This window comes from Theobroma cacao, chromosome 3 (assembly GCF_053813885.1).
Source record: "Theobroma cacao isolate CCN51 chromosome 3, ASM5381388v1, whole genome shotgun sequence".
Classification (NCBI taxonomy): domain Eukaryota; kingdom Viridiplantae; phylum Streptophyta; class Magnoliopsida; order Malvales; family Malvaceae; genus Theobroma; species Theobroma cacao.
The window spans coordinates 38757921-38878538 of NC_142641.1; the positions used below are offsets into that span (position 1 = coordinate 38757921).

At 35.7% G+C, this 120618-nt stretch overlaps 9 protein-coding genes and 1 long non-coding RNA gene across 15 annotated transcripts; 5 read left to right on the forward strand and 5 right to left on the reverse strand.

Annotated features, from left to right (window-relative positions):
* The first annotated feature begins 6284 nt into the window (after positions 1 to 6284).
* On the forward strand, positions 6285 to 12307 carry LOC18605518 (homeobox-leucine zipper protein ANTHOCYANINLESS 2-like). 2 transcript variants are annotated; one of them, XM_018117405.2, is made up of 9 exons: positions 6293 to 7182; positions 7345 to 7559; positions 7683 to 7800; positions 7899 to 8561; positions 8914 to 9015; positions 9088 to 9300; positions 10623 to 10797; positions 10883 to 11250; positions 11364 to 12307. In XM_018117405.2, the coding sequence occupies exons 1-9, from the start codon at positions 6997 to 6999 to the stop codon at positions 11757 to 11759; spliced, it is 2436 nt and encodes an 811-aa protein (XP_017972894.2). In that variant the 5' UTR covers positions 6293 to 6996; the 3' UTR covers positions 11760 to 12307. The 2 variants fall into 2 exon arrangements, with proteins under 2 accessions (XP_088660825.1, XP_017972894.2); XM_088804699.1 differs by having other exon boundaries at positions 6285 to 7182; positions 8914 to 9300.
* Positions 12308 to 12954: 647 nt separating this feature from the next.
* On the forward strand, positions 12955 to 17392 carry RPD1 (Ubiquitin carboxyl-terminal hydrolase family protein). 2 transcript variants are annotated; one of them, XM_007038563.3, is made up of 3 exons: positions 12955 to 14816; positions 14923 to 14981; positions 17073 to 17392. In XM_007038563.3, the coding sequence occupies exon 1, from the start codon at positions 13114 to 13116 to the stop codon at positions 14536 to 14538; it is 1425 nt and encodes a 474-aa protein (XP_007038625.3). In that variant the 5' UTR covers positions 12955 to 13113; the 3' UTR covers positions 14539 to 14816; positions 14923 to 14981; positions 17073 to 17392. The 2 variants fall into 2 exon arrangements, with proteins under 2 accessions (XP_007038625.3, XP_017972985.2); XM_018117496.2 differs by having other exon boundaries at positions 12955 to 14981.
* A 1198-nt stretch (positions 17393 to 18590) lies between these two features.
* LOC18605520 (E3 ubiquitin-protein ligase XBAT33) lies at positions 18591 to 23780 on the forward strand. Its single transcript, XM_007038565.3, is given in 11 exon segments — positions 18591 to 19321; positions 19455 to 19514; positions 19972 to 20043; positions 20248 to 20432; positions 20737 to 20897; positions 20988 to 21046; positions 21126 to 21172; positions 21282 to 21425; positions 22065 to 22156; positions 22997 to 23448; positions 23450 to 23780. Coding segments are annotated over 11 exon segments (1524 nt in total). The 5' UTR covers positions 18591 to 19144; the 3' UTR covers positions 23525 to 23780.
* A 529-nt stretch (positions 23781 to 24309) lies between these two features.
* On the reverse strand, positions 24310 to 25875 carry BFT (PEBP (phosphatidylethanolamine-binding protein) family protein). The gene is made up of 4 exons (XM_018117580.2): positions 25431 to 25875; positions 25249 to 25310; positions 25091 to 25131; positions 24310 to 24987 (listed from the first exon to the last, which is right to left on the reverse strand). Exons 1-4 carry the CDS (start codon positions 25629 to 25631, stop codon positions 24770 to 24772), a joined length of 522 nt encoding a protein of 173 aa, XP_017973069.2. The 5' UTR covers positions 25632 to 25875; the 3' UTR covers positions 24310 to 24769.
* Positions 25876 to 34175: 8300 nt separating this feature from the next.
* Positions 34176 to 38381, forward strand: EMS1 (Leucine-rich repeat transmembrane protein kinase). Its single transcript, XM_007038569.3, has one exon. It carries the CDS (start codon positions 34394 to 34396, stop codon positions 38216 to 38218), a length of 3825 nt encoding a protein of 1274 aa, XP_007038631.3. The 5' UTR covers positions 34176 to 34393; the 3' UTR covers positions 38219 to 38381.
* A 6992-nt stretch (positions 38382 to 45373) lies between these two features.
* On the reverse strand, positions 45374 to 47215 carry HSFB2A (heat shock transcription factor B2A). Of its 2 annotated transcripts, none has more exons than XM_088804657.1 (2): positions 46804 to 47215; positions 45374 to 46604 (listed from the first exon to the last, which is right to left on the reverse strand). In XM_088804657.1, exons 1-2 carry the CDS (start codon positions 46984 to 46986, stop codon positions 45894 to 45896), a joined length of 894 nt encoding a protein of 297 aa, XP_088660783.1. In that variant the 5' UTR covers positions 46987 to 47215; the 3' UTR covers positions 45374 to 45893. The 2 variants fall into 2 exon arrangements, with proteins under 2 accessions (XP_088660783.1, XP_007038632.3); XM_007038570.3 differs by having other exon boundaries at positions 46726 to 47214.
* Positions 47216 to 51449: 4234 nt separating this feature from the next.
* LOC18605524 (transmembrane protein 161AB protein) lies at positions 51450 to 53398 on the reverse strand. The gene has a single exon (XM_018117499.2). The coding sequence runs from the start codon at positions 53280 to 53282 to the stop codon at positions 51888 to 51890; it is 1395 nt and encodes a 464-aa protein (XP_017972988.2). The 5' UTR covers positions 53283 to 53398; the 3' UTR covers positions 51450 to 51887.
* Positions 53399 to 58270: 4872 nt separating this feature from the next.
* On the reverse strand, positions 58271 to 60026 carry LOC18605526 (uncharacterized). 2 transcript variants are annotated; one of them, XM_007038574.3, is made up of 3 exons: positions 59571 to 60026; positions 58955 to 59049; positions 58271 to 58646 (listed from the first exon to the last, which is right to left on the reverse strand). In XM_007038574.3, the coding sequence occupies exons 1-3, from the start codon at positions 59779 to 59781 to the stop codon at positions 58557 to 58559; spliced, it is 396 nt and encodes a 131-aa protein (XP_007038636.1). In that variant the 5' UTR covers positions 59782 to 60026; the 3' UTR covers positions 58271 to 58556. The 2 variants fall into 2 exon arrangements, with proteins under 2 accessions (XP_007038636.1, XP_007038635.1); XM_007038573.3 differs by having other exon boundaries at positions 58955 to 59052.
* Positions 60027 to 67659: 7633 nt separating this feature from the next.
* LOC18605528 (tetrahydroberberine oxidase-like) lies at positions 67660 to 69562 on the forward strand. Its single transcript, XM_018117468.2, has one exon. It carries the CDS (start codon positions 67683 to 67685, stop codon positions 69279 to 69281), a length of 1599 nt encoding a protein of 532 aa, XP_017972957.2. The 5' UTR covers positions 67660 to 67682; the 3' UTR covers positions 69282 to 69562.
* Positions 69563 to 70058: 496 nt separating this feature from the next.
* LOC18605529 (uncharacterized) lies at positions 70059 to 73893 on the reverse strand. 2 transcript variants are annotated; one of them, XR_001927137.2, is made up of 3 exons: positions 71858 to 73873; positions 70606 to 71495; positions 70059 to 70507 (listed from the first exon to the last, which is right to left on the reverse strand). It is a non-coding gene; the product is annotated as an uncharacterized LOC18605529 (long non-coding RNA). The 2 variants fall into 2 exon arrangements; XR_016025075.1 differs by lacking the exon at positions 70059 to 70507 and having other exon boundaries at positions 71131 to 71495; positions 71858 to 73893.
* Positions 73894 to 120618: the final 46725 nt, after the last annotated feature.

A 120618-nucleotide genomic window follows, 5' to 3' on the forward strand; every position in this document is an offset into this window, starting at 1 on the left:
CATAATCATAACAATTTAATATTAGCTATAAATATTGATTTATTCATAAATTTGTATTAATATGAAATTACAAGTTATATATTTTAATTGATATAACTTATATATTAATATTATAATATATGATAGAAAATATCCTACATATTTATATATTATAATTGTTACACCTTAATAATGTTTCATAATATAAAATATTATGAATATATATAATTGTATAAATATATTATATATATATACATATATTTTATTTATACATAAGTACCACTATAATTTATAAAAAAAACTTTATTTATATGAGTACACTTAATAACTTTATTAGTTATCATCTTAGTTTTTATAACATATTATTTATAATTAGTTATTATTTATACAAACTTTGATATAAAATATTATAACATATAAGTTGTGTCATTAATTTCATATATACATATATTTAATTTATACATAAGTATTACTATAACTTATAATAGATTTTGTTTATATAATTACACTTAATAACTTTATTAGTTATCACCTTAGTTTTTATAATATATTATTTATAATTAGTTTTTATTTATACAAACTTTAATATAAAAATTAAAACATTATAACACATAAGTTGTGTCATTAATTTCATACATATAATAAAGTAATATATTTTTTATATATACATATATTTAATTTATACATAAATATTACTATAACTTAAAATAAACTTTATTTATATGTTTACACTTAATAACTTTATTAGTTATCACCTTAGTTTTTATAACATATTGTTTATAATTAGTTATTATTTATACAAACTTTGATATAAAATATTATAATATTATAGTTTTATATTGTGGATATTAATTTTATTATCTTTGACTTTTTGTTACGTTGAATTTTAAATGTTTATTTGATGATTTATGTTAAAAATACATAATTATGTGAGTAAATGAACAAATTTATGTTTTTTTATGTTTAGATTATTTTTATACTTTATAATTATGGATAAAGTTTATAAATTTTAATATTGTAATTTGTAAGAAAAAATGAGATAAAATTTTGATCAATTGGTCCAAAATCGAACCGACAAAACAAATTCTATATTTGATCGATTTGGTATTCTTTTATGTTTAGTCGGTTTTCTAAAAATGTTTTGTTTATTTGGTCCTTGGATATGACGGATCAAATTACACAATCCACCTATTTGCTCACCCATGTTTATATTTTCAATTTAAAAGAAATGTCTTTCAAGTAAAGACCTTTATTTATAAACTTAAAACTCATCAATCGTTTAATTGATATGAGATCTGTGATACTTATAACTTATAATACTTTACAAATTAACGATTTGATTTTTTTTTCCTCTACGCAAATTTGGAACTACACAATCTATAACTTCATATTTTTCGTTGTAATGTTTAAATTTAAATTGCTAAAGCGTTATCACTATTGTCCTTTTATAGATGCCTTTTTGTTTCTTTAACTTGGTAATACAAATTAGCTTTACTCAAATGACAATCAAATACATAAACTCATCTTCCTCTTCCTGCTTTAATCCTTAAACTTTTTCAATTTTTAGGAGTATAATGTCATTCTGTTAGTACTCATCAATGACAATTATCATTTCTACGAGTTAGACACCAGCTTCAACCTTATATGGGTTGGCACAAATGAGGTTTAGTTGGAATTTAAAAAGAGTCAGTAAAATTGACTTCAAAGCATGCTTTTAAGAAATATTATTTTAAGATTTATTTCACCTCCACAACTAAGTATGCAAACGATAATTATACGAATAATCTTAAAATACAATAAAGCTAATGTCTCACTTTGCCTTGCATTTACAAGAGTAGATTGATAAACACGCTTGATAGTTGTAAAGTTGTTTAACCTTAAAACTTAATTTCTACGAGAAGTATATTATAAAGAATTTTGACTTTTTTTTGTAAATGATAGGAGCTCAAAGTGTTTATATTTATTTTTTAAATTTTTATTCGAAACATAACACTTTTTATTATTGATTTTTTGCATTTGTCTTGTTTATTTAGTGTGTCAAAAGGGTTGACAATAAGTCTTTTATATAAACTTATAAATGTCTTTTATTTAAAGACATAACCTTTTTATTAAAATATCTTTATATCTTAAAAATATCTCTATATATTACAAGATAGAATTTTTAAATAAAAGTAATATTCCAATAATTACTTTATGAAAAGATAAACATTCGTACCATAAATATATAACTTTTAAGTTACAATATGAAAAAAAAGCTTTTCATACTCAAAATTTTGAGTAGTATTATTTTTTAATTGCTTCATAATCTTGGAATTTAAAAAAAAAATTTAATATGTCACTTTACCTAGAGACGTTACTTTTTATATGAAAAACTACTTATAATTAAATAGTGACACCATGTGACATAATTGTTCAATTGATGTATGTGACTTTTCAATAGTCACAACTTATCTTATAAAAAAACATAACTTTTCATTTAAATATAACTTTTTGTTTTGAAAATACACCAACAATTTTAGGTGAACAAAACTTGCAACGACAATGACAAATAAATGTAAGCTAATTATCAAAATGAGCCCCTGAACTATACCAAAAAAGTTAATTAAACATTTTATTAAGCCTATGAACTTTTATTTTAAGTCAAATAAGTTTTTCACTAATTGTTAACTAACTTTTGTTAATCAATAGTACAATTGACACATTTACACCTTGTCATTTGTTACATAGCATGTTGACATGCCATTTTGATGACATCAATATCACGTAGTATATGACATAGTAATAAAACTTACCACTTAAAAATGGTGTGTTTATCTTTCTTTTTTTTTCCCTGCCAAGGGTCCCAAAATAATTGGGTGAGAAATTTGAGAAAAAAAACATAAAGCTTAATAAGCCCTTAAATTATTTAAAAAAAATTAAATAAGTCTTTATTATTTTATTACATTCAATCAAATCTCTATATTTTTATTTTAGATCAAATAAATACTTATGACTGATGATTGATTAATTGTCATTAATTAAAATGTTACTTTGTTATTTTAAAGTCACATAGCACTAGCATAGTGTTGATGTGAAAGATAAAAAATACTACATGATCATATTATTATGCTAAATTAGTATGTCACATCATGATCAATTATGATTTATCAATATGTCGCGTCATCATCAATTATTATATATTAACATGATACGTTAACGTCATGCAATATAAAATGATAAATAGTATTTTGACTAAGTTAATCATTAATTAAAAGGACTTATTTGACTTAAAATAAAAATGTAAAGGCTTATTTGTCTCAAAATAAAAGTACATATAAATATTTGATTGAATGTAATAAAAATATAAACGTTTATTTAAATTTTCTTAAATAGTTTAAAGGTTTTTTTAGATATTATGCAAAAAAAAAAAAAATGAAGTCTTCATTATCATTTGATTCCGTTCTTAACCTTGATTTAGGGGTTTTGTTAAAAATTTAGTAAATTATCCAAAAAGACAAAAAAACAAATCCCTACCTTCATTATCCATTAATGCCGTTAAAAACAAAATTTTACTATAATTATCAAAGAAAACCTAATACCAGTCTTGTATAATTTGGTTCCAAAATACACCTTTTGATACCTCTAATACTAATTAATTAGTTCTAAACCGATGGTTCCACCATGAATACAAAATCAAACATCGCAAAAATTTTGATTCCAATGAAATTGCCCAATGTTTCTACAAAAATATTGAAATAAATTTTAAAAAATCATTACTTAAAAAAATAAAAACACAACAAAAAAACAATAAAAGAAATCTAGAAAAATTTGGATCTAAATGATCTAAAATAAAGTTGCCATGATTTTTCTTATTAGATAATTTACTAAATTTTCTACAAAAACCCTAAATCAAGGTTAAGAATGGAATCAAATGATAATGAAGACTTGGTTTTTGTTTGTGTTTTGTAATTTTTTTTATAATATCTAAAATGGCCATTAAACTATTTAAAGAAAATTATAATAAACTCTTATACTTTTATTATATTCAATCAAACATTTATACTCTATTTTTAACCAAATAAGTCATTATACTTTTATTTTAAATTAAATAAACTCATATGACTAATGATTGACTTAATCAAAATGTTATTAGTCATTTTATGCTGCGTGACGCTGACGTGACATGCTAACATATCATAATTATTATTTTATCTTTTTGAATTATTTACTAAATTTTCAACAAAAGCCCTAAATCAAGGTTTAGAACCGAATAGGACAATAATAAGACTTAATTTGACTTTTTTTATATAATTTAGAGGCTTTTTTGTGTATTTTGTCCTAAATGTATAATATGTGTTGTATCTCTTAACTGTTAAGTATTGACAAGTATGTATAGAATATCAACTATTTTTAAAAAAAGGCACGAGTTTTTTTTTTTTTTATTTTAGACATGACAACAGAGAAAATTTTATATTTCATGCACGTGATAAAACTGTAATTTAAATCAGTTTGCAAGTTTCCATAAATACTAATATTGTTTTAGTAGAAAATAAAATGCTTGTGAGATTACCATGTATTCGTTATTGATTTAAAATTTGTTTGTTGGTACTATTAAATGTGCTCAAACTCGTGATTGAGTGAAATTTAAAATACAGTGATTTGATAATTTGTTGAGAATCTTGTAAATAAACGTTTAAACATGCAATTTCGGGAATGTCATACTTATTATGTCCCAATCAATATATATCATTCCTAAAGATAAATATTCGCTCCTAACTCTCAAATCTCCAAACTTTTGCCATAAGGTAACTTCCCAAACTCCATCTGAGCATATTCTCAAATCAAACATGTTAGCTATTGATTCTCATGGAATTACAATAATCTCAAATTGGAATTATGTGCTTCCTTTACCCTTTTTAACGTTTTCTTACTTTAGTACAATTAAAGTCAATGATTCACCATCACAGGTCTCGTCTGACATCTTCAAAAGTTCAATGTTATACTTTCCCTTTGGTAGCTGAAAGAATAACAGAGCGACAGGCTCAAATATACATGTCACCATTACGTAAACAAGTTAGGCCTTGAATTGGGATTTCTAAACGTTAAAAATTGTGGTTATTGAGGATATGATGGGATAAAAAACGCATACAAAAGCTATTGATTATGGATTTGGGATTGCGAAATTATTACAAGGAAAGGAAGTGATTCTGATGGTGCAAAGCATATTCATTGTCAAATGATGAATGGATTTAGTGAACGTTCATCCAATAATTGCCCTGATTTTCTTATATTCAAGGGGAATTAAAAGCAACCATAAGCAAATCAAAAAAAAAAAAAAAGGAAAAAAAAAGAAAGGGAAGAGTTGGCGTCTAAATTAGGGTTTGAACAGGGGCCTCCTCTCACGGCAGAATTAGATTAAGGAATCTAGACCCTGTCCCCATGCAGAGAACGTGAAAAGTACTATATTGACCCTAAAAGTTTTCCAGAGAATGGCCAATGTATCCTCCGGTCTTGTACGTGTCGACTTTGCGTTGGATGTCTACTGTAAGTTGAAGGCGGGTTTAGGGAATTACGAACACAGTGAATCCCAAGCGGTCTAGAAAGGACAAGTCTCGCGAAAAGACACACGCGCGGGCGTAGGCGTGGGGGGAGAAAAGGGCGGACATCCCGAACCCAGTTTTGGAAGGTAGTGGGTCCCACACTGTTTTGAGCTCTTGATTTTCTCTCCCCTGCCCTTTATATTATTTTATTACCTCAGGCAAGATTGGTGCATGGTAGGCGAAGGAGGTGAGGAAGAAGAAGTAAAAGGCCATTGGAAGAAAAAATAAAAAAGTGAGAGAGATCCCTGGAGCCTTCAGTAGGGTTTAAGAGGGTTTTTCTTTGTATTAAATCGAGACTTTTGGATATTAAACAAAAACTTTAACCTGTTTGACCATTGATTTTCTCTACCTTTTCTCCTTGTAAGTCAGCTTACTTCACAGCTTCCTAACTCATTGCTATTGTTTAATTTTCTTCTTTGGGTTCTTTTATTCTATAGCTTAATATTTTATTATATACTTTCTGTCCTTTTACTCTTCTAAGTTCTACAGATCCCAACAGTTAGAGAGAGAGAGAGAGAGAGAGAGAGAGAAAGAGAGGATCTGATGCGACCTGTATCCATCCTCTCTGCGCCAAAACACTGACCTTTGCTTACTGTCAAAATTTAAAAAGGTATATATATTTTAATTTCCGTACTGGTTTTGGGTTTTGTTTTTGTGTATTTATTTCTTACAGCCTGTTTCTTGCTTGCATTGCGAGAGAAAGAGAGAGAGAAAGAGGTCAACTGGGTCCTTTTGTGCTTCGATTCTGGTTGAGTATATTACTATCATATATTTGAATAGTGTGAATGTGAAAGAGATAAGCTTTACCTTTTGGTGTTTTGGTTTTCTTTTCCATGCCAACTTTTTGAGTGCCCTTTTGGTGTTTATATACGGTTCTAACTTTTTCTTGGGGTCCTTTTCATTTTTTGTCAAATATGCTGACAAAGAATTGGTCAATCGGGCTGATGGAAAATTAGGGTTTTCATATTTGTCAGTCTTTCTGTGGCGTTTTCGGAGATTTTTGCAGGCCGGGCTTAGGTAGAGAGATAAAAGAAGGTGTGAACTCTTTGATTTTAAGATAAAAAAGTGGTCTTTCTTGTCCTCTTTCTCCACTGTTTTTCTCTTTCTTAAACTGACTTTCTAGAGAAAGAAAATTAAGAGTCGGCTTAGAGAAGGGGAGATGCGTTTTGAGTCATGCAATGCATGGGCGTTGACAAGGAGACAGCTTTTTTCATTATGTCTTTGTTGCGAATGAAATTGTTAAAAAGGTTTTAGAATTTAGCTCAATCTGGGTATTGTTTGTGAGGTCAAACTTGAGGACACGAAAGAGAAACGAAATTGAAGCACAACCTTGTGAAAGTGATAGTGACCGTTTCCAAAAACCTAGAAAAACAAACGAAATGAAATAATAGAGGAAGTTAGATAAAAATATTTTTTTTCATTTTATTCTCTTATTTTAATGAGTTTTGGGGGTTTGATCAAGACTAGTAGCAGCAGCGACAGTGGTGGTATGGGTGCAAGGATTGTTGTGGCTGATATTGTTCCACCCAGCAACATGCTAAGTGGTGCCATTGTTGAGCCACCTCTACTCACCCAACATATTCCCAAATCTATGCAAAGCTCCCCTTCCCTCTCTCTCTCCTATGTATTGCCTCGTCTCACTCTCTATCTCTCTCTCCTCTGCATTGTCCTTTAATTAATTTATTACCTACTTTATTATATATATATTTTTTGTTTTGATCTTGGCTGTGTGTTTGTTATTATTTTTAAGATGGGTCATTTAATGGGGGGCTTACTTTTGGTGCAGAAAAGAATGGATGCTCATGGTGAGATGGGGCTGATTGGGGAAAACTTTGATCCGGGTTTAGTTGGGAGGATGAAGGAAGATGGATACGAGAGTAGGTCTGGAAGTGATAATTTTGAAGGTGCATCCGGTGATGATCAGGATGCTGCTGATGATGGACGGCCTAAGAAGAAAAAGTACCATAGGCACACTCCACATCAGATACAAGAGCTTGAATCGTATGGTTGCTTATCTTTCATTTTATTATATTAAATTTTGTATTTTGTAATTTGGTCATCAAGATTTTCATGGATTTGCTTATTGAAGTTTATTTTCTTGTTTTTATTGCTTGCGTTCTCTAGTTTCTTCAAGGAGTGTCCTCACCCTGATGAAAAACAAAGACTGGAACTCAGCAGGAGGCTAGCCTTAGAGAGCAAGCAAATAAAATTTTGGTTTCAAAACAGGAGAACCCAAATGAAGGTAAGTTGATAATCTATTTTGCTCTTTTTTAATCTTGATGGTTGAGGTATAAACTTGAGTTCGAGACTGGTAATAATATGATTTGTTGTTTGAACCAGACCCAATTGGAACGCCATGAAAATGTCATCCTTAGACAAGAAAATGATAAACTTCGAGCCGAGAATGATTTGTTGAAACAGGCCATGAGTAGCCCAACATGCAACAGTTGTGGTGGTCCAGCAGTGCCCGGTGAAATATCTTATGAACAGCATCAACTTAGGATTGAAAATGCTCGATTAAAAGACGAATTAAATAGGATATGTGCTTTAACAAACAAGTTCTTGGGCAGGCCTCTCTCGTCCTCAGCCAGTCCTATTCCCTCCCAGGGCTTAAACTCCAATTTGGAGCTTGCAGTAGGAAGAAATGATTTTGGTGGCTTGAACAATGCAGGCACTACATTGCCAATGGGATTTGATTTTGTTGATGGGGCTATGATGCCTTTAATGAAAACTATGGCCAATGAAATGCCATATGACAGGTCAGCCCTTGTAGATATTGCTTTGGCAGCTATGGATGAATTAATTAAGATGGTGCAGATGGATAGTCCCCTTTGGATCAAAGGCTTGGATGGTGGGATGGAAACCTTGAATCACGAGGAGTATAGGAGGACTTTCTCCTCTTGCATTGGCATGAAACCAAGTGGCTATGCAACTGAGGCTACAAGGGAAACTGGCCTGATTTTTCTCCGCGGCTTGGCTCTTGTAGAGACACTAATGGATGCGGTATGCCGCTCATTCACTTCTTGCAGCCTTTTGCTGTTGTGTTGAACTTTCCATCTGCTGTTAGGATTTGGTTATCTGTTTTGCCCTTTTGTGCCCCCCTTTTAGACTCTATGAGGAAAAATTTTTGTTTCTCCCTAGATAATCATCAGTAGTGTTTGTCTATCTATATGTCACCTTCATGATTTCATTTGATATATATTGCTCTGGTTAAATCAATTTCACTTCTGGTAGAGGTGGTGCTTGTGCTTGCTGTGAATGGTCCCATCACTGATTTTACTGATTGAATCTGAAAGAATAAAAATGTTTGAGAGTTGTTGTTTGACTGGTTCTTTTGCTGCTACTCTATGTATAGAACCGTTGGGCAGAAATGTTTCCCTGCATGATTTCAAGAGTAGCAACCATTGATGTGCTATCCAGTGCTACAGGTGTAACCAGAGACAATACATTGCAAGTAGTATGTTTCTCTGCCATCTGTCCTTATTTCTTTTGCTTCTTAGCTAGGTCTTATGAAGATCATACCTTGCAGATGGATGCTGAATTTCAAGTGCTTTCACCTTTGGTTCCTGTTCGTCAAGTGAGATTCCTTCGGTTCTGCAAGCAGCATACGGAGCGTGTGTGGGCTGTGGTTGATGTCTCTATTGATGCTAGCCAAGATGCTGCAAGTGCACAGATGTTTCCAAACTGCAGGAGACTTCCTTCTGGCTGTGTTATCCAAGATATGGACAATAAGTACTCCAAGGTAATCACTAATGTAAATTCTTATTTTGTTCTCTAAATTTTTTATAAATGAATGTGTACTTGATATTTTGTAAGTTCATTGAGCTCGCATTGCATGTATATGATATTTTATAGGTATTTAATGAGGTTGTTGTTATAACTACGACTTCTGAGTTTGGTTGTGACTGCATGAAGGTGAAATAATATGCACTTGGACTTCCAGTCTCAATGCACCTTGACTTGTGCTTTACGGAATTTAATACTCCTTTTATTACTCACCAAATTTCCCTTTTCTTTGATGGGGCAGCTGATAGGATATTGTAAAATCTCACCTAAGAGTTTGAAGCTTTTATTATTTTTTGCTCAAGAAGATGCTTTCTTTTTTAAATCATTTAATCGTCAGTTTCAAAGCTAAGGTTGCTTATGTCTGCACTTAAATAGTCCACTGCTACTTGCTGAGATGAGCAAATCAAGGGTACAGTCACAGTTCTATACTATATAATTCTGAGTGTACTTTAATCATAGCCTTTATCTGCAGGCAAATCCTTGGAATTGTCAATCATTGTTCTGTAAATTATATTTTCTTGTTTCTATTCCTATCTCTCCTCTCTTAATGCCTTTTTAATTGCCCATGAGGTGATATGATTTGGATCCGGTCGTTATCTTGTAATCTTTAGAACCCCGTGTTATGTGGCGCTCTGTTTATTTTTATAATGTTACATTGTAATTTAGTTTAAAGTTTGACAGATATTGTCTATTCAAGTTTCATGCTTCTATTTTCTAATCGTGTTGACATTTTGTCCTATTTCACCAGGACTGTTCCTCAATATTTGACTTAATTTCTTTCCCTCTTCTATCTTGTCTCTGCCCTACTTCATGCAGCGGTGTTTTGAAGTTTCATGGATATTTTTCTTAACAAAATAACAAGAAAAATCTTATAAAAGAAAGACCCAAGAAAAATTCTTATACTTTGACACATGATAGTTTGGTGAAATTTACCAACCTAGATTTGAGTCTAAAGGGAGTTATACATACGTACTTTCTTTCTATCTCCCTTCCTTTTACCACCAACTAGATAATGCTTATTAGGGGAACTTTTCCTTTCAAACTAGTGGAGGAGACGGTAAAAGTTTTCTATGCTTCATAGTAGTTAGTATCATGACAGATATCGATTTAAAAAAAAAATTCCCAAATTAACATTTTTAAAATTTGAGATGAATGGAGCCAACAGATCTTATGCTTTCTTTGTTTTTCCATAAATCTATGACTGCCTTCTATTTGAACTCATGATGATCAGTTTGATATTTGTTGCAAGCGGGCATGCTTACAAAACGTTAAATGCAGGTTACATGGGTTGAACACTCGGAATATGATGACAGTGCTGTCCACCATCTCTTGCGGCCATTACTCAGTTATGGTTTTGGCTTTGGTGCACATAGGTGGCTTGCCACTCTCCAAAGGCAATGTGACTGCTTGGCTGTACTAATGTCCCCCAACATCCCGGGTGAAGAAAACACAGGTTTCTCTTTACTGCTATGTCATTCTTTCACTTCTTTGACAAATGTGGAAGAGTCCCTCTTCTTATACATGGTACTTTGCCACAGGAATAACTCCGGCTGGGAGGAAAAACATGTTAAAGCTGGCACAGCGCATGACGTATAACTTCTGTGCTGGAGTTTGTGCTTCAAGCGTGCATAAGTGGGACAAGCTTAGTGTTGGTAATGTGGGTGAAGATGTAAGGGTGATGACCAGGAAGAATATAGATGATCCTGGTGAGCCTGCTGGGGTTGTTTTGAGTGCTGCTACTTCTGTTTGGATGCCCATAACACAGCAAAGGCTGTTTGATTTCTTGCGAGATGAACGGATGCGGAGTCAGTGGGACATTTTGTCCAATGGTGGGCCAATGCAGGGGATGGTCAAAATTGCCAAGGGCCCCGGACATGGCAACTGTGTCTCTCTCCTTCGTGGCAGTGTAAGTGATTACTGTTTTTTTTTATTAGACTTCATCTGATTTTCTCATCCATTTCTCCTTTTTCCTATTCTCCTTGTTTGAGATGTATAGTTCCTTTATATGCAACCTTGCAGGCCATTAATGCAAATGAGAACAACATGCTAATTTTACAAGAAACATGGAGTGATGCCTCTGGTGCATTAGTAGTCTATGCACCTGTTGACATATCATCAATTGGTGTGGTGATGAATGGTGGTGATTCGGCTTATGTGGCACTCTTACCATCAGGATTTGCAATTCTTCCTGGTATTTCACCTAGTTATCATGGTGGGCAAAGCAACTCTAATGGACCTATGGTGAAACCTGACATTGATGGGAGTATAAGTGGTGGATGCCTACTTACAGTTGGATTTCAGATTTTGGTGAATAGCCTTCCTACGGCTAAGCTAACAGTGGAGTCAGTTGAAACTGTTAACAATCTCATCTCCTGCACAATTCAGAAAATCAAAGCTGCCCTTACAGTTACATAGCTGGAGCCGCTGAGCCTGAGAAAGGGGCTGCATAGTAAATTAATATTTATATTTTTGTGCTTTTGTGAAAGGAAAAAGTAAAAAAGAAGAAGATAGATTTGTGGAAAGTATAGGAGATAATGAGATAATAGAATGGGAAAGGAAATGGAGCTTGAGATGGTAGTTTGGGTAAATTAGGTTTCAAGTCAAGAACGAACCGCTCGTGGAGAAATTTTGTTCTACCGTGAATCTTAACAGAATGGCACTTGCATCATACTGAACGGTGGACAGGGGGATTGTGGTTCGGGCATTGACTTGGTCGACCTGTGAGATTCTCAACTCTCAAATTCTCAGTTGGTAAACTTTGTTTTGTTAATCTAGTCCAAGTTATAGAGAAACACAAAGATAGACATTGCAAGACTGGTCTTGATTTTTGTGTTTTCAATTTAATCACTATCTTGCCCCAGCTGTCTTTTACTTGTTTACAGGCTGGTTTGAATATTTTTATCATATGATATGACCTTGGAATCTTAACACACAGGGTCCCAACCTCTGCTTTTGTTGGTTTTTCTCTGTATGTTTTATGTGGTGTGTCATCCCTGATCACATGCTGCGTTTAATTTAGGGTTGCTGTCTAGGATGGTGTATTGGCGTGGGGACAGACAATGTAGCATTCCTCCAGGTGTTTCTCTGAAACATATTTCTATGTTTTTGCAAAACCATCCTGGTACTTTTATCATTGCCAAAACATCAACGTTTTGAATCTAATCAATAGCACCAATATGGTGTAGGTTCATTATCTATATAGACTGGAGCTATTATTCACAGATAAAAATCATCATTTATGCTTTATCCCATTGGAGTGCAAAAAACTCCATAAACAACAATCCCATTTGACTGTAATTAAGGAAATTGTTTTTAGATTATGAAAGCAGCAGGTTTAATTAATTAGGAATATTCCCTCCGGGAGCAAAACTTATCACTGGTTCACATTTTTTAACGAGCAACTTCACTTTGGGCTATCATGGAAACAGATAGAACATCTTCCTTTCACCAGGCTGTAGACCCAAAACAAACCCATATTTAAACTAGGCCAAGGCCTAGGCCTTGAGTTTATTAACAATCAGATGGTTTTAGCTCGGTTCCCTTGCTAGCCCACAATCAAGCAACCCTTTTTTGGACCTGCCCGACCCCATAAAATAATGCCTTTTGCCTGTTCGTCAAGGCGCCTTGGCCATCTACAATCTACATAGTCCGCCAAGTTCCCGGCTCCAGCTTCAAACTCTTCTTTTCCGTTACACCCCCGTTGTATTTACAAGTTTCAAATCTCTGCCACTCCCAATCAAAACCCTAAACCCCCATTAATCCATAAACGATGCTGGTTTTCTTCACTTACACTTCCAATCTCCTCAAACCCAGAACGCCTACTCCTCTCAGACCGCTCCCTTCAATCCTCTTTTACAATTTCACATCCCAAAAGCTCATGTCTCAATCCACTTCTATCCCTAAGAAACAGCAAAGAGTACGCGACCACGGTTACGACAACTACATGGAAGTCGAGAAAAAGACCCGAAAAGTCCTCAAATTTCAATCTTTAATCCTTTCCCAACCGAACCAAACCTTGCCCATCTCTCGCTTCGACTCTCTCGCTCGTCGCCTTGGTCTCGGCTTCAAACAAAACGAAGCCGGCGCTTATCTCCTCAAATTCCCTCACGTTTTTGAAATCTATGAGCACCCAGTTCAGAGAATACTTTATTGCAGGCTAACCCGGAAGGCACTTCTCCAAATTGACCGAGAAAAAGAAGCACTCAATGCCCAGATACCTGATGCGGTGACCCGGTTAAGGAAGTTGCTTATGATGTCGAATACGGGTCGGTTAAGACTGGAACACGTTCGGATTGCGAGGAAAGAATTTGGGTTGCCTGATGATTTCGAGTACTCGGTAATTCTCAACCATCCACAATTTTTTAGATTGTTCGATGCTAAAGAGACTAGGAATAAGTACATTGAGATCGTTGAAAGAGATCCTAAGTTAGCTGTCTGTGCTATAGGGACAGTTAGGGAGAGAGAGTATAGAGAAAAAGGATTTGACGCTGAGGATATTAGGTTCTCATTTATTGTGAATTTTCCGCCCGGGTTTAAGATAGGTAAGTATTACAGGATTGCAGTTTGGAAGTGGCAAAGGGTTCCATATTGGTCGCCCTACGAGGATGTGTCGGGTTATGATTTGAGGTCAATAGAAGCTCAGAAGAGGATGGAAAAGAGGGCAGTAGCAACTATTCATGAGTTGTTGTCATTGACTGTGGAGAAGAAGATTACCTTGGAGAGGATTGCGCATTTTAGGATGGCAATGAATTTGCCTAAGAAGTTGAAGGATTTTTTGCTACAGCATCAGGGGATATTTTATGTTTCGACAAGGGGGAATTATGGGAAGCTTCATACGGTGTTTCTTAGGGAGGCTTATAGGAAAGGGGAGTTAATTGAGCCTAATGATTTGTATTTGGCAAGAAGGAAGTTGGGCGAGTTGGTTTTGATAAGCCCTAGGAAGGCAAAAGTGGATAAGGAATTGGTTAGCTTTAAGAGAGATAGAGAAGGTGATGAAGTGGAGCGTGTTAGACGAGACTATGTGGAGAATGATTTTGAAGATTTTGGGGTTGAGGGTAAAGTTGGGCAAGATGGGGAGGGGAAGGATGGTTCAGATTCAGATTTAGTTTCTGATATTGAATGTCATTACACAGATGAGGATGAGGATTTTGATGAAACCATGGATCAAAAGAAGGATGCCTGTGGAACTGAATAATAACCAACTTTTGTTCTAGTCATTTTTAATTTGATAATATTGAACTTACAACCAGCTGAACATTACAATGGAGGACAACTTTGCATTTACTAAGCTTCAACAACCAGAAGACATTTTGTATTAAGGATTGCCATGTCTGCTCTGGAGAATTTTGTCAGGTGGAAATAGCACCTCATGTCGGAACTTGATTATTGGAGAAGATCTATATGAGACAAGTATGTATTTAAGGATAACTGGGGGCTTTGATGGACATGTAACCAAGTGGAAGCATATTTGAGGTTGGTTAAATTTTTATGGACTACTAGAATTGAAGCCATCTGTACTGCCATGTCTTCTTGCCTGTGTTACTCGCCGAAGAAAGAAATTGACAAAAAATTTCAGCAGGTAAAAGGAAATAAGAAGCTCCCAGAAGTTTTGCTCCATGACGTTGCTTGTGCAATCATGTAAGTCTAATAATTCTCATATTCACAAGTTAAATTACATGCACGCATGTTGATTCATGTGCTTGTATAGGCAGTCTGTTGAGAGTAGATTATTTTTATAATTTGATTTTTCCAATTCCTCTCCCGTTTAATGTTCTGTTGTTGCTCTCATGATGAGGTGAATTAACCTTCTATTTTTGGTTTATACGATTGCATACCTGTTATCTTTCAAACTTTTATCTTCCTTTGTATGTGGTTATTTATTGCTGTTCATAAAAAACAATAGATCATTTATCAGGAGTGCTTCTCAAGAGGAGTTTGAGAGCTTCAGAGTCAGCAGTTGTTTTTTATTTTTCCCCTACCCCCGTCTGTGTTATGATGCTCTATTCTCCCTTTCAAATATCTGTATAGAGGTTTTTTTTCTTTTTGTTTTGAAGGAAGAGAAAAAAAAAAAGGAAAAATACTGGGTGGGATGTAGCTTGTGGGTGGGTGTTTTGCTTTTCAGTGCAAAGCTTTATTGGTTCTTGTAGGGACTTTTAGGCAGGTCTTGGGCCAGAAATAGCTGTCCCTGTTCCAAGATAATGTATGTAGACTTTTTTTTTTAAATTTATTTTTTATTTTTTACAATTTCCAATCTAGCATTTATTTTGTAGGGACTAATCCTTAATAGCGGGTTATTTTCAAGGCATATATAGATGTGCAATAGGGTCTAATCAAATACTAGCACTTTGTTACAAGTAGCTGTTATCATTTTAGGTTCTTTGATGAGTCTAGTGTGACAGGGTTTTAAGAAGATAAATATGCAAGATTATAATCAAAGTCCCTGGCTTGAAGTTTTCTTATTATCATTTTTGGCATATATGCAATGAATTTTTGAGGAGTCTGCTTATCTGGTTAACCAGACTGGAGTCCTTCTTTTAGTTAGGCATCATATAAATTTTTCATACTTTCTGGTTAGAAGTTGTTTATCACACTAATCTGGCTGTCATGTTATAAACAGAAGGCAGACCTTATGGATTTTGTGTGCTAAAATTTGTTTGGGTTGGTTCTAAAATGGCATACCCATAACCATATGCAAATCGTAGCAAGAAAAATAGTCCAAAACCATATGCAAGTCATATAGCAATTAAATAATGTGATGAACACGCAGAAAAAAATTGGGTTAGAAGTTGGGACCTTCACTGAATCCACTTGGTGTCAGTGTTAATGGCATGGCATTGACAGTGGTGTTAACCATCCAATTGGGTTAAAAGAAACTGATTAAAATTCGACAATTGTTGGTAGTCTGGTAGACCATATAAATATTCTTCACTTGCCAATATATTTCAAATTCATTTGTTCGTTAAGGTGGCAAATGCTTGGAGTTAATTTCCTTCTCACCCTAGTTTGATTTCCTATATTAATAATATATATATATATATATATATATATATATATATATATAAAATTAAATAAACAGGTTTGCTATTACTTGGATATTAAACATAATCAAGTTTAGGTATTTGGTATCTAAAGGGTGATACTTGAACCTGTCCCAAATCTGAATCCTTTGTAGTCGGGTAGGGTACCCTTAGGTACCCGAAAATGGCATCCTTGTGATGAAGGAAAAGACTTTTTGTTTTTCATCCCACCTTTGTTCCAGCCAAATAATATGAAAAGGAGAAAAATCTTGTTTTCCACTCCCGAAAATTCTTTCCATGTCGAGACATGGAGTTGATATTTGTAGGGCAATAAGTTATAGTTTAATATAAAGTGGCTTTTTGTACTAAAATTGCTTTTGGGCAATAAGTTAGGCCATATGCGTGGAGCAGAAGCTGAGACTTGTCTATAAAAGCCATAGGCCAGGTTGGTTGGTTTGGTTTGAAAATCTAAACCAAAAAAGATCCAAAATTGTAAATTACAGTGCGTAACGTATGAGTCAAGTATTGCTTTGTACCTACCCAAGTGTATCTGGAGGAGTATTCATATTTCCACTTGTAGCCACTGAAAACAACGGATACCAATTGATGAGCATAGAAGTCCTCATTGCATGTCTGATTTTTCTCTTTTCTATTTATGATGAAGCAATTTGCAATTCTTAACTTGATAATAATTCGTTTTCTTGGTAAACAGTTGAATCCCAGATTCTGTCTGCCGGAATCCTGGAAGAAGGTTGCCATATGAGTCGTGAACATAATACAAGTAGAAGGCGTCATCAGCTGTATGTTTTTTCATTGCCCAACAAATGATTCTTGGCAGGTTGTGAGTGTAAACAATTGGACGCTGAAAGCTTGTTGCTTTGCAATTTTGTTACGCAAGGCATAAATCTTTTAGTTTAAAACCGTTTATGGTCAGTCTGTGGTTTGATTATCGAACCTTGTCTTTGTATATTTGTTGATTCTTTTGTAAAGTTTTGTTAATAATTCAATGACAGTGAAAGATTATAAAAGAAATCGTGATAAAACTTTATGCTAATCTTAGATATTTTAACGAGTCCAATCATTTTTGTTATCAAACAGAAAACGTGGACTAACAGCTAACTTGGCATCGTCATTTGCCCCAGCTAAAAGGCATTTTAGCTTGGACTAGGTTATACTTGGTATTATCTTGAACCTGCATTCTTAAACAACATAAACTAAATATGTGCTTATCATTCTTAGCTCTTTGATAATTAACTGTCAGTTTCATCAAAATCATAGTGCATGTCCCATAATTTAGAATTAAAGTCAACAGGTTTAATCCCCTCTAAAAGTTTTGATTTGAATCTGCCTATTTAATATATCCAACAGCGATTGTACGGACATTGTTTTGAATAAATGTGTGATGCCTTTACCCTTTATCTCATTATTACTGATTTTCATGAATTAGGACCCAACAACCAACTTCCATGTTTTCAAACACGTCTGCTCATTTAATTAGAATTGTCCTGGAAATTCTTTTTAATTAGAAAAAAAAAAAGGAGAAATTTTTATTTTTTGGGTTGGGTCGTAATTTTGTTCTTTTTCGGGTGGACTTGTGTGTGTGTGTTTTTCTTTTTATCTCCCAACTGCCGAATTGGCCATTTTCCCACCCATCAACGGCCCACATTCCCCACCAAACGGACCTAATCCCGAGGGTAAATTTGACGAGACTAATCTCCTGTCCGATCTGCTTACAGCTTTTCACGTGAAACAATTCATGACAGCCGTCCGATCTTCATCCAACCAATCAAGTCGGAGATCATCCATAGTGTGTGTGGCCCCACGTGTACAGCTACTCCCCGGTATTTAAAGTTCTGATCTGTCTGTTAGGTTTCATCACGATGATGCTCAGTATCTGCAATCCTGGTTACCGTGGTCCGCGAAGTATGAGGTAATTTCTCTTTCGGCAGACTCGAGATCGCACGCGCTTTCCGACCTTTTAAGGCTAGGTGGGGCAATGGCTGCACTGCAGTTAGTACTGAGATCATTTTCTTTTCTTTTGTCTTTTAACTTATTGTAAATCCATTTAAAAATAAATATTGTTTTAATACACGAGTGTTTTGCACATTTTAAGTAATTGGTTACACTATTTTTTTTTAAAAAATTTCAGTTTTGGAAATCTATTTACTATAAAATAAATTAGAATATTTGCTGTTACAATGATCTACTACCATGGGAAGTGGGGATTTTATTATCAACTTGGAAGAGAAACAGTAAAATTTGGAAAACAAGAAAGCTGGAGTGGAAGTGAAAGTGCCATCGTTTTTGGTTAAGAGAAAACAAAGAGAAAGGAAAGGTAAAGTGGAAGTTAGAAACGTAGTTTGGCACCAGGACACTCCTGTTTCTTCTCCATTTGTCCTCAAAAAACAGCGAAAACTGAACCAACAAAACAAACAAGGAAACAACACAGCCCCAGAACTGCTGAAGAAATCAAAAGAAAAACAAAGAGGAAAAAAATCCGCCACGTCATCCCCTCTCCCACAGTCCTACTGCTACTATTTTTTTTTCCTAGTTGGAAAGCGAGCATAACACGAAAATCCCCCGTCTTCCCCGTACCCTCCCTGCAACCATTATATCGCTGCTTTTTTTTTTGACGAAAATATATTTGAATTTGTTCTACGACAGTTGACCTAATTTCAATTCCCATACAGAAGAAGACGAAGGAAAAAAAAAGAAGGAAAAGCTTCCGTAAGTCTTTAACTGAAACAGATACCTGAGGGAGAAACAGAGAAGGAGAGAATCAAAATGGGAAATTCCTTTGGGTGCTCAGCTTCAGGGGAGAGATTAGTGTCTGCTGCGAGAGATGGGGATTTGGTGGAAGCCAAGATGCTTTTGGATTGCAATCCTTGTCTTGCTAAATATTCCACTTTTGGTGGCCTTAATTCTCCTCTTCATTTCGCTGCTGCTAAAGGCCACAATGAGGTTTCATTTTTTATTTTTCGCATTATTATTTTTTACGTTTTGTTTCCCTTTAGCTTATACAATGTCTTGTGCTTGATTTTTTTTAAATTATATTCTGATTTCCTGTTTTATTTATTTGGTGGGTTTTCGTTAGATTGTCGCTTTATTGCTTGAGAATGGAGCTGATGTTAATTCCAGGAATTACTGTGGCCAGGTAACAGATTTTATCATTTTCTTGTCTGGGTTTTGTTCCATCGAAATGTTACTGATTTAAAAAAAAAAAAGAATTTGAGAATTAATGTTTGGAAGATAGTTTTATTTTTGCAGATCTTTTGCTGTGGGTTTAGTTCTGCTTTAGAGTTCCTATGTAGATTTGAAATTTTAGAAAATTTAGTATTTACTTGTGTGAATTTGGCATTTGGAACCGAAATGGAGCCTTGGGACATATTTTGAAAGAAAATTCTTCTGGTCGGCCAGCTTCCTAGAGAATCTACCATATTGGTTTAGAGAGCTCGTTTAACATGATTTAGACTCCAAATCTGATTCTGTGGAAGCCCAAGGCCGGAGTCAAAGAATCTGGACTTGAACTTCTTCTGTCTGCTAAGCAACAAATGGAACTGATCTGCAGTATAACTAACTTTTAAGTTTTTCTCTATGTTTGAATTTGAAAGACGGCATTGATGCAAGCGTGTAGATATGGGCACTGGGAAGTTGTACAGACCCTTCTGCTTTTCAGATGCAATGTGAGTTTCATTTTTTTTTTTAACTTTTATAGTTACTCGAAAAGTATTACTCAACGATTTTTTAGTTTTAACTGGGTTGGATGCTACTCCTCATGAGAGCTTCATTTGCTTTTTGATGAAATTTCTTTTTCCTAATTTTGTTTTAAATTTAAAGGGAACTTGTTCAAATGTTTTGATGACCAATGTTATTTTTCTTCCTTATAGGTTACAAGAGCAGATTATCTAAGTGGGAGAACTGCTCTACATTTTGCTGCGGTAAATGGACACGTAAGATGCATAAGACTAGTTGTAGCTGATTTTGTTCCTAGTGCTCCTTTTGAAGTTATAAACACCCAAATAGAAGGTGAAAGAGGGGATGGTTCCGGTGTGAGGAACAAAAATGATCAGAGGTGTGTGGTTTTATTATTTCACTGAATCACCCTCCTGCTGGCGCTGATTTTAATTTAAATGGAGAATTAGGTTCAGGGTTCATTGCATGTTCTTTTCTGTAATATTTTAAAAATGATTAGTCAGAAAGAAGAAGTTCTTTTGCAGAAAAAATGCAGTTTTGAGTTGTGCAAATAATATATTCTCAAAACAGACATATTTCTCTGAGTAAGCTCAGTTGCTAAGGAGTTACTCAACCTTTGATGCCTGCCAAAAATTCTCGGAACTGTTGTCATTATGCTAATTATGTAAGTTATTACTATGCAGTGCACTGTCAAAGTTTGTAAATAAGGCAGCTGATGGTGGGATTACTGCTCTTCATATGGCTGCATTAAATGGGTATTTTGATTGTGTACAGCTTTTGTTAGACCTTCACGCCAATGTCTCCACCGTCACATTTCATTATGGAACATCAATGGATTTGATAGGTATGGTTTTCGTTTTAGTTTTTCCATGGATGATTGCTTTGTGATTTATACTTCTGGGTGATATGAATATTGTGTTTTTTATTTTGGCAGGAGCTGGAAGCACTCCTTTGCATTATGCTGCTTGTGGGGGAAATTTGAAGTGCTGCCAGGCAAGACTTATAGATATTGTTTTTGGACCCATCTGTAATTTCTCTTGAATTAGATACTATGTTATTCTTTTATCTGCAGATCCTTCTTGCAAGAGGGGCCAGTCGAGTGACTTTGAATTGCAATGGGTAAACGACCTATTGATCTTATTCCGTTCTTGTTTCTTTGGTCTTTCGTGTGGTTGCTATTTCAGTTCTGAACGTATCATGGCTAACAGAATTATCTGTATTTTCTTAGGTGGCTGCCACTTGATGTTGCCAGGATGTGGGGTCGTCATTGGCTTGAGCCCTTGCTGGCACCTAATTCTGACACAACCATACCTAGATTTCCTTCTTCCAACTACTTGTCCTTGCCTCTTTTGAGTGTACTTAACATAGCAAGGTAATCCTATAAATATTATGGTCTACAATCTAGGTAGGCTGAGATTGCTAGTTTTCACTCACTACTGAACAGTTGTTATTGCACAATGTTGCTTTAAAAAATAAAGGTCATTCATGATAATTTGAATTCTGTCAAACTCGAATGGAGAGCTTGGTCAGTGTTCGATAGAAGGTGATTCAATATACTTTAATCTTTTGTTATAAAACATTCTTCTATGATGGAGAGATTTATCACGAGAAAAAAATATGAGAGAAATTTAACAAGCTTCTTGTTTAATCAATATGCGGTTAGCAGGGCTGGAGCAATTCAATTTTTTTGTTGCTGTACAATGTTTCTCCTTGCAAGAGTTACTATTTCTTAAATTTCTAACTTTTAGGTGATTGAAACTGGTTATCATTTATAGATGGGTTAAGAGCAATCATCTTGTTTTGAGGCACAGGTTTCTTTCATGTTGCACATCAAAATTCGGTGTCTTGTGGGTCACGTCTAGATCATTATTATATGTAAAGCTTGGTGCCAGATAATTCAACACCCTGAGAATGTGACTGTTTAAGTACATACAATAATTGGATGCTATGGGCTTGTCAATGTGCTAAAAGTTTTTGTGGTACATAGCTCAATTTTGACTATTGTTAGCAGAGAATGTGGGTTGCAGTCCTCAACAACCTCCTCAGATGATGCTGACACTTGTGCAGTCTGCCTTGAAAGAGCGTGTAGTGTTGCTGCTGAAGGTATGTCTTCAACTTGATTTTTCAAAATTTTGTTTTGTATCCCCTTTACCTTTTTTCTTGAAAGAAATGCTGGCAGAAAGTAACTTACTGCGATGATCACTATGATCATAAATTTATGACCGTTGTCCTTATTGATTTTAGCATCCTTTTTTGTGACTTTATGAACATGATCACCCTAGTCTTCCAGTTGGGGCTTTGGAAGACAAGGCGGGCAATACAGATTAGATTTAGAAGTTTTATATTATGGCATAGCAAGAAAAACTTAGTTTTGTTGTTGATGTTGTCATCAAGTTATGAGGGAAGCCGGTGAATATATCCATATCCATATCGTTTATCCTGTGCTAAAGCTTTAGTAATCAAACAAGAATATATGTTCTGGACTCTAGAATATTAAAATCTGGGAAGTTTGTATAGGGTGGCCCAGATTGGGCCAGATGTACTAGCTGTTTGTGAGTGGCTGTTGTTTATTGTGTGCAACACGAAACCCGACATTACTAAATTTAAATTTAAAATCATATATTTTGTTGCAAAAGGAACTTTGATTTTAACTCAGAATCAAAATATATTATTAGTATTTACTTTTGTAACCAGACAGGCCTTTTACCTTTTGTTTCTAGTAGTAAAATGCAATTAGCAAAAGCAAAAGGAGCCTAAATGGATAAAAATATCAAATATTAGCCTGCAACACTCTCTATTATCAATTTCACTGTTATGTTTTCTGTTCTTATAATTAAACTGCTCTATTTATCCATATACTAAACATAAAATTGTAAGGACTCTCAAGGTATTGATAGGTAATTGTTTGACTTATTTCACCTTGTCAATTCATTTATCTTTCAGGATGTGGGCATGAGCTATGTGTAAGGTGTGCACTCTATCTTTGCTCAACAAGCCACATTCCTTCCAATATGGTGGCACCACCTGGGTCTATTCCATGCCCGCTCTGTAGACATGGCATTCTCTCCTTTACCAAATTGCCCAGTTCCCCAGCAAAAGAAATTAAGCTACATCTGTCCCTTGGCCTCTGCACCCCATGCATGCTTCATCCTCGTGATGCGGATTGCCTATCACCAGCTTCAGAGATCCGAAAGAATCGTGTTGCATCAGTTTCTTCAGATCTTTTCTGTCCGGTAACCTGTAGTCCATTCCCTTCTGTTGCCATTCCTTTGTGCACCTGCAATGATGGTCCTTGCCCATCTTTTGAACCTCGGGAGACGGAAACACAAGATGAATCTCCAAGACGCTCACAAGCTACATCAGTTGACCAGGATAAAATTGAAGGGCCACGACTGGAGAGAACAACCTGTTCAAGCATGTTTTGGGGCAGAAGGAGCTGCAGTAGAGAGCATCAATGCAATTCAGAAATAAACGCTTGACTGGTTTCATCCGTGGTTGATCCATACTGATATTTTTTACAAAGGAGCTTGTCTTAGGTTCCATTGTGGGACAATACCAAGTCTGCGATGTGGAAAAATTTTTACAATGCCTGTTACAATGCTTCTATGTTGTCCCACATTAAGCTGTGTATGATGATTTACAATGCTTTCCTTCAAAGGATTTACCCAGGCCTTTTTCAGCATTTCAATCAGTGAATCTAATCTCTAGTCATTTGTAGATTATGAAATAGTCCATTTTTACGAAACAGAGAGAGCACTATTCTAGTATTCTATCTTTGGGGATTTGTCAAAGAGACGGCAGTGGACTTTGTTCTCCAAAATCTACTGCTTCATCCACCAAAATTTGCAATCTAATCACCAAGATTTCGAACTTTCTAGTTGATTAGATTCATGAGCAAGTAAACTGGGCCCTTTGGAACTGTTCCTGCTTCTGAATTATCCTCCCCTCGCCTCTCCCTCCCCTCTGGTCCATTAACAATTTAACATGACTCAGCCATCCACCGTCCTAACTTCGAAGCCTACACGTAATTAAAAGCAATATAATCTTCTGAGCTTGACATTTTTTAAACACTTATCTATGTTATAGGAATTCTTTCATTAATCAAACTGTTGAGTAATTGAAGTCAAATTATCTTAATATTAAGTGATTGATATGTATATATATTCTCGAATTTCTCAGTCTTCCAATAAATACAAATGGCAGCAGCAATAGTATAGGATGGGGATGGCATTAGAAAAAAGAAAGTACTACTCAGATAAAGAAGGCCTTAACCCCGTCCTAGTTTCTGTTATTTCCATGACAGATCGAGTGGTTTGGGGACCTCACGATCATTTTAGTACAGACTTTTATAACTTGCCACGTACCCACCAGAGGTATGTACATCTCTGATGCTATGTGCATCCCAATCAAATCAGACAACTGTTCAATGAACTGCAAAATGGGCTGGGTGCACGGACAAGCGAAACCTAGTTTTCTTACATGACAGAACAGTCACCCTCGCCTAGCAGTGGCTCACACACAACAGTACAAGATCACAAAAGTAAAATACCATGACAGAAAAATCTGAAAACACAAACATACGTGTCAAACCCTAAATCCAGGAGAGATAAATGTTGAATGTTGACAGTCGCATTTCTTTCTTTCTTGTTTGCCCTTTTGAAAGCAGAGGAAACGAGCTTTTGATGTGTATGAACTACGGTGAGAGAGCTGCTGAAGTTATCTTCTTCTTGCAGCAGTTTCTCTCTGGGCATTGAAGTACACGGCAGCCACTGGGAGCCCCAAGCCGTTCTCTTGTGAAAACCTCCTGGTATTGAAGTAATCCCTCGAAGTTGGTGGCCTCACTGTTTGCCTTCCTCTCTGTTTGAACAGTATGAACACGTACCTGTGGATGCCCACTGTTGGCTTTGGAGTCTCGTAGCTAACAACTTCCCTCCCTGTTCGCGTGAAAGTCGATTGAGTGCTGCGTTCTTTTTTCTTTATAGGCTATAAATGAATCAGAAACAGGTTAATGTTGAAATTGTGGTTTTGGAAACTCACCAAAAGAAGCATCAGTAGTACCGGGAATGTCGGTAACCATCCTGGAAGATATGTTGGTTTGCAGTTTAGATTGTGGACTAAATATATATTGAAGAAATTGTATAGCGAAGATAGAAGCTATGTAGTTCAGTGATACTGATACTGATACAGATACAAACCAGTGCAAATGTTCCCTCAAGTACGGATCACTAGGGCTTGGAGCATCAGGATCTGTCAGGATCTTTCAAAGGTAGGAAAGAGGAGCAGAGAAAAAGAAATTTTGCAAGAGTGAGACTTGGTACTAATATTAATATATATTAACGTGGCATGCCGTACAATGTAAGGTTGTGATGGAACTTACTAATGTGTAAGCAGCTCTCATGTCCTCACCGCCAATCTCAACTCGAGGTCTAGCAACAATGACAGCAGGCATGAGCTCATGGCCGTTGGCAACTTGTTTGTTGGAGTTGTAAGTTACTGTCATTTTGACACTTGGGGTGAAATTGTCCACCACCTCTCCTATAACTCTCCCAACAGTAAGTGGCTCGGGGACTCTTGACATAGTGAAGACAAATTAATGCAACAGTTAAAATCGAGAGAAAGAAAAGGAGAGAGTATCTATGCTTTGTAGCTGCTTTGATGCAATGGGTTTGGGAGCATATGAGAGCTTTTATAGATATAAGAGAGGGGGGAGCTTGGGTTTGAAGCTCAAGGATTCGAAAATGCTTCAGCATACCATAACAAATAAAGATGTCTATTTCCGGAAAGGACATGGGTGACAAGCTTTTTATAATCGTCTCTTTTGTACAAAAAATTATGAAGGGAGAAGCCCCTGGAGAGATGGGATTGCTTCTTAGAGATCCCCTTGCAAAAGCTTAAAATGCTTAATTCATAACATATATATCTCTGTAGTGGAATCTAACACGTCTTTGGCTTAGTGGGTTCATAAGAATGAAGAATACAACTTTTCCAACTTTAATATAATATCTTGGACAAATGGGAATTCAGCTTTTAAGGTGCTTCACTCCTTACGCATTTCTCTAATTAGAAAGCACAAAAAATAAAAAAAAATCTTATCAATAAGCTTAAAACATGTAGCTAATTCAATGGAGGCAAAGAGTAATTGGACTCCGTCATCTCATTTGGCAAAATGGTGTATGTGATCACGTGTAAAGCACATTTTTGGATCCCTTCATTTGCTCTGGTTTTCTTTACATTAACCCAAGTCCTTTTCATCTAATTAAATCATGTGGTTATGATTGATAGATACAAAGTACTTTCTTATGGAAAGCTTTGGAGGTTTATCTAACTGTCGAAGTTGTAGTCATGAGATAGTCAGAGTTTAACATATCATTTTGAGCCAATATTTTTTATAACCTTGATATAATTTCCATAGCTGACTTTTGTGAGAGAAAGCTTTCAACTTTGTCATAATTTCATTCATTAAATTTTATTTTATAAGAAGTATTCATGACCTTTTTGATTAAATGCATTGATCAACATAATCCTTACGCGCGTAATTCCCACTGAAACAATTCAATGGAATTCCCTACAGTAGCACTGCTTAAGGGTGTCTTGTCATTTCAAGTTGAAAAATGAAACCATTTGCTGGACTTAATTAATTGTTTCTATATCACGTATCTGCATTATGATATAAATTTGGTATGTTTGGAAAACCCATATTAAAAACATTGACCTTTCTGTCAAATTAAATAAAGAAGAAAAGTTTGATCTAAACCATCCAATTATCATGTATCACCCTGCAAATCCTTAATCAGACATGCCTTAAATTCCTTTTATATATATACACACACACACACACTCTCTTCGTTAATTTGCTCATGTTTTCCAAATGGGTAATTTTCGAGAGTCCAAGTATGTGGGAAGCAAAATAATTAACAAGGATGTTCAGGAGAAACTCTTTTGGTTCCGGGGCCTTTCAAAGAAGAATTGATCAGCTCAGCATGGCTTTACATAAAAGTTTCCAAGTACGAGCAAGTGCATCAATCATATTTTGGTTTTGTTAGTTTGAAAGTAGAGTAAACCACAAGAACTAAGACAGATTATAACTAGTTGAACCATTTGCTGAACTTAACATATATAATAATAAAGATTTAAATTATAATTAAACGTTGATAAATTTTATTTATTAGTTTCAGAGCAGATCAATAATAAACTAGTAATATTTCTTGTTTTCACAATATTGCAACAGCTCACTTCAATTCTCCCTCAAACTCAAAGTCACAGGCCAACTTTTTGAAAGTTGCATGGAATATAGAGGCTTATATCTTTATTCCTTTCTAAATTAATGAATAGGATTTAGAGATAAGAAAAGGGTGATTCATGCATTCAGAAAAGAAGGAAAACGAAGAAGTCCAGCTGTACGTGGGGAATCAATGGCAGCCAACGCGCTAAAAGTCTTCTGCTTTGCTCATCCAATAGTTAACTTTCCTTTGACATTTGGAAAATGGGGAGTGGGGTCTCACTCTCACTTTATCTTCCTTCCATTACAAATACGAGACGTGCGTTTCTAAGATCTCGACGCATTTAAAGTTAACAAGGGCTTTAACGAGCCTAGAGTTAGACCAAAGGAATTTGGAGGAGCGGTCACTTCTCTGTTGGTCTGTTGCGAGAATAAACCTCTCTAAATCTGACACGTATTTGGATTTCAAAGAATAATTTTTGTTCAATCGATCCTACAAAGTTTTCGCTTCCCATATTCTTTGACTGACATAGCTTGCTTCCTCGACGATCAGCATAAATTCAGGCAAAAATCTGTCTCTGCATTTGACACGTAGGTCTCCACCCACACCTTCAGAAGCTCCGTGTTTTAGTCAAATTAGCCACGTGTTCTCGCATCCTGTACCAGCTGCAGCCTGAGAGCAGAGCAGGCAGCTGGAACTGCTGGCTTCCACGGACCGCAGCCTTGGAAGTTACAAGTGAAAGTTTAAGCTGGAAACTGAACATATATCCTGGCAAAGCAATTTTTCTCGTACGACCATACCTCGGCTCTTTGTACGCTATGGTTCACCAAAGAATCCTAGTTTTCCTTGTCTCTCTTTTCAGATGACACTGGATCAAATATAAATATATGATCCAAATTTTAATCAAGGCGCTGTCTCATTTTCGCTTTTCCTGACTGATTTTAATTATTGTTAATTTTTACTGGCTGATGCCGAGTATAAATCAATTTCTGATGGTGCTGACACCCTTTTGCTTTCTATCAGAAACCGGCCACCTGAGTTAATTAAGGTTCACCATACCGTATGTACAGAAGCAGGCTGCTAAATGAAAATGAGTACTCTATAACTTGTAGAGCTGATGCAGAAGATCCAAAAGCTGCTGAGAAAATTGCCCACTGAATCTCGGGTTGAATGGCAAAATGAAAAGCTTAGAGCTTAGACGGTTTCAAATTGATCAAATGCTACTCTTTACGTATGTGACAGCATTGTTGAATACATACGCATAATAGCATAGTATTGGACTTGTAGTAGTAAATAAAATATTACTCAAGGAGCAACTCTTGGGCCAATATAGACCTATCCCCTTACCCGATTGGACCATGGCCGCTAATAGTTTTCAGAAAGAATATCTTCTTACATAACATCAGGTATCAGTAGGCACACTCTTAGCCCATCGACTGACCTGGATTGAGTTAAATTCATTGGTCTGTGAAATTGGGCCTCAACTTTCTTATTTTTATATTTGTAGTCCTATAAATGCTCAACCCTAAACTCAATCCCATATTTTGCATGGGCCCTTGCACAGACAAAATGTCTTGTTGGGAAATGACTGAGTTGCTTCAGGCCTCGTTAGGCCTGACCTGAGTAAATCCAACAGATTAGCCAATCAGTGTCAGAGGCAGGCTCAGACCGTCAGCATGAATGTGTACTTATGTGCACGGCCAAGAGGAGCTAATCTGTCAAGACTCTGAAAAGAAAAGATAAACTAGAGATTATGGGCGAACTCTATCAATCAAAAAACCTTTGCTGCACTCAACCCCTATCGAATGCTCATTAATTGGATGTCTTGAGCTCAGCATTTAACCATCATGGAAATGCTGTCAGCTGAGTGGAACCAATAAGGGAGGCGAAACACTGTGAACATGGATAAGCTTCTTTCCTTTGCTCTCTCAAAATGATAACAATGACAAAGATTCACGTGACAATTACCTTTCCAACATATGCTTAAAATGAATCAAGCACTTATTGCAAAACCTGCATAGCTTGCTCGAATCTAATGGTGCCAAGGGCAAAGTTGAACAAAACAAATGTAGGCAAATTTGTCATCTTTTCCATATATTGTTTAATGTGAATCGAACTGTTCCAAAATTCACTTGGTAAAAGATCTTGCGTATAAAGAAATAACACTAAGTTTGAGGTTAGCATGCACTTGGGCATTAGTTATGTATGGTGATGAGCAAAGTTTTTGCAGCTTTGGTAGCTGGCTCGAAACTTAATTTGGACAGGCAGCGCCAAAACCTGCCGACTCTCTTGTATTATCATATACATTCATTTCACATGACTAATCTGATTTAACTTCAACTGTTGCCAAGAATCAATACATATTGCGTTGCTTTTACTTGTCCATTTATTGCATGCTCTTTTGGGGGGGAAAAAAAGAAAAGAAAAGAAAAAGGGGAGGGAGAATTTCGGTTGAATGGCAATACAGTTCGATCCTAAAAAATGTATTGGGTGGCTATCTTTTGACCTGCCATATTGAATGGCATTTATTACTTAACCATGCCAACTAATTACTCTGTGTATTATATGGTTCGACTATTTTGGTTGTTGATTTAGATTGGAGTCAATGGTAATTATATTCTGGATCCTTTTCTTTCTAAAGTGTCATGTGATCACAATACCTATGTACTTTCAATAGGAAGGGGCATCGATGAAACTGCCTCATTACTGAGTTGACTCAGGATGGGAAGGGAAAGTCCCACCATCTCATCTTATCCAAATTTTCATTGGATCCGGACATATACAATAACAAACATTAAACAATATAGTAAGAAAAACACATAATTTTTTATTATATATAAAAATGATAAAACATACTGCATTTAAAAAGGGTAAACTTAGAAGGGGGAGTGATGAAATTGAAGGATGAAGATAGGTCCTCAACCTGTCACCATCCCACAAATTATGACCACATAAATTCAGTCTCTACACTAACCCAACTTCCTTCTACTTGAACAAGCGGTTGGGAAAAATACAAAGCTTCTTATGGAATTTGGCACAGTGAAAATAATCTCGTTCTTCTAACCATAGCCAATATTCCGCCACTAATATAATATTAACGGATTAGCTTTTAGACTAAAATCTATTACTACTAGTCTACTACTATATCATAGCATATGATTTAATGATTAGCTAGACATGTATATAAAAATAAACCGGTAAAAAAGACTTGGTAGGGTTAAGCATGGAGTGATCATTTTACATTTTATTCTAAATAGGTTTAATTGACCCGAAATTGCATCATTAATAAAGAGAGGGGGCGAGGAAATGACGATATATTCCTTCTTTTTAAGGCACAGAGTCGTGGGGCGAAACCGACAAATACAGACAATAGTTTTAAGCAACAATAATAAACATAGAGACAAGCTCACTAAAGTCCTGGATCCATCATCACCCTCACAGAGAAACCCCAGAACGAGAAGAAGAATCTCTCTGCCAGTTCACCCGCATACCTGTTGCAGCTAAAGCATACAAATCCTGGCAGGAGTGAGCAGCCAGTTGCGATATCTAGTTCAGTTGCCTTAGCCAAGCAAAGTCATGTCATAGTCCATCTCAATCTTCCAGTTCTGGACATTTATTTATAGTTAAAGAGAGAAAAAGAAGAAAAGGAAAAGATAATGCTCACGTACTCACAAATAGCAAACAAATGGCTTTAAATCTTCCAACTTTTATTGCTCGCTCAAGGCGTGCACGCATCAAATTTCAAGTGACCCTCTTTGCTATGCCAATCCAACAGTCTTTTTAGTTAATGCTTTGTTTGTTTTTTTAAGAAATAAGGGTTTAGCCAGCCCAGCTGATAAACTGACGCATGCAATTCATGGGGATTGACTCAATGTCTTATGCGAAAACTGACACATGGCCTCCCATTCAAGAAATTCTCGGTCGCGATGCACTTGCCTTAAATTATGTTTTCCAAAAATAAGATGAAAAATTGATGCTACTACTACTACTACTGCTAGGAGTTTTTCTTGTTTTGGAAAAAAGTGTTTGCGAAAATTGGATGTTGGCACACAGATTAAACCCCTAAGTTTACACAGAAAGAATCTAATCTCATTCGTTTCAATCTTTACAATTGCATAAATTAAAATGACGAAGAAATCCGTTGAAGAAAAGAAAAGGAGGAGTATTTTTATAGCCTGCCTAGCTAGTAGCACATGGTATGCTGATGTATATCTGCAGTTCTGATTTCAGCACTCAGAAGTAATCATGATACCATCAAAACATAGAATCTGCTTCCATGTGTTGAAACAAGGGCTAATCCCTAGTGCCCCAGTGGCACAAACGAAGTCAGTTTCTCCCAGTTTCAAAAAAGCAATGAGGAATATGAGCCAATAATTTCTGGACTTTGCAGCTTTCATTATGTATTTAAAAGTAGGTTTAGCTTCATCATTATCTCTCTTTTAGAATTCTCAACGCTGCTTACTTAGGTTTAATCAAACACTTTGGCTCTCATTAAAATAGTCTACAGTCAGAATCCACCAAGTAAAAAGCAATTTCTTTTTAGTATTTTAATTCCACGTTTTGTTGATCAATCTGGAACACATCTTCATTGTCTCTATCGCCTAAAGCTACTTATTAGTATCCATCATATTAAAGTTATAGAATCCTGCCGTCCAATTCGCTTTTTTACTTTTACTATTACTGCATTTTGCAGGAAGAAACGATTACAGTTAGGACTACAATGGTCTCAACGTACCAGCTTACTGCTGCTCTTTTATTTTACACTTGTTGAGCTTGATGGAAAATCTGTCTTCTTGAGTTTCTTTTTCCGAAATAGACTGAATAACCTGCAGATTAAGAATCTAACACCGGAAGGTTTTGAAGCCAATGGGAAGAAACCCTGTATTCCCTTTCCGTAATGAATTTTGAATACAAAACTTTCGAGGTAATTGGATATTAAGAAACAAAAGCAGAACCATTCTTACAAAATTTAAAAGTGAATGTTATAAGAATAGAAACAACATAAATGAAGCTTTTAATCAGCAACAAAACTTTATGAAGTAGAAATAATCTTAAAGAAAACCTTAATTAGATTTAGTCAGTGATTCATAGGACTATGAATTGAGTTCTTTATTCGTAAGACATCAAAGAGTAGCACTTGCTCAGAAACATGCTTCTTTGGCCTGCATAGTGCATGCTTAACATATTTATGAAGAAGTTCTAGCAGTGAACTAACACTATGCGGAGGAAAGCCCGGATAATAGGACTCCATTGTTTTTGTTTAAAAGTTTTGTCCCCTTTTGGTCATTGGGTAAGAACTAAAAGAAAGAAATTCCAAGAAAGAATCAATGCAATTTTGCAGGTGCAACAGTACATCCAAATTCCATTCTGGGTTTGCTTCCTGTGAAGCGACAGCTCACCCTCAGTTTCTCTGTGAGTCTCTAGTCTAATCGTATCTCTTTCCTTTCGAACAAGTCAAAACAGGTAGTCAAATTCCCGAAACACCCCTACAACACAATTCTTCCTTATGGGTCGTTCTCTGCATGAGATAGCCCCTTATTTGCAGATCCCAACCAACAGCAGGCTGTAAATGCCATCAAGGAAAGAACAACCAAATCCCACTATTGTCCCTTTCAGGGGGCAATCTCGTCCATCGGTATAATGCTTCTCGACCCAAATCAGCATCTTGGACTGACTGACCCTAAAGGACTGATGTAGGGGTCCATAATCTTAGGGGACCACTCTCCCTCTCCCTCTCCCTCTCCCTCTCAAGTCTCATCTGGATGCTGCATCTGCATGAGAGCAACAAAAGCAGGATTCATATTTGTTATTGCTACACTAGAAAATTTGCAAATACTATCAAATAAAGTTAAAACTTTTCACATTTCCTATGCTTATAGCATGTCATTTTGATTTCTCTTTTGCATTTTAATGTGATTTCCTATCCACCAATTAATTGAATCACTGGTTTTCTTGTTCCCAGTGCATGCACCTCAGTCTTGAGTTTAGTCCAGTTGTCCTTTTTTTTTTTTACCTTTTAGGGGTTGAGATTAGGTAAAAAGCCGTTTCTTCTTTATTATCCCCTTCTGAGTGTATCTCAAGGTGAAGGACACACATAATTCATGTTTAGAAACCTTTATTCAAAGTACATTTTTACCTTTACCTTTTCACCTCATTTCTATTTTCTACCATTTTCAAGAGTTAAAATAATATCCCAAATCTTTGAGGATCAAATGGCAGAAAAACGTAGAGTACGGCTACAATGCTCTAATTTAGGATAATTTGGTTACCAAGAGAGCCTTCATATTTAAATACCTACCAGGATTCATTAAAAAAGCTCTTAATGGTTTCTTTCCTTCCCTTCTGTATTAAAAAATGTAGCTCTTAATGATTTACACACTCTTCCTCCTTCTAATAAGGGTATAGGAAATTTTGGTATTATTGTGAGGTCGAATGAAGAGGACAATATAATTGTCATTTCTAAACTCTAACCCCAGATTCTCCGAACAGCCCACGAAAATAAACAAGAGTATCTTTATCTTTTGCTTATGAAACCACAATCATCCATAGTGCGGCAAATTTATCAAAGAAAAAGCTACAGAAGAACAGAGGAAAACAGGAAACAGAGAAAGAAAAAAGGTCCAAAAACAAAAAAAAAAAAAAAGAAAGAAAATGGAAGAGACAGGAGCCGGATTCTCTGAAGTAGGAGCCCTTTATAGGTCTTTTCTTCTATTAACATTAAACAAATCAAAGATTTTTGGTCCAATATATAAAATAATTAAACCAAAGATAATAGAAATACTACCATGTTGCCTGGGGTTACTTTGTAAAAAACGAACAATTAGAAAAAAAAAAAAAAACCCAAAAGAAAACAGAATTGAGAATTGCCGTTACAAAAGCTCAAGTCACGTGAGCAACGTTGGCCATAGTCTCTGACACACGACTTCTTTCTTCTTTAGCAAAACCCTTCACTCTCCTGCTCATGGCGCCTTGTCAAGCTTTCATATTTTTTTCCCAGTCTCTGTTTTATTAATATCCCTCTCTTTCTCTTATAAACCTTGATATTTGAAGTCTTTGTTATTTTATCCACCTGACAGTGTAAGTATCGTTTTTTGTTGGGAAGTCCTCTGCTTCTTTCGCTATGGAGTTTAAGCTTTTGTTGCAGTTCCTCTGTTTTTCCCACTTGTTGTTGTTGATATCTGGCGCCATTAGAGAGCAAGGAGAGCGAAACCCAGATAGGGAAGTTCTCGTTTCCTTCAAAACAGGGCTTCAAAACCGTCATCTTCTTTCTTCATGGAACCAAAAAATCCATTACTGCAAATGGGATGGTGTGACGTGCCAACTCGGTCGAGTCACCACGCTTGCTCTTCCATCTCGGTCCTTGAAAGGTCCTCTCTCTCCGTCTCTTTCCTCCCTCTCAAGCCTCACTGTTCTGGACTTGTCCGCCAACTTTCTCTTTGGACAAATACCAACTGAGTTGTCTGAGTTGACTCTGCTCGAGACCCTCAAACTCGGGTCCAATTTTTTCACCGGGAAAATCCCTCCCGAGCTCGGCGGCCTGAAAGCTCTTCGTAAGCTAGACCTTTCCACCAATGCACTGAGTGGCACAGTACCGAGTCAACTGGGACAGTTGACTCAGCTACAGTTCTTGGACCTGGGTAACAATTTCATTTCAGGTTCTCTCCCTTCAACCCTCTTCAGAAACCTACAATCCTTAACCTCTCTAGATATCTCAAACAATTCGTTCTCTGGTAATATCCCACCGGAAATTGGTGAACTTAAAAACCTGACCGCTCTTTACATTGGCATTAATCAATTTACTGGGCGGTTACCACCTGAAATTGGTAAACTTTCACTGCTTGAGAACTTTTTCTCACCCTCCTGTTCGATGGCAGGGCCTTTACCTGAAGAACTATCCAATCTAAAATCACTCAGCAAGCTTGATCTTTCTTATAACCCATTGAAATGTTCCATTCCAAAATCTATAGGAAAGTTACAGAATTTGAGTATATTGAATCTTGTTTACTCTGAGCTCAATGGTTCAGTGCCAGCAGAGCTTGGAAACTGTCAGAATTTGAAGATGTTGATGCTGTCTTTCAATTCGTTATCCGGGTCCTTGCCTGAGGAACTTTCAAACTTGCCTATACTGACGTTTTCTGCTGAAAAGAATCAGCTCTCTGGGCCATTGCCGCCGTGGCTTGGGAAATGGAACCAGGTTGAGTCCTTGCTGCTTTCAAGCAACCGCTTTTCAGGTAATATCCCACCTCAGATAGGGAATTGTTCAATGCTGAAGCACCTTAGTTTGAGCAATAACATGTTAGCGGGTTGGATACCAAGAGAGTTATGCAATGCAGAGTCACTTTTGGAGATTGATCTTGATGGTAATAACCTTTCGGGTTCCATTGAAAATGTGTTTGTGAAGTGTAGAAATCTTACTCAGTTGGTTTTGGTTAATAATCACATCAATGGTTCAATACCGGAGTATCTTTCAGAGCTTCCATTGATGGTTATTGACCTGGACTCCAACAATTTCACTGGTAGCATACCTGTGAGTTTATGGAGCTCAACAAATTTGATGGAGTTTTCTGCTGGAAATAACATGTTAGAAGGTTCTCTGCCTGTTGAAATTGGTAATGCAGTCATCTTGGAGACGCTTGTTCTTAGCAATAATCATTTAACAGGCAGCATACCTAAGGAGATAGGCAATCTGACAGCTCTTTCTGTGCTTAACTTGAACTCGAATTTCTTACAAGGGCATATACCAGTTGAAATAGGAGACTGCACGGCACTGACCACATTGGATCTTGGAAACAACAATTTCAGTGGATCAATTCCGGTGGAACTTGCGGACTTGGATCAGTTGCAATGCCTGGTTCTTTCTCACAATAATCTATCAGGTTCAATCGCTTCGAAGCCATCTTCATATTTCCATCAGGCTAATATGCCGGATTTGAGCTTTGTTCAGCATCATGGAGTATTTGATTTGTCAAACAATAGATTGAGTGGTCCAATACCTGAAGAATTGGGAAACTGTGTGGTTGTTGTGGATCTTCTTCTCAACAACAATATGCTTACTGGCAAGATTCCAGGATCACTTTCTCGTTTGACGAATCTTACAACTTTGGATTTGTCTGGAAATTTGCTAACAGGTTCAATTCCTATAGAATTTGGTGACTCCCTCAAGCTTCAGGGCTTGTATTTGGGGAATAACCAGCTTACAGGAACCATCCCTGGAAGCTTGGGTCAAGTCGGTAGTTTGGTAAAGCTAAATTTGACTGGCAATAAGTTATCTGGTGTAGTTCCTGCTAGTTTTGGGAACTTGAATGAGCTAACTCACTTGGATTTAAGCCATAATGAGCTTGCTGGTGAGCTACCTTCGTCATTGTCCCAGATGCTTAACCTGGTGGGGATTTATGTTCAGCAGAATAGGCTCTCTGGTACGTTGGATAATCTTTTCCCCATTTCCCTGGCTTGGAAGATTGAAGACATGAATTTTAGTAATAACATTTTTGATGGAAACTTGCCACAATCTTTGGGCAATCTGTCTTACTTGACATACTTAGATCTTCATGGGAATAAGTTTACTGGTGAGATTCCTTCAGAAATTGGTAATTTGATGCAACTGGAGTATTTTGATGCATCTGGAAACAGGTTATCTGGACAGATTCCAGAGAACTTATGCGGCCTGTTTGGTCTATTCTACTTGAATCTGGCAGAAAACCGGTTGGGAGGACCTGTGCCCAGAAACGGCATTTGCCAAAACCTGTCAAGAATTTTTCTTGCTGGGAACAATGATCTGTGTGGGAGAATTATGGGTTTAGAGTGCCAGGTCAGAAGTTTTGACAGATCCTCTTTGTTAAATGCTTGGGGACTTGCTGGGGTTGTAGCTGGAAGTGTCTTTATCATTTTTACTTCAGCCTTTGCTCTACGGAGGTGGATTACGAGAAGCAGTCAGCACAGTGATCCGGAAGAAATTGAGGAAAGCAAGCTAAGTAGCTTCATGGACCAAAATCTCTACTTCTTAAGTAGTAGCAGGTCAAAGGAGCCTTTAAGCATCAATATAGCCATGTTCGAGCAGCCGCTGCTGAAATTGACATTGGCTGACATTCTCGAGGGCACCAACCATTTCTGCAAAACAAACATCATTGGAGATGGAGGCTTTGGAACTGTTTACAAAGCTACGTTGCCTAGTGGAAAGACTGTTGCAGTTAAGAAGCTAAGCCAGGCTAAAACACAGGGCCACCGAGAATTCATAGCTGAAATGGAAACCTTGGGCAAGGTGAAGCACCAAAATCTTGTTCCATTGCTTGGCTACTGTTCTTTGGGTGAGGAGAAGCTCCTTGTATACGAATACATGGTTAATGGAAGTTTGGATCTTTGGCTAAGAAATCGCAGTGGGGCTCTCGATGCCCTTGACTGGTCCAAACGCTTCAAAATTGCAATGGGTGCTGCACGGGGACTAGCTTTTCTTCACCATGGTTTCATTCCTCATATCATCCATAGAGATATCAAAGCCAGCAATATCTTACTCAGTGAAGACTTTGAAGCGAAAGTCGCTGACTTTGGGCTGGCAAGACTGATTAGTGCTTGTGAAACTCATGTTAGTACTGATATTGCTGGGACTTTTGGTTACATTCCACCAGAATACGGGCAGAGTGGTAGGTCTACTACAAAGGGAGATGTTTATAGTTTTGGTGTAATTCTGCTGGAATTGGTGACAGGGAAAGAGCCAACAGGCCCTGATTTTAAAGAGATTGAAGGAGGGAATTTAGTTGGGTGGGCGTCTAAGAAGATCAAAAAGGGTCAGGCTGCCGATGTTTTAGATGCAATGGTTCTGAATGCGGATTCAAAGCAGATGATGCTTCAAGCGCTGAGTATTGCTGCAGTTTGCCTGTCTGATAATCCTGCTAACAGACCTACCATGCTTCACGTGTTGAAGCTCCTTAAAGGGATCAAGGATGAGTAACTGCCTTTGTGCTAGGAGGTTTTTTTTTTTTTTTGAAGGGCTTGTGCTAGGAAGTTTTAACAGGTTTCCTTTTGTAATAATCTTGTAAAATACTTACAAAGAAGCTAAAATCTCTATGGTGTAATATTTTCAGTTGCTAATCTAATTATATTTAGCTTTGACCCTTCTCAATTGCCATATCTGATAATTAATCACGTCTGCCTTTTCTTTAAATCAACAGCCTAGCACCAAAGGACTTAACTATATCTTGGAATCTAAGCAGAATTTCAATTATGCTTCATATCTTAGAAAAATCTTAGACTCGTACTCGGATGAATTTTGTTTATTGTCAAAAACTCCTTAGTATAATGTCATTTGGGCTTTAAAGAGACCAAGTATCTTTCTTTCTGGATAATAGAAAAAGAAATCAGCGCTAGTGGAGAAAGGTAATAGTAGGATATATCTGCATTGCTTAAAGCTACCAATTACTGAAGATAAAATAAGGACTGGAATAAAGTTGCTGTATGAAGCAATTGTTAACGAACCAAGCAAGGAATTATAGAAGAACAAAAATTATTTTGACAAAAGGCACATTTTATTCATATGTAGCAGTCCTATTTATACACAGAAAAGGTAGTTACATGCATAACACTTGTCAAGACATGAATTTCAGTGTTAAGGCATGAATTACAAGTGTTAAGGAAGTTTAAAAACAGTTTAATATGTAATAATTGTAAGTAACTGCATGTCTTAATTCAATTAATAAGCTAAGTACGCATATAAATACACCAAGCCATGCAAGCATTATTCTCAACACACTTCCTTAATGCTTGCATTCTTCACCAAAAGCATTTTTCGATTATGTTTAAACTTAGACCTGGAGAGCGGCTTAGTAATAATGTCAGCAGCTTGATCATTAGATGAGCAATATTGTACGAGAATTTCACCTTTCTTTTATGCATCCCTCAAAGCATGGTATTTTAGATGAATGTGTTTAGTTCTCCCTTGAAAAACTGGATTTTGAGCTTTGATATTGCAGATTTGTTGTCAACAAACACCTTGGTAGGATTCATCAACAGCATTCCATGATCAAGTAGAATTTTTCTTAACCATATCCTTTGATTTGTAGCTACAGCAGTTGTTACGTACTCTATTTTTACTGAGGATTGTGCCATTAATTCTTGCTTGTGTGAATTCCACGAAAACACTCCATTCTCGAGAGTAAATACATATCTGAGGTACTTTTGGCATCATCAATGCTACCTCCCCAATCACTGTCGAAAAATCTCACAAGTTCAACTATTTTAGCTCGTATGAATGTGACACCATAACTTGTCGTACCTTTTAGATAGCTCAAAATCCTTTTGGCTACTGTAAGATGTGATCGACATGGTTATTGCATGAATCATGACAAGAAATTGACGACGAACATAAGTTTTGGTTGAGTTGGACATATATAGAGAAAGTAGCCTATTAGACTTCTACATTTATTAGGATTGTAGAGCTTGTTACTTGAGTCAACTGACAGCTTCTCATTTGCATTAAGAGGAGTTTCAGTTGTCTTGCAATTGCTCATGTTGAATTGTTTCAACATTTTTGTTATGTAGTTCTGTTGAATCAGGTGAATATTGCTCCTTGTTTATGACACTTCAAGTCCCAGAAAGTAATCAAATCCAAATCTAACATGTTAGATTCTTTCTCCATTTATGCCTTAAGTTTAGCCATACCATTTGTGTTTACTCTTATTATCAAGAAATCATCGATATCTAATGATACAATTAAAGAGTTGGTAGTTATTCCTTCCATCACATATAATGTGGCCTCATTCAAGTTTTTGCGGAACCCCTAATTTTGCAACTAGGAGTCAATCCTACTATACCATGCACGTGGTGCTTGCTCTAACCCATATAAGGCTTTATGCAACCTATACATTTTGTCTTTATCAACTTTCACTTCAAATCCCATGGGTTGTTCCACATATTTCTTCATTTAGTCTGCCATTTAAAAATGCAGACTTAACATCCAAATGAAAGACTTTCCAACCATGAGCTGTTGGCAGTGCCAAAAAAAGTCAAATAGTATCCAATCTTGCTACGGGAGCAAAAGTATAAAAATAAACTACTCTTGACATTTGAGAAAAGCTCTTTATAATGAATCTTGGTTTGCATTTATTCAGAGAACCATCTGCATTCATCTTTTTCTTTAAGATCCATTTCATATTGATCACTTGTATGTGTTTTGATCAATTAACAAGAGTCAAAGTCTTGTTTTTCTCAATCATTGCAATTTCTTTTCTCATAGATGATCTATTTCCTTGTCAAGTACAGCTTCATCAAATGAGGTAGGTTCAGCTATTGCAAATTGACATTTGTTATATATGTCTTCAATAAAGCAAGAACCTCGTACAAGAGTTTCATCAATAACCTCATCAAGATCAAGTTCACCATTGTCGTCATTCTGACTTTGAATAACAACATTTGATTCTTTAATTTGCTTCTCATTCCAATTCTAGCTAAGTTCTTCATCGAACGTGACATCTCTATTGATGGAAATCTTGCCAGAGTCAATCTGATATATGCCTTAGGCTTTTGATTCTAGATTGTACCTACAAATATTCCATTCACCACCTTAGACTGTAATTTATCCCTTAACACATTAGGGACATGTTGATAAAAAATGCACCCAAAAACACGCAAGTGACTTACAGATGGCTTTCTTTTAAACCAATCTTCATATGGAGTCACAATTCTTAAAGCTCTTGTGGGGAGAATGTTCAGCAAGTATACAGCAGTATTAGCCGCTTCCACCCAAAATCTCTTTGGTAGCTCATTTTCAAATAATAGACACATGTTCATTTCTATTATAGTTCTATTTTTTCTTTCAACAACTCTGTTCTGCTGAGGAGTGTAGGAGTTGTGAGTTGATGTTGAATCCTTTCCTTCTCAAGATATTGAGAGAACTCTAAAGACTTGTACTTTCCACCTTTGTCGGATTTAAGGTTTTTAGTTTTTTTCCCAAATTCTTGTTCAACCCTGGCCTTAAACTTCAGAAAAAGATCACAGACTTTGGATTTTTGTTTCATAAAATAAATCCAACACATTCTAAAAGCATCATCAATGGATATCAGAAAAAATTTGCTTCCATATAGAGATTCTTCACTTATAAGGCCTCTTACGTTAGTGTGTACCAGTTCAAGCTTCTTGGTTACGCTACTTGATCGAGTAGATGGAAAGGGCTTCCTAGTAGATTCCCCAAACTAACATGTACTACAAACTTGGTTTGGTTCAGTTAAGGAAGGCAGATTCTCCATCAAGCCTGACCTGCTAACTTGTACCAAGGAACCAAGATTAGAATGCCTAAACCGTTTATGCCAAAGGGTTGTCATATTTGATTTCCAAAAATTGGTTTTGGGGGGATTTTTTGAGTTGGTTTAGGGAGGCGTTTCTTTTTGTTTAGGATCTTTTTATATATATATAGGATGCGTTTTTCTGTTTTTGTTTCTCAAAGGTTTAGGTGATTGCCTATGCCATGATTTTGGGTTTTTTTCCTCCTTTGTTCTTGTGAGGCATTTTGGCCAAAGTTAGGGCTTTTGCTTGTAATTGAATAAGGACTTCTATCCCTTGTGATGAATAAATGAACATGCTTCTTACTTTTCAAAAAACCAAAAAAACATCTCCCAAATTCAAAGGAAAACATTTTCTTTTTTTAAGAACATTCATAACAAACTTACCTGATGGATCATACACAGTACATGATTTATCTTTAAAAAGCAAAACATAACCATCATCCTTCATGTGGCCAACACTTAGGAGATTTTGAACAATATCAGGAACAAGCAACACTTTTCTGACATACTTAATTCCTAGGGAAGTTTAAATGTTGATTGTACCTTTCCTGACTACATATAGATACTTGCCATTGCCTATTTCAACATTGGATCGATGCAGAGTATCAGGTTCAACAAAGAGATCTTTGTTGGGGGCCATGTGATTTGAACAACCACTGTCCAACAACATTGATACGAGTTAACTACCTTGGGTTGTGTCAAGGTCATAAACAACTGCTCTTCAGCAACATCAGCCTTCTCACTTACTTGGGGTGCCTTATCATGCTTCTCTGGTTTATTTTTACATACCTTTTCAATGTGACCTAATTGGTTACATGCACAACACCTTACACTTGGTTTGAACCAGCAGTAGGCTACTGAATGATTCCTTTTCTTACAATGAGAGCACATCTGGAACTCGTTCTTCTTCCTATGAGTTTTGTTATATTGAACCATTCCTTATTCTTTCTCCTTCTAATCACCTGAGCCTTTTTTTATGCTTGATTCTTCTCATGCTTTTCCTTTCATCCTTGCAAATAAAAGCATTTTTAATTGTATTATCACTTTGCATTGCTCTCATTTACTCTGCAGCTTGGAGTGCATTCACTACATTAGTAAAAGTCAAGGTTGAAAGGTCCTTTGACCCTTCTAATGATGTAATCGTAGATTCAAATCTTTCTGGTAGAGACACAAGGATATTTTGGACTACATGGCTTTCAGAAATATTCTCTCTCAACAATTGCACTTGGTTCACCACTCGCATGATTTTGTTAATGTAGTCTTTAACATTTTCAATATATTTCATTCTCAAAGTCTCAAACTCCCTCAATAAATTCATCACCTACATCTGTTTTGTCTTCTTTGAGCCTTGGAATTCCTCCTTAAGTTTGTCTTATGCGTCCTTTGCTTATTTGAATCCTATTATTCTTGTAAATATGGCATCCGAAATAGCCCCATGGATACATGCTAGTGCTCTGTAGCGCTTAGCAATCTCCTTGTTATGTTGCTTAATTTGTTCGAGGGTTGCCGTCTCTCTGAGGACAAATACTTCACCTCCACATTCTATGACATTCAAAAGGTCTTAGCTACGCAAATAGGCTTCCATCTTAACTGACCAAATTGCATAATTTTCTCCATTGAAGTTTGGTGGAGATTAATGACTAAAAATATTGCTGGAGGTTATTTTGCATGAAGATGTTTTTTTAAAAAAAAAATTAGGGAAATGGCTGTTTGATTATCTTATAAATACAATTGCTAAGATCAAAATAAGCTCTAGATACCATGAAGATAAAATAAGGACATGAATAAAGTTTTTGTATGAAGCAACTGTTGGCGTACCAAACAAGGAATTTATAGAAGAGGAGAAATTATTTTGATGAAAGGCACACTTTATTCTTATGAGATGGCCCTTATACACAAAAAAGATAGTTACATGCATAACACTAGTCAAGACTTGAATTCAAGTGTTAAGGCATGGATTACAAGTGTTAAAAGAAGTTTGAAAACAGTTTAACATGTAATAACTGCAAGTAACTGCATGTCATAATTCAATTATTCAGCACAGTACAGGTACAAAGGCACAGGCCATGCAAGCATTATTCTCAACAGTTACTGCCTGAAATCAACCATCGGCCCTTCCTTTTCTCTTGCATGTTTACTTTTTCTCACCAAAGTGTAGGCGTAAATTAGTTAATTGTTAAACCTTACAGGCCTGACCTACTACTCCAGGCTTCGTGTATTCCATCTTTGAAAAAAAGACTAAACAAATCCAGGCTTCTTGTAACTTACCGCACATAACATTAGCCTTAATTTCTTGAAGTGCAGCCAAATCCAATTGCTACCCGCACTTATTCTCCTTATTCTTCCATAAGCTAGGACCTGGTCTGCGACCAGCTTGTACAATCACCATATTCAATGTTATATCCGACTCAAACTAGATGGAAGTAGAAACTTGTGAATTCTATAGCATTGGTCTTGCTTTTCTGACTTTTCATATAGAACTGGAGAATCTGGAATGATCTGTAATTACAAGATTAGGGACCCTATAAAAATGTCTGAGCTCTGAAGCATATGCTAAGAGACCAAGGCAAGCTCACCATCACCCCAAAAATTATGATAAAAACCATGCTGTTGAGCTTCTCTATTTTTTCGTATCCCTTCATGATGGTTGCAAAATCCAGGCCCTGCAACTGAACTTTTTTTCTCCTTTTTGCTTATAAATTTATTTGATTCTCAGCACGGCAACAATTTATTTCTTTTCGTACAATCACTACAGTGCCAGATTATATAAGCTTTTGAAAATTGCACTCCTTTCATCTGTTTCCAGCATTCCACACGCTGCCTTGGAAAATCCAAGGCAAATTGTAGTAATCAAGGCGGAAAAAAAAATTGTTCGAAGAAAAAAGAAAGCAGAGAAAACATACTGGCCAATCGAGTTGTTGACTCATAGGCTAATGCGTCCAAATTTATTCATGTAAATAGTTAGATTACTATTCTTTTTTAAAAAAAAAAATATGAGAGGGTATGAGCAGCATTGTCCACTCTTTAATTGAATGATCGAGTTTGAAACCACGTTGCAGCTTCCAATGTGCTTCACTGTGTGCGCAGACGTTAATAAGTTTTGTTGTTTTTTGGTGTAAGCTGATCTTTAATGTACAGTGAGTCCAACATATGACATTATGGCCCATATTGATATATTGAAAACAAATCGCAAGCTGGCCTAAGTAGGGTTGGAGTTTGGACTTGAATAACTTTCGTTGGAATAGTCAAAAGTTGCAGCTATCTCTCCCACAAAATCAATATCAGTCAGTCTTTCGAGTCAATACGAAAAAGCTAGGAAAAGAATATCCAACCTTTGGATCCTTTCTTTGCAAAGAAGTGTGTAGACGCCAAAGCAGGAAAATGCACGCCCCTGCTGCAGAGCATGTGTTGATAAAACATTACCTAGCGCTTTCTAAAATGAGTCCAAAAGGCATTGCATGCGAGTTCTTGTTCAATCATGAACAATTCTACAAATTTTTGGGGTCCCCCGTCATCCACAGCTTTTCTCCTCAATCATGGCCCTTCCCACCAACACTCGCCTCGGCTCTAATTTTACTGTTCTAACATTTCTAAGACTCGAGAAACATAAGTACTGACAGTCTCTGAAAATTCAAAATAAAACTTTTAGTGTTTCACATTGAAATAGATATTTTTAATATTGTCAGAGGATATGTGAAATAAGTCACATAGACATACAAGCCCATTATTCTCAATTATCATAGCGTGTGCTCTGAGCAACTTCATTTAAACTCGTTTAGGTTCCGATTAGATTTTTTTTTTTTTTTATAAAAAACAAGTAACAACAAAAATATCATCCAACCAAACTTAGTTAAATAAAAAGAAACTTAATCTAACTCTTCTAGGAGTTATCTGTACATAAGGGATCACGCATTCACCAACTCACATGACTTGACATTACTAATTTCTTGATAAAAGTAACCACTTCATCTCCACCCAACACGTTTTGATAATTTCCATCACTCTCGTGGATCAAACATTAGACTCCATCCTTAAGAGCAGTGGAAAATGGTTAGATTTTCATTCTATAAATATAAAAAGATGTACTATAAGAGTTTTAGACTTTTAAGAATTCCTCTTCTTGTTTTTTTTCCCTTGAAAAAAACAAAAGAGAAACAGATGTAGAAAAAAAAGTCCCGAGAAAATTCTTGCAGTGGGGTCCGTCCCTCTCGAAGGTTTCACCAAGCACGTGATCCCCTTCGACACGTGCGTTTCCTTTCGCACGGGAACATTCTGGTCGGATCCAACCTTTCGTGGATCCACCATCAACCACCCCATAGCCAACCTAACACTACCTAAAACCGAACCGAATCAGTTACAAACCCTCTGATTCGCTCGGTGAAACTGCCGAAGCCATGGCGTGTCCTGATTCCCACGCTCATCGTCGCACCCCGCGTTCTGGCGATCCAACGGCTCCGATTTGATCATCTCACTCGCAGTTCCACTCCCACCAGGCTGCTGCAGCTGTAATTGCGTTTCGTCCTCCGCCGCCAAACTTTCCCCTACTTCCCTCGCGCGCTTCACGCCTCCAATCGGCACACCGAACAATCTCGGACTCGTCTCTTCGTCTTCTCCTTCTTCCGATAACCGCTTCACTGGCAACAAGTCCAACGGTTTGGTCGCCGCAAAGCTGCTCTCCGATTGAGAACTCGCGTAATTAGACATCAAATTGAATATATTATTGCACAAGCTCTTCATCTCCGCTAATTGTTTGTTAAGCTGCACGTTCTCTTTCCTCAATTTCTCGTTTTCTTCCCTGAGCTCCGCCGTAACTGATCCCGTTTGGCCCGGTCTCGAAGGCGATGATGTCGATGAAATGACCGGAGATTGCTCGTCTCCGGAATTCGATGGAGATATAATCGGTTTTGCTATTGGAATCGCTGTCATCGTAGACACCGTGATAGCCGCCGTAGTTGGCATCATGATCTTCCTACGCTGGATTTCGCATAAAAGCCGCTTTTCACCGCGTCGGAAACAATCGTTCGAGAATTCCCATCGATCAGGAACCACTTTTCTAAATCCCTAAAAAGAATAATAAAACAAAAAAAAAATCAACAAAATAAAGAAAATTTGCATGTTTAAAACTTGGAGCGAGGAGATTAAATTTAAGAGATTTTTTTTTTGTTTTTGTTTTTTTGCTTACGTAAGTATTAAGTTGACGAACGAAACTAGAGAAATTATTATGCTTGAAATATTTAGGAAGCAAATCACGAGCGAAAACCGTGGGGTTCCAAACGATGAAAGTAGATCCGTCGTCGTTCCACGAAATCACGTCGTCAATTGTGTGATCATCTACCAATTGATAAGTTTTTGTCAAAAACGGAGTGGGAACAGACCTCTGCGATTCTCCCGCCGCCGCCGCCGTTGTCTCCTCTCCGTTTTGCTCCACTGGCGGCGGAGCCATCAACGGCACAAATATCTTCCTTATTTAAGGTTTTGGAAATCAATGAAGATATTTTTTTTGTTACTTTGGGAGCAAGAGGTGGAGAGGATCTGGTGAAGAATTCTAGAAGGTTCGCCTTTTATGGGATGAGGAAACAGATAAGAGAAAGAGAAAAAATATGGCAAACGAAGGCAGAATGAGAAGGAAAAGAAGAAGAGAGGAAACAACGAGAAGCTACGTTACGTCTCGTCGAGAAACTTCCTGTTCGATGTTCTCTTTATACGTGGCAACCCGTGAGTGGGTACCACTCTTTTATTTTTTTCTTTCTTGGAATTTACTGTGGGATCTGTACCATCTCTTACGTTTATTGAAACTACTACCAAGCCCACAGCTTGACTTTTTTTTTCTCTTTGGTTTTTCAGAAGAAATTTAATCACGTTTGAGGGTTTGCTTGTTAATCCAAAAATAATTTATGAAAAAAATTATGCAAAATATTTTACAAAAAAAATAATTTTTTTATTTAAATAAACTATGAATTTTTTTTAATAAAAATAAGATTTTACTTTTCAAAATAAATTCCCATCTCATCATTTCTTCATCGTAATACTATAAAAACATCCATATTCATTAATTGTATAAACTCTAATTTTTAAAAAAATTTCCATCTCATCCTTTCGTTATCATAAGATTATAAAAATATCTACATTCATTAATTGCACAAATAATCAACAACTTATATTTATAAATATGTATTCATTAACTGATAATTGTTGAAATATTTTTTGTTATCATTATTAGTAAAATTTATTCAATTTATAAGTAAAAAAATTAATTGAGTTAAATGATTTCATTAAAAAATATTTTTTTTTCATTTTAATAATACTTAATAATTTAAATATTAATAATTTAAATTAAAAAATTGAAAGTTAAATATTAATATTTAATTTTAAAAAATATTTTAAATTAAATATTAATATTTTCCAAACTTATATTAACCGGTAATTAACATAAAATTTTATGCCCAACAAGAAATTGGCAGTTTGTTGGATTGATTAGAGTAATACCAAGGAAATGATATTCATAAAAATATATATATGATATTAGAGTAATATAATTATAATAATTAAGAATATTTTGCTATTTAAAGATATCATCTTCCTATTTAATCTAGCAATAACAAAATACCCAATCTTTAATCTAGATTGTACTTGAGCATTTAATCTGCTAAGTGCATGCAAGTGAGCCCCTAATTTCAATCCAAGTTAAATTGTTGTTTGACCTAAGCTTTAATGTTTAGGAGTACAGAATTTGTTCCAAAGGTTAGGCAAAGCAGCCACCAATAATTGATAAGGCCAAACCTTTTTTTTTTTTTTTTTGTCTCTCCTAATCGAGTGTGTGAGAGTTGATGAAAATATCGGAATTCACGGTTGATTCCTAAGCAGACGTTAACTTGTCAGTATTCAGTAGTAGCTCTAAGATTCCAAGGGACAAAAAGTAGCTGGGTTGGGAGGGAGGGAGGGAGGGAGGGGGGGGATGAAAAGCTGTTTTCATTAAAAGTGTTTTTAGGGCCTACCAAACAATTTCCAACCAATAAACCCTGGATCTAACTGGTCTTGGTAATTAGCTCCCTATCGAACCAAAGCTGCAGGTAAGACGGCTCTTTGTTCTTCTCTTCTATCTCTCCAATTCAAAATGCAATTAATTTAATTTATGTGTCCTATTCTCTTTCATTCCCTTTGTTAATTACTGTTACTTTTTGAATGTGCATAAAATATTGAGATTTGAGAGCAACAATTTTGTTTTCTATTTTCCGAAAGTGTGATGGGGAGTTCAACTTGATTCCTCCTTCAGTCTATATGCCGGATTGATGCCAGACTAATCAAAACCATGGTTGATGTTTCAACTTCAAGTCTTTTAGCTTCTACTTTGATTATTCTGTTAAGCTAGACAGAATATATATAGACATTTCCAATTGATTTACTATGGAATAAAAGAGGTTGAATTTGACTTTTCCATTTTTGAAGGATAAAAGTGTGACTATCAATCAAGAAAGTAGTATCCATCATTGATTGAAAATACTTGAGAAATTTTGGGTACAATAATTGTATTCCATTTAATTTCTTGGTTTATCAAATATGTTACTACTACCTTAGAAGCCTTAGGCCGTAGGGCGTAGGAGGGAGAGGAAACAACCATCTTTATAGCAAAGGGTTTGGAATGCAAAAAGGAACAAAACAAACTCAATACATCGATGATTATTAAAAGCTCATTAATGTTTAATGGCTCATAAAATTGGAAATAATTTCTCACGGCCTACCTAAATAGCTACTGACAATCAAACAAACTTTTGTCTGGAGATGTCGTAGCTCCTGATAATTCTCAACCTTTGGGGCTGTTCAACTGTTAGGATTTCGTTATTAAGTCCTGTACTTCCAAGTAAATAGGGAATTAGGGGGAGTACTAGTTTATTTTATTGTCAAATCTGTAATGAAACTCATTTAGGGGAAGCACGTAAATCTTAACCTCACTTAAAAGGAAGTTTCTTTGAAGCACTTGTGCAGGTTTTGTTCTTCATTTTCGTTTCCTCTCCTTGTTAAAAGCCTGGACTATTTCTTCTCCAGGCTAAATTAGTATGACAAGCATTAATGGAGGGTATGTTATGGCTCAAGTAGTCTTGCATGGTCAATGTTTCCCATGGTTTTTAGAATGTTTCCTAAATTCCAAGAATAAAAGATCTTTGAAATCCAAAGCCGTCCCTTTTGGTCCCCTGTATTGGATCCAAATTTGCCCCCGTTGCTGATAGGAGGTTTTACGACCATGAATCAATTTAGCGCTCAAAATGATGCCAAATATTACCTGGGATTATCCAGTCACCGATAAAAATGAAAAAAAAGGAAAAGGAAAATTACATTTATCCAATCAACAGAAAACAACATTTTCATTTGGTCATGAGAACCTGAAAATCAGTTTCTCCGAGTAAAAACAATACTAGTAAATTATATTTTAAACCATTAAATAGCAGAAAAGAATCTAGAAAGGGATAAGCTAACGGACTAGCCAGCATTTAACTCACACACACACACACATATATTATGAATGTACCATGGCAATGAAGATTTATGTGAAGCAGCTTTCATGAGTTATGAGTAAATTAAGAACAAAATCAGTATGCTAAGAAGTTGCACAAATCAGAGGACTAATAACAACTGCGAGATGCCACCAAATCTGTAAGAAAGATTTAATGCCACTCATACCATTTGATCCAGAATTCAGATTAGAAATCAAGCCTTTGTAGGAATACAATTGATATCATTTCAATCAAACAGATTTACGATCGTTGAACCTGCAACAGGCGATAGCATTGATTGAAATTAGTTATGGTAGTTTATCCACAGAAGAGATGGCATTCACTTGCAGATAGCACTTTGGATAATTGACAATCAGCTTTGTAATACTAACCAAGCAACTGGCTACAGAGGACCTACTAGCAGACTCTCGAAAACCATTTGATAACAACGTTAAATAGATTTAGATATATTAATTCTTATTCTAAATGGATGAATATGCACACACAGATTCCTAGAAATGGGTGGGTCGAATATCAACAGAATTGACTGCAAATTAAAACCGTAGAGTTACGTGTCTGACAGAACAGCCATAGCAAACACTAACACGCCCATCTGGTAGAAGCCTAAAACCACCAAAACTTTACCTTCTATAAAATAGCTCAGTTGTGCTGCACTATCTGCATGGCAACTTGGGATTCAAAACAAATATTTTCTGCTAACAATAAAGATCAAACTCCAATTATTAAACATTATGTTCAATGATCTAAACATTTAAGCATTGTTTCAGTTCCAAGCCACATCAAATATCTCCTCTAAGGCTCATCCATTTTATGTTCAACTAACTAATGACCTTCAAAATTTTCCTCACAGGCCATGGCAAGAAATTACTACCTCACATACAACACATGCTTCATGCATGTTGACAGTGATAAGAATCATCATTCAATCAAAAGTATGAAGCCAGTCACCAAGTCTATAAATCAACAATAGCACCAAAATGTGATTGCTTATCCATTAGAGTTACAAGAATGATATCAATGATTACAACAGCCACTTCCACCCAATTAAAAAAATAAAATTGAATTTGAAGCAGTTTCCACAATCAACAGATATTGACTATATGTTTTAGTAATGGGTACTCCAAAAGTCAAAGAAATATAATAAAGGCAAATATACTTTAGCAATCCTGTAGAATCTAAAATTGTGCATCCAAAATCCAAAGTATTTAAATGATAGTAGTAAACAAACTTCATATGGATTACAGTTTGTATCTCAGAAGACAGCTTAAAAATAAGATGGTTCTGCAGCATGGAATGGGAAACATTATACACCTTATGGGAGCAAAATACTGGTTACAATAATTTAAAGCAGTAAGAGGTCCTTAAACTCCACATGATAGAATAAAGCAGAAAAAAATTGATGACAATAATGCTGGGAAATTATATTGCTTAGTTCATAATGAAAATAAAATCACCTGGTAGCAGCTCAATTGTTCAGCAAATAACAGATGGAAGAGTCCAGATATGTGTCCAGACAGTACTTTAGGCCTCTCTTATGTGTAATAGATACGGAACAAAAAAATTCAACTATGGTTCACATCATTTTACACTTGCACACTTCAGCAGAGTTCCAACTACATCTTTAGACAGGCTTGACTATAGAACCCAGAAGTGGGATAAACTGAAATGAAACAGCATCTGAGAAGAGCTTCTCTTGCCCCATGTATTCCATTACAATGTATTGATCAATGTCCGTAATAATCCGTCACAAGCAAAACACACTCTCTATCCAAAATTAGGCAAAAATTCCAAGTCAAAGGCCAAATACTGAAGGCCATTACAAAAAACTAAGTTATCAGAAAACATACAAAACACCATGACGATAAAACACCAGACTTGCTGAAGTAACAATTGCCCACACAAATATGATCCACCAAGCCATAAACAAAGCCACTTCTTTAACAAAAGCAGAACATGGCAATAAACCACAAACCAAGCTGTATTTGTCAAAGGAGTTGCTGTCAATCTGAGATAAGCCAAGAAAGAGAAGTACCAATACTGGTGGTGCAAAGAATTGCAAAACTGCAAGGCATAAGTAGTGATTGTGCAAAAATACCTTTGCACGACTAAAATCCAAATCCGGGACCTTGCTAGCATGTAATCTCTGGTACCAAGACAAAACTGCTTCATTCAAAAACATCTGCAAATTTGAACGTAAAGCCATAATTTGTAGGATCCCAGAAAGTAATAAGCACAAAACCCTAAGCCTGGTAAAATCCAATTTTGAAAAACCCACGTTTCCAACCAACTTCTCAACAGCTCCTCTACCATTATAACCATTCTTGTTAACAAGAATTTCAGCTAATGGATTAATCCAAAGTAAAGCTGTGAACACAGTAAACAAATAATTGGCATATAAAATCATTCTAGCAAACCATCCACAAGAGATTATGGACAAATTACATCTAAGCTGATCAGTCCCAAGCCAAAAGGACCGTGCATTCTTCCCAGCAGGCATATACAAAAAACCAGAAAGGAATCCCATCAAAACAGCAACAAAAATCCTCCAAGGCCCTTCAACTGAATCGAAACGGAAATCGGAAACCGACCGTCCAATTCCAGAACAAATCATAATCCCTATAAGAAACCCCACAACGCCAAAAATTGCACTAAATTGCTTCTCCGACCTCTTAGAAGCAGATTTCTCAAACGATATCTTTGCAAGTGCTAACAAAACTTTGGTTAAACCAATAAATCCAAAAATAACCGGAATTAAATTCCCATTAGCCAAAACCCCAGAACCCTCAGACTGACCTAAATACTTGTAAAGCAACAAACAGGAAATACCCACAAAGGAGAAAACAAAAGAATTGTGGTACTCATTGAAAAAAAGCCTTGTTTGAAGATGACCCTCGTCGAGTTTCAGCCTGAAGATCTGGGCATTGTTTTCATCGAACTCCAACTTGTCTTTAGATTTGTTTCTTTTTTTGAGCTCTGCATTGGTCCTTGATGACAAAGATTGGTAACCTTCAAGTCCAGGACCTGAATCTGAGCTGGAAGGTCGACGAATAGCAGCTCTAACACCAGAAGAGGCGTTGTTGCCGTGGCCGACGTTTTCAGGTTGGATGTAAGTGTGGAGACCTTGGAGAAAGAAGATTGGGATTTTAAGGAATGTGAGGATTAGTGTGAGCGATAAAGAGAGTAAGGTTTGGAGTATAAGATTCTTGTAAACTTGAAAGAACGGTAACATTGTACTTCGCTCCAAGGAATTTGGGGCGTTGAGAGAGACGGTTGGGAGATCTTGATGGTGTTTGCTTTAGAAACGTAGGAATATGTGTTTATGTTTAGGGTAGTACTGCGGTTTGAACTTTGGGTCGTTTGTTATTTCCTTGTTTTGTCGGCCTAGACTTCAATGGAGCCCAACTGATCATGTGGGTCCTGCCCACGTTGCAAGAGGTTCTAAAAAATCTGTCTTCCCTAAGAAATTTAACTATTTGAGAAATAAAGCACGTATTAGTAGTCTGTTATTTTTGGCTTCCAGAATTAGGACTGTCTCTGCCAAGTACACGAATTAAGACTTGATAATAGTAGCAGTCATTGTTTTTCTTTTTGTTTCACCAAATACATTTTCTATTTAAAGGAGAGCCAATGAATTTCGATAGCTTTTTAGTTCTTAATTTGAGTCTAAACATTTCACTTCTAGTGTTTGTTTTCTAAATATAACGGAATATTTCAAATTATGAATTTAGATCCAAGCAAATTTATATGTGGATGAGAATTAATAAAGGATGAGAGAGTACAATTTGATTTAAAATAGCAAATTAGTACTTGGCAAAATTAGAATTGTTAACTATTAATGACACGTTGGTTTAGTATGGGAAATAGCTAAGCCATTCCCCTTTATTTCTGTCTATTCTTATTCTTTTGTTTGCTATTTCTCAAAATCTTGGTTTAGCCATTCGTTAATGACTATTCCATGACTATGGAATAGAGTAAAAAATTTATTGAACAATAATGTCCCTATTTATTGAAAATGATTCCAACTTACAAATAGAAAACTAAATTAAAGAAAAAGTAAAAAAAAATAAAATAAAAAATTATATTAATAAGTTAATAATAAATTATTAATTTTTTAATTTTTAATGAAAATAGAAATTTAAAAAATGAAAATACAAATAGAGAAAAATAAAAAGAAATTAAATAAAAATCATATTAATAATTTTATAATAAATTATTAATATTTTAAAATTTTAATGAAAATAAAATTAAAAGATTAAAAAAAGAAAATATTATTAAATTATAATGATGAGTAATTTTGTATATTTTACTAAATTATAATAAAAAATAATTTTGTCATTTTATTATTTATTCATAATTTATTCCAACGAACCAAGCATACGAATAAATTATAATGACAAATTTTACCTTATTTTATTTCATGAATCAAATTACATAATAACCATTTTATTTTATTTCTTACTTAAAATAACTATTCTATTCTCACAGAATAGTTATTCTATTCTATTCCATTATGCAAACCAAACGTATTATTAGAGTTAAGAGTTTAATATTTTATTGTTCAAATTTGTTATAGCATGATTGTTTGATTAGAATGATTATTTTACTTTGAATCTATTCCAAATTAAATGATCATTCCAAAATTTAATTTAAAAAAAGAGTTGAAATGACGAGTTCTCATAGAAAAGATTAATCGTATGCGAAATAATCATTATGAAAATTTATTAAGGCTAGTTATTCCGCCGCTTTAAGTAATAACTAAGCTTTTTAATTTCATTAATATCCTTTCCAACATTATCAAATCTGAAACCATATCCCCACCCTCTCTCTCAAAAAATTAAAAAAAAGAAGGACCATATTCCCACCCCTCAACTTGACACCCACAAGACATCTACCATATTTGGAATCATCTCGCTAGGCTAATTTCACCAGAAAACGAACTCCGGGGAACATAGGCAGGGCCCATGACCAGGGGCAAATACCATATTTGACGATCAATGGTGAAACCATGTTTGCTGGATCCTTGGGAATGGAGCGATTTGGTTGCTGAAATGGTGAGTTTAGCACCGACCATCATTTATGGTTGTTGGCATCGTCGAATCAACTCATTGGTGACAAGATCTTGTCATTGGCAGCGGCGTGGGCGACTAAATTGCCACAACAGTGGTCGGAGAGGAGAAAAACAAGACAAAGAAAGAACACAATTAGGAAATAGAGAGAGGTGGATGATCTGGCAACTAAAAGGCATTCCATGGCCAATGACCAGAAAGAAATAAAGTGGAGGAGAAAAGAAAAAAAATAATAAAATCTTTATTAATTAATTATAATTATTTTTTTATATCTTAGCATGTCCTATTTCAATCAATTATCAAATTTTATAATAATTGTTCCATTTTATTCTTCTTCGATTCTATTTTTACAGAATAATTATTTTTTTTCTGTTTCATTTCATGATTCAAACTTGTTATTATTTTGAATATTTTCCTTCAGGTGTTGCTGGGAATGATAACATGAATAGAAGTTTCAAAGAATCTTTTTCCCTACTTTTTCTGCAACCTTATAAAATGTGTTTCCCTAATAAACGATGCCTCAAGCATTTAAACATTAGATTTACATATACCTTTTTACTCAAAAAATTAAATTTGGATTTTTGTTTTTTTTTGTTTTTACAAAAAAAAAAAAAAACCAAAGGCCTTTCCTTTAAAAATCACCTAAGCCTACAAAGCGTATATGTGTAAGACTTTTAGTTTGGTGATTTAATTTTTATGAAGATATATGACAGTAGGGTATTCAAGGCTTTAACTCTTTGCATTTTGTTAATAACAAGCACCAAAAACAACTAGGAAAAAAGAAAGAGTTCCTTGGACCTGTGCGCACAATCTAGAAAATTTATCACAGATGCAGTATTTTTCCTGCTGATACTTGCCACTCTCAGAAAGAGGTCACTGTTCCATATTGAGGTTGAGAAATTGTAATGCTGCTACTGCTCTCTGGAAAGGCTTGTAGGTTGCATAAGTGATCGATTCTCAATTTCTTCATCCCAACCTATTTCTTTGTTTATTGATCAAAATTAAGCAGACCGCGGGAGACCTTATTTCCTCTAACTAAACCCCTTGGAAGTCCTTTTTTGCACAAGCTTGTTCGGTAGAAATACATCAATTTCAAAGATGCCTGCTTCAGGCCATTTTGGCATGTTTTAAGAGTCGCCTCCATGGAAATGGGCAACCAAAATCTGATAATTCTATACGGCTGTAGCTTGTCGGTCAAGGTTTTTCCACTTTTGTCTTTAATCTCTTCTGAAGAATGCTAAGCGAATCTATATGCTCCAATATATCCAAAATCGAGATGGCTAACAGCTTTAGGTAAAAGCGACGATAATCATAAAACAACAGAAATAGGGAATGAAGTCGTTTCTTCACCAAAAAGATCCTTGAAAATCTGGGGTGAAGAAAGCATGAAACAAATAGCAGAAGATTCAATTATTTCTTTCATTAAGACCTCATTGATACATTGCCAACCGAGAATCTTATGGGCTTGGCTTCTGAGACAAGAACATAAGTTGAACGGAGATCAGCATTTTTTCCATACTGCTGCAATACTGCTTCAAAAGGACAACCTCCCATGTGCTTTGTAGTCTGTCTTCCATGCCAATCACGCCTATACACTCTCCTGGTTGCATGGATGCTCTCACCCTCCTCTCCCAGAATGGAAAATGACATGTTTTTGATTATATAAATATATATATATATATATATATATATAAATTATGTCACAGCAAATTGCTTGATAATCTATCAGCTATGTAGGATTAAAAATAGTAGTATTAATAAAAATTAGCAGGTCGGGATGAACAATAATAATTCGTTCGTTTAACAGATTTTCATTAGGTGGGGGTAAAAAGCGCCTATCCTAAGGAATCATAATGATGCTAATAATGAATCCAGCTTGAGTGGTAGCTAAAATCATTGCAAACTATATATACAGTTGAAATTTTAATACCTTTCAAGAAAAAAACAGTTGAAATTCTAATAATGTCATGGTTGCATAGTGATTTTGTACGACTAGGATATTTCCAATCCAGCTATATCACAATAATAGAAATCGTCACTTGAAAATGAAAGAAATGATGGACAACACTTTGATTTTTATGAACCAAAAAAAAGGTTAATCATAAAACAGTTTTCATCTATATTTTCTTTACTTTAATTAGCGTGATCAAGGGGTACCAATTAAAGGGCTAAATGCAAAAATGAAATATCTCTCTCCCTCTCTCTTGTGAAAGCTGTTTTATCTTTATCTGGATGTGGATTAACCTTTTAAGTTGAACATAACTATTGCCTCGTTGAAATTAAACTGTAATGAACTGAAAAGCATATTTTGTAAAATTGCTGGTTTGAGTTTAGATATGATCAAGAGTACGTACTTACTTATGTTTAGATATATACATTTGGACGTTGAAAACAAGGTTGGCCAAATAAAAATAGGGCATAAGAATCATTCGTGCGTTTCTTTCGCTTTCTTTACATCTGAAATTCTTCAAACATAAGTGATAAGATATATATATGAATAGGCACTGAAGTGGCCCTCTCTTCCTCCAACCTCAAGTCATTTTGATGGCAGCTTTAGCTAGAGAATTCAAGCGCAGATTGCACCAAACACGTCACCGAATATCTCACGACTTTCTTCTTTTCGTTTTAAATATGTTCTTCTCTTAAGCAAGCTGTCACGTTGTAGATCCAAAGGAAAGAACAGAAAAGACATAAGAGAATAAATTATGCTTGAATAAAGTCACTAGCAAGTCGCAAAACCGAAACCAACCAAAACATTTTACGACCATGTCGAACTGTCTTTCATCATATTTGGTAACTGTCATATGTAATTTCTGTTGTTGAGATCTCTAAACATTCATTTACGTTTATCAAATTTCCCGTTATGTCCAGTTAGCCAAAAACATTGTCAAGCAACGGTTGCTTGCAACGGGTTGGGTAAGATTGTCATTCACCTTTATCCGATAGGCTTTATTATCTGTACTATGTAAACTAGAAAGGCACTATTATTATTTTGTGAAAAGATTAAGCAACCAACTCTATCATCAGGATAAGGCGTGCCTGCGAGATCAAGATGGAAATCTCCTTTCTTTGTCCCTGTCGCCATCTCCTTTATCCCATCCCGTGACCTTTTTTGCCATATAAAACTAATTCTATTTAAACAATTAAAACATTGTATGCATATCTACATGCATATGGATAATATTATTATATAGAATACTACACTGAAGATACCATAAAAATATCTTCCATGAAGCCGCCGAAATACATGACTATAAGGGTACTCTATAGCCAAGTGAAAGGACAGATACACATTAGCAAGGCAGAATGATTCAGCCATTTTTCATCAAAGCTCACACTCACTAATCATTCCGCTGCTATTCTACTACAAAACCCACTATCCTAAAAAGCAAGGAAAGAAAAGATAAAAAAGTCCTAGAACAAGAAATATCTTTCTATCAGTTTGCTGGCGCCATGGATGCAACTGGCACATTGGGGAGGTCTTCCTCATCTTTATCTCCTGTTCGGTTTTCAATCTGTGGGACCACCTGAGAAGACTCACATACACATAGAACTCTTTAGTCTTTAATTAGTCTATAAATAGGGGCTTTTCTTGTACAAAAAGATTCAAGTGATCGAACCCCACACATGCGATCCATTAAGATGAAAAACATCAAAAATAACAAGAAGGTTACTTGCTAAGACTAAAATTCATCAAATGTCTGAAACAGTTAAAAGAAAATCTGTCGTAAAGATTGGAACTTGCCAGCTAACTGGGTCCATAGCACCTTGATTTTCAACCATCGGATTATGATAAAAAAAAAAAAACTCAGTGTGGTTTGATAGAGTGACCAACCTGATCTTGTGATGAATCATGCGGCTTAGATGGTGGTCTCCTTGCTCTTTTGTCAGGCCTACCCTTCCTTTTGCTTCCAGTTGTGCCAATAAAATCTACTGCGGGGATCCCCAAAAGGACCCAGACAAAGAATAATTAAAAATGATCAAAAAGAGAGCTGAAAAGAACCATAAAGTGAACTGACCAAATGACCCTGCTACAAATATCTCCAGGCATATTCGATATTTTATATATTCTTGCCATGGTGTTTTGGGGAGGCTGGTAAAAAACGCATTTTATACGGAAAAAAAGTCATTCTGGAGACAATATTTCACAGCTTTTTCGAGCAGCACTTCCCAAGATGCCAAAAAAAATCTTCCAGGTTTTGGCAAAAAATATCTTCCAGGTTTTGGCACTTAACAACAAAACATTGAAGCATTAAACAAACAAGGTCCAAAGATTAAAAGAAAAAAACACTTGTCTTACGCTAAAATGCACCGTTTTGCGCCATGGAAGATGGAACCATGATATGATCAACACCGCTCTAAACAAAACCCTCAAATCTCTGACAACTGGCGCTCAAAATGCACCATAAACAAGAATAAAACAAGGCCGATGACAAGAACGTTAATGTTACCTGAAGTGGCATGCTTTTTTCTCGTCTGGTTTGGTTTGCAATCGAGAGTCGACTCAGAGCTGTCTGGCAAGTGACGGTCCAGACGGAGATTATGGCGACCGTCGTTCTCTAGCATTGTACGGACGAACCATGCCTCCATGGAGTTCAAGAAGTGCACATGCTTCTCGTTCGTCCACGGATCATTCCGGTCGCTGGGCACGTGCGAGTCCATGCCCACCGGCTCCCAAAAGCCAAAACAAAACTTAATCTTTCTTTCCTTTTATTTTTTTTTTCTCTCTCGCGGATTTCCGAGAAACAAACAGTTGGTGCCTTGGTGGGTGGGTTTATTTACTTTGTTTATTTTTCTTTAAACGTCAATCTTGTTTTTCTGTTTTGTTTTTGAGTTGTTGTAGCAATTTTTTCAAGCGGATCTTTTGAGTTAGGGGGAAAGGGTTTCAGGGTTTTATATAGAGTGCGGCCATTGGGTTGGGATTTCTTTTGACGGGCTCCTCCCATTACACAAGGGGAGGGATGTTGGACTTGGATGAGAGTACCCAAATTCGATACTCGCTGTTTACACCCGACACCTGTTCAAACGCCTAGATAAAATTCTTTCATGTTTCCCGACGATATTTGTTTTCTTATGAGTGAATAAATGGCAATGAAAATCCAAAAACCATGTGGCCATGTACATGCTAGCTGTCTTTGCATCATTTCTGTAATTAATGTTTTCAAATAGTTAAATATTTTTCAGCAAAAAAATCTACTTGCTTTTACATCATTTGATTCAATCATTAAATTAAACACTAAGAAAAACAAGCTTAGATTTCTTAAAAGTACTTAGTAGTTTCTAAAGGGTTTCCACCCAATCCCTTTCAAGTCATCATTTCATAAAAGAATCGCAGGCGGAGGGGCGGGCATGATTAATTTCATCAACCAATGATGAACGATTTTCATTAATATCTTGTCACAGTTCAATAATATTGATATATTGATGTTAATTACAATCCAAACTTGTTAAAAATAATATGGATTTCTTCAACTTAAATTGTGTATTATTATTGTTTTTACTTTCACCTGTGTCGCATATGACAAACTTGAGTTGACAATTAAAATTTTTTTCTTACAATATAAACAAAAAGATATGAAAAGCAATTTCCATTTTAAGGAAGTAGCAGTATGAGATATAGAGGCGAGTATCCAAGGGGAGGAGCATAGGAGCGAGTACAGTGTGGTGGGGCAAGCTAGTTGAAAATATCTGGTCCTAGAAGGATTAAAATTGGATTGAAGAGAAAGATATTTTGGGGATCAACAAAGAATCTGATGGGCAGGTTTTATGAGATGCTGACTGTCATCCTTTTCCTGGGTTTGATTTTTTCCTTTTGGTTAGGGATGGGCACCGGGCAGCGAAGCGACTGCCAATGGACCTTGTCATCCATCCATTCATTCCGAATTACGCATGTATCCTTGTAACTCTGTAGTGGTCAAACACTGCAATAAAAAGAGCTGTCCTTCTATGCTTGTACAGCACATACTAGAGGCCACGTAAGCTATTCCACTGTGCTTACAAGACATATTAATCTTTGCTTTTTTTTTTTTAAAAACAAAAAAAGGCTATTTTTTTTTAAGTTTAAATTTTATGTCATAAAAATAAAAGGAGTTTTTAATTTCCACTACGTAGTTTGTCAACTCAGCTCTTAATCACAGCGCATATTTAAATTTGCACATATATACTTATAATACGTGTGTAAATTGTAAAGAATAGAAACAAATAAATAGAATAAATATGATTATCAGAAGTAGTGACAGAAATGGATTAAAAAAAAAAGTGAGTGATTGTCGATATCTAAATATTGATATATTTTACTTGTAAATTCACCATCACAAATTAATTTTTTACCCATGTGTGGGTGAACATAATAAAACAAGTAATTTAGTAGGATATAAAATTCAGTTTTGACGTGATAGAGTAGAAGCGTGCAATTGGCAGCTCATACAAGTCATTCTTCCGTCTTTGAAAGCGTCAAAATTGGCAGGGTGGTTTGGAATCTTGCTCGTACAATTTTCTTTTGAAATAAAATGATTCAATTCATTTTAGTCTAATCTTTTCTTTTCTTTTCGGTTTAGAGACAACACCCAAACTATGTTTTTCTTTCTCTTCTTTATGATAGCATTATCCCAAAACAATCGTCCATTTTCGAGTAGGAGCGTGCTTCTCATGATATCATTTTTTTAAAAAAAAAAAAAAATTGGAATGCCAAAACATTTCAATTTATATGGAAAATAGATATTCTTTTTTTTGTTCTTTTTAAATTGCGCACGTCTTTGTTGGTTTTTTCTTGTTGCTCATGACTTTCATAATTAGCTAGAATTACAAGTTTTGTTAAACAAAAACTCTATTTGGTTCATGCTTGCTGGATTATCTTGCTTTTATAAGCATGACTCGCGAAATACCAATTGATACAAACTCATTTGCATTGTTTTTCCTCTTATGTATAGGGACAAGAATTGCCTAATAAAACCAATGAAAAGATAAAAACAAGGTATTTATTTTACTCAATAATGAGGAAAAAAAGTGTTTTATAATCATCTTGCATATAAAAGATTTTCCTCCTTTCCTTTTTCCATTTTAAAAGCAATGATGAAACAGTGTATAAACTGGGAGCAATGGGACTCTATCCACTTAAGAGCCCAACTTCCCCAATGGTATATACTGTTCTGCCCAAAAACTCCTGTTGGGCAGGTCCAACAATCAAAGAATCAGGCTCAGAATTGGACTTTGTATGGATTAAGGTCATAAGCATTATTTCTGACCTCTGTATATATTTCTTCATCTCGTTCATCAGATTCACCTCAACTTAATTCTCAAGCAAATTTTGTGGTCAGTGGCAGAAGCCGAATCTCGAGCCCATAACAAGCGTATCAATAGGTTCTTATATACGTATTGAACACCATTTGAACTAAAAATCTAAATTCATGGGTTTCTAAATTATAGTATGTTATTTTAACGTCATCAAATTTGAGGTTCAAACAAATATAATAATAAAATTTTGATGAGCCATATTTAATTTTATGTCTGAAAAAAAATTCCATAATTGATCGTATTTGATTGGTTGGTTATTTTAAAAATAAATACATAATGAGTCAGATTTTTTTTCAACTTATCTACTTTTTAAAAACAGAAGTTAGACCAAATAAGAATGTGAAAAAACTTTTTTTTTTTTTTTTAAAAGAGTTTAAAGAAAAGTTACAGAGATTAACTTTCTCTTCTTTCTTTTAAAAATATATTAGTTTTTCAGAAAATACCTTTCTCTCTTTCAATTGATCTCCCTTTCCTTTCCCTTTTTCTACAAATCACCATTCTCCAATGTAAATCACAATCTCCATCTCCTCTATCTCTCTACAAAAACAACTAAAAACAACAAAAGACCTAACAACAAAATAGCAAAATTTAGATTTTTTTAATTCTTACAAAGATTAAGAGAAAAGAAGACACAAAATTTAGAACTTAAATATAAAGGTTTTCTTTATTATTCATTAAAAATGATTTTAATGTTAAAAACATCGTTTTATTTTTTCATTCTTTTTAGGAATTAAAGCATTATGGTCGGATTGCTTGTTAGATCAATAAAAATCTAATACTATTATTACTATACAAAATTTGAGAGCTGTTTCATGTATGGATTTTTTTTTAAGCATTTAAAATCGTATATAACCTCGAAGCAGACTTGTTCTGCTTTAGTTTATTAGGTGATTAAAAATGACATGAATACTTTTTATAGTAATTTTAATCAAAATTAGAAGTTATATAATTTATTTTATCAAATAGCTGTAGCTAAATTTTAAAATTCATTGATAACATTATTGATGCTCAATTAATTGATGCTAATGGAAGAGTTCTTGATAGAAAATCCATGGAAGAAGATTTGTTTTGGGCGATCCGAGGTAGCTATGGGATTGTCCTTGCTTGGAAATTGAACTTGGTTCCTGTTCCAGCAACCGTGACTGTTTTCTCAATCACAAAGACCTTGGAACAAAATGCAACCGAACTTATCCATCGTTGGCAATATGCTGCACACAAGTTTCCTGATGATATATACCTTATTGTCACCATAACAAGGGGTAAATTCTGGTCAAGAAGGAAAGGATACAATTCAAGCTGTTTTTACTGTTTTGGGTGGGGTTGATAATCTCATTTCATTGATGGAAAAAAGATTTCCGGAGCTTGGAGTTGTGAAACAAGACTGCATTGCAATGTGTTGGATTCAGTCTCTTCTATATTTGAGTCAATTTCCAATAGAACGCTTGGAGATTTTGCTTGATAGGAGTACTGCGGTTTACAAAACTTTTTTTAAATTAAAATCTAACTATGTGAAGGAACCTATTCCAAAAATTGTATTTGAGGGAATGTGGTAAAGGTTCTATGAAGAAGGAAAATATGGCTTAATTATCTTGATACCTTATGGGGGGAAAATGGATGAGATTCCAGAGACCGAAACTCCATTCCCACATAGAGCTGGCAACATGTACAAAATCATATACAATGTTCGCCGAGCTGAAGAAGAAAATTTGGAATTTCAAAAGTACATAAATTGGATTAGGAGATTTTATAGTCACATGACTCCTAACATTTCAAAATCTCCTCGAGAAGCATATGTCAACTATAGGGATCTGGAAATTGGAGTTAATAATAAAAGCAATACAAGTTATGCACAAGCTAGCATTTGGGGTTTTAAATATTTTAAGAATGACTTCAATAAGTTGGTGCCTGCGAAGACGTTGATTGATTTTGAAAATTTTTTCAAGCACGAACAAAGCATACCTCCTCTTTCATCTTTGTAGAAGAAGAAAGTTAACTATTGCATCCTCAAAAATAAACTAGTTGAAGCCATGGGCTGTCAAGTAATAGACATCAAGTCCAACAAAGTAATCTTTATTGGTTATCTTTAAAGAAATGTATATGTTATGCACTTAGATGATTTATTTTCTAAGAACATATGTTTCATGACTATAAAGGATTTTGATTGCTTTGGTATAGAAAATTTAGACATGTTAGCATGTATATTATCTATTTGAAAACTATTTCAAAAAGATTTAGTTATTAGTTTGCCTAAGTTAATTTTTGAAAAGAAAAAAAATTATGATGCTTGTGTCAAAGGAAAACATAGGAGAAGTTCTTTTAAACCAATAAATTGTATATCAACATCTAAACCTTAACTTTTTCATATAGATCATTTTGGTCCTTCTAGAACAATGAGTCTTGGCACTAAACAATATGGATTTGTTATTATTGATGATTTTACTAGGTACACATGGTTTCATTTATTAACTCTAAAAAATAAAACTTTGGAAGTATTAACTTTTTTTTACAAACAAGTTCAAAATGAAAAAGGTTACTCAATTTCAAGTATAAGAAGTGACCATGAAAAAGAATTTGACAATCTTGGTTATGAAGAATTTTGTGCTTAAAATGGTTTTAGCCACCACTTTTCAACTCCTCAAACTCTCCAACAAAATGAATTTGTTGAGACGAGACATAGGACTTTAGAGAAAATGACAAGAGCTAGGTTTTGTGAAAGCAATTTGTCAAAATATTTCTAAATGGAAGCCATAATACCTCTTGATATATTATAAATCGAGTAATGGTTAAGCTTGATTTGAAAAAAAAACACTTTATGAGCTTTATTAAGGAAGAAAGCCCAATATTAGCTATTTTCACCATTTTGGTTGTAAATGTTTACTTTTCAATAATGAAAGGATAATCTTGAAAAATTTGATATAAAGTGATGAAAGTATTTTCCTCGGCTAATCTCTAACTTTTAAACCATCAAGACCTTTTAACAAAAGAACACTTCTAGTTGAAGAATATTCATATTATATTTGATGAATTTAATCCTCCGCTGAGAAAGGATTCTTTTGATGATGACGATGTAGGCATTTTCGAAGAAGTAAATGAAGAGCATAATTTTGACAAGGAAGAAACTACATGAGAAAAAAAACCAAGAAGAAATCATGTACAAGGAATAACATCAAATTGAGCAAATTGAGGAAGAAAAGGAACCTAATTACCTTATAGCACTACAATAAATTTGATTTAAAGACAACACATTTTTAAAATGTGTTACTAAAAATATTTTTAATAACACTTTTTTTTTTTACTTTCTAGAACATTTTTGTAAATCTAATTGGATTATATAAAATTTTAGATGCATTATTAATAAAATGTAATTATAAAAATTACATACACTAAAAAAAGTTGTACTTTTTTATGTTGTTACTGATCAATATAAAAAAAATGAAGCTAAAAATGTAAATAATTGCACTTTTTAAAATGTTACTATACAAAAAAATATGTTGCATAAAAAAGTATGATTAAAATTCAATTTTATTATAGTGGAGAAAGAAGGTATGTGGACATGTTCAAGGTAATTGACATCCAACTCGAGGGATAATTAGAACTAGATCGAATTATAAAAGTTTACGCAATTATGTTACCTTGGTAAGTTGTAAACTCATCTCATAATTTACAGCTTATATTTTCTTTGCTCATATATTTTTATTTGTGTGTAAATTGTAAAGAGTATAAACAAATAAATAGAAAAAATAACTTGCATCAGGAAGGTAAAAGATTAATATACGATTATCAAGAGTGACAGGAAAAGTTACAAAGAGAATCAGTGATCGTCAATATTTTAATATGTATCTATTTACTTGTAAATTTACCATCACAAGAATTTTTTTCACCCATATGTGCTTTAGCACAACATAAAAAGTAGATTATCTGAAATAAAAATCTCTTTTGTTCATGCTTCTTGGATTATCTTGCTTGATACATATTCATTTCACATCTAACTGTGGTGAGATATATCATATTCAAATTAGAAACTAATTAAAAAAAAAATAAAACTCTTGATGATAAGCCTTACTTAGTTTTATGCCTGAAAAAGTTACATAATTGATACTATTTGATTGGCTGGTTATTCTAAAATACATAGACAATGAGCTTTACTCAGTCAGGAATTTGGATATTCTTCTTGAAAGCTATTGTGTTAATAAAAAAAAAAAAGTAAATTCCAGTCCATTAAGGCATTGGATGACGTATTTCCATATCCCCTTATCTTTAGAAGAAAAAGAAAATACAAACACAAGTGTACGATGACTTTGCTGATCCTTATCCAAGGGCAGGTAGCGTGAATCAAACCTTTGATTCTTGCCAAAAAAAAAAAAAAGAATTCAAATATAAATAGCCTACCATTCTTGTCTGATATGATATTGAGCTACAAAAATTCTTATGGTTTACTAATTGTTTAAACAGAGAGGACCAGAAAACGAACATTTTGAAATTTTATCACCATTTGGCTTGAAATTATCTGAAGTCTTAAAGTACAATATAGAAGAATTGAAAGTCACATATGACAATCTTAGAGCACGTAGCAGAAATTGCCTGGAACGATTAGTAAGTAATAATAAAATTGGTTATACCCTGAAAGTCATCAGATTTAAATTTTTTTATTCAAACTTAATTTCATGGAAATTTAATTCACATTTGCTTGATAAACTTCTTCCATTGTGTCAAACGCTTTAACGTGGCTTTTGTCAGAAGGTAATTTTCAAATACATATTATTTTTTAAACATAACTGATTAGTCAATGAAAGATATAAAATCTGTTATCATCTTTAAATTTATTATATATAAGAATGAAAGATTGCTTCAAACTATTACATCAAAATTCAAAAATCGCAATAAAAGAAAATGAAGTTAAGAATGATTAGTATATTATATGAAAGGTCACGCAACATTTAATATGAAATAGAGGTTGGTTTTGACAAGTACATATATAATGTATGCATTTTATTGACTATGTTGATTGTTTAATTATATTTTGCCAATAGTCAAAGGAAATAGCCATGAAAGTCGATCAGATTTATGTAGAATTTCTCGTTCAAACTTTTACCTAAAAAGACATAATCAAGATATGGTCGATCCAGTTCTCACATCACCCCTGGTATTGGTGGCCATCAAGGCTCACATGTTTTTTAACTTGTAGAGCAAGCTTAGCCTCTGTACTCTGCACTATAAATACGGTTACTCCACTGCCAAATTTCCATGTACAACAACCCTAACTCCACAAAATGAAGTCCCTTCGTTACTCAACATTTGCCTTTCTTTTTGCTATTCTCTTCTTATTTTCACGGGAGACCTCAGCTCTGTCACATGAGAGATTTCTTCATTGTCTTTCCCTTCATTCCAACGACTCATCTTCTATTTCTAAAGTCATTTACTCACAAAACAATCATTCATATTCATCTATTTTGGAATCCTCCATTCAAAATCTTAGGTTTTCCACGATAGATACCCCAAAGCCTTTAGTCATTATTACTCCCTTGCATGCATCTCATATCCAAGCAACAATTCAGTGTTCGAGAAAACACGGCTTGCAAATTCGTTCTCGAAGTGGTGGTCATGATCTTGAGGGTCTTTCTTATGTTTCTGAAGTTCCCTTTGTCCTCATTGATTTGGTTAATCTTCGATCAATTGATGTCAACGCTGAAAATAGTGTTGCATGGGTTGAAGCAGGGGCTACCTTAGGTGAACTATATTTTAGGATTGCTGAAAAAAGTAAAACTCTTGCCTTTCCAGCCGGAAATTGCCATACTATTGGTGTTGGTGGCCATTTTAGTGGAGGAGGTTATGGTGGATTGCTCAGAAAATATGGTCTTGCCGCTGATAACATTATTGATGCTCACTTAATTGATGCTAATGGAAGGATTCTTGACAGAAAATCCATGGGAGAAGATTTGTTTTGGGCGATCCGAGGAGGTGGAGGAGGTAGCTATGGAATTGTCCTTGATTGGAAATTAAAGTTGGTTCCTGTTCCAGCAACAGTGACTGTTTTCTCAGTCACAAAGACCTTGGAACAGAATGCAACCGAACTTATCCATCGTTGGCAATATGTTGCACACAAGCTTCCTAATGATATATTCCTTGCTGTCACCATAAGAAGGGTAAATTCTGGTCAAGAAGGAAAGGATACAATTCAAGCTGTGTTTACTGCATTGTTTTTGGGTGGGGTTGATAATCTGGTTTCATTGATGGAAAAAAGATTTCCGGAGCTTGGAGTTGTGAAACAAGACTGCATTGAAATGAGTTGTATTGAGTCATTTCTATACTTTGGTCAATTCCCGTTAGAACGCTTGGAGATTTTACTTGATAGGACTGCGGTTAACAAAACTCTTTTCAAAGTAAAATCTGACTATGTGAAGGAACCTATTCCGAAAATTGTATTTGAAGGGATGTGGCAAAGGTTCTATGAAGAAGAAGGGAAATATGGCGTAATTATCTTGATACCTTACGGGGGGAAAATGGATGAGATTCCAGAGACTGAAACTCCATTCGCACATAGAGCTGGCAACATGTACAAAATCATATACAATGTTGGTCGAGCAGAAGAAGAAAATTTGGAATTTCAAAAGTACATAAATTGGATCAGAAGATTTTACCGCCACATGACTCCTTACGTTTCAAAATCTCCACGAGAAACATATGTCAACTATAGGGATCTGGACATTGGAGTTAATAATAAAGGCAATACAAGTTATGCACAAGCTAGCATTTGGGGTTTTAAATATTTTAAGAATAACTTCAAGAAGTTGGTGCATGTAAAGACATTGGTTGATCCTGAGAATTTTTTCAAGCACGAACAAAGCATCCCTCCTCTTTTGTCTTGGTAGAAGAAGAAAGTTTACTATTGTATCCTCAAAAATAAACTGGTTAATTTTATTTTTGTTTTTGATAGGACTTAAAAAAAGATGTCAATGCTCTTTAGTTGTTCGATAAAAATAAGTCAAAGTGATTGAAATTGTTGACTCAACCAAATATGGCTGGTAAATGTCAACAACTTTCAACACGTGATTTATTGCTGTTAATGAAGTCAGAGTGATGTAAGAAATCCTAAATAAGTTGTCCCCTCGTCTCTCCGTTGTAAATAATGATATAATGATTGATACACAAATGTTCATGACGTATTCTAAAACAAGAAAAAGTCAATTTCTTTAAAAAAAATAGTTCCTTTGATACCATTTAATTTTGGCACCATGAGTTTTATGCTTAGTGAAATGAATGACGTTTTACCTCCAATAGAATGTGGTTTTCCATCTTCTCTGACCTAAATATATTCATAACCATGTTGGAGTAGGGTGTGAGAATGAGACGATTTTGTCGGAAGAGGTCAGACTTAGCAGCCGTTGCCTCATGATTTCATAATCATTGGTTTCCTCGTTTACTCAATCTCCCAAATTTGACGAAGGCTCACGGGAAAGAAACCTTTTGTTTTAAAAGAAAATAGCGATCTTATGTAAAGTTCATTTACGAATAGATTGTGGTTGTATATATTAGAAGATTTTGATGGGGTTTCATCTCCATATATATGACAAAAGTAAAAACCTTTCTATCTGTGATGGATGCAGGCACTATTTTTTTGGTATCTTTTTCTCAGTGAACTGGTATCATTTTATTTATAGTATTATTGAGTTACAAAGCCAAGGTCTAAGCAAATGAAACGCAACGACCCTGGAAAGAGGATGTAAAGACATCCCTCGGGGGCACAAAGCCCTGAACCACCCTAAACCGACATGAACAGAGAGGCCTTAAAAGTCCATACACACCCATTGACAGACACAAATAACCACAACACAGAGGACTCCCCTGCATCAGATAATGAAGTAGACAACATTGGGAATCATAGATATATACATAAAATCAGCCCCAGCGATTCACCACCATACTAGCTCCCCATCGTAATAAAATTACTACATCAAGGTAACCAAATCTGCGAAAAGTGAAGTCATAGAGAAGGCTTGTTGAACATCATAAGGATGCCGCCAGCTTAGCAGACAGAGAGCCAAATCAGCAGAAAATGACAATGGCATGGCCCATGGTGGCACCACCACATAAACTCCTTCAGAGAAAAACAAAGAGACATTACCCCCATTTCAGCAGCCATAGGAACCCAAGATACTAAATAGCACAAAGGCAGCAATGCACAATGAAACACACCAGAAAAACAGAACCCATATTTACTGTCATTCAATTTTGTTCCTTGTGGCAATACCATCTCTGCCTTGGTCAAACCCACCAATTCTGGCCATGCGAAACTTAATACCACTGCCTAGACCCCTGACCTTCCATGAGATTACCCTCATGATCATCACCCTCTTGAATCGTTAATGACTTGGTATAGCACAGAAACTCACCCAAAAACCAGTAGGTAGATTTGGTCAGAGGACCCAGCGATATTACCAAAAAAATATTAGCCAGTTCACAAAAATCACCAGATATCCAAAAAGCTGAAGAAGCTAAATGCAAAACATTAAATTAACATTTGATCAAAAAAGGAAAGCAAACACATCAAATTCAATTAGATTGTAGACACCCATTTTTAGTAAACAATATTTATATTGTAAACAATAATAATAATGGATGAGTTGCTGCAATCTATGGGGTATTATATGGGTCGCTCCGAGAGATGTCTCTACTTTCTTCCTCACAAAACAAGTCATTTGTGCATTTCACATCAGGAAGTCTTTGATGAATTAGATTAATTCTTTCAACAGGGATATGGCTTAACCTAAAGTGCCATAGATCAAAAAAGTTGTACCCCGTCTTTGAAACAGCAACAGAGGAAATTTTTGGGGTCTTTGCAAAATTTTCAAAACAGATTTTTGATAAACTTTGCTCATCTTGATTCTCTTGCATCAGATAAAGTCCTGAGCAGGCTACACCAACGTCAATCACCTTCCATGAAGGAATCTCCTGGACATTTTTGGGGTCTTTGCAAAATTTTCAAAACAGATTTTTGATAAACTTTGCTCATCTTGATTCTCTTGCATCAGATAAAGTCCTGAGCAGGCTACACCAACCTCAATCACCTTCCATGAAGGAATCTCCTGGACAATACAGTATTTGTCAGTGAATAGCATACAAGCTTTTTTTCCATTTGTAATCTGTCCTACTGACATTAGATTAAATTTAAAACTTGGAACATGTAAAACATTATGCAATGTCAATGAAGAACTCAACTTGACTGCTCCAATATGTGACACAGGAATTTTTCTATTGTTTGGTAATTCAACAAAACAATCTTTTACTGGTTTGGCATGACTAAAATTGCTTAAGGAATAAGATATATGATCTGATGCTCCTGAGTCTGCTATCCATTGGTTTTTCTTTATCAAGCTAGTATCCACATTCTCAAATTCACATGGCAAATTATTCACAGTATTGAAGCATAAATGTCATGAAGCAATACCTGCAAACGCTGAATTGGCTAGTGAGTGTTTGGTAGTTTGAGGTGCTGTTGAGTTCTTACCAACTCTTCCATTTATATCATTCACATTCAGGAGGTTCATGATCTTGTTTACCTGCTGCTGTAGGACTGATAGTTGAGACATGGAGCCTGTTCCAACCAAAGCCTCTTCTTGCTCTACTTAAGTCTCCTCTCCAGTGATTGTTTCATAGCTCCCAGATACATTATTTACTGCAGCCTTTCCTTCCTTGTTATTTCCCTTCCCTTTTGTGAATTTAAAATCCTCTGGAAAGCTAATGATTCTGAAGCACTTATCTTTGGTGTGTCCTCTTTCCCACAATAGTTACACACTATATCCTTTTTCCATTTCCTTTTGTTTTCTACACTAACCATCATAACAGATGATTCAGTTGTTGGCTAAGGCTGTATCATAACATTTCTCTGGGACTTTTCCCTCAATTTTAAACTGTATACTTTGTCCAGTGCAGGGATGGGATCCATGAAAATAATTTGGGATCTAATTGCTACAAGGGACTCATTCAAGCCATTTAAGAACCTGAATACCATATCTTTATGATATTGGTTAGAATATTTTTTGAAACAAACAGGATTGCAGCTCCCACATTCACAATGAAGCAATGGACTGTAGTTTCTCATTTCTTCCCAAAATCCCTTCAACTCTATAAAATATGCATCAACTGTCCTAGTCCCTTCAGTAATATTCCCTAGAATGTACTGTAAGTTACAGACTCTAGTGTCGTCAGGTTGAGCAAAATTTTGTTTGAGTGTATTCCACATTTTATAGGCAGAATCCATATAAAATATGGTTGAGGGAACTGGTTGAGAGATTGATTCCAGTAGCCACCCCACAATAAGATTATTGCAACGGGTCCATGACTGGAAAAGGGGATCTGTGATTTCTGGCTTAGGTATGGTTCCATTGATAAACCCAATCTTGTTTCTAATGGAAAGAGCAAGTAGGAAATACCTACTCCAGGTGATGTAATTATTGGTTGTAAGTTCGGGGTTGATAACTACTGAACCAGGGTGGTCAGTATAATGTGGGTAATATGCAGACTTCGGATTACCTATAGGAGGGTTTTGACTGGTTTGTGTACTGTTTTGGGTTGTGGTTTGTGCTGGTCTCGATTCAGCGAATTTTGACATGGTTTTAATGCTTAAATTAAGCTCAACAATGAACACAAAATGAAAAGAAACAACTCAAAGTAGTTACCTGGAGGCAAACTTACTAATTATATGAATGATGACAGATTCCTTCAAGGCTCAGCTTCCTGCTCTGATACCATGAAAGAAATCGTGACGCAAGAAAAGACGGCGCAGTAAATGAGGGAATGTTTCAGATCATTCCATTACACAGAAAAGCTGTACAAAAAAGGGTATTTATAGTCTGTACAAAGGGTAACCTGACGAGAGAGAAAAACTGTAACTAATCCTAAATTAATCAACTTAACAAACTTAACTAATTTTTGAAAATACACTTTATTAATGCAACGGTGTGTTTGATGCCTTCGACTGCTTCCTTCTTTATCTTAAATGAAACGATGCGTCTTGAGGTCTTCCCTGTCCTGCTTATGGCTTCTTTCCTAAAAGTCTCGATCTTTCTTCTTTTCCAGTCCAACCTTCATCAGAGACTTGGCCATTTTTTATGTTCTTGGACTTATTTCTGTAACTCATTTCTGATAGCTACAAGAGTAGAATTTCTAACTTATCCCTCAACCGCATTAATCCCAAGGAAACGACTACACTAGCGCATCATCTCTGCCTGCCTTGGGCAGAACATAAATTACGCACATTGTGAGTGACGGTTTTAGCTTGTTTTTTTCACGGTCTAACTTATTTCTTAAGGGGCTTTCGTAATATACATCCTGTATTAACTCCCTTACTTAATAAAAGGGACTTTACCTTAAAAAAAAATTCAAAAGAAACTGTATGCACTGACTCTGCTTAATAATAGGTTTATATGATTGGAATGTATATATTTAATTCTTAATAAATTGAAAAATTAACATAATTATGTAAATGAGTACTTCCAATTATATGATACAATTATGAAGTTTAAAAGTTTTAACATTAATATATAAGAGGGTGTAGACACTCAAATAAAATAAAAATTTAAATTAAATTAAACTAAATTAAATAAATAAATAAAATAACAATAAACAAAAAATATATAAAAAATAAAAAAAATATATAAAAAAAAAAATCGGGATGGCTGGGCGTACCGTCGCCTTCCCATCCCCCACCCACTCCGCGTGAAGTGGGGGGCTCTGACCACCAACTCCAGGGGGTGGCAGAACCCCCCTCGCCGGGTTGTCCAAAAAATTGGACAACCCGGCTCTTTAAAAACCCTGCAAAAAAGAGAGAGAGACAGAGAGTTAACCACAGAAACAAAAGCAAAAAAAAACAAACACAAAGCAAGAAAAGAAAAAAAGAGTTAGATCTGAAAAATGGAAGAGAGAAGCGAGAGGTCGGTGTAGAGAAGATAGAGAGAGTGGCGGCAAGAGAGAGAAGGAGAGAGAGGAAGAAAGAAAAAAAAAGTTTAAGAAGAAGGTAGAGAGAGTGGCGGCAAGAGAGAGAAAGAGAGAGAGGAAGAAGGAGGAAAAAAAAAAAAAGAAAAAGCTTGAGGAGAAAATAGAGAGAGTGGCGGCAAGAGAGAGAAAGTGAGAGAGGAAAGTGAAGAGAGGGAAAAGAAAAGAAGCTTTTATAGCTAGGTATAAAAGACCAAAACGGCGTCGTTTTGGAGCAATTTTTTGAAGCCAAAAACGGTGCACTTTGAAGGGGATTAAGTGGGCTGTTGCAGCGGGCTTGACTTCCTCCTTGGGCTAAGGCATTATTGGACTATTCGAGCCCAAACCAAAAAGCAAATGCAGCAGGCCCTTTGGGCCCAGGCCGAATTGGGGGAGACCTTTGAAGCCCAGTGGAGCTTGAACCCATTTGGAGCATTGGGTTAGGTACAACCCAATAGGTATTGGACTTCATTAAATAATGGTTTGGGCTTGAGTTATTGAAAATGATTGTTTAATTTCTTGTTTAAGTGTTATAATAGTTTTATTATTTTTTGTATTGTTTGAAATTTATGCATATGAAAAATAAAATATATGAAGGCTAAAAAATGAAATTTTTAATACAATAGATAGCAGATGTAGTAAATTAATAGATATGCATGTATAAATATATATATATATATATATAAACATATAACAAAAAATAGGAGAATGAACAAGAAAAAAATTTATTAATTAATTAAATGAAAGATTAGAAAGTACTTAGTTTTTTTTAATATGTATAAAATAATTAATAAATAATAGAAATGGGTCTAAAAAATGAAAAGAAATAAAAAAATGAGAATAAAATATAATTAGTTGTAAAAGCAAGAGAAAATAAAATGTTCTAAGTATTTATGAATATATAAAATGTACAATATAATATTAAATTACAAGTATTAAAAAATCAAGTGGTTAATTTGAGTTAATTCAATAATAGAATTCTGCTTGAAAAAGGGGCAAAGAGTTACCTCTTTCGGGTGGATGTTTTTCGGGTGCGAAGTTCGAGACGGATTTTCACCGAAGCGTCGGGATAAATCTGAACTCTAGATTTCAAAACCCATTAAGTCAAATAGTTATTGTTAGAAAACAATATATGTAGAAAGATTTTGTTAATTCAAATAAATATTACTAAACAAAGTTAAATTAATCATTTAAAAGTTAATTAATTGATTATTTAGATAAGCTTTGTAAACAAGTAAAAATTGACCAACAACAAACATGGATTTAAATAACCAAAAAATAAAGTATATATAAAAATAATAAATAAATAATAATAAATAATAAATAATAAATAAATAACCAAAATTTTTTAAACAATCAATAAACGCGTGCATATAGATACCATCATTTTACACTGTCATTGCACGCCACTCTTACTTTGCATATGGCGCGGGAATCCCGATGATGGGATTTCCCCGAGGAGCTCGTAGAGACGAGTTCTTCCGGGGATATCTCTAGGTGAGGAGAATTTCGAGACTTCACCAAAGCGTTGGGATAGTCTTCGAATAATTTTCCAATAAAAGATTACCGACTCCATCATATAAAATAAACAAGTCACGACATCATTCTACGCTTGCATCATATGCATACGTAAGACCAAGTGAAAAACTCAGTCTGACAATTCAATAAAAATTTAATTAATAAAATAGGGATTAAACTAAGAAAAGGCTATATTAAGATAACTTAAGATTAAATGGTACCGTTCGTAGAACGGGCGTCACGGAGGTGCTAACCCTTCTCCGTGCGTAATCGCACTCCCGAACCCATCTCTAAAAAACGTGGACCAGTTCTCGTTCTTTCGACGGACCTAAAATTAATTTAGGGCTTCGTCGATTAAGAATCGAGTTAATAGGTGACCAATCACACCTAGATAAAAAAGATTGGTGGCGACTCCCACACTTTGAGATTTTAATTTTCGCCCCGCGTCTGGCGGACGGGTTCCCGGACCCGCACGTCACGACAGATGGCGACTCCACTGGGGACAACGAGAGTCAAGCCATTAATTAATCATAAGTTATCTTTAGCCTTGAATAATTTGTTGTTTTCCCTAGCATTAATTTTGCATATTTTTGTTTAATGCATTTATTTGTTTGTTATTATTACTTCACTATTTTAATAATTGCGGGAAATTTAGGATATGGGGAATGTGAAATTATTGGTCCGAGGTCGGTATATTCCTTCTCACACACTACACATCTTGCATTCATGCATAAGCCTTCCACCCGGGCTTTATCCTTAATTAGGAGGGAGTTAAGTAGCTACGCTCTCGTGAGGTGATAACCTCCGCATGGGCTAGTGAAGACTCCCACTCAAATCGAACCTAGTCCGTTTGAAGCCTGTAATGGGTGAGGACCGGGGTGCCTTACTAGTCCGTGTGGACGACAGTGAGGAGCGATTTGGGAACCTTTAGCTCCATTTTCAACCCAAACTCAGCATGTAGAATACCGAGAGTCGCCTTTGCCTAGGTAGAACTTCACCCGTGAGAATATACCTTTTGACTAGGTACACATGAAGGAATTTTCATAATCCCCTTGTTCTAAATTTTTCTCCGTGAATAATAAAGGTATCAGGTTACTAATTACTTTCATTCATCTTTTGGAATTTTTGTTTATAGTGCTAACTTAAACTTTTTGCATATGCATGTTTGCATCATAATTTTGTACATAGGAAAAGTATGTCATTTGACAACCATTGACAAAGTAGATGCAAAAGATGACTCCTGAATTGCAACAAGAAACAATAGCTTATGCATTGAATTACTTTGTTGAGGGGTGTTATGTGACAGATACTTTTAGTACATGATCATTCATATGTGCATAAATCCTCATTTCATGACAATAAGTATTTTCACCTGTAAATAAAGATAAGGGGTTCATTTTTTCATTCATACATGCATCTAATTCACGTTTATGATTACAATAAGGTTCCAAAAATAGCTCGACCACCTAAGCCAAGTGACCAACGTGTTCATAATACGCGTCGACGAGCAAGGATCATGGAAGAAGAACAAAGTGAGCGAATGGATAGAATGGAGAGAGCTCAAGAAGAAATGAGAGAACAGTTAGCAAAGATGATGGAATTGATGATGAGTCTCAGTAAAGGAAGAAGAGCGATCGAAGAGCCAGCTCCGTTAGAAAACCCACCAGCACAAGACAGTGAAAACCAAAGGGATGATCCATCCTATCCCCCAGGGTTCACTCCACCACATGCCCAAACCTCTCAAAGGGTCCACCCTCAAGTGATGCCATCCATCTATTACAATGCACCACCCCCGCTAGGCCATCAACCGACTCAGGGGCAATTTGGGCCATACCTTGGGATAAATCCTGCTGAACCAATAAATGTTCCAGACTTAGACGATCCTAAAGAGCAAGAGAAACTGAGAAAGGACTCGTCACAAACGGGGGAAAATGAAAAAGATCAGAAGAAGTACGATCTGTTGGAAGAGCGTCTGCGTGCTATCGAAGGAGTTGATAGGTTTGGTACCATGGACGCAACTGAGCTATGCTTAGTGCCGGATGTATTGATCCCTGCCAAGTTCAAGGTTCCGGAATTTGAAAAATATGACGGAACAAAATGTCCCATGGCACATATCACCATGTACTGTCGGAAGATGGCTGCACAGTCTCACGATGATAAGTTACTGATCCATTTTTTCCAAGACAGCTTGACTGGTTCAGCTGCTCGGTGGTACGTACAGCTAGATCGAAACCGTATCAAGACTTGGAAAGACTTAGCAAGAGCCTTCATAGCTCAGTACAAGCATGTGGCTGAATTAGCCCCTGACCGGTTGTCATTACAAACTATGGAGAAGAAGCAAAGCGAGAACTTCAAGAAATATGCCTAAAGGTGGAGAGATACAGCAGCGCAAGTTCAGCCACCTCTCACTGATAAGGAGATGACTGTTTTGTTCATAAATACCCTCCGAGCTCCATTCTATGAGCGCTTGATCGGCAATGCCACGAAAAACTTTGCAGATTTGGTCTTATCGGGAGAAATAATAGAAGGAGCTATCAAAAGCGGAAAAATTGAAGGGCATGAAGTTGCCAGCTCAAAGAAAGGGAGTATGCCCAAGAAGAAAGAAGGAGATGTGCAAGCAGTCGCTCACGACAGCCAACAAGCCCACAACTTTAACCCGTATTACCCGTACCCTCCATACCAACCCTTCTATCCGCACATAGGCAACATCACACAAAACCCATATGTGTACCAACCCGCCCCGCAACCAACATTTCAAACCAATGTTCTTCCACAAACTCCACCACCAAGACCGGTAGCTTCAACCAATAATCCTGGTAATGGTCAAAGAGGACCTAGAACTACCCTAGAAAAACCAAAGTTTGATCCTATTCCAGTCCCTTACACTACATTGTTGCCACAACTCATAGAAAATCGACTCCTTGCTCGAACCCCTTTAGAACCACTCCGACCACCTTTCCCGAAATGGTATGACCCGAATGCACATTGTGATTACCATTTTGGAATTCAAGGGCACTCCACCGAGAATTGTACTGCTTTAAAACATAAGGTCCAAGCACTCATTAAAGCAGGACTTCTAAATTTTGCCAAAAAAGACAATTCAAATGTTGATGGGAATCCCTTGCCTAACCATGGAGGTCCGACAGTGAATGCAATACATAAAGGGATGATTCGAAGGGTGAAAAAGAATGTCGACGAGATTCGAACACCGATGGATAGAGTGTTTGAGGCGTTGTCCAAAATAAAAGCCATCACTCCAAAACCGATAGAGATAAAAGAAGTAGGACATGATCTCACCCTTTCTTGCAAATTTCATATGGGGGTTGTTGGACATTCCATTCAAAATTGTGATGGCTTTCGTCTTAAGTTGCAAGAGCTGATGGATTTGTCAGAAATCGAGTTTTATGAAGAAAGTGAGGAGGAAGAATTTTGGAAAAAGACAATTCCCTTTTTGTATGAAACCTTTTGATTCGTGGGGTGCAAGGCGTCGGACGAGGTCAATCAGGTTCCACGGATGTTTGATGAGCTATCAATTCATATGATCAAAGATGAAGAACTTAACGAGATCCCTATGGTGTATCCAGTACTGCCAGGAGAGGAGCTAAGCAATTGGACAGCCACGGAACTGCCCATCATCTTTAAGTCTTCCAAAATGTAATGAACAATTTTACCTAAATGCCTATGCCCAAGGGTGTTAAGATTAATTTTCTGTTTAAGTAGGGCTTTCTATTACCTTCATCATTTGAATAAATGACAATGCATAATGTGTTTCATAATTCATCAATCTTTTTGCATATTTCCTTTCATCTATTCTTTTAGCCAATAAATACTTGCCCATACACCCGTCCAACTTTACCTGTTTGCAGGTCTTTAAATAATGAACACGAAGACAATCTAGACAACGATTTGAATATCGATTTTGAGATAATTCCGAACATTGATGAATTGAAAAATGAAGAGGAGGTAGATGACTACAGCTTACCCCCTGATTTGTCGAGAATGTTGGAACAGGAAGAAAATGAGATTTTACCTCATCAGGAACTCACAGAAATGATTGACCTCGGAAGTGGGGAAGAGAAGAAAGAGGTTAAGATTGGCACCTCGCTGTCATCCGATGAACGACAAAAGCTGGAAGAATTGCTCCATGAATATGTGGACGTGTTTGCTTGGTCATATCAGGACATGCCAGGTCTTAATACTGACATGGTTGTTCACAAGTTACCTTTGGAACCAGATTGCAAGCCTATTAAGCAGAAGTTGAGAAGGATGAAGCCAGAGATGTTACTGAAGATTAAAGAGGAAGTAAAAAGGCAATTCGATGCTGGATTTTTGGAGGTGGCTAAGTACCCTGAATGGGTAGCTAATATAGTTCCAGTTCCTAAGAAGGATGGAAAAGTTCGAATGTGCGTCGACTATAGGGATTTGAACAGAGCGAGTCCGAAGGATAGCTTCCCTTTGCCACATATTGATACTCTCGTGGACAACACGGCAAAACATGCTTTGTTCTCTTTCATGGATGGCTTTTCTGGTTACAATCAGATTAAGATGGCACCCGAAGATATGGAAAAAACAACGTTCGTGACCATGTGGGGAACATTTTGTTACAAAGTAATGCCATTTGGATTGAAGAATGCAGGCGCCACTTACCAAAGGGCAATGGTAGCTTTGTTCCACGATATGATGCATAAAGAGATAGAGGTATACGTGGATGACATGATTGCAAAATCTCATACAGAAAGGGATCATACTGTCAATCTCAAGAAACTGTTCGAGAGATTGCGGAAGTTCCAGCTCAAGTTGAATCCTGCAAAATGCACTTTCGGTGTAACCTCTGGGAAATTGTTGGGGTTCATAGTCAGTGAAAAAGGAATCGAAGTGGACCCGGATAAAATACGAGCTATTCAAGAGCTACCACCTCCCAAAACACAAAAAGAAGTGAGAGGATTTTTAGGGAGGCTGAATTACATTGCTCGATTTATATCCCAGCTCACCTGCAAATGTGACCCAATCTTCAAGCTGCTTCGGAAACAAGACCCAGGAGAGTGGAATGAAGAATGTCAAATAGCCTTTGATAAAGTCAAAGAATATCTCACAAATCCACCGGTGTTGGTGCCACCGACAGTCGGAAAACCTCTTATTTTGTATTTGACTGTGAACAAGAATTCTATGGGATGTGTATTGGGACAACATGATGAAACTTGGAAGAAAGAACGAGCCGTATATTACTTGAGCAAGAAATTCATGGAGTATGAGTCCAAATATTCTGCGCTCGAAAAGATGTGTTGTGCACTAGCATGGACCGCTCAGAGGCTCCGGCAGTATATGTTGTATCACACAACATGGTTGGTGGCGAAATTAGATCCCATCAAGTACATTTTTGAAAAACCCTGCCTGTCCGGAAGAATAGCTCGATGGCAAGTGCTATTGTCTGAGTATGACATTGTGTATGTGTCCCAAAAATCAATCAAAGGGAGCGCCATCGCCGATTTCCTTGCAGATCGAGCTAATGAGGATTATGAATCTGTAAGTTTCGATTTTCCAGATGAAGATTTGATGGTCGTCTTGCATATAGAAGAGGTTAGTCCCAATGAACTTAATCCATGGAAGGTGTATTTTGATGGAGCATCCAATGCTTTGGGGCACGGAATTGGGGCAGTGTTGATTTCTCCAAACGGAAAGTACTATCCAGCCACGACGAGATTGAATTTCAATTGTACCAACAATATGGCGGAGTATGAGGCATTGGTAATGGGATTACAAGCAGCAATTGAGATGAAGGTTGACGCGATAAATGTTTACGGAGATTCGGCTTTAGTGATATGTCAAATGAAAGGTGAATGGGAAACTAGAGACCCTAAACTAGTTCCATATAAAAAGTTGGTTACAGAATTAAGCAAACAGTTCAAAGAAATTAGTTTCAACCATTTGCCTCGAGAAGAGAATCAGATTGCTGATGCTTTAGCCACCCTCGCAGCGATGTTCAAAATAAAAGAGGCGGCCGATGTACGCCCTTTTGATTTAGAAGTCCGTAAAGTCTCCGCACACTGCTTGAATGTTGAAGAAGAGGTTGATGGTAAGCCGTGGTATCATGATATCATGCAATACATCAAGCACCAGACATACCCTGAGAATGTCACGGATAATGACAAGCGAACTCTTAGAAGATTAGCAATGGGTTTCTTCCTTAGCGGAGAAGTGCTCTACAAAAGGAGTCGAGATCAAGTACTCTTGAGATGTGTGGGTGTTGCGGAAGCCAACAAAATAATTAAAGAAGTCCACGAAGGAACTTGTGGAGCTCATGCTAATGGACATATGTTGGCTAGACAAATTATGAGAGCGGGTTATTATTGGTTGACATTGGAATCAGACTGCATAAACTTTGCTCGAAAATGCCACAAGTGTCAAGTTTACGCTGATAGAATCCATGCTCCACCAGCCCCATTGCACGTTTTCACGGCACCTTGGCCATTTTCAATGTGGGGAATGGACGTGATTGGACTTATTACGCCAAAAGCCTCTAATGGACATCGATTCATATTGGTGGCCATTGATTATTTCACAAAATGGGTAGAAGCAGCTTCCTATGCCAATGTGACACAAAAAGTGGTGTGCAGGTTCATCCAAAAGGAGATCATATGTCGGTATGGGCTTCCAGAAAGGATCATTACGGATAACGCAAGCAATTTGAATGGTGCGATGGTAAAGGATGTTTGCGCTAAATTCAAGATCAAGCATCATAACTCGACAACTTACCGTCCGAAGATGAACGGAGCGGTAGAGGCAGCCAACAAAAACATCAAGAAGATTGTCGAAAAGATGACTGAAGTTTATAAAGACTGGCATGAGAAACTTCCGTTTGCCCTACATGCATATCGAACTTCTGTGCGTACCTCCACCGGGGCAACTCCGTACTCATTAGTATACGGTGCAGAAGCAGTCCTACCTGTTGAAGTAGAAATCCCATCATTGAGGGTGTTGATGGAAACGAAATTGGAAGATGCTGAGTGGGTCCGCTCCCGCTACGACTAGTTGAATCTAATCGAGGAGAAAAGGCTGACGGCTCTTTGTCATGGTCAGATGTACCAACGAAGGATGATGCGAGCATACGAGAAAAAAGTTCATCCTAGGCAGTTCCGAGAAGGAGAGTTGGTTCTCAAGAGAATACTCCCTAATCAAACTGATTTTCGGGGAAAATGGATGCCGAATTGGGAAGGGCCATACGTGGTAAAGAAGGCTTTTTCAGGAGGAGCTTTGATTTTGGCTAACATGGATGGGGGAGATCTGCCTAATCCAATAAATGCGGATGTAGTAAAGAAGTACTATACCTAAAAAAAAAAAAAAAAAAAAAAAAAAAACGGAAGAGGTTCGTGCTGAAAACCCGAAAAAGGCGGCTCGTACCTAAAGGAGGGGGTTCGTGCTGAAAACCCGAAAAGGGCAGCTCGTACCTAAGAAAGGAGGCTCATGTCGAAAACCCGAAAAAGGGCAGCTTGAGGTCGAAAAACAAGAAGATAGAATGGAATTTGGGGATGTCAGCCTAAATACACCATGGATAGAGCTCCACAATTTCACAAAGAAGGGGAAGCTAAGGAATCTGCAACCTACAGATTTGATCAAAGCATCAATCAAGGACGATTCTTGAAATCGAATATCAGATTGTTTTCTCTTAGTGGTCTGGGTGTTCATTATTTAAAAGATCTAATGTCTGCCCTGTAAATTCTGTTTACCTTGAACTATTTGATTCCTCATATATGAAGTTTTTCTTCGCCTCTTTATTTTAACTCTTTCGTTATTTACAATCCCATGATTCACATAGTGATTGTCATAGAAATGAATGATGATTGGTAAAAGAAATAAACTAATTAAGCAAGAAGTTACACTCATTGATCAGTAAAAGACTTAATGATGAAAAAAGGAATGGCAGAGCCCTGAACCAAAGGCAAAGCCAGATGTCAAGAGAGAGGGTATTTAAGGGAAAATTTGGAGTTACCTGAATTCTACAGGAAGAAAGAAAACAGGCAAAGAAGATCGAAAGTTGCAGTGAAAATCGGATGAAGCAAGAGGAAGGTCTTGGAACCTTAATGAATCATAAACATGAAAAGCATTCAATCATGTCAATCATGCATACATGCCTAGCCACGCACTCGACAAGAATCAAAATTAATTCATGTCCCAAGCTTTGAAGATCGAAATTCACTCGACTTAAAATGTTGAGATTGTAAAACTTCGACGGAAGGATTTGAGTCTTTCCATTTCATGTTATTCCATTTCATGTTATTCCAATTAAGTTAGCATTAAAGAATTAAATCGAACCTGTTGTGAGATAGGTCGAGCCTAGATTAAGTCTAGGAATTTCAATTTTTAGATCGAACCTGTTGCGAGATAGGTCGAGCCTAGATTAAGTCTAGGAATTTTAATTTTGTTTAAATCGAACCTGTTGTGAGATAGGTCGAGCCTAGATTAAGTCTAGGAATTTCATTTTTTAGATCGAACCTGTTGTGAGATAGGTCGAGCCTAGATTAAGTCTAGGAATTTTAATTTTGTTTAAATCGAACCTGTTGTGAGATAGGTCGAGCCTAGATTAAGTCTAGGAATTTCAAATCGAACCTATTGTGAGATAGGTCAAGCTTAGATTAAGTCTAGGAGTTTCAATTTTTAAATCGAACCTATTGTGAGATAGGTCGAGCCTAGATTAAGTCTAGGAATTTTAATTTTTAGATCGAACCTGTTGCGAGATAGGTCGAACCTAGATTAAGTCTAGGAATTTCAATTTTTAGATTGAACTCGTTGTGAGATAGGACGAGCTAAGATTAAGTTTAAGAATTCTAATTAAATTTATTCTCACATGGGTCAAGCCCAGATCAAGTCTAGAAATTTCATTTTTGTTTGAAATCGAACTTATTTTGAGATGAGTCGATTCTAGATCAATTTGATTAAACCAACTGGCTTCGAGATAAGCCAAATGTGGTGTCTACGTCTTTGCACTATCCTTGATTCTCAAGAATGTACAAAGAGGGGCAACTGTAGACACTCAAATAAAATAAAAATTTAAATTAAATTAAACTAAATTAAATAAATAAATAAAATAACAATAAACAAAAAATATATAAAAAATAAAAAAAATAAAAAAAATAAAAAAAAATCGGGATGGCTGGGCGTACGCCCAGCCATCCCGTCGCCTTCCCATCCCCCACCCACTACGCGTGAAGTGGGGGGCTCTGACCACCAACTCCAGGGGGTGGCAGAACCCCCCTCGCCGGGTTGTCCAAAAAATTGGACAACCCGGCTCTTTAAAAACCCTGCAAAAAAGAGAGAGAGACAGAGAGTTAACCACAGAAACAAAAGCAAAAAAAAACAAACACAAAGCAAGAAAAGAAAAAAAGAGTTAGATTTGAAAAATGGAAGAGAGAAGCGAGAGGTCGGTGTAGAGAAGATAGAGAGAGTGGCGGCAAGAGAGAGAAGGAGAGAGAGGAAGAAAGAAAAAAAAAGTTTAAGAAGAAGGTAGAGAGAGTGGCGGCAAGAGAGAGAAAGAGAGAGAGGAAGAAGGAGGAAAAAAAAAAAAAGAAAAAGCTTGAGGAGAAAATAGAGAGAGTGGCGGCAAGAGAGAGAAAGTGAGAGAGGAAAGTGAAGAGAGGGAAAAGAAAAGAAGCTTTTATAGCTAGGTATAAAAGACCAAAACGGCGTCGTTTTGGAGCAATTTTTTGAAGCCAAAAACGGTGCACTTTGAAGGGGATTAAGTGGGCTGTTGCAGCGGGCTTGACTTCCTCCTTGGGCTAAGGCATTATTGGACTATTCGAGCCCAAACCAAAAAGCAAATGCAGCAGGCCCTTTGGGCCCAGGTCGAATTGGGGGAGACCTTTGAAGCCCAGTGGAGCTTGAACCCATTTGGAGCATTGGGTTAGGTACAACCCAATAGGTATTGGACTTCATTAAATAATGGTTTGGGCTTGAGTTATTGAAAATGATTGTTTAATTTCTTGTTTAAGTGTTATAATAGTTTTATTATTTTTTGTATTGTTTGAAATTTATGCATATGAAAAATAAAATATATGAAGGCTAAAAAATGAAATTTTTAATACAATAGATAGCAGATGTAGTAAATTAATAGATATGCATGTATAAATATATATATATATATATAAACATATAACAAAAAATAGGAGAATGAACAAGAAAAAAATTTATTAATTAATTAAATGAAAGATTAGAAAGTACTTAGTTTTTTTTAATATGTATAAAATAATTAATAAATAATAGAAATGGGTCTAAAAAAATGAAAAGAAATAAAAAAATGAGAATAAAATATAATTAGTTGTAAAGGCAAGAGAAAATAAAATGTTCTAAGTATTTATGAATATATAAAATGTACAATATAATATTAAATTACAAGTATTAAAAAATCAAGTGGTTAATTTGAGTTAATTCAATAATAGAATTCTGCTTGAAAAAGGGGCAAAGAGTTGCCTCTTTCGGGTGGATGTTTTTCGGGTGCGAAGTTCGAGACGGATTTTCACCGAAGCGTCGGGATAAATCTGAACTCTAGATTTCAAAACCCATTAAGTCAAATAGTTATTGTTAGAAAACAATATATGTAGAAAGATTTTGTTAATTCAAATAAATATTACTAAACAAAGTTAAATTAATCATTTAAAAGTTAATTAATTGATTATTTAGATAAGCTTTGTAAACAAGTAAAAATTGACCAACAACAAACATGGATTTAAATAACCAAAAAATAAAGTATATATAAAAATAATAAATAAATAATAATAAATAATAAATAATAAATAAATAACCAAAATTTTTTAAACAATCAATAAACGCGTGCATATAGATACCATCATTTTACACTGTCATTGCACGCCACTCTTACTTTGCATATGGCGCGGGAATCCCGATGATGGGATTTCCCCGAGGAGCTCGTAGAGACGAGTTCTTCCGGGGATATCTCTAGGTGAGGAGAATTTCGAGACTTCACCAAAGCGTTGGGATAGTCTTCGAATAATTTTCCAATAAAAGATTACCGACTCCATCATATAAAATAAACAAGTCACGACATCATTCTACGCTTGCATCATATGCATACGTAAGACCAAGTGAAAAACTCAGTCTGACAATTCAATAAAAATTTAATTAATAAAATAGGGATTAAACTAAGAAAAGGCTATATTAAGATAACTTAAGATTAAATGGTACCGTTCGTAGAACGGGCGTCACGGAGGTGCTAACCCTTCTCCGTGCGTAATCGCACTCCCGAACCCATCTCTAAAAAACGTGGACCAGTTCTCGTTCTTTCGACGGACCTAAAATTAATTTAGGGCTTCGTCGATTAAGAATCGAGTTAATAGGTGACCAATCACACCTAGATAAAAAAGATTGGTGGCGACTCCCACACTTTGAGATTTTAATTTTCGCCCCGCGTCTGGCGGACGGGTTCCCGGACCCGCACGTCACGACAGAGGGTAATCTTGATTTATTTGTCAATATATTCTCATTTACAATTGTTGTGCATTTTTATTTAGAATAACCAATAAACCTATTTGAAATACAGAGGACAAGAATTGGCTAGCCTAGAATATTCCTCGATGCTTCGGCCAGAACGATTAGTATACAACTTTATACAAGAGATGAAAATTACTGGATAATAGGTATATTTAAAATCTCATAGGTTATCTTAGACTTAAAAAAGGAAAGAACAATTGTCAAAATAAAAAACAAAGAAAAAAGAAAAATTGTCCATTAGAAAATTAGGTTCCGCTTTCGAAATTTTGTCCTGGGTTAAATTTGGAATCAACCAAAATTACACCTTAATTAATTCAGGCCATCAGGCCAGGCAATTGGGCTTCCTAATGGCTTTTGGAATTTTCTCCCATACATTTTTCAAAAATGAAAGGATAATCTTAAAAAATTAATATACAAAGTGATGAAAGTATTTTCCTAGGCTAATCTCTAACTTTTAAAGCATTAAAACCTTTTAACAACAGAACATTTCTAGTTGAAGAATCTATTCATATTATATTAGCTGAATCTAATCTTCTACTGATGAAGGAATTTTTTGATGATAATGATAATGTAGGCATTTTCGAAGAAGTAAATGAAGAGCATAATTTTGACAAGGAAGAAACCACATAAGAAAAATACCAAGAAGAAATTACCTACAAGGAATAGCAACAAATTGAGCAAATTAAGAAAAGGAACCTAATCATCTTATAGCATTACAATAAATTTGACTTTAAAGACAGCACATTTTTAAAATGTACTAAAAATATTTTTAAAAACACTTTTTTATGGTTTTTAGAACATTTTTGTATATCTGACTTGATTATATAAATTTTTAAAGACATTATTAATAAAATGTAATAATAAAAATTGTATACATTAATAAAAGCTGTACTTTTTTATATTACTACTAAATGCGAAAAAAGTGGAGCTAAAAGTTTAAATAGTTACACTTTTTAAGATTTTACTACACAATTCAATTTTATTGTGGTGGAGAAAGAAGGTATGTGGACATATACAAGGTAATTGATGATTCAACTCTAGGGATAATTAGAACTAGATCGAATTATAAAAAGTTTATGCAATTATGTTACTTTGGTAATTTGTAAACTCATCTCATAATTTACAGCTCATATTTAATTTGCTCATATATTCTTATTGTGTGTAAATTGTAAAGAGTATAAACAAATAAATAGAAAAAATAACTTGCATCAGGAACGTAAAAGACTAATATACGATCATCAGGAGTGACAGAAAAAGTTACAAAGAAAATGAGTGATTGTCAATATTTTAATATGTATATATTTACTTGTAAATTTACCATCAAAAGAATTGTTTTTACCATTATGTCCGTTAACACAAATAAAAAGTAGATTATCTGAAATAAAAATCTCTTTTGTTCATGCTTCGTGTATTATCTTGCCTTCTACATATTCATTTCACATCTAACTGTGGTGAGATATATCATATTCAAATTTAACACTAATTAAAAAAAATACTAATAAAACTCTTGATGATAAGCCATACTTAGTTTTATGCCTGAAAAAGTTACATAATTGATACTATTTGATTGGCTGGTTATTCTAAAATACATAGATAATGAGCTTTACTCACTTAGGAATTTGGATATTCTTCTAGAAAGCTATGGTGTTAATAAAAAAAAAGGTAAATTCCAGTCCATTAAGGCATTGGATGACGTATTTCCATATACCCTTATCTTTAGAAGAAAAAGAAAATAAAAACACAAGTGTACGATGACTTTGCTGATCCTTATCCAAGGGCAGGTAGCGTGAATCAAACCTTTGATTCTTGCCAAAAAAAAGAGAATTCAAATATAAATAGCCTACTATTCTTGTCTGATATGATATTGAAATACAAAATTCTTATGGTTTACTCATTTTTTAAATAGAGGGGACCAGAAAACGAACATTTTGAAATTTTATTACCATTTGGCTTGAAATTATCTGAAGTATTAAACTATAATATGGAAGAATTGAAAGTCACATATGACAATCTTAGAGCACGTAGCAGAAATTGCCTGGAACGATTAGTAAGTAATAATAAAATTGGTTATACCCTGAAAGTCATCAGATTTAAATTTTTTTATTCAAACTTAATATCATGAAAATTTAATTCACATTGGCTTGATAAATTTCTTCCATTGTGTCAAACATACCTGATTAGTCAATGAAAGATATAAAATTTTTTATCATCTTTAAATTTATTATATATAAGAATCAAAGATTGATTCAAACTATTACATCAAAATTCAAAAATCGCAATAAAAGAAAATGACGTCAAGGCTTATAAGTATATTATATGAAAGGTCACGCAACATTTAATATGAAATAGATGTTGGTTTTGACAAGCACATATATAATGTATATATTTTATTGACTATGTTGATTGTTTACTTATATTTTGTAAAAGGTCAAAGGAAATCGCCATGAAAGTAGATCAGAATTATGTAGAATTTCTCATTCAAACTTTTACCTATAAAGACATAATCAAGATATGGTTTATTAATACAAATAAAAAATAATAAAATAATTTGTTATGCTTGACTCAATTTTTTTATTTTTTACTTTAAATTTATATTATTAATATTATTAATGTTGTTATTATTATTTATTTATTTATTTATATTTTATTTTTTATATGTTTTAAATCTCTATAAATTTTCTTTCATAAATTTCTACGAACCATCAATCATATTCTTTTTCTTTCTTTTTTATTATGTCATATGTGGATTCTATTTTCTATTTGTCATATTTTTCTTTTTTTTTGATATATAGATTTTATTTTTTATGATTTTAATCTTTAAAAATAAATAAATTATTATATAATTCTCTAATATAAGTTGCAGTGTTGCAGTGTTGTTTAGAATTTCATCTTGTCGTAACGTGCCGGGTCCGAAAACTTGATCGCTAGACGTGGAGTGATTTGGGAGTTGCCACCAATCCTTTTTTTTTAGGTGTGATTGGCCACCTTATTTTGTTCTATTTGACGAAATCCTAAATTAATTTTAGGTTCGTCGAGAGAACGATAAACTGGTCTACGTTTTTTGGTTAAAGTTGGGTTCGAGAGTACGGTTACGCACAGGGAAGGATTAACACCCCTATGACGCCCATTCCACGAACAATACTATTTAATCATGTGTTATCCTAACCCGTTGATTTGTTTTTATGTTTCCTTAATTATTATTTATTAAAATACTTTATTTGATTTTGCGAATTTGACGCTCATATGATGCAATTGTGTAATGCATGGCGTAGAATCGAGAAAATGCCCAACGAATACCTTTTATTGAGGATATTTTTCGAATTCGCCCATCATATTGGTGGGATCTGAAGATATCCTTTCACCTAGAGAATTACTCGAAAGACTCGCCTTCGCAAGCTTAACGAGTAAATCCCATCATCGGGGTTATCGTACGTTTTTCTTTAAAAACAATATTTTCATAAGTATGAACCTATTACGAACAAAAGCCTTTTTATTAAAGATATTTCTCGAACCCTCCCATCATACTGGTGGGACCCGGAGACATCCTTTCACCTAAGGAGCTTTTCAAGAGAAACTCGCATTCACAAGATCTTCAAAAAATCCATCATCGGGACTTAACTCGTAAACAAAAATATCTATATACAATGATATGCATGATACAATATATATATGCTATGCTTGTGAAATTAATTATTTTTTATTTCTCTATATATATATATATATTTTTTTTGACCTACTTTTATAACTAAATAACTACTTCTACCTAGTTTTATTATTACTTATCATATATTTAAATATATATATATATATATTCCTATATTTTTTTACCTTCTTTCATTCTTTTTGTATATAAAGTTGTAATTTTATTTTACTAAAAATAACTAAAATAAATAAATAAATAAAACAAAATTCAAAAAAATTCGAAACAGACATCAAAGATTCAAACCCAATAGCTTTAGAGCCCAGAACATACCAAGATTTGGGCTTAGACTAGCCAAAAACTAGACCTTGCGGAGGCCCACAACAGCTCCAGAAGCCCACTTCTTCCCAAGTCAAGGCGCACCGTTCAGACTACAACTTTTCCTCCCAAAACGACACCGTTTCAATGACCACTCCTCCTGCCCCAAAACAATGCCGTTTTAGTCTACTACCCTAGTATATAACCTTCTTTTCTTTTTTTTGCTCTTCATTTTCCCCTCTCACTTTCTCTCTTTACCCACCAGATCTCTCTATTCTTTCTCTAAAAATCCAACTTTGTTTTTCTCCCCAAATTTTTCAACTCCTATCATCGGCCTTTCTCTCCTTGCTCTCCTTTCAACAACGACAGGCCTCTCACTCTCTTCGTCAATCGGCTGCTCAACCCCCTCAAGGCCGCCGATCGGGTCTCCCTCTCCCAACGGCTGTAGACACTAGATTAAAAATACAATGAACAAAAAATGATGGAAAGAAAGGGAGAGAGGTACGACTGGCAGGGTGCGGACGCACCCTGCCAGGCACCTCTCTCACCTGCCAGACGCGAAAAATTCGCGTCTGGCAGGTTAGTGGAACTTGCCCCTGGGTGCCCAGGGACAAGGCAGTAGTGGAGCGCCCCCTCCAAAGCCCAGAAATCGGGTATAAATGGGAGGGGGAGAACCTGCAGCAAAGGAGGAGCTTTTCTAAGCAATGGAGAGCAACCAAGGAGCAGAAAAATAGAGAAGGAGAGAGAGTCGTTCTGCTGCCGGCAAGGAGAGCTGGGCAGAAGAAAAAATAGAGAAAGAGGGGAGGAGTGTTTGCTGCCGGTAGGAGGAGAGAAATCTGGGCTGGTTTGCCGCCGGTAGGAGGAGCAACAGCCTGGAGGTTTGCCGCCGGTAGGAGGAGCAACAGCCTGGAGGTTTGCTGCCGTTTAGAGAGGAGCAACAGCTTGGAGGTTGGCCGCCGGTAGGAAGACTGAAATCTGGAGTGTTTGCTGCCAGTAGGAGGAGTGAAAGCTTGGAGGTTTGCTGCCGGAGAAAGGAGTAACAGCTTGGGAGGGTTTTGCCGCCGGTGAGAGGAGTAGTAGCTGGAGTGTTAGCCGCCGGTGAGGAATGATTTGAGAAGAGAAGAGAAAGGCAGCATTTTTAAAGAAAAAGAGAAGGTACCGCCGGCATAGAGAGAAGAAAGAAAGTTGAAAAGTGAGGAGAGAAAAATAAGAAAAAGGAGTCAGTCTCCCCTGAGCCGTACGACGTCGTTTGGTGCTCCAGATTGAACTAATTTAGTGGGATCAGGTAAGGAAAGCTTCACTCCTTTGCCTAATTGATTCATAATGATTTAATTGCTTACGTCATTATGGTTTGATTTGTTTGGATTTAATCTATAAAATTCAATTTAAGCTTCATATGATTAATCTGAAAATATTTTAATACAATCCCCTAGAAATTTTTGAAGAATGTCTTTCAAGATTAGGATTGGTTTACTTTAGCATAAGGTTCAAAAATCTTTTAGATACTATTTTTAGGACAAAGAAGATAATATACATAGAGAGATATAAATCTATATATAAAAATACAATATAAAAATAAAAATATATACATATAGCTAATAAAAAAATTTAAAGGTAGGAGAATGTTTAGCAAGGGTGAGAGAAGTAAATATGCGAAACATAAAAATAGATTGCTAAATAAATATATATAAGTGAATGAAATAAATAGTAAGTTAAAGAGCTACATATAGAATAAGTAAGTGAAATTGAAAATTATTAGGCTATTAGTGAGGTATTCTTAAATAATATATATAAAAGAGCATGGGAAATATTTATGTACATTAAAATATATATATATATATATATATATATAGTGAATAGAGATAGATGAATAAATGTAAATAAATATAAATAAATATATTATGTTAAGTATCAAAATAATCATGATAAAATAGATATGGGAATCAATCTAAAAAATAATTAACTCTTCAATAAAAAAAAAGATAATGAATAATAAGATAAATACAAAATACTATAATGTTAGCTATAAGTATAACATGCCGATGATGGGATAATCGATCGAGATGCGAGAAGTCGCAATCCCGAGTTTATGTTCCCTAGGCTCGGGATCCGAATCAAGGCTCCACCAGTATGATGGGAGGGCCTCGATTTCAAGATTCCGAAATCCTTAGTAAATAAAGAGCTTGATTATACAAAAAAATTACTTGATAAAATTACTTGATAAAAATAAATAATAAGTAATAAATAATAATAAAGTAATAACAATTCAAACATGTGATAAATAATTAATTTACGGAAATATAATATACATGACAATAAATAAATAAATAAATAAATAATAAAAATAACTAATCTAAAATTAAGTATTGAGTATTAAGTGGCATAAACTAAAAAATGTGAAGATAAAGATAAAAAAATAAATAAAATAATAATAGTATACATATGAAGTAAGATCTTAGACATTAGGTTTGAATAAAAGATTGCTTATGAAAATGTGTAAATAATAAAAATATAAAAATATATATATATATAAAATAAAAAAATAGTATAATAAAAATATATAATTTTTGCTTACTAAAATAATATAGAATCATAAGCAATTTGTCTTAGTATAAATGGAAAACATAAGAACTTAGAACAAAAAAAAAATGTAAAAATAAAGATAAAAAAAATAGTAATAATAAGAAATAAAAATAGGAAATATGATAATAAAAAAATATTAATGATAATAAAAAATAAATAATTGTATTAGCATAGCATATATATATCGCATCATACATATCATTGCATATTAATATTTTTTGTTTTCGAGTTTAAGCCCCGATGATGGGATCTTTCGGGGATCCTGCGAAGGCGGGTATTTCTCGAAAAGTTCCTTAGGTGAAAAGATGTCCTCGGGTCCCACCAGTATGATGGGAGGGCTCGAGAACCATCTTTAACAAAAGGCTTTTGCCCGAATTGGGTTCATTATGCACAAAAATATTATTTTAAAAAGAAAACGTACGATGACCCCGATGACGGGAATTATTCGTCGAATTTGCGAAGGCGAGTTTCTCGGATAATTCTTTAGGTGAGAGAATATCCCGAGTCCCACCAGTATGATGGGCGGATTCGGAAAATATCCTCGATAAAAGGTTATTTGTCCGGCATTTTTTATCTCACGCCATGCATTTCATCTCGCCACCCATTTGCGCTCCATTTTAGGTTAAATAGGAGATAAAATAAAAATAATAATTAAGGAAATCTAGTGAAATTAAAAGCCCCATAGGATAATCTAAAAATGGTACCGTTCATGGAACGGGCGTCCGAGGGGTGCTAATCCTTCCCCGGGCGTAACCGTACTCCCGAACCTAGATCCAGAAAATTGTAGACCGGTTTAAGGTTCTTTTCGGTGGGCTTAAAACTAATTTAAGTTTGCATCGATTAGAATCGAGTCAATGGGTGGCCAATCACACCTATTAAAAAAAAAAGATTGGTGGCGACTCCTAGTTTAAGTTTTTTTTTAGTGAGTTTTCACATTCGCGTCTAGCGGTCGGGTTCCCGGACCCGCACGTTACGACAGCTGGCGACTCCACTGGGGACTAGAGAGTCGAGCCATTAAAAAATAATAGGTTATCCAAGGCTTTAAATAATCCACTGTTTCCTTAATATTAATAAGTTGTACTGCATATTTGGTTTGGTACATTAGTTTATTTCGCATTTATTACTTTATTACTTCTAATACTTGTGGGGATTTAAGGTAGAGGGATGTGAGATTGTTACTTTGAACTCATGATTTCCTTCACACACACAGCACGTTCTACATTCATGCATAAACCCTCCACCCGGGTTATGTCCTTTTTAGGAGGGAGTTTAGTAGCTACGCTCTCGTGAGGTGATAACCTCCGCACGGGCTAGTGAAGACTCCCACTCAAATCGAACCTAGTCCGTTTGAAGCCTGTAATGGGTGAGGACCGGGGTGCCTTACTAGTCCGCGTGGACGACAGTGAGGAACGATTTGGGAACCTTAGCTCTGTTTATAAACCCCGCTCAGCATATAGAGTACCGAGAGCAGCTTAACCTTAGAAAGAGCCATACCCGTGAGAACATACCTTATAAATAGGTACACATGAAGGAATTTCTTCCACTCCCTCTATTTTAAATTATGCCCCGAGATAATAAAGTATCGTGGAGTAGACAATAATACCCATGATATTGCTTGTTATTCTCTTATTATTTTTAACACCACATTATTTCTTTTTACCATACTAACTTAAGTTTATTTTGCTTGTCATGCGCATGTTACATGTTCATTTGCATACATCGTAATTGCATATAGGAGGAATATTGGCTACACAACATTCAACCTAAGAGATCCCAGTTATATCCATGGCATCGTCATCAGCCGGCCCGCTCAACATATACAGAAATGACTATGAGATAGAGTTACAGATGAGGCAGACTCAACAGGAAAAAGGAGACTGTTTGACCCAAGGACATATCTCAAATTTACCCGAGAGAGTTCACTTGGATTTTCAGCAGAATGACCTCACAGAGATGGTAGGAATTTGGGAACAATGGAGACGTGCTCACCGAGACGATTTTCAGAACAAGTATGGACACATTGCATGGCTCCTATATGTACCAGTCGATGACCAGATGCTCCGAGCCATTGTCCAGTTTTGGGATCCCTCATATCGTTGCTTTGTCTTTAACAAGGTGGACATGACCCCTACCATAGAAGAATACTCCTCTCTGCTCCGGATAGACCATATGCAGCCTGACAAGATCTATTGGAGGGCCCAGAAGACGGGACACCGACGAAAGTTGGCCAAGTTATTAGGAATGACTACGATGGAAGTGGATCAGCATTTGAAGAAGAAAGGAGACACAGAATGCCTTCCGTGGAGTTTCTTGAACGGATATATTAAAAAACACATGGAGGATGAACAAGGTCTCTTGGCTTTTGCGATGGCGATTTACGGCTTAGTGGTCTTCCCAAAGGTTCTAGGTCATGTGGAGGTGTCAGTCATAGACTTCTTTGATCAGGTGACAAGGAGCATCAACCCGGCCCCGTCCATCTTAGCTGAAACCTTCAGATCCTTGAATTTCTGTCGACGCAAAGGTGAGGGACGGTTCATCGGATGTGCTCAACTCCTAACCATATGGATCAAAAGCCATTTCGAATGCAAAGAGAGCAAATTTCGAAAGCTTTATCTGTCTGCGAGTTGTCCTATCCTTGAGTTCTGCGAAAGTGAATGGCCCGACTACAAAAGGAAAGAAGAGTGGGTCACAAGGCTCCGGAGGTTAATGAGCATTGAAGTGACTTGGAGAGCTCCATGGATGCCACGAATGCAAGTAATGTATAAATGTGGGGATAAGCCGTGGGTACCACTGATGGGACCTTGGGGAGCCATCAGCTATGCCCCAATAATGGTGCGGAGACAGTTCGGATCTGAGCAATTCGTGCCCATGACTCACCAGCTCGACCAGTTAGAGTTTACATATGGAGAGCCAGAAACGCTAAAGAGAATTGAGGAAATTGCTCAAGACTGGAAGAAAACTTGCCGAGTAGATCAGGGAAGGGTTACCGATGAAGTCACCACAGGATATCATACTTGGCATGACCAAAGGGTGAAAAATGTCATACATCCCCCGAAGAACCCATCCAAACATCCCGTAAACCCAGAACCTCAAGACGTCCTGTTGGAGAGTGAGTTAACGAGGAAAAGACTTGAAAAGGAGATGATGAATATGAAGCGTAGGCATGAGGATGAGCTAGAAGAAGTGAAGAAAGAAACTGCAAGAAAGGTACGGGTGGCTTTGAAAGAGCGGGATGAGTGGCAAAGCAAGTTTGAGGAAGTGAGCGTGGCAAATTCTTCTCTGTTAGCCCGAATACAAGAACTCCAAAGTGCCAACAACGCTTTGCAGCACGAGGTACAAAGGAAAGAACAAACCATCCAAGAGTTGAAAAATGACTGCGACATGTTGGAAACTGCCATGGAGGGCTATAAGGCACAGTATGAAGCAGTAAGGCAAGAATATTTCCAAATGAGGGAAAGAAATAATTCATGCGCACAAAGCCTTCAAAGGAAAGAAGCTGAAATGCAATGGATACTGAGACAGATGAGAGAAGTGGCATTTAGAGCTCGAGTAATGGCAGACAAGACTGAAGAACTCAGGCGGGAGATCCTTCCCAAGGATGAATTGAGTGAGCGGTTGATCAGTCACCTCAAGATGGTTAGGGACCAATATGACAAAGTCGGCTTTTCTTTTTGATAGTTATGACAATGATGTAATTGGATATTTAAGTTTTATGGATGCAGATTTTCTTATGGTAAATGTTGGATGGCCAATATTTTTCCTATTCAAATACATTTCATTTGCATCATAATGCATGATTCAGATAAAAATAATAAATAATAATGCACTCAATATAAAATTCTAACTTATTCCTTGAACTAATAGAACAAAATTCCAGAAAAACAAATTCTCCACAGATACAATACAAGAGCCCGTTCTAAGATCATGGGGGACGAGCATTCAGAGAGGATGGATAAGATTGAGAAGAAGCAAGAAGAAATCATGGGTCAGTTATCAAAAATTTTGGAGTTAATATCTACAGATAAAGGAAAGAAAGTGGCAGGGAGTTTCGGTACACCAGAAGCCGTTCAACAGACAGAAACCAATACAGACCCCGTGTATCCACCAGGATTTACACCTCCACCTGCAAGGAATGCTTCTATTCCCATGCCATCCATGGGTCAATATCCATTTTTTGGGATGCCAATAGGACCACCACCGACTTATGCTCAACAAAGGCCAATTGGAGGGGCAAGTCCTTCAGATCCCATCTCTGTGCCTGATTTGGATGATCCAAAGGAACAAGAGAAGCTCAAATGTGGATCCGTTGAATCGAAAGATAATCCCGATACTCATCAAAAATTTGACCTTTTTGAGGAAAGACTGCGCATGGTAGAAGGAATGGGAATGTATTGTTCTATGGATGCAATTGAGCTTTGTCTGGTTCCAGATGTGGTTATACCCCCAAAGTTCAAAGTTCCAGACTTTGAGAAGTATGATGGAACCAAGTGTCCGGTCACACATATCACCATGTATTGTAGAAGAATGACCGCATATGCTCATGATGACAAACTCTTGATACATTGCTTCCAAGATAGCCTTACTGGTGCTGCAGCAAAATGGTACGTCCAACTGGACCGCAATCGAATCCACACGTGGAAAGACCTTGCTCGGGCGTTTGTAGCTCAGTATAAGCACGTTACAGATATGGCTCCAGATCGCCTTTCTTTACAAAACATGGAGAAGAAAACCACTGAAAGCTTCAAAGAATACGCTCAAAGATGGAGGAATGTAGCCTCTCAAGTTCAGCCACCATTGACTGAGAAAGAAACCACTGTAATGTTTGTTAACACCTTGCGAGCCCCTTACTATGAACGATTGGTTGGTAGTGCCACCAAGAACTTTGCTGATATGGTGATTTCGGGAGAAATGATAGAAACTGCCATTAAGCAAGGGAAGATAGAAGGAGGTGATATGGCAAACACAAGGAAAGGGGGAACTTTCAAGAGGAAAGAAGGAGAAGCCCAAGTCATTACTTCAGGACAACACCAAGGAGGAACATACAACCCTTACCAGCCATACCTACCATACCCCTATTACCCAGCTGTGCACAACACTTCACAAAGCCCATACCCATACCCGCCTATGCCAAATGCCTTCCCTAACCCGTACCCATATAATCCCATCCAACGGACACCTTACCCGCCTGCTTCCACACCTGTTACAGCTTCAACCACACAACAAACAACACCTTCAAACAACCATACTACCGGTGAATCAAGAGGATGGCGAAACAAGCAAGAGAAAGTGCAGTTTGACCCTATCCCAATCCCTTATGCTGAACTCTTCACTCAGTTGGTTGCAAACCATCTAGTAGCTCCCTTATACATAGAGCCATTAAAACCTCCGTTCCCAAGATGGTATGACACGTCCGCCCATTGTGATTATCATTACGGAATCGAAGGTCACTCGATTGAGAATTGCACGGCATTTAAGCATAAGGTGCAAGGGTTGATCAAGGCAGGAATCCTGAACTTTGAAAAAAAGCCAGAACAGAATGTTAACAATAACCCACTGCCAAATCATGCTGGGGCAGGGGTAAATGCAATCGAAAGGGAGGTGTATGTTAAAAGAAACATTCGGGAAGTGGAAACCTCCATGGAGAAAGTATTTGAAGCCCTGGTAAAAGCCGATATGCTCGAGGTGTGGCCTGAATGTCCTAATGTGAATGACTCACGAGATATCCAAAGACTATATTGCTTGTACCACAAAGGATGTGTGGGACATTCAATCCAGGGTTGTAGTTCTTTCCGGAAGGAAGTGCAAAGAATGATGGACGAATCAAAGATCGAGTTCTATACGGAAGCTTCAGAGTCAGCAGTAAACATGATATCCAAGGAGTCTACTCACCCAATGAAGATAAAACCTTTGACCATTTTCTACGAACCAAAAGGAGAGCTTGTGGAGGGCAAAAACCATGCCAAGATGGTCATCGAAGTCCCTAAACCCTTCCCTTACAAAGACAACAAAGCTGTCCCATGGAACTACAACTGTAATGTACAAGTGTCAGAAGCGAAGAAATGGATAGCTGGATTTCAAGATGATGCTGCCAATATAACTGGCATTGGAGGGATTACCCGCAGCGGACGTTGCTATTCACCGGAAGCATTCGAGAATCTCAAGAATGAGAAGGGAAAGGAAAAAGAGCAAAGTCCTAGAGGAGAAGAGGTACAACCTCCGGAATCGACAGATGGTTCAAAAAGATCGGTGACAGAAAAAGAAGCTGCCGAGTTCCTCAAGTTCATCAAACATAGTGAGTACAATGTAATCGAGCAATTGAACCGGATGCCCGCTCGTATTTCACTACTATCTTTGCTCCTCAGCTCAGAACCACATAGGAACTCTCTGATGAAGATTCTGAACCAAGCATATGTGGATCATGATATCTCAGTTGAAAATTTGGACTACATTGTTGGGAACATTTCGGTGGGTAACATAATATCCTTTAGCGATGAAGAAATCCCTTCTGGAGGTAGAGGAAATTACAAAGCCTTGCACATCACCACCAAGTGTAAAGGTTGTACCATCGCAAAGGTACTGCTTGACAACGGATCGTCCTTGAATGTGATGCCCATGAGGACCTTGGCCCGTTTACCCATCAACATGTCCTACATGCGAAAGAGTCAGATGATCGTAAGAGCTTTCGATGGAACAAGGAGAGAAGTAGTAGGGGACATTGAGATACCAGTAGAAATTGGCCCATGTACCTTTACCATTGAATTCCAGGTTATGGATATTGCTCCTTCATACAATTATTTGTTGGGAAGACCTTGGATACACATGGCTGGGGCCATACCTTCATCTCTTCATCAGAAGGTCAAGTTCATCGTGAAAGGGAAGATTGTCTGTGTTAACGGGGAAGAGGACTTACTCATAAGCAAGCCAGCAGATACGCCTTACGTGGAAGCAGCGGAAGAAGTGCCTGAATGTTCCTTTCGATCCTTCGAGTTTGTTAACACCACGTATGTGGGAGAAGGAACCACACCGCCTATTCCGAGGCTTTCCAAAACCACCAAGATGATTGTCAGTCAGATATTAGGAAAAGGATACCGAGCGGGGGCAGGATTGGGAAAAGAACTGCAAGGTATTAGAAGTCCCATACGCACTACCAAAAATGAAGAAAGGTTTGGCCTGGGGTACAAGCCAACTAAGAAGGAAAGAGAAGAAATGATAGCCGAAAGAAGAAAAGAAAGGTTGGCTCGCTTTAAGGGGCATGAGTTGGAAATCCGAGGAATGACATATCCTCATCTTTACAAGACATTCCGATCTGGAGGTTGCATCTTTCCTGAATCACTCACCGTTGAGAACCAAGAATCAGTGTCAGCTCTAGGAGGGACTTTTTCTGATTTATCAATATGTGCAACGGAGGAAGGTGAAGAACAGCCAAGAAATGCGGATGAGATTCCTACTACATACCTTGGGCCACCAAATCTAAAGCTGAGCAACTGGACCACCATGAGTTTACCAGTCACTTGTGATTCAATTTCAAAGTAATGCAAACTAAACATCCATGCTTATGCCCAAAAGCATTGGAATTTTATGTATCGGGCTTTTTATCATTTATCATTTTAATAAATTGACATGCGTAGTGCATTTCTCATATCTCCTCTCATAATTAATCATTTCCATTAGTGTCGTTTCATCCTTTTATTTTAACTATTTACCTATACAATAGTTCTACATATTTCAATTCCCTTTACCTTCCAGGATTCCAAATAATGAATGCAAAGATGATAATGACAGTGGTTTTGAAGTTGATTTTGAAAAAGGTACAAGTGTCAGTGAACTTGACAGTACAGAAAACGTGGAGGATTATGATTTAACTCCGGACTTGTTAAGGCTAGTAGAGCAGGAGGGGAGACAAATTGTCCCACATCAAGAGATACTTGAAACAATTAATTTGGGAGATGAAGAAAATAAGAAAGAGGTTAGAATTGGTGTGACGTTGGTGTCAATGGAAAAAGAAAAACTAATAAAGCTACTTCATGAATATGTAGATGTGTTTGCATGGTCTTATCAAGATATGCCAGGACTCAACACAGACATTGTAGCCCATAAACTGCCTTTGAAACCTGAATGCAAACCGATTAAGCAAAAGTTGAGAAGAATGAAACCCGAAATGTTGTTGAAAATTAAAGAAGAAGTGAAAAAGCAGTTCGATGCAGGATTCTTGGAAGTAGCCAAGTACCCTGAATGGGTTGCAAATATTGTCCCAGTTCCTAAGAAAGACGGGAAGGTGAGAATGTGTGTGGATTATCGAGACCTGAATAGAGCCAGCCCAAAAGATAATTTTCCTCTTCCCCACATTGACACCCTTGTTGACAATACTGCCCGCCACTCCATGTTTTCCTTTATGGATGGCTTTTCAGGGTATAACCAAATTAAGATGGCACCAGAGGATAGAGAGAAAACTACCTTCATAACTATGTGGGGGACCTTTTGTTATAGGGTAATGCCATTTGGTTTGAAGAATGCCGGGGCAACTTATCAGCGAGCTATGGTGACTCTCTTCCATGATATGATGCACAAAGAGGTTGAGGTGTATGTGGATGATATGATTGTAAAAGCTCGCAAAACAGAGGACCATGCGACTAATCTTGAAAGATTATTTAAGAGGTTACGGAAGTTCCAGCTCAGATTAAATCCGGCAAAGTGCACTTTTGGAGTCACTTCAGGAAAGCTACTGGGTTTCATCGTCAGTGAAAGAGGAATAGAAGTTGACCCAGATAAGGTTCAAGCAATCCGTGATTTGCCCCCTCCCAAGACGCAAAAAGAAGTTAGAGGATTTTTGGGGAGATTAAATTATATAGCCCGGTTCATATCACAACTCACACTCAAATGTGACCCGATCTTCAAACTCCTTCGCAAACACAATCCGGGGGCGTGGAATGAGGAGTGCCAAGTTGCTTTTAACAAAGTTAAAGAATATTTGTTGAGTCCGCCAGTATTGGCACCACCTGTGGTCGGGAGACCCCTTCTCTTATATTTAACGGTAAATGAAGGATCCATGGGATGTGTGTTAGGGCAACATGATGAAACTGGTAAGAAAGAAAGGGCAGTTTACTACTTGAGCAAGAAGTTCACTGAATACGAGTCCAAGTATTCCTCGTTGGAAAAGATGTGTTGTGCTTTAGCATGGACGGCGCATCGACTCAGGCAGTACATGCTATATCATACCACTTGGCTCATTGCAAAGTTAGACCCAATTAAATACATCTTCGAGAAACCTTCCTTATCAGGTAGAGTGGCAAGATGGCAAGTGTTATTGACTGAATATGATATTGTATATGTGTCCCAGAAAGCTATCAAAGGAAGTGCAATCGCAGATTTTCTTGCAGAAAGGGTGGAAGAAGATTATGAACCAATGGAGTTTGAGTTTCCAGATGAGGACTTGATGTCAATATGTCAAACAAGTGGGGAGGAATCAGAGAAAGAGAATTGGAAGATGTTTTTCGACGGAGCTTCGAATGCCTTGGGGCATGGCATAGGGGTCGTGTTAGTATCACCAGAAGGAGATCATTATCCCGTTATAGCTAAACTTAACTTCTATTGCACCAATAATGTAGCTGAATATGAAGCTTGTGTCATGGGCATTCAAGCAGCAATCGAGAGGAAAATTCACATTTTGGAAGTGTATGGGGACTCTGCTTTGGTTATTTATCAGTTGCGAGGAGAATGGGAGACACGTGACTCAAAGTTAGTTCGGTATCACAAGTATGTATCAAAGCTGATTGAAAATTTTGATGAAATTTGCTTCAATCATTTGCCCCGAGAGGAGAACCAAATGGCTGATGCATTAGCCACGCTGGCGGCAATGTTCAAAGTTGGTACCAATGTCAAGATTCAACCCATCATGATTAATCTTCGAGAGTGTCCCGCGCACTGCTCTAATGTAGAAGAAGAAATAGACGGGAAACCGTGGTATCATGATATTGTGCACTATCTCAAATTTCAGCAGTACCCGGATCAAAGCTCAGAAAATGATAAGAAAACCATTAGAAGGTTGGCAATGAATTTCTTCTTGGATGGGAACATCCTATACAAGAGAAGTAGGGATCAAACCCTTTTGAGATGCGTGGATTCAGCCGAAGCTCGGAGAATAGTCGAAGAAGTTCACGAAGGAGTTTGTGGAGCACATGCAAGTGGACATAAGTTGGCAAGACAGGTCATGAGGGCGGGGTATTACTGGCTCACGTTGGAAAAGGATTGTATAGACTTCGCTCGAAAGTGTCACAAGTGTCAGATATATGCGGACAGAATCCACACCCCTGCTAATTCACTGCATGTATTGACATCACCATGGCCATTCTCAATGTGGGGCATGGATGTGATTGGGTTGATAACTCCGAAGGCATCAAATGGGCATCGATTTATTCTGGTGGCAATTGACTACTTCACTAAGTGGGTAGAAGCATCATCTTATGCCAATGTGACCCAGAAAGTGGTATGTAAGTTCGTCCAAAAAGAAATAATATGCCGTTATGGTCTCCCAGAAAGGATCATCACGGATAACGCTAGTAACCTCAATGGTTCGATGATGAAAGAGGTTTGTGCCAAGTTCAAGATCAAGCATCACAATTCAACACCTTATCGCCCAAAGATGAATGGAGCAGTGAAAGCAGCCAACAAGAACATCAAAAGGATAATTGAGAAGATGACAGATATATACAAAGATTGGCATGAGAAGTTACCTTTTGCTTTGCATGCTTATCGCACAACAGTCCGAACTTCTACGGGAACTACACCGTTCTCTTTGGTATATGGGATGGAAGCAGTTTTGCCAATTGAAGTGGAAATTCCTTCCCTTCGGGTCCTTAAAGAAGTACAGTTGGAAGAAGCCGAATGGATTAATGCTCGGTATGAGCAATTGAATCTCATAGAAGAAAAAAGGTTGACAGCACTTTGCCATGGACAGTTATATCAAAAGAGAATGATGAGGGCATATGACAAGAAGGCACACTCTCGACAGTTCCGAGAAGGAGAATTAGTATTAAAAAGAATTCTCCCGAACCAGCATGATCTTCGCGGGAAATGGACACCGAATTGGGAAGGACCATTTGTGGTGAAGAAAGCTTTTTCAGGAGGAGCACTAATTTTGGCGGAGATGGACGGAAGGGAGTTTTCCAACCCGGTAAATGCCGATGCTGTCAAGAAATATTTTGCATAAAAAAAAAAAAAAAAGAAGAAGAAGAAAGAAGAAAAAGAAAATTTTCAAGTTGAAAACCTGAAAAGGCGGCTTGAATCTGGGAGATGTGTTTAGGGCGAAAACCCGAAAATGCGGTCTAGGCACGAAAGAGGTCCAAGTACTACAAAAGCTTAACACAGAAAGGGTGAAGATCATGATTCGAGATGTTCATACAAAAGACAAGGGAGCTGACAAATGTGCCTATTTCGGGATAAAATTTTGAGACTACTGTTAATATCTATCGAAACAATCATTAAGAAAGGACTGTATCCCCTTTGTATTAATCAATTTTCCCCTGTTCCTTGTCATTATACTTGATTGTAGAAACTTCATTTTTTTTTTTTTTTTCTAATGAAAAGTAGCCTTTTGCTCCCAACAATGCCCTCATTTCCATTCTGCCAAAAGAGGAGATATGAGTACATTGCATTGCATTTGTCATAAAATTGGAATGATACTTAATAAAGAGCATGATAAAGTAAGAAATGTTTGCAATATTTTGAAAAAGGATTGTAATTGACAGGGAATGAAATGGAGTCTAAGAAGAGAAAGAAAAGAATGGAATTAGCAATAGAATGGAGCACAGTAAAAATGTGAAGAGTGATTGGACTATGCATATGATAGAAGAAGAAAACAGTTATGAGCAATGAATTGAGGAAGACGAGAGATCAGAAATGTGATCGATTCATCCCCCATTGATCAAAGAAAAGGCTCTAAAAACACCAAAAAAGGGAAACTAATGAAGATGAATTGACATGTTCAAAATTTTAAAACAATTGAAAAATAGGGAAATTTATCTCTAAAATCATAGGAATTTCAGATGAGGAATTGGTTATTTTTCACCATTTCGGAAAAATGAAAAAGTTTCATTGCCTCAGTTTTGAGGAGTTCATATAAAAGTTTCGTTGCCTCAGTTTTGAGGAGTTCATATAAAAGTTTCGTTGCCTCAGTTTTGAGGAGTTCATATTAAGGTTTCAGTGCCTCAGTTTGGAGAGGTTCATTTTAAAAGTTTCGATGCCTCATTTTTGGGGAGTTCATTTTTAAAGTTTCGTTGCCTCAGCTTTGAGGAGCTCACTTTTAAAAATTTTCATTGCCTCAGTTTTGAGGAGTTCATCTTAAAAGTCTTGTGACCTCAGTTTTAAGGAATTTATTAAAAAAAATATATATATGAATATAAATATAATAATGATAATAATAAATATATATATATAATAAAATTTGATAAGAGAATTAAAGAATTTAGTCAAATACAGTGTCTACGTCTTTGCACTATTTCGAATTTTCGAAAAGCTCAAAGAGGGGCAGCTGTAGACACTAGATTAAAAATACAATGAACAAAAAATGATGGAAAGAAAGGGAGAGAGGTACGACTGGCAGGGTGCGGACGCACCCTGCCAGGCACCTCTCTCACCTGCCAGACGCGAAAAATTCGCGTCTGGCAGGTTAGTGGAACTTGCCCCTGGGTGCCCAGGGACAAGGCAGTAGTGGAGCGCCCCCTCCAAAGCCCAGAAATCGGGTATAAATGGGAGGGGGAGAACCTGCAGCAAAGGAGGAGCTTTTCTAAGCAATGGAGAGCAACCAAGGAGCAGAAAAATAGAGAAGGAGAGAGAGTCGTTCTGCTGCCGGCAAGGAGAGCTGGGCAGAAGAAAAAATAGAGAAAGAGGGGAGGAGTGTTTGCTGCCTGTAGGAGGAGAGAAATCTGGGCTGGTTTGCCGCCGGTAGGAGGAGCAACAGCCTGGAGGTTTGCCGCCGGTAGGAGGAGCAACAGCCTGGAGGTTTGCTGCCGTTTAGAGAGGAGCAACAGCTTGGAGGTTGGCCGCCGGTAGGAAGACTGAAATCTGGAGTGTTTGCTGCCGGTAGGAGGAGTGAAAGCTTGGAGGTTTGCTGCCGGAGAAAGGAGTAACAGCTTGGGAGGGTTTTGCCGCCGGTGAGAGGAGTAGTAGCTGGAGTGTTAGCCGCCGGTGAGGAATGATTTGAGAAGAGAAGAGAAAGACAGCATTTTTAAAGAAAAAGAGAAGGTACCGCCGGCATAGAGAGAAGAAAGAAAGTTGAAAAGTGAGGAGAGAAAAATAAGAAAAAGGAGTCCGTCTCCCCTGAGCCGTACGACGTCGTTTGGTGCTCCAGATTGAACTAATTTAGTGGGATCAGGTAAGGAAAGCTTCACTCCTTTGCCTAATTGATTCATAATGATTTAATTGCTTACGTCATTATGGTTTGATTTGTTTGGATTTAATCTATAAAATTCAATTTAAGCTTCATATGATTAATTTGAAAATATTTTAATACAATCCCCTAGAAATTTTTGAAGAATGTCTTTCAAGATTAGGATTGGTTTACTTTAGCATAAGGTTCAAAAATCTTTTAGATACTATTTTTAGGACAAAGAAGATAATATACATAGAGAGATATAAATCTATATATAAAAATACAATATAAAAATAAAAATATATACATATAGCTAATAAAAAAATTTAAAGGTAGGAGAATGTTTAGCAAGGGTGAGAGAAGTAAATATGCGAAACATAAAAATAGATTGCTAAATAAATATATATAAGTGAATGAAATAAATAGTAAGTTAAAGAGCTACATATAGAATAAGTAAGTGAAATTGAAAATTATTAGGCTATTAGTGAGGTATTCTTAAATAATATATATAAAAGAGCATGGGAAATATTTATGTACATTAAAAAATATATATATATATATATAGTGAATAGAGATAGATGAATAAATGTAAATAAATATAAATAAATATATTATGTTAAGTATCAAAATAATCATGATAAAATAGATATGGGAATCAATCTAAAAAATAATTAACTCTTCAATAAAAAAAAAATAATGAATAATAAGATAAATACAAAATACTATAATGTTAGCTATAAGTATAACATGCCGATGATGGGATAATCGATCGAGATGCGCGAAGTCGCAATCCCGAGTTTATGTTCCCTAGGCTCGGGATCCGAATCAAGGCTCCACCAGTATGATGGGAGGGCCTCGATTTCAAGATTCCGAAATCCTTAGTAAATAAAGAGCTTGATTATACAAAAAAATTACTTGATAAAATTACTTGATAAAAATAAATAATAAGTAATAAATAATAATAAAGTAATAACAATTCAAACATGTGATAAATAATTAATTTACGGAAATATAATATACATGACAATAAATAAATAAATAAATAAATAATAAAAATAACTAATATAAAATTAAGTATTGAGTATTAAGTGGCATAAACTAAAAAATGTGAAGATAAAGATAAAAAAATAAATAAAATAATAATAGTATACATATGAAGTAAGATCTTAGACATTAGGTTTGAATAAAAGATTGCTTATGAAAATGTGTAAATAATAAAAATATAAAAATATATATATATATAAAATAAAAAAATAGTATAATAAAAATATATAATTTTTGCTTACTAAAATAATATAGAATCATAAGCAATTTGTCTTAGTATAAATGGAAAACATAAGAACTTAGAACAAAAAAAAAATGTAAAAATAAAGATAAAAAAAATAGTAATAATAAGAAATAAAAATAGGAAATATGATAATAAAAAAATATTAATGATAATAAAAAATAAATAATTGTATTAGCATAGCATATATATATCGCATCATACATATCATTGCATATTAATATTTTTTGTTTTCGAGTTTAAGCCCCGATGATGGGATCTTTCGGGGATCCTGCGAAGGCGGGTATTTCTCGAAAAGTTCCTTAGGTGAAAAGATGTCCTCGGGTCCCACCAGTATGATGGGAGGGCTCGAGAACCATCTTTAACAAAAGGCTTTTGCCCGAATTGGGTTCATTATGCACAAAAATATTATTTTAAAAAGAAAACGTACGATGATCCCGATGACGGGAATTATTCGTCGAATTTGCGAAGGCGAGTTTCTCGGATAATTCTTTAGGTGAGAGAATATCCCGAGTCCCACCAGTATGATGGGCGGATTCGGAAAATATCCTCGATAAAAGGTTATTTGTCCGGCATTTTTTATCTCACGCCATGCATTTCATCTCGCCACCCATTTGCGCTCCATTTTAGGTTAAATAGGAGATAAAATAAAAATAATAATTAAGGAAATCTAGTGAAATTAAAAGCCCCATAGGATAATCTAAAAATGGTACCGTTCATGGAACGGGCGTCCGAGGGGTGCTAATCCTTCCCCGGGCGTAACCGTACTCCCGAACCTAGATCCAGAAAATTGTAGACCGGTTTAAGGTTCTTTTCGGTGGGCTTAAAACTAATTTAAGTTTGCATCGATTAGAATCGAGTCAATGGGTGGCCAATCACACCTATTAAAAAAAAAAGATTGGTGGCGACTCCTAGTTTAAGTTTTTTTTTAGTGAGTTTTCACATTCGCGTCTAGCGGTCGGGTTCCCGGACCCGCACGTTACGACAACGGCGACGCAAAATTCGAATCTTATCCTCTTAAACCGGCGACAGCAAGACCCAAATCTTATCCCCTTAAACCGACGACAGCAAGATCCATCTCTTATCCTCTCTAACCAGCAGCAAACCCACCAAAAATCTCTTCCAAATCAAAATCCACCCTGAAACAAACAAACCAAAAAAATCCAAAAGAAAACAACTCTCATCCCTTACCCATTGTGTATTTTTTATATATTTTCTTTGATTTTTTTGTATTTTTTTGGTTGAGAATTTGTGGTTATGGCTGCTAGAAAACTTAGGGTTTTTGATTCTTTGTGTTTTTTTGGGTTACTAGGGATTCTTAGGGTTTTTTTTTATTGTCGAATTTTTCTCTCTGGTTTTTTTTTGTTCTGAAAAAATTATTTTTTTCCTCCCCCTATTATCGATTTGAAGCCCCCTTTTTAAGAACTAGATTGTCTTAAAATTTGGACAATCCAGAGGTGAAATCATGCTCTTTTGAGCATGATTTCACAAGGCTCTGGCAAACATGAGGGGTTGGTAGCCGGAGGTGACCACTCTTCCCCAAATTCGACTGCCTTTCAGGGGCATTCATGCCTTGTAATGATGGACTAGGGAAGGGACTGAGCACACGCTCAGTCTTTTCCTGTTCATCCATTTTTCCTTTTTTTTTCAATTCCTTCCCTTTTTTTTTAATTCATTATTTATTTTTTTATTATATTTCATTATTATTTATTTATTTATTTTATATTTTTTTTGAAATAGGTGTCTACACATCTATATATAATTTTTTATTCAGAATAATCAATGTACTCTAGCATGTATGTTGCAAACTTTAAGTAATAAGGATATACGTATAAATTGATAAAAAAAAATAATTGTATTTTTTTCAATTTTATTTATTATATATATTTTTAATGGCTTTCAAAATAATTTTTTATTTAATAATTAGTTTTATGTTTTAAATTGTTTGATAAAATTAAAGTCATTATGGTTAGCATATTACTAATTAAGCCTAGCAAATAAACTTTAAAGTAATATGTTAAGCTTATCAAATTTAAAAAACGTATAAAAGTGAGTTTACTAATCCAAATCCATTAAATTTTAATATAAATATATGCTTATTATTATGTCTTAACAGACTAACCTAATAGCCTATTATAACATATTATATTTTAATAGTTTAACTCAATAACCTAATATGTTAATTAGTAATTTAAGAAGCAAATAGAAAATAAGAGGAGAGCTCGAACACACAAAATAAAGAGGCATTTCATTTTAGTTTGAAAAATTATTGTCTTTTCAACTCTTGCACATAAATGGCACGTTTGGTTCGCGGAATAGAGAGAAATATAATAGAATAGTTATTACATAGGAATAAAATGAGAAATAGAGTAGGAATAATTATTATGACTTATTACAGTGTTTGGTTGGTAACAATAACTTTAGAATAAGAAAAGAATAGAAAATAAAAAGATAAAAATACCTTTTATTATATGTATAATTATTTATTTTTATTTTATTTTTTAAATATTAATAATATATAATTAATTAAAATATTAATAATTAATAATTTAAATATCAATATTTTAGTATAATTTAATTATTAAAATTTTAATTAATAATATTTTATTAATAATTTAATATTATTATGATTAAAATATTAATAATTTTTTATTTTTTATTTATACTCATTAAAAATTTAATATATTAATAATTTAATAAATAAAACATTAATAGTTAAAAATATTAATATTTTAATATTTTAATCATATTAATATTAATAATGTTTAAATTATATATAAATATTAATATTTTAAATTTTACAAATAATTTTTCTTTTTTATTCTATTTTCCCTTTTTCTTTTTTTTTTCTTCATAGGCCGGCGACTGGTGTAATAAAACGTTGATATGGTGCACCATGTGGTTGGATCTTGTCACTACGGCGCCAGATCAGCGCTTCCCTGCGATTGGGTTTGGCCATGGAGTGTCAGATTAAACTGTGGGATCTGATCGGGAAACACTAGATCGGGTGCTTCCCGCGACTTGATCTGGCCGTTAAGTACCAAATCTGGCTAGATCTCGATTGAATCTTGTCGAAAAAGACTAGATCGATGCTTTTCAACCATATTCAGTGGCTGTCGTCGTCGTCAACATCGCTTCTGTCGTCGTAGTCGCCGATGTTGAGTGCCAGTTAGAGAAAGAGTGAGAGATGAAAGAACATGAGAAGAAAGAGAAAGAAGAAGGGAAAATGAGAAGAAAAAAAGTATTTATAGGTCTAGGGTTGTAATATTTTTAAGTTATAAGAGGTATTTTGGTCATTACATATTTGACAGCTATTCCATGTCTCATGGAATAGATATTACTAGGGGGAGAAGGGAATAGCTAAAGCTGACTTTTAACCCATTTTATGAAATTTCTATTCCTGTAGAATTATTGTTCCGTGTCTTAATTTTAAACCAAACAAAGGTACAGAAAAGAACTGGGAATAGAGGGGGAATAGCTATGCTATTCCCCATACCAAACATGCAGGAAGAGTGAGAAAGACTTCTTTTATAGTTTTATTCAATCATATATATATAAATGACACAATCATTACTGTTAATGTGCATTTTTTTATATGTCTAATATCTTTTGAATTTTATTTAATCTTTTAGATAAGTGATAATTGAATTATATATAAAATTTTTTTTAACTGTTTAATGTCTTTTTCTATTTGACCTCTCTTTAAAAATGCTATAGCTCCTGGCTACAAGACTAGAATTTCTAACTTATTCCTCAGCCACATTAATCCTAGGGTAGCGACTACATCAACAGATGGACTTGCAAAATGGGGGTCACATGGGCAAATGACTTCTCCGCCTACTTGTGGTCTGCAATGTCATTGAATGTTTGCCTCAAGCTTTGATTGTGAGAAAATTATCAGCTCATGTATAGTTTCGCAACAACCAATTGACCTACCTGCTTAAAACGGGCTTGATTCTTGTGGTTTTTGGGAGTGGTTGTTGTGAGCCTCTTCATATTTCTCTTTGATCATCTCTGCCTGCCCTGATCAGAATACAAATTACGCACAATGTGAGTGACGGTTTTAGCTTTTTTTTTTTTTTTCTATGTCTAACTTATTTCTTAAGGGGCTATCAAAACATACATCTTGTATTAACTCTTTTGCTTTATAAAAGGGAATTACACTTGAATATTTAATTTATTGATTGGTACATAATGTTTCTATTAAATAAAGTAAAATTAGAATCTCTATTTTTTCAAATATTAAAAAATAAAAAAACTTTACCTTAAAAAAAATTTAAAAGAAACTGTATGCTATGATTGTGCTTAATAATAGGCTTATATGATTGGAGTGTGTATATTTAATTATTAATAAAGAAATTGAAAAATTAACATAATTATGTAAATGAGTACTACCAATTATATGATGCAATTATGAAGTTTAAAAATTTTAACATTAATATATAAGGGTGTAATCTTGATTTATTTGTTATTATATTCTCATTTACAATTGTTGTGCATTTTTATTTAGAATAACCAATAAACCTATTTGAAATACAGAGGACGAGAATTGGCTAGCCTAGAATATTCATTGATGCTTGGGCCAAAACGATTAATACACAACTTGTACATTACTAGATAATAAATAAATTTAAAATCTCATAGGTTATCTTAGACTAAAAAAGAAAGAACAATTGTCAAAATAAAAACAAAAAAAAGAAAAAAGAAAAATTGTTCATTAGAAAATTAGGTTCCACTTTCGACATTTCCTCCTAGGTTAAATTTGGAATCAACCAAAATTACACCTTAATTAATTCAAGCCATTAGGCCAGGAAACTAGGAGCCGCCTTCCTAATGGCTTTTGGAATTTTCTCCCATATATTTTTTTCATCATTATTTGCGATTAGTAAATTCATGATTAGATAAAATGTTGATTTGAAAATTCTTGGAAGGAATCACAGCACAAATTGCCTGAAGCAATTTGAGAAAGTATTATCTATACATATATGTGTTGGGATGAGCCCTACAACTAATTGGGATTTGTTAAGACTTGATTTCAATCATGCAACAACATCATTCATGTTGAATGATTAAAGGTTTTTCTTCATCAATAAGACATCAATTATAACAAGTTATAAGTCTAATTGGATGAAGTCCATGAGATTAATATGCCTTGCAAGGGAACTGTAATGGGTTGCAGTTATGAGATCCTTATGCATCAAAGCATAATCTCAAAATGTTCATGGTCAATGTATCATTGAGACTGGACATCAATTATACTTAGAGACTAGTACATTCTATGTTCTTTACTTGAGAAGTAAGCAACCGATCTCATAAGTTGAAGTATAGAGATACTTGGAATTAGAATGTAGGTGCTTGCCTAGGAGAGCAAGTTCATTGAACATGACCCACCATGAGAAGTGCATTTGGTATTTCACTAAAGTGTCTATGCAATACTTCTTATGTGTCAATTGTGTAAATACTCCCTAGACTTGAGACACCAGGTTGTCTTATGTGTGGAGTGTTATGCTTTGATTTCATCCCTATGGGTGCCTAATCAAGGATGCCTAAACAGGATGCTTCTGGGTATAGCATGAAGCATGTGAAGGCAAATGAGTGGTCAAGATAGGAATCATCACCCCAAGTGATGCAGTGGACATATCTTCGCTGTTCTTGGTTGATATTAGCTTATTGAAGTCTTGGCCAAGGCGACTTAAAGTATATGAAAGGAGTTTCATAAGTCTTTATAAAGCTGATGATCAAACTTTAAGAACGAATATGGAGATCAATAAGAGTAGACACTGCACCATACTCTTATAATCTCCGGGATATATGATGAGGAAATGAATTACGCTGAAAGGTTGATCACTAAAAGGTTGAGTCAAACCATCTTGACTCTTCTAACATTTGGGTGACCATGATGGATTGCTAGATCCCAATCTTAGTCTATGAACTCTAGGTAGTTAACTTGATTAATGATAAATTTAAAGTAGTTTAAATTTATCCGATCCTAAGTTTAACTTAAGAATTATATGTTGAGTTCATTGCCAACATGTTAGAAGCCTAATGGGTCACACACCTAAAATGAATGTTGAAAATAAAATGGGAGAGGTGATTAAGTTGGACTTAATCAAATTAGAAGTTATGGGCTTCTCAAGCACTTGATTAAAATTTTTTAGTTAAGCTGTGCCTAATTAACTAAATTGTTTAATTGAATCATTGGGCCTAATTAATTAAATTATTTAATTAAGTCATTGGGCTTAATTAGTTAATTAAACAATTAAGTTATTGGGTCTAATTGATTGAATTTGTTTAATTAAGCCATTAGGCCTACTTGATTAAAATTGTTTAATTAAATTGTTAAGCTTAATTAATTAAATTGTTTAATTAAGTTATTGGGCCTAATTGATTAAATTAAACAATTAAGTTAATTAAGCTTCTTAAGGACTTAATTAAATTATTTAATCAAATTATTGGGTTAATTGACAATTACAAAATAGTTTTGTAATTAGGGTTTAAAATTAATCCAAGGTATAAATACCTTTCTATAGCCTCCAAACAAGTGAGTGGAGAACTGCTGAAAAAAAAAGGAGTGAATGGCACATTAGAAATTCTTTTGTCTTGCCATTCCTTGGGTGAAGAAAATTAGTTTTTCATTCACTTCGTTTTTGTGTGTTCAGCCCCACAATTTTGTGTGGATTATGAGTTTATGAAACTCATCTTTACTAACACATTGTCAAGGCTTAGCACTTCCAATCCTTACAAAAGGATTTTCTCATTCATCGGTGTGGATCACCATTAAAGGCTGCATAAGGATTCCTTGGACAGCTTTGGTTTGCAACAACCGGGTTGAGGTGGTTGAGCTTTTTCGAAGGCTGATTTGGTGGTTTTACAAAGGATTCATCAACCTTTGTTATTTAGGTAAAGTAACTTGATCATATACTTTTATTTTTAGCTTAATTCTGTACTCAATTTAGCATGAAGAGATCTTAAGAGGGTGATGCGCAAATTTAATTTTTTAAATTTATTTTCGTTGTGTTTTATTTGCATTTGATGCATGATCAGCTCTCATCCAACAGTGGTATCAGAGCCCCTTTAATGCCATTTGAGTGCTTGTTCATGTTCAATGGATGCTTGATTAACAAATAATTGTTTTGTATTTTGATTTGGTGTGATTTTGCTAAAATCAATTTTTCAAAAAAGATCTGCTTTGCCAATTTCATTTAATTCTGTCTAGCAACCTTTGTACCCTCCTTTAATCTTATCTTGACTTATTTGAATCATATATAGACTTAACTAATGAGTGTTTTACATTGTGTTAAGGAAGCACAAGAAAAAGGGACACCATAAGGCACGGTTTTGGAGGCTGTCTTGTAAGGCAGCACACACACGGTTTTAGGTGCAGAATTCTGCTTCTATTTGTGCTTAATTTTCAGCAAATAAAATATGTAAATGTTACACATTTATTGCTGGATATGTGGACAGCAAAATCATGAAATGTTCATGATTGAATAGGCTGATTTTAAGCAAGAAATTGGAGCAAAAAGTGAAAGCAGTCCAACTCACTATTATGACATGAATTTCAGTTTTAATTAACAAGAAAGTCTTGGAAATTAATTCTAAAAAATTCCAGGAAAATTATCTTTATTAAAATGTTCAATAAGTATTATTTCTGGAAAATATCATGGTCAAACATGTTGATTTCGAGCAAGAAAATTGGTGCAAATATAAATCTGTCCAGCTCACTGTTTTGGCATGAATTTCAGTTTTAATTGACAAGAAACTCTTGAAATTAATTCTGAAAAATTCCAGAAAAATTATCTTTATTAAAATGTTCAATGAGGATTATTTCTGAAAATTTTCATGGCCAAACAAGCTGATTTAGGCTATTAATTATTGAAAGTTTGAAAATAGTTCAGAGAATAATTATATCTTGGAAATCGGTTTTTAATGGCAAGATAATCTTGCAAAATTAATTCTGAAAATTTCAAATATTATCCTCATTTGAAAGGTTCAATTAAAGGATAAAATTTTGAATTTGAATTAATTTTTGAGTGGCTGGACACTTAACTAAATTAAATGAATGTCCTTTACATGTGAAACGGTACTCATGACAAAGGTTGTGCATGGTGCTGCCACACATAGATGCTGCACCTCCCATTGCCATGGATGCAACCACTTTATGGAAAGAGGTTGTTTCTAGGAGAAATTGGACACTCAATGATCAGGAAGGATTCTTTCCTTAGCTGATCATTGACTCTTCAATGTTAGGGATACATGCCTAAAATCAAGGAGTTTGAATCGTTGGTGGAATTAATCAATTTTAAATTGATTGATATTAAATCTCCAAAAATATTAAGTCTTCCTCATTTGATGAGGACTCCCTAAATTAAAGGATTATGATTTAAATTTATCCACATCTAATTAGATTAGATAATTTTAATTAAAATTGAAAGTCAACTTGAGTTGATGACATCCTAATCTGATTAGGATAGATTTTAATTAAGATCAATTTACTAATAAATTAAGACTTCCAATAATGATTAGAACTCTACAATTAGTGAATGGATAATACAAGATTAAAAGGTGGATAAGGACATTCCTAAAATATTTAGGACACATGATTTGGATCATGAAACCTTTTAAAATGGTTTATGATAGATACTCAAATTAGGAAGTTTCCTAAATTGGTTTAGGTTTCTAATTAAAGAAGTTTAATTAGAAAGAACTTACTAATAGAATTAATTCAAATATGATTTGAACTAGCTAAAGGCCTTGATATGATCAATTCCTTTACTAAGTAATTTTAAAAAAAATTACTAAATCTTTTCAAACCTAAGCACCAAATGATTTGAACTATGATCCTCAATTGTTGAGTGACATTTTTCAAATGAAATGCAAGATCATCATCATATTGAGCATGTTTACTTTATATGTTCATAACTAGAGTAGAAAAGTCCATAACCATCTTAGTAGAACAACATGTGATAGATTTAATTTTATGCGATATATTAAATGCTATGCATGCTAATCAAATGACACCTTAATGAAACGAAAAAGGATAAAATCCCTTGGTAAATATTGAGTCACATACCACGTATGATTAAGTTGCCTTCCACCATATAACAGGATAACCTGGCTGCTCTTTTAATCAGAGGCTTATTGAGCACACTCAAGGCCACACTTTTACACGAGTATGTTTGAGCTATTGGTGGGTCTTACTCAACTAGCTTCATAAAATCCGGATGCTTTGAAACTTGATTATTATAGAAACTAGAGGCAAAGGCTAGGCGAAATATATATATGATATGTTTAGGCAATGTGTTGTCACCTAGTTGATCTAGGAGTTGTATAGAGATACAATTGGTAAGCTCAGTTACCTATCTAATCTACCTATCATGGTTTGTTAAGCACACTCAAGGCCATGACTATGTGGATGGGATCCTAGCCCACTACGAGAATCCTAGTAGAGATCTCTCGAGGTGATATGGAGGGTTATCATCTTGTAGAAAATAGTGGGAGAACTATTTAAAAATTTTAAAACCTTGTTTTAAATAGTTTATGCATGATGTTTACTTATTGCTTTATTTTATCTATTTAGGCATAATTTATATACATGGCTAATAATCTGTCATTGCGGAGCATCTTAGATGCAAATAAACTCAATAGCCCAAACTTCCTCGATTGGTTTCGGAACCTCAAGATCGTCTTGAAACAGGAGAAGAAATCCTATGTCCTTGACACTCCTATTCCACCAGTCCCTGCTACTGATGCTAGTGCTGAAGATAAGGAAGCATATCAACGTCATAAGGATGACGATGATCAGGCAACATGTGTTATGCTAGCCAGTATGACCCTTAAGCTCCAAAAGCAGCATGAACATATGGATGTCTAATCCATGATTCTTCATTTTAGAGAATTGTTCGATAAAGAGGGGTGCACTAAGAGATATGAGATCTCTAAAGAACTATTCTGATGCAAGATGGTAGAAGACAGTTATGTTAGACCCCATGTGCTGAAGATGATTGGGCTCATAGAAAGACTTCGACAATTAGGATTAGCAATGGATCATGAGCTAAGTATATACTTAGTTCTACAATCTCTTCTTGATAGCTTTAGTCAATTTGTGCTGAACTTCCATATGAATCGATTGGAAGCCACTCTTCTGAGCTTTTGAATATGCTAGACACAGCAGAAAGGTCTATCAGGAAAGATAAGGGATCATTGCTTCTTGTTTTTTCTTCCAAGGCTCATACGAAGCAACAGAAGAAGAAAGCCCAAAACAGGAAGAAGGTAAAATCCCAAAATGAGAAGGCCTTAAAGCCTAAGGGAGGTATCAAAAAGGACAAAGAAAAGGATATTTTCCATCATTGTGGCAAACTTGGACATTGGATGAGGAATTGTAAGGAGTACCTAGCTACTGTGAGCAAGAAAAAGAAGCTTATTGAAGTTTCTGATTTAGGTTCCATTTGCTAAATAATTCTACTTTATATATTAAAGGTATAAGATACCTTAAAGTTGGTTCTCATATGTTTGACATATTGCAGGGACCAAAGATAAAGATGAGTAGGATCTTGGCTGAGGAGGTGACCACATGGATGGACTACCTAAAGCATTAGATGCTACATTGGGTGGTTACACTCTTATTTTTATCGACATATTGGATAATTTATTTAGATGTTTTTGAAACATTAATTATGTGATTGCCATGGGAATGGCTGGTGAAACATTTGTCTTTAGCATTTGGATGTGGAAACTTATATGTTTCAAGTTTGAATAATTATTTGGAATAATTATGTCATATTTAATTATCCTAGCTTCATGTTTATCCTTGCAATGATATTTGATCAATTATGAAATATGTTCAATTGATCAAAAGATTGAATATTGATTCATATAAAATGGAACTTTCTTAAGAGCAAAACATACAGATGAATGTTCAAGAAAGAAAACAACTTCATATTGCAATATTATTTGGTCCATATCTCTCCAACATAAAAACCCATTATGATATTCCAAACCAATATAATTATAAGCATACATTGAGATGTATATACATCATGGGATGTTTAAAAGAGTTTGAATATTACTCTCACAAAGGATCTTGGATTCAGTAGGAGCCCAATGATAATAAAAGGTTTAAAGGGGCCAAATGGCATAACATAGAGTGACACATGCATATGATGCATACAACATAGTCTAGTTGGAATGGTCCCAGGAAGCAAAAGGAACTATACGTGTATATAAATAAAGTCATATACATCATATTATAAAGGGCTCAAATAGGAAGATATTTAGATCGCTAGTTCATGGAACTAATAAAGGGTTCTAAACATTGTTAATGTAACAATTGAGCCATAATAGTAGAACATAGGTCTCATTGGATCTAGATATAGTAATATGACATGATGTGATGTGTGGACATCATGAAGATAGATAAAAACAATTAACCACATTAAAGGGCACAAGCGAGTCTACATGGAGACACGATTGCTAGATGGATTTGAATCCACATGCGATGAGGTAACAATTGGCTTTGTGCTAGTGGGAGATGTTGGGATGAGCCCTACAGCCAATTGGGATTGGTTAAGGCTTGATTCCAATCATGCAACAACATCATTCATGTTGAATGATTAAAGGTTTTCCTTCATCAATAAGACATCAATTACAACAAGTTATAAGTCTAATTGGATGAAGTCCATGAGATTAATATGCCTTGCAAGGGAACCGTAATGGGTTATGGTTATGAGATCCTTATGCACCAAAGCATAATCTCAAAATGTTCTTGGTCAATGTATCATTGAGATTGAACATCAGTGATACTTAGAGACTAGTGCATTCTATGTTCTTTCTTGAGAAGTAAGCAACTGATCTCATAGGTTGAAGTATAGAAATACTTGGAACTAGAATGTAGGTGCTTGCCTAGGAGAGCAAGTTCACTGAACATGACCCGCTATGAGAAGTGCATTGGGTATTTCACTCAAGGGTCTATGCAATACTTGTCATGTGTCAGTTGTGTAAATACTCTCTAGACTTGAGACACCAAGT

What these genes read in the sequence shown, in the direction of transcription:
- LOC18605518 (XM_088804699.1), top strand. Translation starts at nt 6,997, where the DNA reads ATGAGTTTTGGGGGTTTGATCAAGACTAGTAGCAGCAGCGACAGTGGT. An exon ending in CAGATACAAGAGCTTGAATC is followed by an intron (nt 7,560 to 7,682) that starts GTATGGTTGCTT and finishes TGCGTTCTCTAG; the next exon opens with TTTCTTCAAGGAGTGTCCTC. An exon ending in CCCGGGTGAAGAAAACACAG is followed by an intron (nt 10,798 to 10,882) that starts GTTTCTCTTTAC and finishes ACTTTGCCACAG; the next exon opens with GAATAACTCCGGCTGGGAGG.
- RPD1 (XM_018117496.2), top strand. Translation starts at nt 13,114, where the DNA reads ATGCTGGTTTTCTTCACTTACACTTCCAATCTCCTCAAACCCAGAACG.
- BFT (XM_018117580.2), bottom strand. Translation starts at nt 25,631, where the DNA reads ATGTCAAGAGTCCCCGAGCCACTTACTGTTGGGAGAGTTATAGGAGAG. An exon ending in TTGAGGGAACATTTGCACTG is followed by an intron (nt 25,132 to 25,248) that starts GTTTGTATCTGT and finishes CATATCTTCCAG; the next exon opens with GATGGTTACCGACATTCCCG. An exon ending in TACTACTGATGCTTCTTTTG is followed by an intron (nt 24,988 to 25,090) that starts GTGAGTTTCCAA and finishes TCACGCGAACAG; the next exon opens with GGAGGGAAGTTGTTAGCTAC.
- EMS1 (XM_007038569.3), top strand. Translation starts at nt 34,394, where the DNA reads ATGGAGTTTAAGCTTTTGTTGCAGTTCCTCTGTTTTTCCCACTTGTTG.
- HSFB2A (XM_007038570.3), bottom strand. Translation starts at nt 46,986, where the DNA reads ATGGCTCCGCCGCCAGTGGAGCAAAACGGAGAGGAGACAACGGCGGCG. An exon ending in TTCGTCAACTTAATACTTAC is followed by an intron (nt 46,605 to 46,725) that starts GTAAGCAAAAAA and finishes TATTCTTTTTAG; the next exon opens with GGATTTAGAAAAGTGGTTCC.
- LOC18605524 (XM_018117499.2), bottom strand. Translation starts at nt 53,282, where the DNA reads ATGTTACCGTTCTTTCAAGTTTACAAGAATCTTATACTCCAAACCTTA.
- LOC18605526 (XM_007038573.3), bottom strand. Translation starts at nt 59,781, where the DNA reads ATGGACTCGCACGTGCCCAGCGACCGGAATGATCCGTGGACGAACGAG. An exon ending in AAAAAAGCATGCCACTTCAG is followed by an intron (nt 59,053 to 59,570) that starts GTAACATTAACG and finishes GGATCCCCGCAG; the next exon opens with TAGATTTTATTGGCACAACT. An exon ending in ATGATTCATCACAAGATCAG is followed by an intron (nt 58,647 to 58,954) that starts GTTGGTCACTCT and finishes GAGTCTTCTCAG; the next exon opens with GTGGTCCCACAGATTGAAAA.
- LOC18605528 (XM_018117468.2), top strand. Translation starts at nt 67,683, where the DNA reads ATGAAGTCCCTTCGTTACTCAACATTTGCCTTTCTTTTTGCTATTCTC.